Source organism: Phoca vitulina, unplaced genomic scaffold (assembly GCF_004348235.1).
Source record: "Phoca vitulina isolate PV1807 unplaced genomic scaffold, GSC_HSeal_1.0 scaffold2, whole genome shotgun sequence".
NCBI lineage: Eukaryota > Metazoa > Chordata > Mammalia > Carnivora > Phocidae > Phoca > Phoca vitulina.
In genome coordinates, this window is record NW_022589705.1 from 37,755,061 (window position 1) to 37,899,239 (window position 144,179).

The 144,179-nt window shown below is 37.0% G+C and overlaps 2 protein-coding genes and 1 pseudogene across 9 annotated transcripts in view; 2 read left to right on the forward strand and 1 right to left on the reverse strand.

Annotated features, from left to right (window-relative positions):
- Positions 1–859: 859 nt before the first annotated feature.
- On the forward strand, positions 860–59,102 carry USP33 (ubiquitin specific peptidase 33). Of its 4 annotated transcripts, none has more exons than XM_032425545.1 (25): positions 860–1,084; positions 4,819–5,049; positions 18,395–18,526; positions 18,718–18,771; positions 19,202–19,264; positions 21,072–21,224; positions 24,079–24,181; positions 25,048–25,117; positions 27,454–27,567; positions 31,122–31,200; positions 33,063–33,480; positions 36,104–36,244; positions 37,529–37,644; positions 38,724–38,896; positions 38,996–39,090; positions 39,733–39,766; positions 42,129–42,174; positions 42,609–42,789; positions 43,450–43,576; positions 44,245–44,414; positions 45,755–45,836; positions 46,579–46,687; positions 55,928–56,030; positions 57,501–57,569; positions 57,916–59,102. In XM_032425545.1, exons 2-25 carry the CDS (start codon positions 4,975–4,977, stop codon positions 58,071–58,073), a joined length of 2,865 nt encoding a protein of 954 aa, XP_032281436.1. In that variant the 5' UTR covers positions 860–1,084; positions 4,819–4,974; the 3' UTR covers positions 58,074–59,102. The 4 variants fall into 4 exon arrangements, with proteins under 4 accessions (XP_032281436.1, XP_032281442.1, XP_032281460.1 ...); XM_032425551.1 differs by having other exon boundaries at positions 39,020–39,090; XM_032425569.1 differs by lacking the exon at positions 36,104–36,244.
- Positions 59,103–67,345: 8,243 nt separating this feature from the next.
- Positions 67,346–144,179, forward strand: part of ZZZ3 (zinc finger ZZ-type containing 3) — a 107,538-nt gene continuing 30,704 nt past the window's right edge. For 2 of the 5 annotated variants that reach the window (XM_032425583.1, XM_032425621.1), the window contains exons 1-4: positions 67,346–67,429; positions 108,666–108,800; positions 110,397–110,550; positions 115,370–116,922. In XM_032425583.1, the coding sequence (XP_032281474.1) occupies positions 115,421–116,922 (1,502 nt within the window). In that variant the 5' untranslated portion in view covers positions 67,346–67,429; positions 108,666–108,800; positions 110,397–110,550; positions 115,370–115,420. Of the gene's footprint in view, positions 67,430–108,665; positions 108,801–108,879; positions 108,946–110,396; positions 110,551–115,369; positions 116,923–144,179 lie in introns of all 5 variants that reach the window. The other 3 variants (XM_032425593.1, XM_032425602.1, XM_032425611.1) reach the window with 3 other exon arrangements.
- LOC116645462 lies at positions 130,128–134,858 on the reverse strand (annotated as a pseudogene).

Genomic DNA, 144,179 nt, shown 5'->3' on the forward strand with positions numbered 1-144,179 from the left:
TGTCAATTCCTATATAGCTAGCAAAGGTTCATTTTTTTCCACTTTTATCATAAAAATAGAAGTAGAAGCTCCCATATTTTCTACTTGATTCTGATGGAGATTGATCATTTTGCATAGTACTTGGCTACATGCTCCCATTTTGGAAACTATAAAGTTAGAGATAATCAGATAGATTGAAACTGGCAATTTTAACAATAATTTTCATTAACTGTTTTTATTGTTTGCGTAGTAATCAATTGAACAAATTTTAAGTTAGAAGACCTTAGAAAGTCTTGGGGCTGCATGAATAGGTCCGATCACCTTGGACCTATTAGAAGGTATGTCTCTTTCAGCGCTCTAGGCACTAAGCAGATGCTAAGGTTTCAATAAATATTTCATTTGATCTTGATTTTGGCCTAGGGGAAAACAGGAGAGATGAATTTCTGCTTTGCAGATGTGGAAAAGGAAAATAAATTATTTTCAGAGAATCTAAGCCCTAAGAAGTTGGGAGAAGAAAGAGGAGAGAAAACAGCGTTGAGTTATGTTGTCTAATATTTCTTTGCATAAGGTCGGAAACCTGAGGCCCTTCAGTGGCCAGCCTTAATGCAAATTCTCTAATGCATTGAAACAAGACCTGCCAAAGGTCGTATAGTGTGAATGTAGAAGAGGGGGAGAACATGTGTAAAAATGACAAGAGCCCGAAGCCTAAAACTGCTCTGCAAGTACTCCGTCCCAGCAGCAGAGCCACTCTGCAAGTCCCAGGGGTTAGGACACACCACGGTCTCTGCACCTGGGCCCATCCACCGCGGCCACGCCCCACGGGTGGGGCGGGTTGTCTCGGCAGCTCCGCCCCTTCCCGCCCTCCCGCGACGCCCCAGACGCCTGCGGCGTCCGCGGAGACACCGGAAGGAGCTGCGGTTGCTGCGGGAAGTGGCTGGTGCGGGCGGCGGGTACCCCGCGGGCAGCGCTGCGGAGCCATTTCGCGGCCCTCCTGACGCGACGCCACCCCTCTCCGAATCCCGGGGAGTGAAAGAGGATTTTGCGGAGGTGCGGCCGCAGGCCACCGTTGGCCGCGCTGGCGGGGTCCGCGGGGAAGGCCGTGGAGGTGAGCGCGGCGCTCCTGGGAGGGGCGCGGGGCTGAAGGGCGCTTCGCCTGCCGCCAGGAGCCGGTCTCGGTTCTCGCTCCCGCGCTCTGGGGCTGCAGCCGCTGCAGTGGCCTCTTTTTCTTAGTCTGTGGTGTTGGTGGGCGCGCGGGGGAGATGAAGGCCTAGGTCTCTGTGCTCTGCGTTACAGTAATGATCTGGTGGCCGCCACGGCGGGGATCGGCGAAGGACGCAAGTCAGTTGCAGATTTGAGGAAGGGTCCCCCAGGGGGCGCTCCCCTGGGAAGCGGGAGGCTGGAGGGGTGAAGCGAATCCCTGAGAGGGGCCCCGCTCCTTTCCACGGTGTCCCATCCGATTTGCCAGCCCCCCATGGTGGGCGCAGACGATTGAAAGCCCCGCAGCGCGCTGGATCCTAGGTCTTGGTTTCGCTTTGTAGCGCAATTTGAGGTGATCGGACCTATTCATGCAGCCCCAAAGCCCCGTTATTCATTGTTATTAACGGGAAAATCCTAGGTGTCATCGTCCCTGGAATTTTTCTCCGACCAATATTTGATCCATGTTGTTTCAGAGGTTATTCCGTACAGTCTGTCCATCTGCAGCTTTTGTTTGTGTCGAATTTTCATAGTGTGTAGTTTTCCAGACCTTTAGTCATATATATTTACCAAGTACAAAATGTTCTTCATTTGAATGTTTACAGGGTGCAAGTTGAACTATTGTTTGAGAATCTTCTAGGTGTTTTGCACTCAACTTAAATATTTTAGGGTTTACATTCTCTTATAATTAGTGTTAGGCCTGGAAAATTGGGCCAGAGGGTAAAATCCTAGCAGGAGCATGCATAGGCTCTAAACTGAGGATGAATTTTACTACAGGGATCTCTAGACGTCTTGCTTAATAGATATTTAGAATTATATAATTTTTCTTTTTTTTAATTTTTCTTTTTTTTTTTAAGATTTTATTTATTAATTTGAGACACACAGATACAGACAGAAAGAGAGAGCATGAGCAGGGGGAGAGGCAGACAGAGAGGGAGAAGCAGGCTCCCCGCTGAGCCAGGAGCCCGATGTGGGGCTTGATCCCAGGACTCTGGGGTCATGACCTAAGCTGAAGGCAGACGCTTAACCATCTGAGCCACCCAGGCGCCCCTAGAATTATATAATTTTTAAAGTTTAATTACATTGTTTTTTCTTTAAGAAAAATCTGTTTAAAAAATAACGAGGCTGTCTTCGATCCATTTCTAGTTGAGGGGATTTTATCATTTGGGAAGGTCTGATCAAATCAGATAATAAGCTATTTGACTTGAACCTAATACAAATATTGTTAATGAATTAATATTAATATAAATACGGGAAAAAGTAGGAATCTTATTGATAGATGATGCTAGTTTTATAAAAGGGAGTAGTAATAGTTATATTATGTTGGTAGGTTTGTGTTATTTCATTTACTTTGGTAGGATTGGAAGAAAAGGATTATACGAAAAATATTCCAGGAATAAAGTATTTGACCTGCTGTATGCAAGAGGGATAGTCTACTTAAGATTACATCTTATTTTTGATCTCGTTTATTGCCAACTTTCACTTTTTGTCTTTCATAAACTACCAATAACCAAATAACAGTGCAGTTTAATGGCATTAGATTGTAGTAGTTTATTTTAAATATTTGAAATTCTGAGTTAAGGAGATAATTTTTAATTTTTATGTATTGCTGTTAGAATTTTCAATGACCTTTCACATGTGCAATCTTAGTTGAACCTCATGCCAAGTCTCTAAATTAGGAATGCCAAGAAGTAAAGTCTTTTCCCATGACAGAAGCATTTCAAAATTGTGTAAGGGTCAGAATTTCCTTAAAGCCTGAAATAATCTTGCTGAAGTAACCTTTGATAAAAATTGGAATTCAGATAGATATTAAAGCACTGTGAATTATAAAATAAGACTGTGGACTCTGCAAGAGCATAAAGTACAGAAATGATGAAAGATTTATGGTGAGAAATTTGAAATATGGTATCTTTTTAAAAGTAATAAGTAACAGCTTTTTTTTTAAAGTTTTAATTATTTAAGTAATCTCTACACCGAACAGGGGGCTTGAATTCACAACCCCCAGATGAAGAGTGATATGCTTCTCCAACTGAGCCAGACAGTGCCCCAGTAACAGTTCCTTCTTTAGTATAGTTTTTAAACTTTTTTTTTCAAGTCTGCATGTGATGGCAAGAGCATTTTGATAAATAGGATAGCTCCAAAGATTCCAAGATAAGTACAGTGGTATAATCATCTATAAAAAGGAGCATGAATTTTGTATAGTATATATATGTATAGTATATATATTAAGAGAACTTTTATTTTTATTATGTTTTTAAAGTGAGCTCTATGCCCATCGTGGGGCTTGAACTCATGACTCTGAGATAGAGTCCCATGTTCTACTGACTGAACCAGCCAGGTGCTCTGAGAACTAATATTTTAAAAATTGTGCGTGTATCAAAATAGTTATCTTAGAAGGCTAAGTAAGTAAATATCTGTGAGTTTACCAGGGAAAGCCCTTTGGAAAATAAAAATAATGAAACGTTGTTTCTGCCTTCAAAGAAGTATAGTCAAACTTCTGGTCAAGTAGGGTAGTTTTTTTTTTTTTTCCCACTACTACTGTAAGTGTCTTATGAGTATTATAACCAGGAATTTAGGTGAGGGAGACATTACTTGTTATTGAGTCTTGGTAGAGATGGTATTTGAGATGAGTGAGCTTTGAAAGGTTTTCAACAGGGGAATATTGTAGGACATTTCTAAAATAAAAAGATAATTGGGTTCCTGAAAAGATACGAGTTATATTTAAGAAAGGATTGGTAGAACAATTTGTATATGTGCTGCCGAAGCGAGCACAGGATTGGTAGAACAATTGGCTGATAGTAAGTTATGGGTTATGTAAGTTAGTAATAGGAGATGAAAAATACAAATTATGAAAGACTTCATTCATTAAAGGTGTTTGATCAGAAGAGGTATGTATTCCACATGAATGCAGAATGAACTGTAATTGGGAGAAGATTGAGACCAGGAGATTCCTTTGGGCAGCTTTAGGTTGAGCTAGATGTCCGTAGCATTACTTTTGTGGTCCTTGTAGTTTCTCTGAAGTGCTATCTTGAAAGCAGGCCTTTAGATAAAAACATTGGTGCAGGGGCACCTGCTGGCTCAGTTGGTAGAACATGTGAATCTTGATCTTGGGGTCATGAGTTCAAGCCCCATGTTAAGTAGAGCTTACTTAAAAACAAAACAAAACGAAAAGACATGGGTGCAGGTGAGATGCTGGAAGCAGCAGTGAGGGAGTGGGTAAAGATTTAAGGAAGGGAAAAAAGGCCAATGAATGGGATCTGGTGTGTGTGTGGGGGGGTTAATCCTGTGGAGATTTTTGTGGAACTGCCTCAGAATTATCCTATCAAACAAAGGGGAGTTGAGGGAGTTTTTCCACCCACTTCCGGATCTCTTAATAGCTCTAATCATTGAAAATCTTCACCATTGATTGGGTTTACTAGTGCTAACTTTCTCCAGTTACATAAAAAAAGTATTCCTCATACTTAAAGAATCATTATGTCCAAATAATTGGAACACATATATCAAGTCTGCCAACCTTTGTCTTCTGTCTAAAAGCCCATACTTGAATTATTTCACATGGTAGTTAATATTTTGTTTACTGTCTCACTCTGTTTAAAGCACTTTATATGTATTTTTAAATTTTATTTATTTATTTTTTTTTTAAAGATTTATTTATTTGAGAGAGTGTGTGCACAACCATGCTCAAGTCGGGAGGGGAAGACGGAGAGAATCTTCAAGCAGACTCCCTGCTGAGTGCAGAGCCGGAGGCGGCTAGATCTCATGACCCATGAGATGATGACCTGAGCCGAAACCAAGAGTCAGATGCTTAACAGACTGTGCCAGCCAGGTGCCCCAGCACTTTGTATGTGCTTTATACATACTCCAGAACTCCATGAGGTAGATATTTATGGTTATCTCAGTTTTATAGATGAGGGAATTGAGGCACAGAGAAATAACCCTGGTCACAAACCTAGGACATAGGGAAATTGGGTTTGAACCTAAGTAGCCTTGCTCCAGAAACTACTCTTAGCCACAGTGTTGTCTTACAAGATAGTTTCCAAATTATTTATTTTAAAGGATTTCTATGGAAGGTATTCTTATTCTGTAGCTTTTAGTATTCTTTTTTTTTTTTAAAGGATTTTATTTATTCATTCGAGACACAGAGATGGAGAGAGAGAGTACGAGCAGGGGGAGAGGCAGAGGGAGAAGCAGGCTCCCTGCTGAGTCAGGAGCCGGACGTGGGGCTCGATCCCAGGACCCAGGGATCATGACCCGAGCCGAAGGCAGATGCTTAACCATCTGAGCCACCCAGGCGCCCCTGTAGCTTTTAGTATTCTTCATAAATAAAATATTCCAGATATAATCTAGTTTATGAATAAGATAAGACCGATTACTCTTTTTATCCTGAAACCTATTGATAAATTGAGTAAGAATTGCACTCCTGTTCCATGCATCTCCTAGAGTCTGGATTCTAAATACTTGAAACCCTTTTCTTTTTAGTGTCACTTTAGACAGTAGATTCTTTGAACCCTAATATAGGATATGGTATGACCATCTTTGTTAATTTTAGCTCATTTTTCCAAGCGCCTGGGTGGCTCAGTCGTTAAGCATCTGCCTTCGGCTCAGGTCATGATCCCAGGGTCCTGGGATCGAGCCCCGCATCGGGGCTCCCTGCTCGGTGGGAAGCCTGCTTCTCCCTCTCCCACTCCCCCTACTTGTGTTCCTGCTCTTGCTCTCTGTCAAATAAATAAATAAAATCTCTCTCTTTTTTTTTAAAGGTTTTTTATTTATTTATCTGAGGGAGAGAATGGGAGACAGAGAGCATGAGAGGGGGAGGATCAGAGGGAGAAGCAGACTCCCTGCTGAGCAGGGAGTCCAATGCGGAACTCGATCCCGGGACTCCAGGATCATGACCTGAGCCGAAGGCAATTGCTTAACCAACTGAGCCACCCAGGCGCCCCAATAAATAAAATCTTAAAAAAAAAGAAAAACAACCTATTACTGTCAGGGGCACCTGGGTGGCTCAGATGGTTAAGCGTCTGCCTTCGGCTCAGGTCATGATCTCCATGTCCCGGGATGCAGCCCCACTTCAGGCTCTTTGCTCAGCCGGGAGCCTGCTTTTCCCTCTCTCTCTCTGCCTCTCCCTTTGCCTCTCCCTCTGCCTCTCCCCACTACTTGTGCTCTCTATCAAATGAATAAATGAAATTTTAAAAAAAAAGAACTATTATTTTCAGTTTAATTTATTTTTTGTTATTTTTAATTTTAATTTCAGTATATATAGTTAACATATAATGGAATATTAGCTTCAGGCGTACAATGTAGCGATTCAAAATTCTGTACATCACAAGTGTACTCTTTACTCTCCATTACCTATAAAAAAACATTTATAAGTTACATAAAAAAATTTATTTATTTATTTTTTAGGTTTTAGTTTTTGTGTTTTTTTTTTTTTAAGGAAACTCTGCCAACATGGGGCTCAAACTTACGACCCTGAGATCAAGAGTCGCATACTTGGGGTGCCTGGGTGGCTCAGATGGTTAAGCGTCTGCCTTCAGCTTGGGTCATGATCCCAGGGTCCTGGGATTGAGACCCACATCGGGCTCCTGGCTTAGTGGGGAGCCTGCTTCTCACTCTCCCTCTGCCTTTCCCCCTTCTCGTTCTCTCTCTCTCTCTGTATCTCTGTCTCAAATCTTTAAATAAAATCTTTAAAAAAAAAAAAAGTGGCATACTCTTCTGAGCCAGCCAGGCACCCCTAAAAAACTTAATTTTTAAAATTTTATAACTAGATTTTGCAAGCCTGCCTTCTGTGCCTTTATCCAGAGTTTTGTTAAAAATACGAACAGTTCTGCCACCTGCTAGTAAAGACTTTCTGGATTCATATCAATCTTCTCTATGACTATTAAATTATTTACCAGTTTTCCTGACATAAATTTTTTCTCATGGTTGCTTGAATCTGACTCTATAAATAGCTTTACCTTTTAGAATAGATTAGGCAATGGAATGCAGACGGTTTCTCAATATTAAAAGGTTCTTATTAGGTCACCAACTATGTCCTGATGTGTAACAAATATTAATGACACAGGTCCCTTTGCTTTTCCTAAAACTTGAATATGTGCTCTTCTGTTTTTTTGGATGGCAAGGGTAGAATTTTGGGCATGAAAATTGATTGTACTGCCAAGGTATTCCCTCCTTCCCCCTGCTTAAAAGTAATAACTTCAGAAGCAGTTTTGAATCTGCAGATGGGCAATTGAGCTGTACATCATAGAACATGAATTCGTCCAGGAACATTTTTTAGTTGGGGTTATTGCCATCATTATAAGGCTGAGAAAATTTCAAATAAGTCTAGTTAGGGTAGTTAGAGGAAAAGGTTGCGGAAAAGGTTGCCAGATAAAAGATTGTAAAGGTAAGGACAAATTGGGGTCAATTATGAAAAGCCTTAATTTCCATGCAGAGCTTGAATTTTCTTGTGCTCCCTGGTGATTCCCATCCTGTGACCCATAAGCTTCTAAAGGAATCTCAGAGTTTTGTGGGATCTACATCTATATACTTAAAAAAAGGCATTTTCATTTACATTTATTCACTGCCTTTGTGTTGTCTGTCTTTTCTAATGCCTAGTACCTGTCTTCCCTGGGCAAACTGTCAGACCAGAGTGAAAGCATGAATGCCTTCTTTCTTTTGGTATACACTGGAGAAGAAATTGAAGCAGCTTAGAACCTCTGTTGCCTTGTCCTCTTGTGTCTAAATATCCTACTCTCAGTAAATCTTTATCAAAAGAAGGAATAAAAGAATGATTTTATTACCATAGTGAATTAATTGAGTAAAACTAAGTAACTAGAATTTTTTTTTTTTTATAGAATTTTTTTTTTTAATTTATTCATTTGAGACAGAGAGATACAGAGAGAGAGAGAGAGAGAGTAGGAGCAGTGGGGAGAGGCAGAGGGAGAGGGAGAAGCAGACTCCCCGCTGAGCAGGGAGCCTGATGTGGGGCTCGATCCCAGGACCTGGAGATCATGACCTGAGCTGAAGGCAGACGCTTAACGAATGAGCCACCCAGGCACCCCAGGTAACTAGAATATTAAGGGCCTTCTATTTTGATAGTGTTATGTTTAATTGTAAGGAATACTAAATTGCCTTGGTACAAATTATTAGCTTTTGTTTACATGGACTAGTTCTCATTAAATTGTTTAGATACCAAAAGATTAATACCAGACACCAGAAGAGAGAGTACTTAATCTTTCCCCAGTCCCCATTTCTTTGTTCTGAGGCAACAGAGTACATAACCTTCAATGACTATATTTTTATAGGATGTCTACATCCAGATACAGTGTGCTGTAATGCAGGTTTTAAATTTTTACTTTAGTGGTTTCATACAGTACGTATCATTCTGTATCTTCCTTTTTTTCCAATCCAACATTATGTACTTTAGATCTATCTCTGTTGATAAATTATCCATCCATTTAAAGTGGTCAAATTGTTGTGTAGTATTCATTTGTGAATGTGATAAATCATCCATTTCAAGTGGTCAGACTGTTGTGTAGTATTCATTTGTGAATGTACCTTTTATGTATCTGTTCTAATGGTGGACTTAAAACATTCTAAAATCAAAAGCAAGATTAAGATTATCTAAAAAGCAATGAGAAAATTTCCGTTTAATTGGCCAACATTGGTATTTAAAGGAAAATGCATACTAATTAAATACTTTTATTAAGTGAGGAAAAAAAAGAGAATTTAGTACTCATATTTAGGGATTAAGAAAATAAAACCAAAACCAAGTACGACATGGAAATTAAAGATAAAGCTGTAATTAATGGAATTGGCAACAACAGAACAAAAATAGTGGAAAGGATAAATCACAAAGCTGGTTCTCTGCAAAGACCAATGAACTAGATAAACCTTTGTAGAAGAAAATAAAATCAAGTAAAAATGCACAAGATTAGGAACGAGAAAGGAAACATCAAAGACACATGGATATAGGGGAGATTAATGGAATGTTATGCAGTTTTCTTGAGAATATTACATGCATGCTATGATGTAAAGTTGAAAATTGAGAGGGCATGCATGATTTAATAGCAAAATATAAATTAGTAAATTTGATCCAAGAAGTGAAAAACTTGAATTGACCCATTCCCACTAAAGGGTCAGAAGATGATTGAAGATATGTCCTGCAAAGAGGCACCATAGCAGATAATTTCACAGCTGAGTTTCATTTAATTTATAAAGAACATACAATAATAATAATAAATAATAAAACCTTTTCTATGGTATAGAAGATGCAAAGCTACTGAATGTATTCTGTGAAGCACATGTACTTTTATCCCTGATAAAAATGTTACCCAAAAAGGTCAATTTCACTTGCAAAATTTCTAAATACGATATTAACCAATAGAATCTAGATATGAAGCAACAGACTAATAGTACATTTTGACCCATAGGCATACCAATGCAAGGATCATTCGTATCAAATCTGTTAATAGATTATATCAGTGGATGAAATAAGGAATATAGTAAATCATCAGTAGCTGCTGAGAAGACATTTAATAAAGTTCATTAAGGCCAATTCTGGGGTGCCTGGGTGGCGCATTCAGTTGAGCATCTGCCTTCGGCTCAAGTCATGATCCCGGAGTCCCAGGATCGAGCCCCACATCAGGCTCCCTGCTCAGTGGGGAGTCTGCTTCTCCCTCTGCCCCTCCCCCTGCTCCTTGTCTCTCCTCACTCTCTCAAATAAATAAATAAAAATCTTGGCCATTTCTAATTAGGGGCGTCTTGCTGGCTCGGTCAGTAGAACGTATGACTCTTGATCTTGGGGTCGTGAGTTCAAGCCCCATATTGGGCTTAGAACTTACTTTAAAAAAAGAATTCTAATGTAAAAAATCAAAGTAAATTAAGAATAGGAGGAAATTACAGCAAATATCCTAAGTGGCTAGACCATTAAAACAAGGACCCAGAAATGGATGCCCAAAATCACTTTTTCTTTAACATTTTTATATTTAACATTGCCTTAGAGATTCTAGTAAATGCATTAAAACAATAAAGTTAAATAATTAATACTGGAAAACAAGAGGTTAAACTATCGTGTTTTCTAGTATATTCAGAGAATAGCCAAGGAAACTGAAAAGGAATAGTGAATGAGGAATGTCTTACAGTTATTGAAATACTCTACATTCCATGTATTCAGATTAAATATGGTATTGGCATAAGTAGATTAGTGGAACAAAATGAAGGATCCAGAAATATGTGCAAGTGTAGTAAAGGTAAAGATAGTATTACAGTTCAGTAGGTAATGGGTAGATTGTGTAGTAAGTGGTGCTGGTACAACTGTCTGCCCATCTAGAAGAAAATAAAATTGGGTTCCTATCTTAAGATAAACCCCAGATGGATTAAAGCCTTGTTTAACAACTAGTTAAGGTTATTCTACAGCTTTAGCTATATGGACTAGGAAATTTTAAGATTAGAAACTCAAGCTATTATAAGAGACATGTTTGATTTTATAAAAATTAAAGCCTTTAATGATAAAGGATACTGTAAGAAAGTTAGCAGTATTGGTACTAAGATAGACATAAGCTAGTGGAATAGCATAGAGTCCATAAATAACCTTCATATATATGATCAGATGTTTTTTGACAAGAGTGCCAAGACTGTTCAAAGAGGGGAAAGGTCTTTTCAACAAAGGGAATTGGGCAAATTATATACCCACATGCAAACATATGAAGTTGGATGCTTACCTTACACCGCATAGAAAAATTGACTCTAATGGATCAAAGGCCTAAGCATAAGAACTAAAACTCTTAGAAGAAAACATTTGTGACATTGGATTTGGCAGTGATTCCTTGGATATGACAGCAAAAGCACAGGCAACAAAGGTAAATAGATAAATTTGACTATATCACATTAAAAGCGGTGCATCAGAGGGCACAGTCGAGAGTAAAAAGGCAACCTATGGAATGGGTGAAAATATATTGCAAATCATATATCTGATAAGGAGTTAAATACCCAGAACATGTAAAGGACTCCTACAACTCAACAACAAAAAGAAACGAACAACCCAATTAAAAAACGAGTTGAATAGACATTTCTCTAAAGAAGGTATATAAATAAATGGCTAATGAATACATGAAAAGATACTCAACATTACTAATCATTAGGGAAATGCAAATCAAAACCACAGCAAGATCACCTCACACCTATTAGGATAGCTACTATCAAAAAACCAGGAAAAAAAAAAAAAAACCTAGAAAAGTAAGGGTTGGTGAAGATGTGGAGAAATTGGAACCCTTGTGCATTGGACTGGGAATGTAAAATGGTGCAGCCACTATGGCTGCTGGTATATATGTATATGTATAGTATGGTGATTCCTCAAAAATTGAAAAATAGAATTACCATATGATCCAGCAATTTATTTTTCAAAGTTTATTTATTTATTAAATAGTCTCCACATCCAACATGGAACTCAAACTCAGAACCCCAAGATCAAGACTTGCGTGCTCTACCAACTGAATCAGCCAGGCACCCCTGATCCAGCAATTTCACTTCTGGATATCTACCCAAAAGAAGTAAAAGCAAGGATTTGAAGAGATAGTTGTACGGTTGTGTTCATGGCAGCATTATTCACAATAGCCAAAAGGTGAAAGCAACCCAAGTGTCCAGTGATCGATGAATGAATTAACAAAATGTGGTATATATACAAACACAACTGAATGTTATTCAGCCTGGAAAAGGAAGGAAATTCTGACATGCTTACGAAATGGGTGAATCTTTAGGACATTAGGCTAAGTGAAATAATGTCATCACAAAGACATACTGTATAATTCCTCTGAAAAACCTCTTTGGATCCCCAGACTAGTCAAATTCATAGAGATAAAGTAGAATGGTGGTTGCCAGGGGCTGGTGGGAGGTGGAATGGAGAGCTCCTATTTAATGGCTGTGGAGTTTCAGTTTTGCAAGATGAAAAGAGTTCTGGAGATTGGTTGTACAACAATGTGAATGTTGGACAATGTTGGTTGAACAACAGTGTGAATGTTGTATAATGTTGCTGAACTGTACACTTAGAAATGGCTAAGATGATAAATTTGTGTATTTCATCAAAATTAAAAACTTAATAAACAAATAGTTTGAAAAAATATTTGCAGTGCAGAAATTCTTTTTTTTTTTTTTAAGATTTTGTTTATTTACCTGACAGAGACAGCAAGAGAGGGAACACAAGCAGGGGGAGTGGGAGAGGGAGAAGCAGGCTTCCCGCGGGGCAGGGAGCCCAATGCAGGGCTCGATCCCAGCACCTGGAATCATGACCTGAGCCGAAGGCAGACGCTTAACAACTGCGCCACCCAGGCACCCCTGCAGTGTAGAAATTCTATTTGAATCCAGAAGACAAAAAAAAAAAAAACCTTCAAAGTAGTAGTTAATAAAAGAGCAAATCTATGAGGCCATAGAACTTATGAAAAGACACTCAAACTCACTGGTTGTCAAGTAATGCAAATTAAAGTACTGGTGAAATCTAACAATGTGCCTATTAAATGGCAAAAGTAAAAAAACAGTGATGTTTATTGCTAGTAGAGAAAATGGCGTTGCTGTGCAGAAAATGGCTTTACTAGTGGAAATGTAAGTTGTATAATTTTTGAAATGTAATCTTGCAAAATCTGATTTTACAAACTGGCCTGTATTAAGATTATATAGATTTTTTTTAAGATTTTGTTTTTTTAAGTAATCTTTACACCTAACTTGGGGCTCAAACTCAGAATCCCGAGATCAAGAGTCACACATTCTGCCGACTGAACCAGCCAAGCATCCCAAGATCATATGGGTATTTTTAATGGCAGAATATGGAAACAGAGAGTATTCATCTATAGAAGAATTAATTGAATAATTTATGCAGGGCATGCATCATGACATATGTGTATCCAAGAAAAAGTTGAGAGAGAGGGATGTCTGTATTATTGGCCAAAAAAGGCCATATAGGTCTCTCTTTCTGTATTTGATTATATGAGCATGAAAAAAAATATTGAAGCATATATGTAGGTTTTACAGTGCAGGTAAGCTGGTAATAAGTTGTTCCAGCATTTTTATTTTATTTATTTTAAAGATTTTTTATTTATTAGAGAGCGAGAGAGCATGCAGGACAGGACATGAGTCGGGGTAGAGGGGTGGAGGGAGAGGGAGAAGCAGACTCCCTACTGAGCAGGGAGCCTAAAGCAGGCACCATCCCAGGACCCTGGGATCATGACCTGAGCCCAAGGCAGATGCTTAACTGACTAAGCCATCCAGGTGCCCCTCTTTCAGCATTTTTGTAAGAGGTCTTTATTTTGCCTTTTTTTGAAAGCTGTCTTCCTAGGTATGGAATTCTAGGTTGACAGTGATCTTTCAGTACTGTACAGATGTTGCTCCACTGTCTTCTGGCTTGCATTGTTTCCAGCGTACATTATTGGCCTTTCTTGGGTACTTTGAAGATGTTCTTTTTATTACTGGTTTTAAGCAACTTGTTGGTTGGTTGGTTGGTTTTTAGCCACACCTAGCCTGCAAGGCAGCCCCATGGAGGGTGCTGTGGGGAAGCCAGTGGCCTGCACTGCCCCCCTTAAGCAACTTGTTTTTAATGTGCCATGGTGTAATTTGTTCCTGTGTCTTGTGCTTTGAGTTCGTTGTGTTGCTTTAATTTGTAGGATTTTATTTTTCATCAAATTTGGACTTTTGCACCCAGCTGAGTGATACTCTAATTTTCTCAGTCTTTTTTTTGTATTTCAATTTGCAGTATAGTTTTTCTTTAAAATGTGTATCCTTGGGGCACCTGGGTGGCTCAGTCAGTAGAGTGTCCAACTCTTGATTTCAGCTCAGGTATTGATCTTAGGGTTGTGAGTTCAAGCCCTGTGTTGGGCTCTAGCTGGGACTGGAGCCTACTTTAAAAATAAATAAAAAATAAAATGTGTATCCTTTATCCTGTCATCTGTATTATCTCTGGATCTCTTTTTTTCCTTGCTGTGGATCTGATTTTTCTTCTTTGTATATCTTGTAATTTTTTTGAATTATAAAAGATTTTATAACTGAATGATGACAAAATATGATACAGTATAGAGCAACATAAATATGGTTACTGCCCCATGGACATCTTCATAGCACAGGGGTATTTCAAGAGAGTGGGCTTAAGACAGCAGATGGGTGCCCTGAAAACTAGGGCAGGTGGACAGGAGAGGTACATTTGTGCTGGATAAGATTATTTCTCAATACTTTTTATTTTTTTTAAAGTTAAATTCAATTAATATGTAATGTGTTATTGGTTTCAGAGGTAGAGTTCAGTGATTCACCAGTCTTATATAATACCCAGTGCTCATTACATCACATGCCCTCCTTAATGTCCATTATCCAGTTACTCCAACCCCCCACCCCCTCCCCTCCAGCTACCCTCAGTTTGTTTCCTACAATTAAGAGTCTCTTATGGTTTGTCTCCCTCTCTGATTTCGTCTTGTTTTATTTTTTCCTCTCTTCCCCTATGATCCTCTGCCTTGTTTCTTAAATTCCCATATCAGTGAGATCATATAATTGTCTTTCTCTGATTGACTTATTTCGCTTAGCATAATACCCTCTAGTTCCATCCACATCATTGCAAATGGCAAGATTTCATTTTTTTGATGACTGAGGCGTAGTCCATTGTGTGTGTATATATATACCACATCTTTATCCATTCATCTGGATAAAGTTTGGCTATTGTGGACATCGCTGCTATAAACATTGGGGTGCAGGTGCCCCTTTGGATCACTATATTTGTATCTTTGGGGTGAATAGTAGTGCAATTGCTAGGTCGTAGGGTAGCTCTATTTTCAACTTTTTGAGGAACCTCCATACTGTTTTCCAGAGTGGCTGTACCAGCTTGCATTCCTGTCTTGTAATTTTTGATTGGATGCCAGGCATTGCCATTTTAAAAATCTTGTCTGGTGCTGTTTTTTTTTTTTCATTATTATTGCTTTAAATATCCTTAGCTTTGTTCTGGGACACAGTTAAGTGCCTTGGTAATAGTTTAGTCCTGTAATATTGTTTTGAGCTTTTTAAAGGCAGAACAAAAGTAGTTTTTAGTCTAGGGATACTTTATTTCCTATTACTGGGGCAATACCCTCTGAGTACTTTGTTCCTTCTGTATTATGAAGGCTTTAAACTTACTGATGGGGGCACAAACAGATCTGTATTGGCTGTGAGGATTGTTCTACCTACTCCTTTACAGTAGTTCTTTCCCTTGTTTAGGGTAGTTTAATCACATGCACATGCATGCTTATCAGTTCTCAGCTAAAAACCTGATGGTAGCCCTCTACAAATCTCATGAGTTTATTTGCTCTGTGTTTAGTTCCTTCCTCTCTGTTACTCTGCCTTGTGAATTCTAGCCACCTTGGCCTCTCCGCATTTTCAGTACTGCCCCTTCAACTCAAGGAGATTGCTAGACTGTTTGGGTTTTCTCTTATGTGTACTATGGCCTAGAAGTTCTTTCTAGGCAGTCAGGTGGGGCAGTTGCCTCGTTGCCTATTGTTCAATGTCTGATAACCATTGTTTTATATATTTTGTCTGGCTTTTTAGTTAATTACGTTGAGAGCGTGAATCTGTTTCCTGTTACTCCATAATGGCTGGCAGTAGAGGTAGTTGGATGAGAGGGAAGAAATATCTAAGCACAAAAGGAAGTGAGATGTGGGAAAGATTGCCAGACTCTTCCTAAAATGTAAATAAGAAATGGAAAATATTAACAGTTATTTTAAGTTTAACTTCATGCATCTGAAAGTCTGGAGCATGGGGAGGGGCAGAGGGAAAGAATCTCAAGCAGACTTGTGTGGAGCCTGTTGCAGGGCTCAATCTCATGATCCTGAGATCATGACCTGAGCTGAAATCAAGAGTCAGATGCTTAATCGACTGAGCCACCCAGGCATCCCTAATGTTATGTAATAATGTAATATTTAGAAATAACTATTTATTCACTATTAATCCCCAGGGTGATTTCCCGTTGTATTTTGTAGGTTGCAAGATAATATTGGACTCATTTGATTTCATTGAAACTTTTTGTTTAATGTGTTTACTAATGTGTTAATATTTTAGCATTTATAAGTGTTTATTCTTTCCTAGTAAGTTTCTTATTTTGTTCCCAAATAGTGTTCTCAAACCCCAAAGATAAACTAAGGGCATGAAAAGCCTTGTTATTAAGAATGTACATCAAGGGGCGCCTGGGTGGCTCAGATGGTTAAGCGTCTGCCTTCGGCTCAGGTCATGATCCCAGGGTCCTGGGATCGAGTCCCACATCGGGCTCTCTGCTCCTTGGGAGCCTGCTTCTCCCTCTGCCTCTCTCTCTGTCTCTCATGAATAAATAAATAAAATCTTTAAAAAAAAAAAAAAAAAAGAATGTACATCAAAAGAAGATCTAGAAGTACTGAATTTTAAACTTGAGACTTTTTCTTGGAAATCACTCAGTTTACTTGAACCAGTCATAAGATTTCTACGCATTGAATGCTGTATAGCAGTTAGCTCTATGATTTATAAGATTTGCAGTGGAGATACATAAAATTTAGTGACATAATATTCCTATCATTCTTTTTCTCATAAGTTATATTTGTAATATTGTGATATCTTGGAGGAAGTTAAGTGTATTGGGATTGCAAAACATTTTGCCTTCTGTTTATTTTAATGGAATTGAGGAAACTCCTGAACAATATTAGGAAAATTGTAATCGATGTGGGAAACTAAGTCTTAAACTTGTGGTCATATGGGGAAGGGAGGTATGAGACCTTACTGGTCATATTAAAAAAGTATATAATGGGATGCTGCAGAGTGCCTAATAAAATTTTATGTGCTTGTGTATGCGTAGTACTCTGTGTATTTACACACTTGACATGTGTACTACCTCATTTAATCCTTAAAATAGCCCCATAAGTTAGTTATGCCATCCTGCTCTTATTGGTATCCTCAATTCTATTTGACTTCACAGTCTTGCTCTTACCCATAAGATACATAGGTGGATTGAAATCCTCATTCTGCCAAATGCTAACAATGGGAAGTCAGTCAGATTTGCTTCTCTTAGCCTTATATGAAATGAAGGTAATAGTGGTACTCCACCTCAGGGTTGTTGAAAGGATCTTGTGGTAATTTGGTTTTTACCTTGGGACGATTTTGTCCCTTTGAGGACATAATTTTATACTATAGTTGTTAAAGCTCAGAATAGGGAGGGTGTTTGGCATCTAATAGGTAGAAGCAAAATGTTGCTAATTACCTTAAAATGCATAGTACAAACTCCCACAAGAAAGATCTGGCCCAAAGTGTTAGTGGTGCCAATGTTGAGAAGTTCTGATTTGTGACCATCTTGGTATACTGCTAACATACCAGACAGTTTCATTTATATCATCACTACGGGCTGCTGCTAGTGTGAAAAGAAATGTTTCCATTTGACTATTCTTTCCCTTTAATTCCTATTACAGCCTAAGGGTTAATCTTAAAAAAAAAAAAAAAAGAGTACTTAAATGGAATAAATGAAATTTTTTCTCTTATTTATATTTTAAAATGTGAAATGGGAAAGAAAGGGGAAAAAGTAGCAAAAGTATTGTAGAAACAAATTTATATTGATACATAGGTGTCAATCTTTTTTATTTTTTAAGATTTTATTTATATATTAGACACAGCAAGAGAGAGAGAGAGAGAGACAGCGAGATAGATAGAGAGAGAGCACAAACAGTGGGAGTGGGAGAGGGAGAAGCTTAGCGGGGAGCCCAGTATGGGGCTCGATCCCAGAACCCTGGGACCATGACCTGAGCGGAAGGCAGACGCTTAACCGCTGAGCCACCCAGGGGCCCTCATAGTTGTCAGTCTTTATAAAATGTTAACTTTGTAGAGAAATTGTCAATGTGCATTTTAAATTATGAAGGTAATCTAGGTATATTTTGAAAAATATATTCTAGGGTAGACTTGTAAACACATATGCTTATTATTTTAGCCTTTATTTTATTTTATTTTTTTGACGATTTTATTAGAGAGCGCATGCGCCTATGCATGGACATGAGCGGGGTTGGGGTGGGGTGGGGTGGGGGGCGGTGGGGAGGGGCAGAGGGAGAGGGAAAGGCAGACTCCCCATTGAGGGAGCCTGATGCTGGGCTTGATCCCAGGACCCCAAGATCATGACCTGAGCTGAAGGCAGACCTTAACCTACTGAGCCACTCAGGCACCCTGTCCTTTATTTTAATTATTTTTACTATATTAGCATTTTTTAATTAACATTTTTTGGTTATTTGTCCTGTAGGTATTACCTCATTTGGAAATACTTGGGAGACAGGAAAAAATTTCTAACAAAATGGCAGCTTTTCGAAATCATTGTCCACATTTGGATTCAGTTGGTGAAATAACAAAAGAAGACTTAATACAAAAATCTCATGTAAGATATAGAGTTTTTTCCTTCCTTAAAAAATTATTCATTTTTCTCCCAAATATGTATTTTTTAAATAAATTACTATAATACTGTGTGTTCATGAGTTCTAATTTTTTATATGATATTACTAGTCAATTGTATGTGTTTGGCTGTGTCAGTATAATGATAATGTTGTCTATGTGATTTTTGTTTCATAGGGTACTTGTCAGGATTGTAAAGTCAGAGGACCAAATCTTTGGGCATGCCTGGAGGTATGTGTATGTTCCTTTTCAAAAGTTTGGTATTATAAAAATTTATATCTGAATAAGGGTAACTCTAAGATTTTTTGACATTCAAAGGATTTTATAAATGAATATACTTTAAAAAGATCATTACTGATAACAAAAATTAAACTGTAAACTTTGGGTTTTAACTTGCATTGCTTTTGCAGAGTTTTAGTAAATCATTAAAATATTTTATGCTTGCCTTTTATTAGAGGTGGCATTAGCTTTTACCTTAGAAATATTCTCACTTTATTCTTCTGTTCCTAATACCTTTTGGTTAAAATAACTTACTATGTAAAGTCACTTAGTCATTGATTTAAAACGTGTGATCAAAATTTAATTGAAATTGCAGTGTTATTGTTCATTTACACGTTATAAAATGCCTTATTTTTCTTTTCTTTTGTATAATTATTTATAGAATAGATGTTCATATGTTGGTTGTGGTGAATCACAAGTAGATCACAGCACCATACACTCTCAGGTATGATATAGAAATTTTTTTTCTATCTATCTATATATTTATTTGCTTGCTTGCTTTTTAAGCTTTTATTTTTAATTCCAGTTAGTTAACATACAGTGTTATATTAGTTTCAGGTGTACAATACAGTGATTCAACAATTCCATATATTACCCAGTGTACAGAAAATTTTCATGCAAGATATTTTTTAAAGAGAGCCTGAAGGAAACGGAAAGCAAATACAACATTATTTCAAGTTTCAGTTCAAAATTTTGCCCTTTTTCATATAAGAGGAGTTAAATCTTAGCTTATACTTTTTAAAAGGTGGGGAGGGGAATTGCTAAGATCAATATTAGATTGAGGTTGTAATTAAGAGAGTAATGATTTAAGAAGTATGCCTCCTGATTTATGAAGATGATAGTTGGAATTTTAGGAGATGTGAAGATTGAAGTTAAGAGTGGATGCCTCCACTTATGATAGGACCTGGCTAACTTCAGGTCTCAACTCTTATTACCTTCTGCACATTCTCTTAACTGGAGTTCCCTTTTTACTTCACCCTGGTGGTTTGGTGCTTGTGTGTAATTCTGGCATGCCTCTTTTATAGTCTCCCCTTCTAAACTGTAAGTTTCTTGAGAAGGAACTGTCTTTTTCACATTGATATTTCTATAGCATGAATTGTCCTCAGTCAGGGTTCCTCAAGAGAATTAATTAAGCCTGAATATCCCAAGGCCCTCAGGCATCATTATACATACGTTACTTGTCTTTTATGCATCTAGAATGGTAGTGCTATGTACCATTTTTAGGAGAATTGAAAAAATAGTTACTAAAATAATTTTCTGTAGGGCACAAATTTTCTTGCAGAACTCCAGTTGAGAAAGGCCAAAGCTTTATATATCCAAGATCATACATTCACTATTGCTTGAGCGGTTTTTTGCTTTGACACATGTCATTGGGCTCATTGTTTTGCCACTCTGATCTTCTAGAATTGTTACTGTGCTTTTGTCAATTATTTTCTTGTATTACACTTATTTGCTAACTGCAAAACAGAATCTTACTCTTGTTTGTCTTCATGCTGAACAGTGGTAAAAAATGACAATAGAATAATTTCTAAAGTAGGGTTAGATATTGTTACTATTCACTGTACTTTAGCAGTTTACCTGAAGAATGTGTTTTTGGTGTTGCAGTTTAACTCTTCTCTTTTGAGTATATTGTTACTCATCAAAGGCCAGCAGTTTATCTTATATGATTTTTTTTTCTTTAAAGATTTTATTTATTTATTTGACAGAGAGAGAGCACAAGCAGGGGAAGCAGCAGGCAGAGGAAGAGGGAGAAGCAGGCTCCCCGCCGAGCAAGGAGCCTGATGTGGGGCTCGATCTCAGGACCCTGGGATCATGACCTGAGCCGAAGGCAGACGCTTAACAACTGAGCCACCCAGGCGCCCCTCTTACATGATTTTTTAAAAAGATTTATTTGAGAGAGAGAGATCAGGAGCAAATGAGGGGAGGGGCAGAGGGAGAGGGAGAGAAGCAGACTCCACCGAATGCAGAGCTGGATGTGGGGCTCAATCTCACGACCCTGAGATCATGACCTGAGCCAAAATCAAGAGTTGGATGCTTAACTGACTGAGCCACCCAGGCACCCCACTTATATGATTTTTTTAAGTTTATTTTTTTTAGTAATCTCTACACCCAGCGTGGGGGTTGAAGTCATGAGCAAGAGTCCAGTGCTCTTCCAAATGAGCCAGTTAGGTGCCCCCTTATATGATCTTTTGAAATGTTTTCACCTATATCTAATTTTGGTTCCTCTTCTCCCCTCCTGTGAAATTATATAGGAGACAAAGCATTATCTAACTGTGAACCTTACCACTCTTCGAGTATGGTGTTATGCTTGCAGCAAAGAAGTATTTTTGGATAGGAAATTAGGAACTCAGCCTTCTTTGCCTCATGTAAGACCACTTCAGCAAACACAAGAAAACAGTGTCCAGGTAATAATCTAACTTTATTTAATTAAAATACACATTTTCACGTAGTGATTTCAGAATTTGTCATGTAGTTGTAATTTAAAAGCACTCCACCTAATATGTACTTAAAAAATTTTTGTAATGTGCCTTTTTTTCTCGATTGAAACACTGAGGCTGGCCTTTATTCTTTTGTAGAATGATAGGTTATGGTAAGATTGAAGCCCACCTGTCTGAAGATAGAAAAGCACCTGTTGTGTTTTTTAAAATTTAAAAAAAAAAAAAAAAAAACTAGTTTAAAAAGTGTATCTTTTTCTAGCAATCTGGTTCTAGGAGAGGCGGCAGGCCTTCTTTGATAGGGAATTACAAATACTAATTCAGCTCCCTGTTCATTTCTCTCCCCTCTCTACCCCCATTTATATTACTAAGAACATTTTACTAATTTATCAAAAACCAGATAGGATATCTCAAAGCTTAGCATTGACCTTTGGTTCCAAAATATGTGTGGGCTTGCAAAGATTGATCACTTAATTTTGAGAATTTTCCAGTCATGTAAAAATAGGAAAAAGGAAATGAAAAAATTAGAATAGTGGCTTCTAACTTACTCTGCTCATTTGCTCTGTATGGTTTAATTAACACATTAGTGAGCTTTTTCCTCATGAAAAATCACATTGTATTTCTGTACTTTCCTCCTTGGTACCAACTCTTCTATTTTTCTTTTATATCTTTGTATCACATTTTGATAGTAGACATTTATGCTAATAAATTCGCTTGCCATACACATTCTGTAACTAAAATGAATAGGTTTTAGACAAGGTACAACTTGTTGCATTTCTAGTTCCACGGTTGAATGGCTCTAGTGGGTAAATCACCACATTACCATTACTGTTTCTCCCACTGATATTTATTTATCATTCAGAAATGTGTTTTGTCTTTCTTGAATGCCTTTATAGTTTGAAAGTAAATTTTCGTGAACACTCTTGCATTATTAACAAAAATGTGGTAACAAAAAGTTTAATCACATAAGGAACTAATAACAATTTATAAGGGTAATACTCAAAGGTGGTTGAAAAAATAAGTGCAGATGGTTCACAAAAGAGAAATATAAATAAAAACACATTGACAAAATAATCATCCCTGACTAAAGAAAAGTAAGTTAAAACAGCTGTCTGTTGCCATTTTTGCATACTTTTTTTTTTTTAAAGATTTATTTATTTATCTCAAAGAGAGAGAGAGAGAGAACACAAGTGGGAGAGCCAGAGGCGGAGGGAGAGAGAAACCCAAGCAGATTCGTGCTGAGTATGGAGCCCGACGTGTGGCTCGATCTCATGACCTGAGCCGAAACCAAAAGTCTGTAGCTCAACCTCCTGTGCCACCCAGGCACCCTGAGATTTCATACTCTTAATGAATGTTGAATCTGGTTGAATAAATATACTGATACTTTTCTGATGGCTTGTAAATAATTCTCTAGTGAGTTATATTTATAACACATAAAAGGCATGAATTTAATTTCATGCAACTTCCTGATCCCATTGTTGAAGAAATTACTCAGAATAAAAAATGTTATTTGTACAAATTTTAGTATAAAGTTTTTTTTTAAAGATTTTATTTATTTATTTGACAGAGAGCAAGAGAGCACAAGCAGGGGGAGTGGCAGACAGAGGCAGAGGGAGAAGCAGGCTTCCCGCTGAGCAGGAAGCCCGATGCAGGGCTTGATCCCAGAACCCTGGGATCATGACCCAAGCCGAAGGCAGACGCTTAACCGACTGAGCCACCCAGGCGCCCCTACTATAAAAGTTATATGCTGTTTGAACCCAATTCATTGGAACATTAATTAAAAATAGTAGTATTCGAAACCATTCAAAGGTCATTAAGATTTTTAAATAGAAATTTTTTCTGGGAGGTAAAATTTTAAGTGATTTTTTTTAAGTCTCTATACTTAAATATAAGTGAGACTATGGGGCCAACTCAAATGTTCAATATCTATAGATACCAGGAAAGTAATGTATAAAGTGGGTGGGTATAAAAGTACATGTGCATGCATTGTAGAGGTGGAATAAGCTGTAATAAGTTGGAGAAGCAGAGCACATGCTAAGTGCATGCTGCTCTTCAGTTTCCTCCTTTAACTGAGTGTTGCTAAATGGGTTCACTATAGTTCGATCTTCTATTAGAAGAGATCTTGCATGATCTGAGTTTTATGTGAGCTCTCCCAATTTTTAAAATATTAGATCAAAGTTTTTCTTTTGTTAGGCTTTGTCCCTTTTTTTTGTTTTTTAAGTGTGGGCTAGCATTTGACCAACAGATCACCAGTTGTAACCTTTGAGTTAAGCCAATACTTGGAAATTAATTCTGGAATATTTTATTACTGTTTAAAACAAGGGAACTATTTCATATGCGCAAAAGGATGCAAAATAAGTATGGTAGCAAGTATCAGGAGAGATTGTAGAAGTTTACAGTAAGTTGGTGTGTTATGATAGAAAAACTTAAGTATTTTTTTTCCTGTAAAAAGTTAGAAAAATCTGAAAAGACAGTGTAGGGTATTGCACTTAGATTTTTTTTAGCCGTAATGTGATCTCACTGAATTGGATTGGAATTCACTGAATTAATTGTGTTTAAATTCAGAAAAGTCACAAGTGGCTTTGTTATTCAAGTACATATTTTAATATAGATGTAGTGACATGCTCTTACCTAGTGTAGATCCTTATTGATTTCAGGATATAAATGTAAATTTTATTCTGATTGGTAATACCAGAGTTTGTTCTTAATAGTTTTAAAATAACATCTCTTAACTTTTAGACTGTAGATGTGTATATGAGATAAAATTTTTAAAAATTTTAACATAAAGGATTTTTTCAAGTTAGCTGTCTTTTCTGTTATCAAGGATTTTAAAATACCCAGTAATACAACATTAAAAACTCCTCTGGTTGCTGTATTTGATGATTTGGACATAGAAGTGGAAGAAGAAGATGAACTTAAGGCAAGAGGTAAAATAATTCTCCTGTCACTCCTTTGTATGGCACTGCCCATTTCTTTAGGAAACTATGTAATGTGAAAATTTCAAACTCCAGAAGTGAAAGGGACTCTAAAGATGTGAATGACCAAAAAAAAAAAAAAAATTGGTCTTGTAAAATTTCATTTGCAAGGAAAACAGACTGGCAGCTTTGAGTGATGCTTGGTTTCTCTGACATCACTTTACCAAAGCCCAGAATTCTTAGTATAAACTATCTGTATATAATATAGCACAGATTTTGTGTTTTATAATTGATACAAGGGAATTTTAATTTTTTAAATGTGTATTTAAATAATTATCTAAAAATTAACACTAGTTTAAGCCTGAGGTCTGAGTTGTTCAAGTTGTTATTTTGTATTTCCATAATATATATTTTTTTCATTATTTATTTTTTTTAAGATTTCATTTATTTATTTGACAGAGAGAGACACAGCAAGAGAGGGAACACAAGCAGGGGGCATGGGAGAGGGAGAAGCAGGCTTCCTGCTGAGCAGGGAGCCTGATGTGGGGCTCGATCCCAGGACCCTGGGACCATGACCTGAGCCAAAGGCAGACACTTAACGACTTGAGCCACCCAGGTGCCCCATAATGTGTTTTTTTTTTTTTAATTTTCAATTTTTTGCGTAATCTCTACTTCCTTGGGGTTCAAAGTCACAACCGCAAGATCAAGGGTCGCACACTCTACCCATTGAGCCGGCCAGGCACTCCTGTTTTGTATTTTCTTAACATAGTTTAGGAACCATAATAAGTACCATATATATTTACATATTCAGTAAACATTTATAAAGTTAAGTCATTGCATTATTGAATGATGACATAATTTATGATTTTTCTTAATAGGTCTTACAGGTTTGAAAAATATTGGAAATACTTGTTATATGAATGCAGCTTTGCAGGCTCTTTCTAACTGGTAAGTAGTGAAATAAGCTTTGTTTGTACAACTTTTTAAAGTCACTCTTTGAGGAAAAAAAAAATGAAGTCACTCTTTGAGCAGATGACCATGCTGCTAGTATATGGGCATACCACCCTGAACGTGCCTGATCTTATCTAATCTTGGAAGCTAAGCAGGTTGGGCCTGGTTAGTACTTGGATGGGAGGAAACCATGCTGCTGTAGTATGCTTAAAAAAAAAAAGATGAGTAGTCAGAGGAGAAAAGAAAGAAATACACATTAATAGTAATACAAGAAAGAATTAATTCTATTCAGTTTCCCTAGCCAACAGGATCCCATAAATCCTTGGCTGTACTTACCTCACCATCCTCAACGCATTCCTCTCCTTCCCTCTCACTTGCTGAAATGGTCCTGTTTAGAAAATTATGTGGATCAACTAAAACTATGTACATGTCCTGAAAAAGTTATTTTTTCTTTCTTGTTAAGTAATCCTCCAGGTAGAGTAGGCAAGAATCCGGGTTGGGACATAATCCATTGTTGTCCCAGTGGGGTTACTCTGTTCATGCCTGTGGTTTCCTGAGACTGCTCTTTCTGGCTTAGACCCTAGGTAGTTGTGTGTCTTTGAGCAAGTTATTTGTTTTTACATTTAGACATGAGCTTGAACTAATTTGTCATCATTTTTAGAGATGCTATGAAAATATTTTATACTTTTCTATAGGTGGAAAAGTCAAAGTGTTCAGATTTTCTTTTTTTCAGTGAGTGAGGGAGCAAGCAGGGGTGGGGGTGGGGTGGGGGAGTGGCAGAGGGAGAAAGAAAGAATCTCAAGCAGGCTCCATGCCCCAGCACAGAGCCTGAGACGGGGCTTGATCTCAGGGCCCTGAGATCATGACCTGAGCCGAAATCAAGAGTAGGCCGGCTTAACCAACTGAGCCACCCAGGCACCCCAGATTTTCTTTTTTCTTAATCATAGTTTTACAAAGTAGGTAGGGGCAGCGTGGAATGCTCTGTAGACATCTGTTAAGTCCCTCGGGTCTAACATGTAGTTTAAGTCCAGTGTTTCTTGATTTTCTGTCTGGAAGATCTATCCATGATTGAAGATGGGTATTGAAGTCCCCTCCTGTTACTGTATTGCTCTTTATTTCTCCTTTCAGATCCGTTAATACTTGCTTTGTATATTTAGCTGCCCCTCTGTTGGGTGCATAAATATTTACAAATATTCTTATCTTGATGAATTGATCCTTTTAACATTTTATAATGCCCTTCTTTATATCTTGTTACAGCTTTGAGTTAAAGTCTGCTTTGTGTAATATAAGTATATAGGTATCCATTCTCTTCATTTCCACTTGCATGGAATATCTTTTTAGGGTAGCCAGTTTGTTGCAGGTCAGGGTTTGGTCCTTTATCCAGTCCGTTTCCTGTAACTATTTGAAGAGATTCACAGAGGTTCCCTCCAGCTAATCAGGCTCATAAAAGACAATATTGCCTTTTAAATTGCTAACTTGAGCCACCAGATAGGTAGTAGTACCACTTACTGAGATGTAGAAGCTTGGAGGAAGAATAGATTCACTTGAAAGTTAAATTTTGATTATGTTAAATTTGGGTATTTGCTATAAATCTGGAGTTTATTTATTTATTTATTTATTTTTAAGATTTTATTTATTTATTTGAGACAGAGAGAATGAGAGAGAGAGCACATGAGATGGGGGAGGGTCAGAGGGAGAAGCAGGCTCCCTGCCGAGCAGGGAGCCCGATGCGGGACTCGATCCAGGGACTCCAGGATCATGACCTGAGCCGAAGGCAGTCGCTTAACCAACTGAGCCACCCAGGCGCCCCATAAATCTGGAGTTTAGATGAGACATTTGCCTTTCTTAAATTTGACTGTCTTTGGCATGAGCATGAAAATTTAAGGTCACCCCAGGAAAAGAGTGTATAGGGAAGACAGGAAAAGTTATAGGATTAAATGCTAAGGAACCTTGATATTTATATATCTGGTAGGAGCAGAAAGAACAATAAAGAGGGAAAAGAGTTGCCAGAGGTAAAGAAGAAAAGCAGAAAAATTCATTGTTAGAGAATGGTTGTTGAGGAATGAGGGGTAGTCCCCTGTAAATAAATGCTATTAAGAGGGAAGTGAGAGGTGTTGACTGGACCTGGCAGCATTGAGGAGGCTGATAATGGTGCGATCAAATTTGATTTGAATGGGTTGAACATGAATATGAAGAAGTGCATGTGAGGCTGTAAAAGGAAGCAAAGTAATACTAGATATGTGGCTCTATATGCTGCCAGTTCATTGAATGCCTGGAAGTCAGTCAGTATTAAGCTTTGATTCCACTTCAACATTTTTCTTTTTTTTAATTAGCCCACCTTTGACACAGTTTTTTCTTGATTGTGGAGGACTAGCTCGAACAGATAAGAAACCAGCCATTTGTAAAAGTTATCTCAAACTGATGACAGAACTGTGGCATAAAAGCAGGTATGTACTTAATATATTTATTCTCTTTATTATGTTTTTAAATGAGTATCAAATATTAAAAGGATGCAGGTGCACATATATAGAGCTGAAAAAAGTAGATTTGAGACAAGTTCATTTTAGGGCATGTTATATTTCAAACTGAACATCCATTTGAAGTATCTGGACTGGACATCTAGTGTTGAACTGCGAAAGCTGCGATTACTGACGGTTGAGTTGTAATGCAGGAGTAGGCATTCTGACAATGCTAAAATCAGACCATAGATACTTAACATGAATGTTCATTTTTCTCTTTACGCTTATTTGCTCTAAAATGTAGCATTAGAAGAATAATTGGTGTAATATTTTACTAATTTTGTTTTAGAACTATTTGGAAAATTGCTTTTACCATTAGTCCTTTTTAAAATTTTTATTTATTTTTTAAAAATATTTATTTATTTGAGAGAGAGAGAGAACACAAGCAGGGGAATTAGCAGGCAGAGGGAGAGGGAGATGCGGGGCTGGATCCCAGGACCCTGGGATCATGACCTGAGCCGAAGGCAGACACAAGCAACTGAGCCACCCAGGCGCCCTAGTCCTTTTTTTTTTTTTTTTTTTAAAGATTTTATTTATTTATTTGACAGAGAGAGAGACAGCAAGAGAGGGAACACAAGCAGGGGGGAGTGGGAGAGGGAGAAGCAGGCCTCCCACAGAGCAGGGAGCCCGATGCGGGGCTCGATCCCAGGACTCTGGGATCATGACCCGAGCCGAAGGCAGACACTTAATGACTGAGCCACCCAGGCACCCCATTTTTTTTTAAGATTTTATTTATTTGAGAGTGAGAAAGAGTGAGAGAGTGGACGTCGGGGCAGAGGGACAAGCAGACTCCCTGCTGAGTAAGGAGTCTGAAGTAGGGCTTGATCCCAGGACCCCAAGATCATTATCTGAGCCAAAATCAGATGCTTAATCAACTGAGCCACCTAGGCGCCCCTTACCATTAGTCCTTTTTAAAGGTTCCTGAGAACTGCTCAACCTTTCCTGTAAGAAAACAGTCACCAAAGCTATCTTTTAAAAAAAAAAACATCTTGTAAGGAGTGCCTGGGTGGCTCAGTTGGTTAAGTGTCTGCCTTCAGCTCAGGTCATGATTCTGGGGTCAGTGGGGAGTCTGCTTCTCCCTCTCCCTCTGCCTGCCGCTCCCCGTGCTTGTGCTCTCTCTCTCCCTCTCTGTCGAATAAATAAATAAAAATCTTTAAGAAAAATAAATGATAGAAAACCTTGTAAGACTTTGAAATCGTTAATGATTTCTAATGTAAAAATTTCATTAGTACAGTTTTAACATTCTTATATTCCTGAGTGCCTCAGTTTTCTTCGACATATATGACCCCCTACTAAGAACATTTCTTAAATGAGACAAAAATTTGTTACTACTTTGATTTTAGTGTCCCAGGAAAAGAGAACGGCTTTTCTTTCTTTTTTTTTAATTGAAGTATAATTAACATACAATTTAGTTTCAAGTATATACCATATTGACTAGGGAATTCTGTATATTACTTAATGCTCATCATGGTAAGTGTGATCACCGTCTGTCACCATAAAATGTCATTACAATATTACTGACATATTCTCTATGCTTTACTTTTTGATCTGTGACTTACATATTTTATAACTTTGAAGTTTGTACCTCTTAATCCTCTTTATCTATTTCACCTATCCCCCTCACCCAGCTTCCCTCTGGCAACCACCAGTTTGTTCTGTGTTTTTAAGAGCCTTTTTTTTTTGCTTGTTTTATTCGTTTTGTTTCTTAGATTTCGCATATAAGTGAAATCATTTGGTATTTGTCTTTCTCTGACTTATTTCACTTAGCATAATACGCTCTAGGACCTTTCATATTGTCGCAGATGAAAAGATCTTACTCTTTCTGTGACTGTATAAATATTCCATTGTATATATACCACATCTTTATCCATTCATCTATGGATGGACACTTAGGTTGCTTCCATATCTTGGCTATTATAAATAATGCTGTAGTAAACATAGGGGTGCATATATCTTTTTGGATTTGTGTTTTTATTTTCTTTGGGTAAATACCAGTAGTGGAATTACTGGACCATATAGTATTTCTATTTTTAATTTTTTGAGGAATCTTTGTACTGTTTTTCAGAGTGGCTGCACCAGTTTACACTCCCGCCTGCAGTGCATGAGGTTCCCTTTTTTTTACATCTTTGCCAACACTTGTAATTTCTTTGTTTTCTTTCTTTCTTTCTTTCTTTCTTTCTTTCTTTTTCTTTCTTTCTTTCTTTTCTTTTTTCTTTTCTCTTCCTTCCTTCCTTCCTTCCTTTCTTTCTTTCTTTCTTTTTTGATACTAGCTATTCTGATCAGTGTGAGGTGATATCTCCTTGTGAGTTTGATTTGCATTTCCCTGATGATTAGTGATGTTGAGCATCTTTTCATGTGTCTGTTGGCCCTCTCTATGTCTTTGGAAAAATGTCTGTTCAGGTCCTCTACCCATCTTTTAGTCAGATTGTTTGGTTTTATTTTTGGTGTTGAATTGTATAACTTCTTTATATATTTTGGATATTAACCCCTTATTTGATATATCATTTGCAAATATCTTCTCCCACTTGCTAGGTTGCTTTTTTGTTTTGTTGGTGGTTTCCCTTGCTGGGTGCAAACTTTTTATTTTAGTGTAGTCCCAATAGTTTATTTTTGCTTTGGTTTTCCTTGCCGAAGGAGACATATCCCTAAATATGTTGCTAAGGGCAATGTCTAAGAGATTATTGCCTATGTTTTCTTTTAGGCGTTTCATGGATTCAGGTCTTACATTTAGGCCTTTAATCCATTTTGAATTTATTTTTTTGTAAAAAAATTGAGGATGATTTTAATGAGTTCTTTTGGGATATGAAGTAGATGTCATTTATATTTCTAATATTAATATTAAAGAGCCAGAATGCTCCATTGTCATTTATTCCCACTGTGTTATCCGGTGCTCCTACAGGCTCTAATGTTTCTAAATTCCTTTCTGTGTAGCTAGATCTACCCCTTAACTGCTGTGTTTTAAGCTTCTTTGTCCTGATTCTGTACTTTAAACTTAATATTCCTGAAAGCTTACCAAACTTCAGAAGTGTCAGTACGGAATTCTAAAAGTGGTTAAATCTCACATTTGGTTGACTTCTCATTTTTGTTCTCATGGTTACTCGATGCTGGTTTTAAAATCTTATGTCAGCTGTACTCAAATAAAAACATGGAATTCAGAATAGTCTTGTTTAGATAATGTATTGGGTACATTTATCTTAATTATTATCCCAGGAATTTTAAGTAATTAAAATTTTGTTTTTAAGTAATTATAAGTATTTTTGAAAAATCGTAGTAGAGCATGATCATTTCATTAGGGTGAAGAGCAATAAAACATATCTTGAGTGTCATTAGTAAGCTGTTCTGGTGAGCCTATGAAACATAATACTGGGCAATTTTTAGTGGTTTTTTTTGAAACACTTTAACAGCTTGGATTCTTGATTGCTAAATTTCTAAAATGAAAAGTGAAAGTCACAAATTTCTCATTAAAATTTTTTCTTACTCAGGCCAGGCTCTGTTGTGCCTACTACTCTGTTTCAAGGAATTAAAACAGTAAATCCAACATTTCGGGGCTATTCTCAGCAGGTAAGTCTTCATTCTTTTTCATTCATAACATTAATCTTTAATTAAAGTTTGCACAATGCCATTATGCCTTATGCTTTTATGTAGTCATTTGTATTTCTTCCTTTATAATTTATTTGTCCAATGTTTTAGGTCATCACTTCTTGTGTGTTTATTTACCAAGAATAATAACCTGTTGTCATATTTTTAGTTTATATTTTTCCACCTTTCTTGTAATTTTTTATTTTTCTAGAAATTGTTAAATTTTGAGTTGATAAATATGTCTCTTTTCTAGTGCTCTTGCAAGCTTCAAAAAGTTACACATCTAGAGATAAAGTTCCACCTATATTTTATGCTTTCTTTTCTTTCTTTCTTTTTTTTTTTTTAAAGATTTTATTTATTTGACACAGAGAGAGCGACAGCGAGAGAGGGAACACAAGCAGGGGGAGTGGGAGAGGGAGAAGCAGGCTCCTCGCCGAGCAGGGAGCCTGATGCGGGGCTTGATCCCAGGACCCTGGGATCATGACCTGAGCCAAAGGCAGACGCTTAACCATCTGAGCCACCCAGGCGCCCCTCTTTCTTTTTTTTAAAGATTTTATTTATTTATTTGACAGAGAGAGACAGCAAGAGCAGGAACACAAGCAGGGGGAATGGGAGAGGGAGAAGCAGGCTTCCCGCTGAGCAGGGAGCCTGATGTGGGGCTCGATCCCAGGACCCTGGGATCAGGACCTGAGCCGAAGGCAGACGCTTAACGACTGAGCCACCTAGGCGCCCCTGCTTTATTTTCAAAATATTTAATTCTCTGCATCTGTCATTTATTTTGTGTTACAATCCAAATTTTATTTTTCACAGTTACTACTAATTGTACCAAACTACAAATTTAAGAATTTTCTTATCTGATTTTTAAAATTTCTTCTTTATTAATTTTTATGCTTATGTTAATATTTTATAGGGTCTGTTTCTGGACTTTCTAATTCATTTCATTGACTTGTATTTTTTTTGAAGTAGTAGTGATGGCAGTTTCAATTATTGTAGATTTATATGTTTTCCTTTAATGTTAACACCTGGCCCTCACATATTTTTCTTTTTCAAAACAATACCTGTTCCCTTTTAATTTTTTCCGGTGCACATTTCTGGATCACCAGACACTGATTTAGTAGATGTGAGTTGGGTCTACACATTTGTATTTTCTTTTTTCTTTTTTTTTTTTTAATTGAAGTATAGTTGACACACAGTGTTGCATTTGTTTCAGGTGTACAGCATAGTGATTCGACAATATAACACGTCATGCTCTGCTCATCACAAGTGTAGCTGCCATTTATCATCATACAACACTATTATGATACCATTGACGATATTCCCTATGCTGTACCCTTTATCCCTGTGACTAATTCATTACATAACTGGAAGCCTCTACCTTCCACTTCCCCTCACCCATTTTGCATACCCCTCTACCCACAGATTTGTATTTTTAAAAAGCATTCCAAGTTGATCAGGGATTTTTCTTTGAGGTATAGTACAAGATTGAATGAAACTTTAATTTTAAGCCAAACTTATAAAATATTTGAATTTAGGACAACTCTGAATTCTAATTATCATATGAGGCAAGTCCATGTTTTCTTTATGCCTTCTCCATTTTTAAAAAATAGCAGCAGTACTAAAAGCCTACCTCTAGATCATCTTCAGTTTTTAAATTACTTCTGTTTTATTTACATAAATTTTTAGAACATAGTGCTTCCCATCCCTTCAGTGCCTGATGTTTCCTCAGTATAATGCCTGCACATTTAGAAATCAGTTGATAAGCACAGTTTATGTATTTTTTTCTTAATTTTCTATGTGCACATATTTTTAATGAAATGGTAATATCTCTGTTGCTTATATATTAGGATGCTCAAGAATTCCTTCGATGTTTAATGGATCTGCTTCATGAAGAATTAAAAGAACAGGTCATGGAAGTTGAGGAAGATCCTCAAACTATAACGACTGAGGAGACCATGGAAGAAGACAAGAGCCAATCAGATGTAGATTTTCAATCCTGTGAATCTTGTAGCAACAGTGATAAAGCAGAAAATGAAAATGGCTCTAGAGGCTTTTCTGAAGATAATAACGAAACAACAATGTTGATTCAGGACGATGAGAACAATTCTGAAATGTCAAAAGATTGGCAAAAAGAGAAGATGTGCAATAAGATTAAAAAAGTAAATTCTGAAGGAGAATTAGATAAAGATAGAGACTCTGTATCTGAAACAGCCGACTTGAACAACCAGGAAACTGTCAAAGTGCAAATACACAGCAGAGCTTCAGGTGACAATTTAATACTTTGAAAATGGTAGTGTTTCATTCGTAGACAATGTGTGCAAGTTAGCATATTTGTATTTAAGATTATAACTCACCATTTTCTGATGTTTGGGGGGAAAATCAGCATGGCATCTGAGTAAAATTAGAACACATTTCTGATTTACGTGTTAATGTTCACAGTCTATTTAACATAAAAGCAGAATAGGCTGTTTAGTAGCTTTAGCTTAATACTTTGTGTGCAGTATATCACATTATATAATTCAGTTTGAAGAAAAGAATTAAATAGTGGTTACTTTTGGGCTTTCAGCTAGTAGAGTTAGCAATATTTGCATGTGAGTGTTAAATTAATGTCATTTTATGCATATTCTGTTAAGATCCTGGGGAAAAAGCAAAATAACCTAAATTGCAATTTTGTAATCTTACACACTTTTCGATTTAGATTGCTGTCATTGGAGTCATATCAGCTACGAAATATTTGGCATATGTTTTGATGTAGGAGTTTATAATGAACCCTGTTATGATAGATTATATCATAATACTAGTCAGTGTTCTTTTGAAGAGAGCAAATGGCCAGATGAAAGATAATTGAGTTGGGTTGCTTTGCATTTTACTTTCATTTCTTCAAGAGTTAATTTATCTGGCTTAATGTGGTCTTTAGTTTTTTGGTTTTATTTTATTCACTTAGAGAAAGAGCACAAGCAGGGGGAGAGGCAGAGGAGAGGGAGAAGCAGACTCCCTGCTGAGCTGGGAGCCTGACTCGGGGCTCGATCCCAAGACCTGGAGATCGTGACCTGAGCCGAAGAGACGCTCAATCGTCTGAGCCACCCAGGCGCCCCTGGTCTTTAGTTTTTTAAAGCACATAAAAAAACCATAAGAAGTTTAAATTCTCTGATCTTAAAAATAAGTGAGAGACAAGTAATATAAAAAGGTTTATCTTCTGTAATTTCTAATGAATGAAACTACTAAACAATTTATTGGTATTGAATGAACCCAAAATTCCTTCTTGAGGAAAAGGATATTTCCTTGAGTACGGGAATACTAGTGGTTCACCTCTGTACAGCGCATAAATGCATTCTAGTCAGGAAAACATGTTAGGCTCCTTAATTATAGTGGCCTTATGTTTAGAAGTTTAGATATGTTTAGAAGCTGTTTAGTCAATAAATACATGAAATGTCAGTATTGAAAGACTTAGCCTAGGCTGCTGTAGACTGCTGTTCAGGCCTTCCTTGTCAAAAGTCTGATTAAGGGACATAGTGGTTCTTTATTGTTCCGTAGCAGACTTGTTCTTATACGTAGTGACTAATTGATGACCTAGATTAAGGATCTGAGCTTTTACATTTTACAAAGACCTGATTTAAAAATGTGACAAAGACCATATATGGCATGCAAAACCTAAAATATTTATTATCAGGTCCTTTACAGGAAACATTTGCCAATCCCTGTCCTTGATAATACTAACTTTATTCTCTTCAGGAAGTCCTAGAGTAAGTCTCCTACCCTTTCTTCCTCCAGTGTTTTTTTTTTTTTAAGATTTTATTTATTTGACAGAGAGAGACATAGCGAGAGAGGGAATGCAAGCGGGGGAACAGGAGAGGGAGAAGCAGGCTTCCCACCGAGCAGGGAGCCCGATGCGGGGCTCGATCCCAGGACCCTGGGATCATGACCTGAGCTGAAGGCAGATGCTTAAACGACTGAGCCACCCAGGCTCCCCTCTTCCTCTAGTATTAAGTAGTCTTTTTTTTTTTCAGTCATGGTTGAAATCATGAGAAATGCCCTATGTGAAAGTAATAAAAGTCACTTATTTTGCATTATCTGGAAAAATCCCTGAAGTCATTCTGTTTTAGGATCTTTTATGAGCAGTTTTCTTTTCCTCACTCAAATACTGATTGAGCACAGTCCCTTGCCGGGGAATCTGTGTTATATACTAGGATTCAAACAGCAAACTCTCAAGATAGCTGTCAAGAAACTTTTATTTTCTTGATTCATAATTTCCTTCTAAAAAAGGCCCTTTCCTGATAAAGGAATGTATTTCCTTTTATCACAGTAGGAATAAAATAATTTGTTCTTTATGCCTAAATTTCTTCTTAGATTTTGATTATAATGTTAATTTGAGAGAATGACCTTTTTTTCTCCTACATGGTTTTAAAGTTTTTTAAAAACTATCACAAATATTTGGGGCACCTGGGTGGCTCAGTCGTTAAGCGTCTGCCTTCAGCTCAGGTCATGATCCCAGGGTCTTGGGATCGAGCCCAGCATCGGGCTCCCTGCTACGCAGGAAGCCTGCTTCTCCCTCTCCCACTACCCCCTGCTTGTGTTCCCTCTCTCGCTGTCGCTCTCTCTGTGTCAAATAAATAAAATCTTAAAAAAAAAAAAAAAACTATCACAAATATTAAAAAATACTAAATGAGAACAAATACAATCTTCTTTGGCTTTATTTGGATTCCTAGGTGGAAAATCACTGTTACTTTGCTTAGCGAGGACCTTGTCTATCAAATATTTCACTTGTCATTTATTAATGTGAATTGTGTTCAAAATCTCAAATGAAGAAACCTTTAAATTAGTTAATATTATTTGATAAGTGGGATAATTTTACTATTTGAGATAATAATACAAATTTTAAATATTACAGAATATATTACTGATGTCCATTTGAATGACCTGTCTACATCACAGATCCTCCCATCAAATGAAGGTGTTAATCCACGTTTATCAGCAAGCCCTCCTAAATCAGGCAATTTGTGGCCAGGATTGGCACCCACACACAAAAAAGGTAGAAGTTTCAGTTAACTCAGATTCCTTTGCTTTGATAATTTAAAGTGTTAATTATGAAATATCATTCAATACTTTAAAATTGACAGCATAATTTTATACAACCATGATTTGAAATTTTTGTGTGTGTGTGGCACAAATTTACATAGAGAAGAAGTCACTCTTTTGGTGTAGAGTTCTGAATTTTAACACATTGCATAGATTCTTGTTACCACCACCACAAACAGAATATGGAAGAGTTTTAACACCCCCAAAGAATTCCCTTATATTACCTTTTTGTAATCAGATCATCCTCCTACCCATCCCCAAACTGTAGCCCTTTTGATCTGTTCTCTATTACTATTGTTTTGCCTTTTCCAGAATGTCATATAAATGGAATCATATAGTACATAGTCTTTTGAAACAGGCTTATTTCACTTAGTGTAATGCATCTGAGATATAGTCATGTTGCATGTCTGAATAGTTCCTTTTTATTACGGAGTAGTATTTCATTGTATGACTATACTACTGTTTATTCATTCACTCTGAAGAACATTTGAATTGTTTCCAGTTTTTGGCGGTTATGAATAATGCTGCTATAAACATCTGTGTACAGGTTTCTGTGTGAATGTAAGTTTGTTTAGAGTAAATACGCAGAAATGGGGTTATTGGGTTTTACATTAGTTTTATGCTTAATGTTATATGAAATTGTTTTCCAGAATAGCTGTATAATTTTGCATTCCTACTTGGCTATGTATGAGAATTCCAGTATTATAAAATGTAAAACTTCGAAAACTCTAGGAAAAAACATAAGAAGGAGGAAGTCTTCATGACCTCATGTTAGACAAAAAGTTTTTTAAAGATGTCAAAAGCAATATCCATAAAAGAAAAAATTAAAAATTTTCTTGGCAAAAGACCCTTTTAAGAGATTGAAAAAATAAGATTGGGAGGAAATACTTGTAAATCACATAGCTGACAAAGGGCTTGTGCCCAAAATATATTTAAAAACTCTCAAAACTTAATTATAGAATCCTTTTTTCAAATAAGGCCTTACTTGGATGCAAAAACAAATAAGTAGAAGCAAAATTACTCTGATTGAAGTTGAGCTGAGGAGACCAAACACCTCCTATTTCATCTTGGTTTCTCTTAGGGATTTTTTTTTTTTTAAAGTAATTCTCTTGAATGGTATTTGGACAAAATTTCATTAGCATAGTAAATTTTTATTGTTAAGGATTCCAGAGAAAAATGCTAAAGGAACTTCCTTGATTTTTTAAAAAAATGTTCTACGCTTGTTTTTCAATCCTAGCTCAATCTGCATCATCTCCAAAAAGAAAAAAACAGCATAAGAAATACCGAAGTGTTATTTCAGACATATTTGATGGAACAATTATTAGTTCAGTGCAGTGTCTGACTTGTGACAGGGTGAGTACGAGGAAATTATAATACAGGGAATTTCTGTCAAATGCTCTTTAAAACAAAACAAAAACCTGACAAATGGAATGAAATGTTTAATTTTTTCTCCTTGCTGCTGAGGGTTATACATGCATTTCTTGTGTTTACATCAGTATAAATTGATTCTAGGAGTAGAATTTGTTTTTTGGAAGTAATAGCAACATTTTGAAAGGATGGGTCTTGACTTGTCATTGGACAGGAATGCATCAGCAGCAAGAATTAACTCAGTTTTTCATTTCTGGTCACATATAAAGGTGATGTGTTGCTCAGCAACAGTAAATGATAACACATGCATATTCTCCCAAGGCTGGCAAAATTAATATGCTGGGAAACTGTTGCTATTCACAGGCACAAGGCTGTGAATGTATCTTCTACATTTGGTGGTGTGGCTTATAAATATTTTCTTATGTTAAGATTAGGGCTCAGATAATAAAGGTGGTGTCAGATTGATACACACGAGCATAAATTAAAATCATGAGTTTTTTAATCATATCTCTAAATCTCAGAATTAAGGAATATAAAATGACTTCTCTCAAAAAAACCTCAAAAATAAGTTTTTAATTATTGTATTAGTTTCATAAGTCAAATCTAAGGGCTTTCAAGAGGATCATTTTAATGTAGGCTATTTGGGTACCAGATATTTAAATGGAATCATCCTGAAATGTTTTCAGCTATTTAAAAATTACATGGCAGGTTTTACTTCTTTTTTAAAAAACATTAAAAACTGTCATGAGAGGTCATTTCCAAAAATAAATACCATAGTAGTGCTTAAGAGTTTGGTACTGAGTCTAGAGTGTCTGGATGTACTTTTCTATGCCACAGTGTCCTTGACTGATGGGCATGTTGGTAGTTACCGCATAAGGTTTATGTGAAGATTAAATTTAGAACAGCACCTGGTTCAGAGCAAGTATTTTTGCTATTGCCATTACTGTTACTGATTTTTTTTCATTTTTTGTTTATAAATTGCTTTGTGCAGTCTGAGATTTGTTCTTATAATTATGTTTGTGTTGGATTATTTTCATTCCATTTTAAACACGAAACAATTTTAGGTGTCTGTAACCCTCGAGACCTTTCAAGATCTGTCCTTGCCAATTCCCGGCAAGGAAGACCTTGCTAAGCTGCATTCATCTAGTCACCCAACTTCTATAGTCAAAGCAGGATCATGTGGCGAAGCATATGCTCCACAAGGGTGGATAGCTTTTTTCATGGAATATGTGAAGAGGTATGTGTGTATTTTCTTTGTATTAATTGAGTGTTAAAACTGCTGTTTCTGCTGTACTGGCAGAACACTTGCTTTTTTTTTCTGTCAATAATGTTTCAGGTTTGTTGTCTCATGTGTTCCTAGCTGGTTTTGGGGTCCAATAGTAACCTTGCAAGATTGTCTTGCTGCCTTCTTCGCCAGAGATGAACTAAAAGGTAAATATGAAACAGTTTTTCAACTGTGGTTAATTCGTGAGTGATCTAAAATACTAGTGGGACTAAATATAAAATGTATGTGTAAAAGCTAAGTTTTAAGGCGGCTTAAATAGTACCTGCCCATATCAGCATAGTTGCCAGTATCTGCCATGGTAACATACGTAACATAAATCATATCCTGAAATAATTTATACAGATTTCTGTAGTATAAGACAATGTGGTAGGTGAGGTGTCTTAAAAAATAAAAAGGAGCTGGGATTCAACGAAGGGAAGATTCAACCCATATAAAAGAGTTGTATATATGGAGTACTCTGAGATCCTCCATAATATTTAAGATATTCCACTGTTTTTGTGTGTTCAGCACCTTGCTGGCATATATAACAGGCAGTCAGTAAAGTTCGTTGAGTGAATAAATGGAGAGGATGTTCTTTGAGATAGGCCTTCAAGGTTGAAAAAAGAGGTGAGGGTATTTTAGGCAAGGTAAATATCATGAGCTGACTCTTGAGCAGAGACTAAAAAATGTGAGCCTTGTGTTACTGTGCTGCAAAATCAGCATGTGGCAAACTCCCAAGAACTGCAGAACCAAAAGAAAATAAATTACTTTTATTTTGAGAGGAATGACCAGATATGTTCTATTTCCAGGTGACAATATGTACAGTTGTGAAAAATGCAAAAAGTAAGTGTCATTGACAGTGCTTTGAATCGCATGTTTTGTATTATAAATGGTATTTTTCTTGTTCATTTGAATTGGGTACGTGAAGCTAATTTTGCACCTTACTTAGAAAAATAAAGGGTAGTAAACTTTGTCCTAGAAAAATAAAGAGACAGTTGTTCTGTAAAACAAATTTGAGGTAAAAGTTTGATAAATTTAATAGGCTTATCTAAGATGTGGAAGTTTATATATATTTTGAGATAAAATAAGTATGTAATTTTCCATAAAACATTTTCTAAATATGGTATAAAGGATATATTAGGATGTGTAACATACAGTTTCATTATATAAGTTTTGCCATCATAAATAAGGCACTGTTCTCTTCTGACTTACCATGTTAACAGACTAGATTCAGGAAGTCAGAGTGACTATAAAGGTACTTAGTTTCAAATCTGTAGAAAATTCAGAAATGTTATACCAACTTTGATGTTACCTGTTGTATGATGGCAGAATAGAAAGTTAAGAAAAGTACGATATTTCTTTACATCTGCTAGTTGCCTTTTAAATGTCTTGTAATAAATGTAAACTTTTAAGGCTTCTTGGTGGTAAGTTAGAAAAGAAAAGTAACTGGAGAATTGAAGACAGATCTATTTGTGTGAACTGGAGAGTTTTTCTGAATCTCTATAATAGAAGAATAATGGTGTCCTAATAAGAACTAGTACCTTCATAATAACAAACATCTGGCTGTTTAGCAATAAATATAGGGAAATGTTGATCTGTAACTGTTGGTTCTCCTGACAAAAAGGAATGGCGTATTGTTTGGTCAATAAGGATGAAAAGCTGCTTTGTACTTTCTACAAGAAAAATCTAATGAATTGGCAAGTATTTATTAGTTTGTCTTGGAAGCTGTAGCTAATAGCTGAAGAGGGAGTGGCCTGGAGGGGGAACTTTCCTTGAAAACATTAACTAGGAAAAAGATAATAGTGAAGATGGAAAAGAACCTTGCATCTGCCCCAAATCCAAAGTAGGTATCTGTCAAGTGTACATTAATACGGATCATTAATAATAACCACCCTTAAACTCAAGTTACGTGTTTCCACATTTAAGAATAAAGATTATATTGCCAAAGTGGGAGTGAGGAATGGGCAAAATGGGTGAAGAGGGTCAAAAGGTACAAATTTCCAGTTATAATTTAAATCATGGAGATGTAATGTGCACCATAGCGACTGTAGTTAATAATATTGTATTTCATATTTGAAAGTTTCTAAGAGGGTAGATCTTAAAAGTTTTCGTTCATTACAAGAAAAGAAAAAAAAATTTTGTGACTATATATGACGGTTGTTACCTAAAATTATTGTAGTGGTCATTTTGCAATGTATACAAATATTGAATCATTATATTGTACACTTGAAACTAATACAGTGTTACATGTCAATTATGCCTCAATTTAAAAAATAATAAAATTAAAATGATAAAGGTTATATATATATATTTTTTAAAAAAGTAGAAGTTACAGGGGTGCCCAGCTGGCTCGGTTGGTAGAGCTTGTGACTCTTGATCTCGGGGTTGTGAGTTCGAGCCCCATATTGGGTGTAGAGATTACTTAAAAACAGCAACAAAGGTGCACCTGGGTGGCTTAATCAGTTAATCATCTGCCTTCAGCTCAGGTCATGATCCTCAGGGTCCTGGGATCGAGGCCCACATTGGGCTCCCTGCATGGTGGGGAGCCTGCTTCTCCCTCTCCCTGCCGCTCCCCCTGCTTGTGCTCTCTCTTTCTGTCAAATAAATAAATAAAATCTTTAAAAATAAAAAAATAAAAAACAACAACAATAACAACAAAAAACTAAAAAAAAAAGTTAAAATATATTGACCTGACCAACCAATTCTATAAAATTGGTTTTTTATTTTACCCAGTTTTACTTGGTATCTGGATGTTATAAAGGCATAGCCAGGCTATAACACTAGCATATTTGTTTAAAAAGATAATTTTCATCAGAGAATTAACAACTCCCTAAATTTTTATTACTGATATCGTAAATATTTTTTTTTTAAATAAGGGACTCCAGTGTTTCATTAGTATGTATTTTTAAATTGGTAACATATAATTCGGTAGTGAGCATTTTTTGTCCTTGTGTTTTCTAAAAGGTTTTGCTATATATTTAAAAATACTAGGGGTGCCTGGATGGCTCAGTCAGTTGAATGTCTGGCTCTTGATCTCAGCTCAGGTCTTGATCTCAGGGTCGTGAGTTCAAAGTCCTGAGTTGGGCTTCACACTGGGCGTGCAGTGTACTTAAAAAAAAAAAAACCAAAAAACTAAACTAAAGCTTTTGTAGATTCATATGGGAAACAGGTTTACTTAAATTTGTTTTCTTTTCTTCCTCCCCAGGTTAAGGAATGGAGTAAAGTTTTGTAAAGTACAAAAATTTCCTGAGGTATGGGCTTTATTATAATTAAGTTTATGTTGTAGGAACATAAAACCGTAACATAATACCATGTAGCATAGTTGAAGAATGGAGTGGTTCTGTTGACCAGTTGCTGTGTTTATATACCCTATTAGGATTATCCATTTTTAAGATACTGAGTTACATAGCAAATAAGTGCCCTTATCTGTAAAACTGTGTTGACCATAGTTTAATCAGACCTTTTAGGATCTTGAAGGTTATAAAATATAAAATTAGAAAAATTAGTAGCTGTGAACTTATTAGGAAGTACCAGGTTTCACCATTTCTGTATTTTAATGTCTCTGGAATCAGATTATCATAATTGCAGGGTAATGTTTAACCTTGACAATTCAATATCTATATATAATAGATTCCTTTATCTAGCATACAAAACAATAGAATTTTGAATAATCTTTATCTTTTAGATTTTATGCATCCATCTTAAAAGATTCAGACATGAACTGATGTTTTCCACCAAAATCAGTACCCATGTTTCATTTCCGCTGGAAGGTCTGGATCTTCAGCCATTTCTTGCTAAAGATAGTCCAGTTCAGATTGTTACCTATGATCTTCTGTCAGTCATTTGTCATCATGGAACTGCAAGTAGTAAGTATATAGGTTTGACATATGTCTAGATAAAAAAAAAAAAGTAACCATCTAAATTGATCTCTTAAGACTTGATTAAATAAAAGAAAAATGTAAAAATAGATATATTTTTATTTTATTTTGGTTGTCAAAAACATGGCAGAAAATTTTAGGAAATTGAATAATTTTGCTATGAATTTGAAATACTGGAACTTATATTTTGTATAAAATTTAATAAGGACTTTAACATGATCATTTTTATACTGTTTTTTTTAAAGATTATATTTTTGTCCTTATTTTCATTTCAAGTGGTGGTGGTGAGGATATATACTGGAAAAAAATATGAGCATAGTTCTTGCTATATCTCAGTCTCTGCTAGGAACTAAGGATTCAAAAAGTACTTTAATTCTTGGTGCACCTGGGTGGCTCAGTTGGTTAGGCTTCTGACTTCAGCTGAGGTCATGATCTCAGGGTCCTGGAATTGAGCCCCTGAGTTGGGCTCCCCACTCAGCGGGGAGTCTGCTTGTCTTTCTCCCTCTTCCCCTCACCCTGCTTGTGCTCTCTCTCTTTCTCTCTCTCTGTTTCTCTCAGATAAATAAAATCTTTTTAAAAAAAGTACTTTGATTCTTATGTTAATTTTGTATTACTGAAATTATTTAAATTTTTTCTATTCAAATTCAGGTGGACATTATATTGCCTACTGCCGAAACAATTTAAATAATCTCTGGTATGAATTTGATGATCAGAGTGTCACTGAAGTTTCAGAATCTACTGTACAAAATGCAGAAGCTTATGTTCTTTTCTACAGGTAAGGAAGTAATTCTCATGGATAAGCTATTTTGACAAATATGGAAGAACATCTCACTTTGGGGTTATAACTTCTAAGGCTTTCAAAATGTATTACTGAGTAAAGATTAAAAATTGTCTTATTTTTATTTCATTTTGTGAGTAAAATGAAAGGTTACGTGCAGAATGATCTTTTCTTAGGAAAATATTAAATCATTTAGTTGAAGGGCAGAGGAATAGATTTTGTTTTAGAAAGATTGGTTTTGATAAATTAGGCACTGATGGTAGGAATTAAGTACCAGATTTTCTCCTAAAATAGCTGATAAAGGAGGTATTACTATAAAAATGGATCTTTGGTATTTTTCAGTATCTTGTAAAAGGTTAAATACTAGCTACCGAAAGAAGAAAGCATTATTTAGATTGATCTTATTAACAAACATTTGAATGCCTACTGTGTGCCAGTAGTTAGGTGGATGATCAGTAGTTATGATATAGTGTTGCCCTTTAGGGGTATTATAATGTAGTTGTGGGGGGTGATACAGAGTATATTGCTCTTGAGTAAGTCCCAAGCCTAGTCAGAGTCATAGTATTACTGTGTGTGCTAAGTCTAATAAGGAAGAGGAAAAATCCATTTACGAGTCTGATGGAGTAAAATGCATATTAAGGTTAATGAATCGTTGTTGTTAACAGGAAAAGCAGTGAAGAGGCACAAAAAGAGAGACGAAGGATTTCAAATTTATTGAACATAATGGAGCCAAGTCTCCTTCAATTTTATATTTCTCGACAGTGGCTAAATAAATTTAAGACCTTTGCTGAGCCTGGCCCTATTTCAAATAATGATTTTCTCTGTATTCATGGAGGTAAGAAATTTTGTAATGAATAGTAGTGGTAGGGGTTTGCTGTTAAATAATTTACAAATTAGGAAGAGCCAAGAGTTTTCCTCTTCCATTTATTTCTCATTTCTTCATCTTCAGTCTAACTTAAATGTGTTTAATTTTCTAGTTCCAGAAATTGGCTTCTTCTTCGATTTATAGGCCATCTGTAGCCTCTTCATTGAAGAGATACTTATTGAGTACCTGTGCTAGACCCTGAGAATACCAAAGATACTATTTCTGTTCTCTAAACTCTAATTTCATAGTAGAGGCAGAGATATACACAGCCAGTTATGGTACAGTGAGCACTTCTGTTACACATTGTTTTTCTCGGCCGAGAGGCATTCAGCTGCCAGCTGTATCCATGATTCTTATCCCTTTTGTCTAAATTAATAGGTGGCTCTATTCCTAAGTATGAAAATGTATTTGAAATTTAACAAAAAAGCTTTGTATACTTATTTGCTATATATAACTTAAGCCTTTGTGATCGGCTATGTTCGTGTTTGTACCCATGAAAAATAACACCTTAGCGTGACACCTTGATTAAATTTCATGGTTGAAGACTCAATATTCTTTTTTTTTTTTTTTTTAAAGATTTTATTTATTTATTTGACAGAGACAGAGATAGCGAGAGCAGGAACACAAGCAGGGGGAGTGGGAGAGGGAGAAGCAGGCTTCCCCCCAAGGAGGGAGCCTGATGTGAGACTAGATCCCAGGACCCTGGGATCATGACCTGAGCCGAAGGCAGACGCTTAATGACTGAGCCACCCAGGCGCCCAAGACTCCATATTCTTGTTAATTGACTATTTTTGTAGTGAAACCACAAGAGATAATAGGAATATCCTGTAGTGGATATAGAAACCTAAACCTTGAAAGGTTTCTGTATGCGAATTTATCTCTTATTATTTCCCCACTTGAACTGCTAACATAATACTCTTCCAATTCTGAATCTCCCCATAAACTTTTAATGGTATTTATTTGTGACTGCCTTTTATTATAGTTAGGTATATAAGTGCCTCATTTCTTTTGCTAGCTCAAGCTCTGTGAAGGAAAGATTGTCTCTTATTTTTCTTTGATTTCTCCCAGTACATAGTCAAGGTTTAGTAAAGATTTACATAAGTTACTTGAAGATCTTGGTTAGCTGATTTTTCTGTACTTCAAGAAATATGTTCATTTTTAGGAACATAATCACCAGAAATGCTTATACTTAATTTTTAAGAAAAATGATTTAAAAATGCCAGTGATTAATCAGTTTAAAAATGAGTTTAACCTTTGAAAGTTGTATAAAGGAATTTAAGAATGAGACATACCCATCTGAACTTTTTTAGGTGTTCCTCCACGAAAAGCTGGTTATATTGAAGACCTGGTTTTGATGCTGCCTCAGAACATTTGGGATAACCTATATAGCAGGTTTGTTTTTTAAAATCAGACAGTATGGTATTGTGAAAATCAGTTGGTGAAACTTGTTAAAAGGGAATTGTATTATTTCACATATGCTCCTTGTGCTTTATGTTGCTTATGTAGAAAATCCTCTGTTTTCCATCATTATTCATTCTGAAGTTGGAATAGGAAGACTTTGTAGCTAATGTGGCCATAATCTAGATAATATAATCCTAATTTTTATGTTCTAATTATCTGTATCTGTAAAAGCATATGGTGATATTTAACTCTGAAATTTTAAAGTTTTAAATTTTATTTTAAAACATTTTATATATAATTTCCTTACTATGTTTTCTTAGTTAAATGCTGAAAAAATTCTTGAGAGGCCAGCAAAAGCTTCCTTCTGATGAAAACTTGATTAAGGCTGTGGCTGCACTGAACTATGATTTATGTTGTATTGTAATTTTTGAAAGCCACTTCTTTTACTTTGTGTTGTTATCACTAACATATTTGGTAGCAGAAATAGCTGTAAGGGAAAGTTGAAGTATAAAGCAGGTTAGTCAATAAATTTGAGTCATTGACCCTGATAAACATAAAATGAAGTTGTTATAATCATATGATTTTTACATTAGTTTAATTATGACTGAGAATTTTTCTGTGGGGATTTATTCTTTATTAGAGATTTAGCCATTGACTCAAAGTTGGAGACAAAATTCCTAGAACATCCACTTTCTTCAACATTATCATAATGATTAAATTCTTCATGCTTTAGGTATGGAGGAGGACCAGCTGTCAACCATCTGTACATTTGTCACACTTGCCAAATTGAGGCGGAGAAAATTGAAAAAAGAAGAAAAACTGAATTGGAAATTTTTATTCGGGTAAAGTGATGCTTTTTGAATTGTAAATGTGATCTAGGATAAAGAACAGACAATTAGTAGAACTATTATTATGTTAACTATATTAATGAAATGATTAGATGAAAGAGTTGTAGTAGATTTTAAGTGTTCTGGGTGTATAACAGTGAGAAACAGGTCACTAAAATTCTAGTGAGTTAAGTTCTTTTGTGGGGTATTATTTTCATGGTTGGTAATAAATTTTGTTTTACAGATTGGCATTTGCAAGTAATCTATTGAAATGGCAAATTACAGGTTTCCTTTAGTTAGTGTTCTTCTGAAAGCATATACCCAGACTGCATTCTCTACTTCCATCTTTTTGTGAAATACAGTATCGTTTTGTGAGACTGTCTATACTTACAAATATACCCCTCAAAATGAGTATATTATGAAGCATTCCCTGATTGCAAGCAACAATCTGAAAGTGGTCATATAATCAATAGGAAGAGCTAAACAACTAGGTTTTTCTTATTTGTTTGCTTGTTTTTGGGTATTTTGTTTTTGTTTTTTAGAAATAATCTATTTGATCTTTTTAAGGAAGTGTAAACTATATCTGTGCAGTTTTCACAGTTACCAATACAGTGGAATTAGTCTTTGGCAGTTTTAAGATACATCAGATTATCTACTTTTTGAAAAGGATCAACATGCAAGTAAATTAAAAACCATCTAAATGTGGGGGAGTAGGAGATACAGGCTCTGGTTATGGAATGAGTAAGTCACAGGAATAAAAGGCACAGTATAAGGAATATAGTCAGTGATACTGTAGTAGGGCTAGATTAAGACAGATGGCAGCTAGACTTGTGGTGAACACAGTATAATGTATAAATTTACGGAATCACTGTCCTCCACCTGAAGCTAAAATGTAACATTGTGTGCCAACTCTACTCAGAATCATTTAAATGTGTATATGTTGACTGGATGACCCATCCATATGCAAATTCAGGTTTTTTCTGTGGGCTCAGAACTATTTGAGGGTCTTAGGCTCTGAAGTTTTAAAACATCACAGTGGTTGAGAAAAAAGAAACATTTAACATGCACTAATTCGGAGAGGCAAAATGAAGTCATTCATAGGTAATAAAATAAGTAAGAGGAGAAACAGTCATAGTATTACTGGTTAATTATAGTGTATTACCAGTCTAGGTTATCATTATTATCATTATTATTTTTCAAAGATTTTATTTATTTGTCAGAGAGAGAGAGAGCACAAGCAGGGGAAGCAGCAGGCAGAGGGATACCCTGGGATCATGACCTGAGCCGAAGGCAGACGCTTAACCAACTGGGCCACCCAGGCATCCCTAGGTTATTATTTTATGTACACTGCTGAACAACCAGGTTTTATGGACAAGGACTAGTACAGTTCCAGTTATGTAGGTAGCAAGAAGTAAGTCTTTTCAAAGTGCTATTGTCAGTAGCATAGCTCCAACTGTATCTTTATGACCCAAATTCCCAGTACGGAATCTAGAATTTGGGTCACCTTAGAGGCATATGCATTGATAATCCTACTAAGACTGGGGGCGCCTGGGTGGCTCAGCTGTTAAGCGTCTGCCTTCCGCTCAAGTCATGATCCCAGGGTCCTGGGATTGAGCCCTGCATCGGGCTCCCTGCTCAGCGGGAAGCCTGCTTCTCCCTCTTCCACTCCCTTTGCTGTGTTCCCGGAATTTCTTGCTGTGTCTCTCTCTGGCGAATGGATAAATAAAATCTTTAAAAAAAAAAAAAAATCCTACTAAGACTGTATTGGTGGAGGGATGGTAATTTTGTAAGAGAAAATTGAGATTCAGTAAAAGAGGGGAAGAAGTTGTTAAATAGACAGATGAACAGTATGTTTCGTGTTACGGCTGCCCAGCACATGTTCACACATACACATATACACCTGCTTCTTTTTCATGGATTTAGGATTTTTGTGTGTGTGTGCTGTTGCCTAAAGTAAAGAAATTTTCACACACACAGGAAGATAGTATAGGTATCGATTTGTTTATTGTGCTTGGGCCTCATTTGTTTCCTAAACCTAAGGAGGCAAATTTTTGTTGAATATTTAAAATAGTTCATTCCATGAATGCTTAAATAAATGGCTAATAACTATATCCATTAGGGCTTGGGGAACAGAAGCCATTCTAAGTATTTTGAGTATAATAAGAATATAGGCAAAGAAAGACTTAAACAACTACTGAAAGGACTGGGCATTGAAAGTCAAGAAGACCACTGCTGACTCAGGAAATCTGGGAGTAGGGTAGGCTGCCATGCTGGAGGTAGGAATGGGAGTATTGAAGGGCTTCAGAGCCTATACAGGTTAAGGAAAGCTTCTTACGTGGTGTGCGCCCAGTCAAGGGTGTTGAAGCCCAGGCAAGATGAGAACGGATACCCATGTTGGCTGGGGATTGCGGGATGGTGGGTGATAGACTTAGGGATTGGTTCCATATATAGAATTCATCAAATAATGAGTACAATGAGAGCCAGATTTCTCATTGTCAAATAAGAGAGTTACAAATGTGGAAAGGGAGAAAACTAAACTGGATTGTGCTATTAGCATTAGATTGGACTTGTAGGTACCTTTGTGAACTCATGGTCATGCATAATACATAGGTACAAATGTGTGTGCGTATACATATATAGAAACAAATGATGTACATATGTTAATTCCCTAACTTTGTTATTAAAAGGGCCTGGGAGCAATGATAATTTCAGTAGGATTAAACATACCTAGCTCTCATCAGGTTTTGGCTTCTTGACATCTTTCTCCACTAAAAGGTACCAGCCTTCCTTGGAGAAATGGCTGGTTCATATCAATGTTTATTTCCAGATTTTTGTCATTTGTGTTAGTTGTGTAGGAAAATGTCCTTGTACGTATGAAATATGCACCATGTTTGGAGGAAAGGAACATGTTTAGCAACTTACTGTCAGTGGTCTGAGGAAAGAAAATTTCTTTGTGTTACATTGGAGTTTTCCTCTAAGTTTGAGATTGTTTCAAAGTTAAAAAATTAAAAATTGCACAAAACCTGTGGGAATTATCTCTACTGCTTGCCACTGGTAAATCTCAGGAGAATGCTCAGAAATCTAATAAGCCTAATAAGCTGCTAATCTCAGGATCCTGGTGGGTTATTCTGAGGGTGCTCATAAGATGCAAGATGCTGGGGCACCCGGGTGGCTCAGATGGTTAAGCATCTGCCTTCGGCTCTGGTCATGATCCCAGGATCCTGGGATAGAGCCCCACGTCCGGCTCCTGGCTTAGCGGGGAGCCTGCTTCTGCCTCTGCCTCTCCCCCTGCTTGTGCTCTCTCTCTCTCTCTATCTCTGTGTCCCGAATGAATAAATAAAATATTTAAAAAAAAAAAAAAAAAAAAGATGCAAGATGCTGCTGTTAAAGATGTTAGCCTATGATACCAAGTGAAGGATTCTTGGGAAGATGCTTGGAAGTGGTGGCAAAATCCTATTTATGCCATCTGTGGATGCCTCAGTCACAGCTCCCACCAGAGGGGAGAAGAAATTTCTTTTTTCCGACTTCCATATATTGCATATACCATTGATAGTGCCTAACCTGGAATACTACTGGCATGGGATCCTGGAAAATGTAGGCTTCTCCTCTTCACAGAAGAGAGTGTAAGAATGAATGGAAATGATGCATTATGGGCCGTACGGTAAAGTCTGCCTCTTGTCAGCTCAGCATTCATACACATTCATACATGTAAGCAACAGCAGTAGCAACAGTATCATGTTTCTATTTAACACCTTGCAACTAGCTCATGTACTAATACATGCTGCACTTACCTTTTCCTAAACTTGGGAGACCCGAAGTTCTATGAGTCACTATATCCACTTTCAGATGTTAGTCATTCATCTTTAGTTCAGTCAATTCAGTCACAATCTCTCTTTTATACTGTAATCTAAAGAATATTGGGGAACCTGGGTGGCTCAGTCAGTTAAGCATCTGCCTTTGGCTCAGGTCATGATCTCTCAGGGTCCTGGGATCCAGCCCCGCCTCCTCAGGCTCCCTGCTCAGTGGGGAGCCTGCTTCTTCCTTGCCCTCCCCCCCATGGTCGCTCATGCGCGCGCGTGCTTTCTCTCTCAGATAAATAAAATCTTTAAAAAAACTTAATAAACAGTAGAGGAATGAATGAAAGGAAAAGTAAATTGATAATTTTTTACAGATTTGGTAAATGTTTACAGATACACATATGCGGTAAGGAAGAAATGTATGTCTACAGCTGATCACTTACCCATTCCATATTCCCTGTTTTCTTAATCAGCACTTCAGTTGGTTGTGGTTGTGTTTACCTGGTAAAGTAACCCAGACCATCATTTCAGAGGAATCTGAGGTCTTTGTAATCTTGCCTGGTTTAGATTTCTCTAGTTGTTTATTAGCTTTTAACCTCTGGGTATGGAAATACTGAATGGTGCTTGCAGTGGGTTGAATGGTGGTCCCCAAAAAAGATATCTCTATGTCCTAATCTCTGTGAATTGACCTAAACTGTGAATGTGACCTTACTTGAAAAAGGGTCTTTGCATATGTAAATAATTTAACGATCTTGAGATGAGGTCATCCTGGATTATCTGCATGGACCCTAAATTCAGTGATAAATGTCCTTATAAAGAGACATACAGAAGAGATACACAGAAAAGGTAAAAGCCGTATGAAGACAGGAGGCAGAGATTAGAATATACAGCCAGCCACAAAGTAGAAGCTTGAAGAGGCAAGGAACAGAATTTCCCCAATTATCTCCCCTGAAGTATGTTCCTGCCAGTACCTTGATTTTGGGCTTCTGTTCTCCAGAACTTTGGGAGATGAAATAGCTGTTTCAGGCACCAGGTTTGTGGTAATTTGTTACAGCAGCCCTCTGAAACGAATACAGTGGGTTTAATCTGGTTTTCAGCTATAATCCTCCTTGCTCCTGTTGTGTAGTGGTCATTTTATTTCACCTTTTATATAGCCAGTACTGTAACCCACTCTGCCTTTTTGTTCAGTGACATGAGGAACCATACATAACCAGAGAAGTATTTCGACTTTCAGTCCAGTAAAACTATTGTTGTTTCCCTTTGGAATTGAATACCTCCAAACTAGTTGAGGCCAAAGTTGTGGAGATGAGAAGCGAAGCTTTTGTGAATATGTCATTAGTGCTAATGGATACATCCTCCTGCTTTATTTATCTAGTACCTAGCCTCATGTATTCTGGTTATGGGAGAAACAACACTATATATTGGTTTCTGGTTTAGAGCATATACCACAGCGTAGAGGATAGTACCAACCCCATAAAGTTTTGTCACCCGTGTACAAAAACTGAGTCTTCAATAGACCAGCAGCTTTTAGGTGATGCCACATGATAAGGTCAGTGACTCCCATGGGATGTGAGCCTATTTCTTCATTTATTTTGTGTAAAATAAGTTCCATAGTCAGAAGTAATGTGGAATATTATCTCAGTGAATTAGACAATCAGTAGGGCCAAGAATAGTGAAAGGAAAAAAGACTGAGAATGGTGGTACTGGGAAAGACATTGTAGGTTAGGAAGCTAGAACCAAATCCAGTGTAAGTTCTAGGTATTTGTAAATCACATGTCATCAAAAGACTATATCCAAACTATATAAAGGATTCATACAACTCAAGAAAATTTTTCAGTTTAAAAACAAGGAAAATAGGGGCGCCTGGGTGGCTCAGTTGGTTAAGCATCTGACTCTTGATTTTGGCTTAGGTCATGATCTCAGGGTTGTGAGATCGAGCCCCTTGTCGGGCTCTGTGCTGAGTATGGAGTGGAGCCTGCTTCAAATTCTCTCTCCCTCTCCCTCTTGCGTTCTCTCTCTTTAAAAAAAAAGAAAAGAAAAAATATTTTAATAGACATTATTTCTAAGAAGGTATGACTCGTAAACACATGAAAAGGTACACTATGAGAAGCCATTAGGAAAATGCAACTTAAAAATCATGAAATACCATCACACGATTTTTAGAATGGCTAAAATAAGTGGATAATATCAAGGGCTAGCAAGAATGTGGAGCAACTGGAATTGTCATATGCTGATGGGAATGCAAAATGTTACATGCCAAATGACAGTTTGGCAGTTTCTTGTAGGTTAAATAAACACTGAGCACATGACTCAGCAATGTCACCCTGACTGTTTACTCCAGAGAAATGAAAACTTAGTTCACAAAAACCTGTACACAGGGGGCGCCTGTCTGGCTCAGTTGGTAGAACATGAGACTCTTTTTTTTTTTTTTTTTAAGATTTTATTTATTTATCTGACAGAGACACAGCGAGAGAGGGAACACAAGCAGGGGGAGTGGGAGACCGAGAAGCAGGCCCCCTGCCGAGCAGGGAGCCCGATGTGGGGCTCAATCCTAGGACCCTGGGGTCATGACCTGAGCCGAAGGCAGACGCTTAATGACTAAGCCACCCAGGTGCCCCAGAACATGCGACTCTTGATCATGGAGTCATGAGTTCAAGGCCCATGTTAGGCATAAAGCTTACAAAAAAAAAAAAAAGTAAAGGAAAAAAAAAACTTATACCAGATGTTCATAGCAGTATTGCTTATAATTGACTTAAACTGGAAACAGTTGAAATGTTAGCTGGCAAATAGATAAACAAAATATGGTAGCTCTACAATAGAATACTACTGGCAATAAAGATTGGACTATTGATGCATGCAACAACATCGTTGAACCTCAGAAACATTATGCCAAGTGAAAGAAGATAGACATGAAAAGGCTATGTGATGTCAAATTCCATTTATATGAAACATCTGAAAAATGGGAAATAATAAAGACAATGTAAATCAGTGGTTTCCTGGGGCTGAGAACAAGAGATGGACTGTAGAAACTGTAGAATGGTGCAGGGGAACTCTTTGGGGTGTTAGAAGTGTTCTAAACTGGTTTGTGGTGGTGGTTGCAAAACTATAAATTTACTGAACCTCCCCCCTCTTTTAAACAAAACTATGTGTTAGTATAAAACTTAACACTGAAGTACAGATACAGGTGCCCTTGGTAGACTGGAAAAGTAGAGTTTCTGAAAAATTAAAAAAGTAGGTAGGATCAGACTGAAGAAGCAAACCAAAGGCCATAGGAAATGACTGCATAGGCTTCAAGGTTGAAAGTGACATACCAATAATAACCTCAGCATTCTGCCCTTTATATTGTACAAGGCAGCAAGCATAAAGGTTTCTGCTTGGATAGAGTAGTAAATACAGAAACTCAGTTGAAGAAGGAATTATCTTAGATAGCTTCTAATACATAGAATTCTTAAATCATGCTTTAAAATAAATACAGTTGATCCTCAGGGAGATACGTAAGGATATTATATCATAAAAACAAAACAGAACTCAGTAGATGAGTTGACTAAATAGCCGCATAAATAATGCTGAAGAGCAAATTAGTGTTCTGAAAGATCTTGCAAAGCATTTCTCCTAAAATGAAGCACAAAGATAAACAGATGGAAATCAAAAGTTTTGAATATTGGATAGACATAGAATCCAGTGTTTTTTAATAGGTATTTTAGAAGAGAATAGAAGGGGGGAAACAACTTAGGGCAACAGTTTAGAGAAATTTCCCAGAACTAGATAAAAAACATATATCTTTAAATTAGTGAGGTAATTATAGTTACCTAATATTTAGAAAGTCCCACCTGGACACATAAGAAATATTCTAATGTGAAGGGTGAAGTCCTAAAAATATCCAAACCCAGTAATGCTATGAATTAAATGGATTCATCTGGTAGAATCAGTCTGATACTACATTTCAGGAATCTCAGTTCTCTAGGGATAAGTTGTGCATCATGGAAAGTCCTAACTTTAATTCTATACCTTGAGACAGACATGCTTTGATTTATGTGTTAACCATCAGACAGCCACATTTTTCATTGCCTTTCATTGTTCTGTGGAAGCAACTACCTTGTATCCCAGAAAGATCCTCGCCTTCAAATAACTTACATTTAATAAAAAAAAATACATGATATATTAAAAGGTAATGAATTCTTTGGAAAAGAAAAAAAAAACAGAACAAGAGGGATGAAGAGTGGTGTCAGGTGCATTTTTAAATAGGGTGATCAAGATAGGCCGTAGAAGGTGACATTTAAGTAAAGACTCGAAGAAGGTGAGGGAAGTATTTAAATGTGTGTGAAAAGAAGGGGGTAGTCATGCAAAAGCTTTAAGAGGCAGGAAAGTAACTGCTTGGTTCTGAGAATAACAAAGAGGTCTTTGTGACCATGAGTGAATAAATGAGGAAGAAAGTTATTAGAAGATGAAGTCTAATCATGGAGCCAGATCATGGAGATACTTCTGTGCTATTATAAGGATCTTTGGGGACAATGACAAGGTTTTAATAGATTTGATTATAGGAGCGATATTATCTGGACTTGGCTGTCTTTGTCCTCGGATAGTACCATAGGCATTTAGTTACCCATAATGAAGTATTTTTAGAAGTCTCACTGTCTTTTCATACTAGTACAGTTGGGTAAATTTCAGATAACCCTTCATTCTCCTTAGGCTCTTTTTCCTCTATCTTTCTTTCTATATCAATTATTCTTTCAATTGGGTTTCTTTAATTGAAGGCAGTAGAAGACACATTGGCTAACTTAAGCAAAAAAGAAATTTATCAAAAGGAAAAATTGAATTCTCCAGAATTTCAGGAACGGTATGTGGCTGACAAAACTGACATAGGAGTGACTTCATTCTCACCATTAGATCACTCCTGAAGATTTCCATTTCTAGTAGAGTTTTGCCTAGTTGAGTCACATACCCATTTCCTTCGGCCTTAGAAGAGGAAGTGGAACATCTTTAGGGACCTTAGTTCCACCACATTTGAGCATTGTCCTAAACATGTATGTATATTGTTTGTGAAACGACATGTACAAGATTATTCATTGCAGCATTGTGTTTGTAATAACATGTCCACCAGTATCTTAAGTGAACAGAAGTAAAGGGTAGACAGTGGATATAGCATATTTAAATAAGATTTACACATTTGATTTTTAATAAATACGTGGAGTACTTATTGTTTTGAAGACTTGCCTTGACCATTTTGACTTACCCAGTGTCTTATTCTTCTTTTGTGTGTACTTGTAAATTTTGAGACATAACCTAGACTGACTTGCTTACTAAAAGGTATTACAGTGGTACTAAGATAACTTAGCATCAATGTGCATCACATTCTTTATGAGGTATTGGCCTTACCAAATGCTAAAGTAGAATGGTTGTATTGTTCTGCTATAAACAAGTTCTAGATATTAGGTGACTGATTTTTTTCTCCCTGTAGCTCAACAGAGCATTCCAAGAGGAGGATTCTCCAGCTACTTTTTATTGCATCAGTATGCAGTGGTTTAGAGAATGGGAAAGTTTTGTGAAGGGTAAAGATGGAGGTAAGTAGTTAACTGAAAAATGAAATTCTTTGCTGATTTTTTGTTTGACGAATATTTTTTGGATATCTATATGCACTTGGGATTACACCAGTGAATAAGAGAGAAAAAGATCCCTGCCCTCAGGGATCTAACATTCTAGCTTGTATTCTGGTTAGTTGTTTTATTAACTATTTCATGACTTACAGCATATTCATAGCAGGAATAAAGGAACTGAACAAAATTAGTCTGCAATCTTAATATTGAAAAGTTAAAAATAATCCACCCAACAATAAGATTGGTTACATGATGGTTTAACCATTACAATGACATACTATGTAGACTTTAAAAATAATTTTTGTGGCAATATGTGATAATTAAAAAGATGTTCTTGATAAATGGAAAAGGTTACAATACTGTATTCATAGTTTGAACCTTTTATATTTAAAAAAAATGGCAAACATATGCAAAGGCAAAAAGACCACAAAGATATTTAACCTGCTTATCTTTCTGTAATGGAATTACAATATTTTTTCTTCCTTGTGCCTTTTTGTTTTGTTTTACAGCTTTTTTTTTTTTAAAGATTTTATTTATTTATTTGACAGAGAGAGAGACACAGCAAGAGAGGGAACACAAGCAGGGGGAGTGGGAGAGGGAGAAGCAGGCTTCCCGCCGAGCAGGGAGCCCGATGCGGGGCTCGATCCCAGGACTCTGGGATCATGACCTGAGCCGAAGGCAGATGCGCAACGACTGAGCCACCCAGGCGCCCCTTGTTTTACAGCTTTTGATAATAAACATGCACTGTACTTTTGTATTCAGGGGGAAAACAGGTTTTTTTTCCCCTTAAATTAAAAAAGGATATATTTTAACATTTCTGTTTATAACGCTTTTATTGTTTTTAGTTTAAGTAATGACAGTCTGAAATAACTCAAGAATCACATAATTTCTTTTTAAATTACAAAAGAATTGTTCTTTTATAACATTAAAAGTGCATTTTAACCTGTGGTCATCAAATGGATAGTTAAAGTGAGATTTTAGATGGTAGTGAGAGAGCCTCTTTCCCTTTCTTTCTTGGTTCTATTTGGGGTGGGGGAGGGAACTAAGACCCAAAAAGGAAGAGGCTCAGAAGATGCTTAAAAATTAACTGTAATAATATGACTACAAAATAATCAATTTTTTTTTTTTAAAGATTTTATTTATTTACTTGACAGAGACACAGCGAGAGAGGGAACACAAGTAGGGGGAGTGGGAGAGGGAGAAGCAGGCCTCCCGTGGAGCAGGGAGCCCGATGTGGGGCTCGATCCCAGGACCCTGGGGTCGTGACCTGAGCCAAAGGCAGACGCCCAATGACTGAGCCACCCAGGCACCCCAAAATAATCAATTTGATTACATAGTTACATCGCTCAATTATTTCAGGCACAGAAATACATAATTCTTTGGTACATTTCTTTGAAAAGTATGCATTTTGATCCTTTGTTTTTCCTTTTGATTTAGATCCTCCAGGTCCTATTGATAACACTAAAATTGCAGTCACTAAATGTGGCAATGTGATGCTCAGGCAAGGTAAGTTGACTAATACTTAAGCCATTTGTCACTGTTAAGAATATAACATTACTAGCCATCTGTGCCACTTTTTTACCCAGCCTAATGATATAATTCATATATGAAGGAGAACAAATAGTAGAAAAGCTGCCAGTGTTTGTTATCTGAGGAAAGGTTTAAGGCTGTTGATAGGAGCTAGGAAAAAATACTAAGACAGACCATAATGGGCTGGTAGTCTGGAAATTCGTGTTCCCTTAGTTCTCAGTTATCCCTGGAGGATTCATGCTGGGGGGTACATTATGAAGGTTTTGCAATGTGAATATGTAGGTTTGTAAATATTATTCTTTCTATTTGCACTTAATTCTAGGAGCAGATTCTGGTCAGATTTCTGAAGAAACGTGGAATTTTCTACAGTCTATATATGGTGGAGGGCCTGAAGTTATTCTACGACCTCCAGTTGTTCACGTTGACCCTGATACACTACAAGCAGAAGAAAAAATTGAAGTAGAAACTCGGTCTTTGTAATTTTGAGGGTATAGAGTTCTAATGAGAAATCACTTTCATTTCCTCTCACATACACATGCAAAAACATTCCTAAAAGCATGTTTATTTTCTTGATTTTTAATATTTTATTCCTTCTTACTGGGCATTATGGAAGAATGTGTTAAAATGTGTGGTATACTACAGGTTGGTATATTTAATGCTAGATAACTTACCATAAAGTCTTTCAGTGTAATATTTTTGAAAGAGAAGGGATAATTGTGATCATTTGGTAATCAGTAGGTTATCTTTGATCTTTATACTACATGCAAATCCATACTATCCTTTATAGTTTTGTAAATACTTTTGCTTTGGAAACTTTTTCATTACCTTAACACACCATAACACTGACCAATCTTTTCAGTTCTCCAAAACCCTAATTTAATTGTATAGTTTTGACATGGCTTCATATAATAAAGAGCCTATTTTAAATTGAGAATTGTAGTCAGAAAAATGTTAATTTCCTAAAGCTCAGGAAACGTTAGGGTGTCACTTCTTTTGCACTGCAGCATATAAACTAGCATATTAATATTTACAGTATGTCTTTTTGAATGTATCAAGGATGTATTTAGTTTGAGTGGAATTTGTGTCAGCATATATCCGTAACTTATTGCCTCTTATACTGTAAAATGTTAAACTTTAATTCCTATAACCCTGGATAGTATTCATTAAAATCAGTAAAAAACTTAGAGTTAGTTTTAGGGTACTTTTAATTTTGAGAGCATGAAGTATGGAATGTGTTGATGAGATTGTTGATAAAGCTAAAGCCACTTGCAAAATGATTTTTTTTTAATGAAATGCATAAAGTCTTTTCGGATCATATAGTATGCAGTATGCACCGCTATTTGCTTGATTATGTGATGTCAAAAGTTTAGCTATATTCCAAGTATAAAAACAAACTGGATTACTTTGAGGATGTTGAATAGCATTCACAATGGGTTTGTTTTGGTGTGGGGCAACTGCCACCAGCTAAAACAGTATTGTTATAATTAGTTCAATAAAAATGATTTTAAAATTTATAACTTGGATGTTGAATTTATTTAATGGATATTAAGAGTGAGTGAAAAGTATAAAGTTTGTTAATATTATAATATCTTCCTGTTATTTCTTAATCAGAGGTATGCAAAATAAGTCATTTTGGTATAGTATTTAAAGTTTTGATGTTTAATGAAATGATGAGCTTAATCATTAAGATGTATTTCAATTTTTAAAAGATGTATCTAGTTTTAAGTTTTCTCCTGCCTCATAATTACAGTATGATCCTCTTCATGGATTCAACGTTATTGATCTATCTCTGAATTACCAGCGTTTATTGTAATTTTGGCGTTAGGAGATAATCAAAAAGTTTGTTTTTAATACTGCTTGCCATTTATTGGATATTTATGATGTTTTAGTCAACCTACTAAAGTGCTTTACTTATATTTAATCCTCATTACAACCTTATGACTTAGGTCAAGTGGCTTGTCCCAAATCACACAGCAAAGAGAAGGCAGATAGGGGACTCCAACTAGAGTCAATGTAACTTCATAACAGTGCTGTTATTCACCATTATATAATATCTCCGTGCATTCTTTTGAAACAGATTATAGGATTAGTTACATTCGTTAGTAGCATTACTATTTTCGTAACAAACTTTGGAATATTATGTGTGGTTAATTGTATCAGAAAGAGGCAATTTCCCTGTATTTTGAAGCTACTCCCCTAACTCTCCAAGGCCAGAAGTTTGAATAAACTTGTTACCATTTTGAAGGATTGCAGGTCAGGGGATTAGGTAAGAACTATTTCTTCAGGGAGAAAAAAAAACAGGCTATTGGAGACTGTTTTAATAATAACACAACTACTACTAATCACTACTAATGCTGAATTCTTAGCAAATGTTAGGCACTAGGTTAAACATGTTTACAGATTAATATGCCCAGGCACACACAATTCAAATCCAGCAAACAAACAAACAAACAAAAGCATGTTTCAGAATTCAAACCCAGATGTGTCTGATTCCAAAACCTATTCTTCTCTCAGAAGTCACAAGTAAATTTCTTTCTTTTTTTTTTTTTAAGATTTTATTTATTTATTTGAGAGAGAGAGGAGAGACAGTGAGAGAGTACAAGCAGGGAGGAGAGGGAGAAGCGGGCTCCCCAGAGAGCAAGGAGCCCGATGGTGGGGCTCGATCCCAGGACCCTGGGATCATGACCCGAGCTGAAAGCAGACGCTTAACGGACTGAGCCACCCAGGCGCCCCTGTATTGGTTACTTTTGCTGCAATAATGCTATGTAACAGCCACAAAAACTCAGTGGTATACAGAAACATTTAGTTATTTTACAGGTCTGCGGAGTTCAGCTAATCAGGCCTTGGCTGATCTCAGCTGGGCTCACTCATGTATTTACAGTTAGTGGGAATTGGCGAGGCAGGTCTTATGACCTTGGCTGAGCTCACTCATTTGTGTTGGGCTCTGTTTCTTGTGTTCTTCACCAGGCTAGTTCTCTTGGTCACGGCAGAGGCGCAAGTTGTTTTCAAGCCTCTGTATGTGTCCTATCTACTAATATCTCATTGGCCAAACCAAGTTACGTGGTGAAACCCAGAAATAAGGGAGGTGAGAATAAAATCTACTTTTAATGAGAGGAACTGAAAAGTCACATGGCAAAAGTGTAGATACAGAGAAATACGAACAATTAAAGCTATTAATGCAATCGATGTCCTGTAGTTAAGTTGCTCATATTTGAACATGGACTCTGCCACTTACTAGCTGTATGTATAACCTTGACAAGTTCCCTGACCTTGGTTTCCTCATGTGCAAAATGAGTCTCTGCCTTCTTGGGTTGTTGTGAAAGGAAATGCTTTAGAAGATATAAAGTACATAGTAAATGTATCTCTCTCCTCAATTTGGGGGGCAGGTAATATGCCCGGACAGATAACACAGTCCTACAGTGCTTTTTACATGTCACCAATGGCAGAAAAGGCCAGGATCCCAGTCCATGCCCCAACATGGCTTTAATTGCTAAGTAGATAATGACTTCAGTAACTCATGCCTCGCAAAATTATGAAGGCATAATTATGATAGCCACTATTCAGGTATAGATTTATCAGATAAGCCCTTTGGGTTTAAGGCCAATTTTCTTTCTCAGCCATGTGAACTGCCCAAGGACCTGTGGACACTGAAGGTTGAGACTGTTCATGAATATAGCAGCAGGTGTAGTTCGCTAACCAGTCCTGATGCTACTCAGGTTGAAGGCTGTGTTTTTGTGGCATAACAGAGTCCTCAAAACTTTTTTAAAACGAGGATTTATTGTTTTTCATGATTCTGTGGGTTGTCTGGAGTCACTCATGAGGCTGCACTGAGTTGGCAGATACACTATGTTGGAAGGTTCAAAAAGGCTCCTAACGTAACTGGGGCCTTGGTGCTGTTGGCTGAGCCACAACATTCATCTCCATCAAGGCCTCTATCTCTCTAGGATCTTACCATCCAGGACCTCTGCATGTGGCTTCTCTCTAGGACAGCCTGATCTATCTTACTGGATGGGAGTGGATTCCAAAAGGGCGAAAGAAAATGCTGCAGGCTTCTAAAAGTTTAGGACTGGGGGCGCCTAGGTGGCTCAGTCGTTAAGCATCTGCCTTCGGCTCAGGTCATGATCCCAGGGTCCTGGGATCGAGCCCTGCATCAGGCTCCCTGTTAAGTGGGGAGCCTTCTTCTCCCTCTGTCCCTTCCCCTGCTTGTGTTCCCTCTCTCACTGTGTCTCTGTCAAATAAATAAAATCTTAAAAAAAAATAAAAGTTTAGGACTGGAACTGACATAGTGTCATTTCTGCTATCTTCTGTTGGGAGGGAACCATGTGAGGGCCTGAATACCAAAAGGCAGTTCATTGGGAGACACCAATATAACCATCTAACAAATTTATCAGCCTGGTAAAGCATGGGGAAGGAAGTAGGAGGGAGTCACACAATACTTGGTTGTTCCACTTTTAATGATACAAGGATTGATCTGGGTTCAGATGGTGAGAACCCACTTCTTCCATTGTAAAGTTACTGATCAACTTTTCCACTAACAGTTTTATCTACTGATGAGTACTGCCTGAATCAGTGCTTTCATTACAGGTTGCAAAATGATGATTTTCTCATTCTAGATTCCTTTTGAGGGACTTTTTCAAAATCTTCACCCTGTAAATGAATTGTAGAAAATGAAAGGATAGTGGTTCAGGATCTGTGATGTAATAAATGTTGAAACTTCCAAATCTTTCCTTGTGCTAAATTAGACTGTAAGAGTTTCTTACCTGGGCTATGCTATTTACCTCTTCCAAGCTTAAAAAAATTGCCTTCAGCCTAGGTGAAGAGATGTTTCAATAAAGAGCCCCACAAAATTAGTTGTAGGATTTACTATAAAGATGCTGTTGAAGATACGGTTCACTATATAATATAGTCTTGTTTTGAGAAATTGTAGGACAAATTTATCTCTGGTCTTAGTACTCCTCCTCTGAGCAACTGGTTTGTTATTATCTTATGGATACTGAGACTATCATAACTGATCTTGTTTTTCCTTATTACAACATCTGCCAGAATTAAAGTAAGTGTTCAGGGGGTTCCTGGGTGGCTTAGTCCTTAAGCGTCTGCCTTCGGCTCAGGTCATGATCCCAGAGTCCTGGAATCGAGCCCCACGTCGGATTCCCTGCTCAGTGGAGAGCCTGCTTCTCCCTCTCCCTCTGCCTGCCTCTCTGCCTACTTGTGCTCTCCCTCTCTCTGTCAAATAAATAAATAAAATCTTCAAAAAAAAAAAAAGTAATTCAGGACCCTAGAATATGTATTTCTGTGCATTATTCTTCTGTTTTCTTGTCTGAATTTTCCCATTTTATTTTAAATTTGATTTTGCCTATTAATTTTTTGTAAGCCACGTGTTTTTAGAAATAAGGTATAATTTTTTTAAAAATCTGCCAAATATCTTGGTCTTTTAGGTGGTGTACAACATCTTCCCTACTAGACAACAAGCACCAAAAGGATTTGTCTTGTTCACTCCTAGTGCTTACCACAGTGTGTGGCACAAAATAGATGGCTGGCAAATTTCTCTAATAACTTAATGTTGATGACTCTCTTTCAAATTACCTCCTCCCTGGTTTTGGGGGTACCATTCTATCCAGTTTTTCTTTTACTGTTCTGGCCCCTTGTTTCACCTCTATAGTCGTCTTTTTCCTTGCCTCCAAATGTTTGAGTTTCTCTAGGTTTTGTTCTATATTTTCAGTTCTCACTCTTTGTGCTCTCCCTAGATAACCTGATCCAAACCCAGGCTCCTGTTACTGCTTATATGTTGAAGACTCACAGATCTGTACTTCCACTTCTGACCTATGGCTTGCATCCCAGACACATATATTCTACTGACTCCTGGGCAGCTTCATTTGGATGTATGAGCTACTTCAAATTCAGCATAATCTAACGGCACACATCATTTCCACCCCTAAGCCTGCTCCTACTTTAGTATTTCCTGTGGTCCTCAATGATACCTCCATCTCCCCAGTCACACAACCCAGGAATCCTAGACTCTCTTTTAACATACCAACACATTCAATCAGCTACCCAAATCTTGAAGATTTAGCCCCTCAAACATCTAGATACATATTTGAATATAAGGGCATTCATCAAACCAGTCATTTATAATAGCATGAAAGTAGAGTAGCCTGAATACCCCCCAAAAGAAAAATGGCTAAATAAATTACATAACCACTTGGGGTTTCTGAATAATATGACATGGAAAACATGATCTAACAATAGCAATTAGGATACATTATTTCATATCATATTTTATATATGTAGAAAAAGTAGCTCATCTCTGGTCATAGTAGTAGTATTGGTAGTAAGCAAATAAGTAGTTGTAAGTTCCATCCTCATAGGGGCCTTTGCATCAACTCTTCTCTCTCTATATAATGTTTTCCACACCCTTTGACTAAGTCCTAAATGCACATTCATATGTTAGGTCTCATTCAGCCTAAATGTTACCTCCTCAGGAAGTCCTCCCTTTTTCTTCTTTCTAAAGACCTTAGACCATATACTTTGAGGTATTATGGACATACTCTCATAGTGACCTGTACTTTTTATTCATGGTGCTTATCAGTTTGAACTTATGTACAGTATTTGTGTAATTATTTCTTGAATGTCAACCTCCCTCCCTAGACTATAGGATCTGTAAGAGTAGGGTCTATGCTTGCTTTGTTTAGTACTGTATCTCCAGCACCTTGTATAGCTCCCAGCATGTCTATTAAAAGAAAAAGGAAAAGTAAAAGAACGAATGAATGAACTATACCAATTCCCAGGTCATTTTATTTGGATTATGTGCTGGATTCTGGCATAAGATTGTGTTTATAAAAGGAACGCCAGTGCTTCAGTAAATATTGTACAAACCCCTGAATTAGATGATCTTGAAGTCTCTTCCATCTTCAGTATTCTGTGATCCTAGATGAAAATAACAAAGGGCAAACGGGATATATCATAATTAGGGAGTGACCTTCACCAGTGAGCTTGGCTGTGGTTCCTCCTGAGAGCAAGGAAGCTCCTTTTCCCTCTTAGATAATTGGAAGATTTGAGGGACTCTTAGCCCTTTCTACTTGGCCAGGATCAACACCCAAGCCTACAGTTTTCTCTCCTTTGCTATCTTTTTTACCATCAATGAACTGGTCTTTTCCCCCTTACCTCTTTAGTGCTTGTTCCAAAGACCCTAGAACCCAGCCACTTGGGGCTACTTGTAGTTCCCCTCTCACATTCCTGTACACTCTCATTCATGCAGTTCCCTCAGTTGACGAGTCTTTTTTCTCTGCTTTGCCAACTCATGCTATAACTCGAATGCCAACCCTTGTAAAAAGCCTTTCCCAAACCTCCTCTGTTCCCACAATATTTATATCTCTACATAGAACCTCTGCAGTTCAAATTTGGGCAAATTACATAACCGCTCTAAGCCCACTTTCTCATCAGAAAAATGTGAAGAGTCACAGGTCGGGTTCTCCAGGAACCAGATACTTACATGACTGGTGTGCAGATTAATTAGGAAATGCTCTTAGGATCATCATTTGTGAGGTTAGGGAAGAACTGGGCAGAGGAAGAAGTCAAGCCGTGATGTAATCTTAATGGGATGCATCAGCTGATGCAAGTTGTTCTACAGATAGGATGATCCATTAAACTGTCCCATGTTGAGGTGAGAGGGCTAGTCCTTCCAACAAGGAAGATTTTATTAAAGATTTTATTTATTTATTTGATGGACACACACACACACATAGCAGGAGAAGTGGGAGGGAGAGGGAGAAGCAGGCTCCCCACTGAGCAGAGAGCCAGATGTGGGGCTCCATCCCAGAATTCTGGGATCATGACCTGAGCCAAAGGCAGACGCCCAACCAACTAAGCCACCCAGACGCCCCCCTTCCAACAATCCTGATAGATACTACTAGTGGCTCTACACTGATCAATCATTTTGGATGTGGCCTCCTTGGGGAAAGGTGTGACACTGAACAACACCAGAAGGGGCTGACAGCTCATGACTGTCTATGGAACACTCCTGACTGCTGGTAATAAGTCCTTCATTTCTGAAGGGTATCTGAGAAGTAACTTTTGGTGCCTGACATTAATAGTATCTATCTCAGGATTGTTGGAAGATTAAAATAGGATAAGTGATAAAAAGTACATAGCATATTGCCTGTCGCATAGGATTCTAGAAGAGATGGTTGTTATGGTTATTATACATAGAACTTGGTTCTGTAAGTATATAGAGCAAGGTAGGGAAATCTTGTTTATTTTTGTGACTCTAGTCCTAGAATAGGGCCTGGAAGTAATTAGGTTCAGTAAAGGCTTGTTGATGTGTTAATATAAAAATATACCTGTCACCTTTTGTCTGGAAGCAGATGCTATTTTGAGTTGAACTCTCAACTAAAACAAATACAAAAAGTCAATTCAACCATTTAATAACTTACAAGAAAAAAAAAAAGGAGGCACCTTATCCACTTGCGTGAAAAAAAAAGTTCCAAAAACAAGGAAAACAAAAGCAATGAAGTAGTAGTACTTGACAAATGCAGGAGCGCTCCAGTTAAAATGGCTTCTGGATTTTATATTTTTGGAATATTTTTTAACTTTAGACAGGGAAGGAGATCTAGCTCAGCTTTTCCACAGCTCATAAATGGTGAGAGTGTCAATGGAACTATGAACCCAAAGGAAGTACTTACCTCCATCAATGTTTATTGGGCTTTAATTTTCCTGCATGCCCAATATAGTTTGTTAACATGTTTTATTATTTATTTTTTTAAAGTTTATTTATTTATGTAAGTAATCTCTATACCTAAGGTGGGGCTCAAACTCACAACCCCAAGATCAGGAGTCGCCTGCTCTTCCGACTGAGCCAGCCACAAGCCCCTGTTGTCATGTTTTAATATAGTATTTATTAAAGACTTCTTTGTGCCTGACACAGGTCTGGGGACACAGCAATGAGCAAAAGTTACAAAATCCCTGCCTTTATGGATCTCACCTTCTTGGTGGCAGGAGACCGACAGTCTCTAAGTGATAACGATTAGGAAGAAATATACGCAGGTGAAGAAAGAGCGGTGGTGCGAGCGTGCTCCTTTGGATAAAGTGGTCTGGAAGCCTCAGATGTTGACCTTCGAGAAGGGAATTGAAGTATGCATTGAACATCAAAGAGTTAAGAGATCTGAAGAGTTCTAGTCAGAGGCAAAAGCAAGCTTAAAGTCTTGAACTGGACAGAGCCTGCGCATTGTAGAACAGCCACAAAGCCAAAGGGGTGAGCTGGGAGTCGTGTGGTTGGAGATGAAGTAGGCAGGAGCATATATAATATCCATATATAGTTGAGACCACACCGCTAAGGGAGCTAGCGTGTCCAAATTTTTCAAGAGGCCACAAAGGGCAGGATGAAGCGGACTTCCAACAGCGGGGCTGCAGCGACGCCTTTCCCCAACAAAAGCAAAGGGCCGAGTTAAGACTATTGCAGGGAATGAACTGGGTCCTGCCCTCAGAAGACCAACCCTCGTGCAGGGAGGAGGGCTGACCGCGGGGGCTGACCTCGGCAGTTCCCAGGCCTCCGGCGCTGCACGGGCCGCGGTTACCAGCAGGCGGTGTAGTGAGCGCGCCTGCAGCCGCCGCCGCCCGCCCGTCCGTCCGTCCCAGCGAGGAGAGAGGAGGGGACCGGAAGGAGCCGCTGGTGCTGCGGGAAGTGGCAGGAGCGGGAGGCGGGGACCCACCTGGAAGCGCCGCGGCGCCGCTGTCGAGCTTCCTGCGGCGGCCACCCGAGCAAGTGCCGTGGCGGGGGCAGAGAGCGGCCACGGCGGCGGCGCCTCCCCGAGTGGCCCCCGGCGCCCTGCCCCGCGCGAAAGGTGAGCAGTCGCTCGGGGCATGTGGTGGGGGCCAGACATGGGGTAGGGAGAATGGAGGAGGAGGGAACCCGGGGCACCATCGACTTTGGGACCCGGATTTAGAGCTGAGTGCCGGGAGGGGGTGGGTTGGAGGCGGCGGCGGCGGCGGCAGCGACGGCGAAGCCCCCACGTGGGGTGGGGGTGCGCGCGCACGTGTGCGCGGGCGATAGGGGGCGGGGAGGGCTCTTGGGAGGACAAGCGCGCGCTCGCTTAGTAGCGAGCGGTCCACGTGACGGGCACGCCGAGAATCTGCCTCCACGTGACAGGCTGGGAGGCTGGTTGAGGCGGAGGGATGTTGTCTGTGTGGTGTAACAGTAGTCATTGGAGGCTTTAGGGTTTTCTACCGCTTTTCTTCTCTACTAGGGGGGATAGATGAGAAATAAAAGGCGGAAAAGACTTTCTGCTATTTCCCTGTTCTACACATTCTCCAGTCCGTTAATGAAGCACTGTCCAAGTTCCGAAATGCCGATTTCCCTGTACCGCCATGTTGGTTCTAGAGGAAACTCGCGAGATGCTAGTGGGTTTGTATCGCGAGATCTCTCGATTCTCGCGGGACCGTGTTGGCAGAGCAGTTATCCTGGATGGCGAAGCCTTGGGTTCCGGGGGCCTGGGACCCGCAACTCTTTCTACAAGGCAAGTTGTTAGGGAGGGGCCGGGAGCGAGTGCCTCTTGGTGCCGGGAGACGTGCTAGGTTAGCTTCGTTTAGTCCTGAAGGGACTACATTGACCCCATTGAGGCGACACGGCCCTCCTCCCCACCCCCCTGCGGGCGCTCCGCCACCTGCAGAAGCGTCTGCACCCCTCAGCCCCGGCTCCTTTTCCCCCGCGCAGTGATAGTTCCACCCCCGTCCCACTCCCTTGAAGTTCAGAGCCATTCTCGCGCAGTCGTGACGATTCCATTGGATACCGTTGCTCGCTCTTTCAAACGTTCATGTCAGTTTTTCCCCTTGTTGCCATTTTCTAAAGAATTCCAGACCTGTTAACCAATTCTATCGCTTGTTTCTGCTGCAGTACCTTTCTCCTCTGGCCATTCTCAGACGCTTAAAACTAAGCGCCTTCTATTTTTTCCCTCTGGGCATCATTTACTCCCACTTACTTGGTCATTGATAACTTCCTCATGACTCTGACTGACTTTGTATTTACAGTAATTTTTGGCAGTATTTGGAAGGAGCGCTTATATCTCTGACAATACCTGATGTCAGAATAAAATCGTTTTTAATCTTTTTGTGCGTGCCTGTTAACTCAATTATCGATATGATTTTGATTACTATATTATGAGGTTGCCATCTTTGATGTTCAAGGATGGTTTTGGGTCACATGTTTAAAGTAATAGTGGAATGTTTTAAGTCAAAATTTTAGTTAAAACCGAACTTGTCTTCATAAACTTTGGTATCAAGGTTTCGTTTTTCTTTAAATGAGTTTGACAAAATTAATTTTTCTCCAACTTTCGATGTCTTACCAGAAATGAATTTACAGTATTTTTTTTTCATATTCTTGAACAGTCTTTGAATTTATTTAGTATTCGTAGTGGGAAGTTAATTACAAAGCTAATCAGATAACGAGGTAATCCACTCATAATTTTTTGTTAAGCTACGAAAGTGTTATTTGCCTTTACACTTAATACAGAGAAGTATATAGAGTAAAACGCTCCCTGTTACACTCTGCCAAGTTGCCTTACTCAGTCTTAAATCTCTGTAACCGTTCTTAGCAGTAGCTGTGTACTATTCTATGTATTTTTTTTTTTTAACGAAGAGGAGGAAGTGGAGTGGTGTTTTAAGATACACTATCACAACATTAGCAATCAGTAACAATTTTTCTACTCAGCTAAATTTTTATTTAGTTATATATGCCTATTGTCTTGACAGATATATGCATATTTGCTTTTTAAAAAGAAAATTCTTTGTACAGATTTTTTGGTGATAACGGTTTTGTGAAAGTATCTTGAGGGGTAGCATTATTTTTGTCCTAGAGATTTAGTATGCTAGTTAGCTTTGCACCAAAATAAAATCCATGTAAAATAGGATTTAAAGAAATAAGGAGTTGAGCTTTATATTTTTATGTTTAGTATTTGTGTTATATATTTATCCTTATATTCATGCTTATATTTTGTGATACTTATATTTTCTAAATTATAACCCAAGTATGTGTATGGTAGTTTTCCAGAAGTTTTAAAAGTTATCAGCTTAGTTAAATAGTTCTGACTATGCAATTTAGTGAGCTCAGCAGGAGAGTGGTAGGTATATCACTAGTTAATACAAACAAATGTACAACTCAGAAGTTGCTAAGCAGCATTTTGTGATTTTTTTTTTTTATTATTATTTTTTTATTTTCCCCCCAAACCTACTAGCAGTATTACTATCAGTCACATGAAAGTGACTTCACTCTTCTTGGGCAGTGTGGTTTTCTGTTGTAATAGTTCAAGTAGGAACGTTGGGGAATGAAAGAGTGTTGAGAGGTTTGATGTGGGAAAGAGGAAAAGGAGACGGGACTGTGTAGTTGGATACTGAGATGAAATTGAAGAAGTTGCACAGAAAGGAGAGGATGGTAGAAGGTTGACAGAGCCATGATCTAAGAGGAGGTAGCAGGTTCATTACGGTTGGAGGGCAATTTGAGTTGACCAGAATTTGGAATCTGTAATTCCAGGCAATTTTTTCCTCTTAAAACTTTTTTTAAATGGTTTTCAGTTACCTCAAATATTGCTTGATGTCACTTGTCATAAAAAGCAACTGAATTTGATACTTAATTGAAATTTTGTGAGTTCTTTAGTTAGGTAAAGCTCTTGTTAAGTAACATTTGCTGAGTATATTTTATTTTTAGAAGTAGAAAATTGTGAAAATGACAGTGGACTCTAAGGTCACAATTCTGTAATGGCCTTTGCAAAGGTATCTACAAAGTTTTGCTTGGTAATTGGGCCTTAGGTAGTTCCTGTGTGCATCTCATTCTTGAGATAATACATGTTTCTTACAACTTTGCTTTATAAACTCTTTTTGGTAGTGGATTTTGAGAGTTACCAGTCTTTTTTTTTTTAAAGATTTTATTTATTTGAGAGAGAGGGAGAGTGAGAGGGAGAAGCAGACTCCCTGCTGAGCAGAGAGCCCGATGTGGGACTCGATCGCAGGACTCTGGGATCATGACCTGAGCCGAAGGCAGATGCTTAACCACCTGAGCCACCCAGGCGCCCAAGAGAGAGTTACCAGTCTTTTAGAGACTAGTACTTATCTGAGGTACTGGGTAGAAATATACTGAGAAAATCTAAGGAGGAAGAGGCCTTGTATCTCACATGATCTGAATTTGCTTGAGTAAAACTTAAATAACCAAGAAATTTATTTTCCCTTTTCTCAAATTGTCATAAAAGTGATCTGTGAGAGCTGATGAACTTCAGTGATCAGAGGAAATTAATAGTGATAATACAGTACTGATCTGTCCTCACAGATTTTTTTCTTGGGGTTTGAAACTGCTAATTTACATAGACCTATAATTTTGTGTAAACTATATGGTGTTGATACTTATGTTACATATTAGTTACATCAAGAATATAAATTTTATTTCTCACCTCTTGAATCAGTGTCCAAGAGATCGATAGGAAATTACTTGACCAGAAATGTCAGTGAAAATATGTTGCAGGTGCTTTTTAAAAAAACCTGTCTAATTTCATATGAAAATTCAGTCTGGATTTAACTGCAAGGAATATTTGCTGGAAGACTTTTTGATTTTTCAAGTAGTATTTAATATAGATGTGATATACATTGTGGTACAAATTTCTGTGGTTAAATACTCTGATAACCACTGTAATTATACTTTAAAAGTACTGATCAGTGAATATTTCCCAAAGTCTTAAGTGTTGACTTCTAACACCATGGAAGTGTAGACTTTGCTATTTTATTTGAACTTGTCCTTCTCACCTCTTTCTGTTTTTTTCTTTTCAGCTGTTCTTTCTCATTTAGGTAGGTAATTTTTGTCTTGTCAGAGACAAGTGAGTTCAGTAACTTTTCCTGAGGAGACTATCAAACTATTCAGTTATTATTATTATTAGGAACTCCATTGTAAGTTATATTCAGTAATTCAACCAACATTTTTTGAGTGTTAGTGATCTCAGCCATTTGAAACAGCAGGAATCCGGAGCCTTCAGAATAACTGTAATCAAGTACCAAAAGCCTGTGGTCTTTCTTCAGAAACTCCTAAGTTGAGTAAAGAAGTTTTGCAGCACCAACAGGGTTAGTTATCTGATTTTATAGCCCGCAGATGATAAGCCACAGGATTGGCCATTGGAGTTAGGCACACTGACAGCTGAAATGTTATTTTATTTCAAGGTAAAAGGAAGAAAAGCTATTAAAAAATAGATGGAACTATAGAAGAAGTGTTTTAAGGCCATTGCATAGAGACATACAGTCCTGTTACCATTAACTTCTGAGGGAATCACAATATTGCAGAGAAGTGTAGTAGTACATGGTGTGTCACACGATGACCTTAATCATAAACTTTTATTCTGTGTATTGTGTTTAAGGAAGTAAGGAATTGGTGTCTTTTTAAAAGATTGTTATGAGTAAATGTTTTCAAAGCTTTGTTAATTAATGCTTTCAGTTTTCTGGAAAATTGACTTACAGAACTCATCTGATGATACCAAATAAAAATGATGCTGTTGTGTATGGCATTTCCTTTGTTTTATTTTATTGCTTTTATCTATTTCTTAATTTCCTTATTTATTATTTCAAGGGATTACCTCCCAGATAAGGCTCCGTTACATTTAATATTTGATATCAGTGATAAACAGTTGTCTAAAGACTAGCACCTTTATTAATAAAGGAATTTTTGAAGCAAATAATTAGAATTTGTCAATGACCAGTTCATATAATTCAGTTCTATAGTTTTGAACACTGATACTGAGTCTCCATCCTTAGCACTGGTGAGTGTCCTGAGGTGAGAAATGTTTCATTTTGTAGTGGATTTTCTTTGTTGCTTTGCTTGCCTTTTCAGTCTCTTTTAATATGTTAATTTAAACTGTTTTTCTCTCTTCATTGTTAGAGTAATGATAGATAGTATTTAAGTATAAACTGTGTTGTGTGTGTGTTTTAATGACTTTAATGCCTGACTTGGGAATTTTAAATCTGAGGAATTAATATAACCATATTAACATTTTGATATACTTCTTACATTATTTAAAAAATACATCTTTTATATACTTGCAAATAAAACATTTAATACCATGTTCTGCTTTCTAATCTAATGTTAGGTAACATTTTTCCATTCTCACAATGAGTCTTCATAACCATAATTATAAGTGGTTGTATGATGTCCTATGTGTAGATGTAACATTGCCGTATTCTAATTTTTTGCATATATAAATAACAGTGTGAAGAACATATATATATAAGATAATTTCCTGTGATATAGTATTATCTTTCGTATATTGCCAACACCAGAAGTGATTTTTAGGTGTATTTTTAAAGGCTTTTAAAGCATATCTGTCACACTATTTACCAAAAGGATCAATTTATATTCATGTTGAAGTGGCTATTGCTCTATATCTCTATATTAAGTATTATTTATAAAAACTTCACGGGGTGTAAGTCATACCATTTTTTTCTTAGCTTACTACCGAGGTGAAACATTATTAATGTATTTCTTTTGTGAATTTAGATAAACAGAATTTGGAAATTAATGTTAATCAAATCTTTCGACCTAATTTTGTTCTACTTTTGAACTTCTGAAATTCCTCCTCTGGAAGTGTAATAAATAAACAATACTGATTTAATACTGTCTCTTTTAGTTTTTATAAATTAGATTTAAATAAATTTAACTGTTTATCTCATCTGGTATTGGTGTGAAGTGAGAATATAAATGTTTTCCTCCAAATTGGTAATTGTCTCAACTCTGTTAAATAATCCTTTATTTTCTCATTGTTTTGTGTTTCATTTTTACATTTTAAATCTTTTTTATTTTTATCCCAAACTTTAAAAAATATTAGTACTGTTTTTTAGAAGATTCTTAAGGCACATCTACTGTCTTTTGACCTGGTATCTTTTTATTGTGATATTTGTTTTCATATTGATTTTTAAGAGCACTTTACAAATTGAGGATAATAAAGCTCATTCTGTACAAAACAGTGTTTTATAATTCCTTTTCTTGTCAGCCAAAATTCTAAGTTCTTTTCCCATACCACAGAATTAAGTAAGGTTAAGTGGAGTAATTTCTCCTTTCTTTTTTTTTTTTTTAAGATTTTATTTTTAAGCAATCTCCACACCCAATGTGGGGCTCGAACTCACAACCCCGAAATCAAGAGTCGCATGCTCTATAGACTGAGCCAGCCAGGTGCCCCTCTCCTTTCTTGAATGGACAAAATATGAAACTACTTAAGAGTACAGTATTAGAGGCTATAAAGAGAAAAACGATTTTGGTAGATTTTTGTGGAATTAGAAATAAACTGCTAAGATCAACAGTTTAGGATGTGTGATTAAGGTGTCCTTTATTAAATAGTAATGTGTAGTTTGACATGCCTCTATTTAATGAAAAAGTGCTAATTGGCAGTTCTAGGACTCTAGTTACAGAATCTCAATACCTTTCTTCTTCAACTGTTAAGAACAGCAGTGTGGCACATATACTGACATTTAATAATTAATAAGAAATTCCAGGTGAGCATTAGTGAGACCATCCATGCCAAGGAGAGCATTTTCAATATCTAAAGTTATTGCTTATGAAGGGTTTTTTTTTCTTTATGAAATAATTACTCAAGATCTTAAAATAATTTTTGAAAAAAGGGAGCTATTTTTACTTACTTACATTTTAAAGCTGTGAAGTCTCCAAAGCTATTACTTTATTAAATAATGACTAACATTTTGTGTTGTTTACAGATCATTACGATTACATTAATGCTAGGAAGAAAAACGAGATTAACTTTGTGACTGTGAAATCATAATAAATATTTGAAAATAAATATTTGAAAAAATGTGTGTCCTGTGCTTGGGGATCACATAAAGAGCATTGCAGGTGAAGAACTTGATGGGGTGGAATTTCTTTCTTCCTTGGATTGGGATGAGATTTAAAGGGATTGGAACATAATTTACACCTTTTATTACTGCCGGAATTCTGCTTACTTTGTAAGGGATAAGTTGATTTTGCAAAATGGCACTGAAGTGGTCCAGGAAATAACAATCGCTAGTTGTATTCTGGCAGTTATTTATGCCTTTCTTACTAGATATTTTTCTTTTTTTAAAAATTGGTCAGAAGCTTAAGGAATACATCCTGTAGTTCTTATACACTTCCCCATTAGAAAGCAGGTTTGTTGTGTTTCATAAATAAGGTGAAATAATGCTTTATTTAGCTTGACAGTATTATAGAGGGAGGTGCCAAGAATTTTTTCTCATGAGAAAGGTGTGTGTGTTTGTGAGATTTATCTACTGTTAGCGCTTGAGGAACTTTATAATACTTTTGTATCTTTACTCACACCAAACCTGTAATTCTTAATCTGAACTGTCTCCACTAAATAGAAATTTTTAATGTTTGTTTTTGCAGTAACGTTTCATTTTCTGAGGGAGAAATGTCCTTTATTTGCTTCCTGCTTTAAAGAAAATGTAAATATGATTACAGTGTAATACAGAAAGTTCTCATAAGCTTACAGTTCAGTGAATTTTCACAATGTAAACATACCTGTGTAATCACTACTAAGAAGCAGAACATTATCAAAATCTCAAACTGTCTGTGTCCTATTGTGGTCATTAACACTACCCCCTATCCCATGGGAGACCACTATTTTAATGTCTAGTACCATAGAATAATTTTGTCTGTTTTTGAACCTGAATTTTGTTTATCAACATTATTGCATTTTTATCCTGCTTTAGAAGTCCTAGAACTCAATGTCGTTTATACCTGGAGATCTCAACACTTTGACTTAGACATTTTTCCCGTTGCATTCATGATTTCAAGAACTCTTAGAAGGGGACATTAAAGAAAAGCCTTACTTTCAGATTGTGTGGTAGACCCTTTCTGTGTTTTAGTGTTCTTTGGGCAAACAGGATTCTTTTAATTTCTGTCATTGATTGGCCTACAACAGTACTTCAGCCTCCCCCCCCCCCCACTTAATAATTTTGTTTTGTACACTTTGGTACAGCATTCCTGACCAGCTAATGGCTTTTTGGACTTTTATCCTATGACTTGGCAGCTTTCTTTTCATTCTTTGAATTCCTTTCAAGCAGTGATTCCTATTCTAATTTTTATGACAGACACCCTGTGGTATCCTCTGTTATTTTAAAGAATATGGTGAGTGTCCATCCCCCCAAGAAAAAAGTCGCCGTTTGTTTAAGCCATTTTACTTTTAAGGTATTTATTTTATATTTATGAACAGTGTAACATTGTGGTGTACACATTATAAAATCAAGTTATAGGCTATGAAAATTTGAGAATCAGCTAAAAGCTTTACCTAGTTTATATCCCCTTTCAGGCTGGCTTCAAATATAAGTGCAACTTTCTCACAGAAATTCTCCCTATTTTCTTTTCTACCCCTCCCATTTCACTTAAAATTTTTTTTTTAAAGATTTTATTTATTTGACAGAGCCCGTGTGCACAAGCAGGGGGAGTAGCAGACAGGGGGGGAGGGAGAAGCAGGCTCCCTGCTGAGCAGGGAGCCCGATGTGGGGCTTGATTCCAGGCCCCTGGGATCATGACCTGAGCCGAAGGCAGACACTTAACCGACTGAACCACCCAGGCGCCCCTCACTTTTTTAAAGAAAGGCATAATGAAAGATTACTGTGTTCCTTCACATAATTTTTCTTTCACATAAGTCCCATGGTTAGCCTGGAAGATACACGTAATTTTCTTTATAAACTAACTTTGTTTACCATCAGTCAGTAATAGCTAGGGCTGGAATATTACAAATGGCCTGTGACTGTTGAAATTAGATATTTTGTTCAAGAATAATTTAAGAATAACATGCACCTCCATTTTGGAGTGATCTTTTATTTGCTGGGCATTTTTTCCCCCAAAGATTTTATTTATTTATTTGATAGAGAGAACACAAGCGGGGGGGGGGGGGGGGGGGGGGGGGGGAAGAGGCTGACTCCCTGCTGAGCAGGGAGCCGTATGGAGGGCTTCATCCCAGGACCCTGGGATCATGACTTGAGCTGAAGGCATATGCTTAACCGACTGAGCCATCCAGGCGCCCTGTTTGTTGAACTTTTGTAGAAATTAAATGTTACACAAAGTTTTTGCCTAATTTCTAAAGTTTTCTTTTTGCTCTGAGATTTTAAATGTCCGACTTCAGGGCAACATCATGATACAGGAGAACATTATCTCACGAAGAATGAAGGAGAGAGTAACTGACTTTTGTAACTGTTACAGAGTTACCACTAAATTTGAATAAATGCTGTCTTGGGGAATGAGTCAGGACATTTTCCAGTTGACCTAAGCCACCTATATAGGTAGATACTTTTCTTTCGGTAGTTAGCAAAATGTCACCAAGGAATTCTGATTTGTTTGTAACTATAACACAGTGGTTCTTAGTGGTTCTGAGACTTCAGCAAGCAAACCTGTGAGGTTGGTTGGTTGTTTTTTTTAAATAATGGATGGCTGGGCCCTACCCCTAGAGTTTCCGATTTAGCAGGTTAGGAGACCACACTTTAGGAATCAGTACTATGGGGGCACCTGGGTGGCTCAGTCATTAAGTGTCTGCCTTTGGCTCAGGTCATGATCCCAGGGCCTGGGATGGAGCCCTGCATCGGGCTCCCTGCTCGGTAGGAAGCCTGCTTCTCCCTCTCCCACTTCCCCTGCTTGTGTTCCGTCTCTCGCTCTCTCTCTGTGTCAAATAAATAAAATACTAAAAAAAAAAAAGAATCAGTACTATGTTATATCAGGACACCTACCTCTAAGCAACACACACGCACCCCACAAGTGTTTCTAATGTACATCCTAGCTGAGAACCTTTGAGCAGTAGTTCTCAAAATGGGAATAGCAGGATAGTATCACTTGGGAACTTGTTACAAATGCATTTTCTCCCAAACTCTGGGGTACAACCCAGAAATCTGTTTTAAACTAGCCCTTTTGGTGATTCTGATGTGTTAAGTTTTAGGAACCTTTCTTGTGTCCTTCCTGGGCACTTGAACTTGTTAGAAATGCAAATTTCAGGCCCCACCCAGATATTCCAAATAACAGAGCCTCGTTTTAATGAGATTCCCAGGCATTTACAAGGTATGTTGAAGATTGTGTAGGGTTGCCCTATAAAAGTAAGGGTGTCTGGCTGGCTTGGTTGGTGGAGCATGAGACTCTTGATCTTGGGGTCATGGGTTCGAGCCCCACGTTGGGTTAGAGTTTACTTAAGCTTAAAAAAAAAATGTTATAAAAAATACATAGGGGTGCTTGGGTGGCTCAGTTGCTTTAGTGTTCGACTCTTGATCTCAGCTCAGGTCTTGATCTCAGGGTCCTGGGTTGTGAATTCAAGCCCCATGTTGGGCTCTACGTGGAGCCCACTTAAAAAAAAATACATATTGGGGGCACCTGGCTGGCTCAGTTGTGTATCTCAGGGTCATGAGTTAAAGGCGCACTTTGGGCATAGGGCTTACTTAAAAAAAAAGTAATATTAAGTTAAGAGTTACTGAACATTTTCTGTGTGCTAGATACATGTAAATACTGTATTCACTATTATTTAGTCTTCTCAACAACCTGGTAAGGATGGTTACTGTTACCTGTAATCCACAGTGAGCAGTTTGAAGCAAAGAGGTTATATATCTTATTGTCAGAGGGGGCTGAATGCAGGGATATGAACCTAAGGATTCAAATTCTGCTTTTGGAGTGAGGTGTTACAGGACCATTTATGTAGATTTGTATTTTCCTTCCTTGTTCCAGCACCACAGTATATGTTGTGTTCTAATGAATTTTTTGTATCACATTTTACAGTGATATAGATATTTGAATTTTCTTCTAGGTCTTGTATTCAGGGACTGTTTTTGCTAAAATATTGTGTTTTAGACACAAAAACAACTGGAAGTAGATGTGATTTGAATACTCTAAAATACAAATCTCATAAGTTTATTCATCAATGGGGTATTTATCCAAATGTTATATGTTTTGTTCTTACATGTAATTTCAATAAGGCAGCTCTTACTGGTTAGTGTTTCAGATGAAATTGCACAGTGATAAGTGTCCTGCAAGGACTGTATTTATTAAAGCAAACCACAATGTAGTTCAGTATCTACAGGCCCTATTGTGTTAAAATTAAACTTTTGGGTTCCGTTTCAAGTAAGACATCAAGATTTGCAGAATAGATCTAAATGCTGGTGTTAATTTCAAGGTAGTATAAGAATGGAACATTCTGGTCACTTTATCAATTACAGGGTTTTTTTGGAGGGAGAATTTCTGAGTCATATTCTTTTAAGTGTATAATTCAGTGATTTTTAGTAAATTTACAGTGGTTTGCAGTGAACTCCGTAGTCCAGTTTTAGAACATTTTTATTAGTCCAAAAGATCTCTTTTGCCTATTTTAAGTCATTCTCACCTTCAGGCTGTTATAGATTAAAAAAAAAAAAATCAGCTGGTATATTGTAGCAGCCCTTCATTATAGTACCAAACTACAGCATAGTAGTAAAAACCTACTTATAAACCTTAATGCATAAACCTTTTTTTACTTAGTTTTAAGAACCCCCCCAAAAATACTGTATTAAGTCAGTAATTTTTTTTTTTTTTAATTTTTATTTATTTGACAGAGAGAGAGAGACACAGCGAGAGAGGGAATACAAACGGGGAGAGGGAGAGGGAGAAGCAAGCTTCCTGCGGAGCAGGGAGCCCAATGCGGGGCTTGATCCCAGGACCCTGGGATCATGACCTGAGCCGAAGGCAGATGCTTAACGACTGAGCCACCCAGGTGCCCCTTAAGGCAGTAATTCTAACTGAATAGATTAACTCTCCCTTAAGATACCTTTCCCAGATAAAATGGCTTGTGTACTTGTTTTCTTTTCCTGTAATACTTTTCTCATATATTTGCATGGCTTGCTCTCTTCTCAGATTCAAATGTCACCTTGTGTAGAGAGCTTTTTTTCTAAAGAGGGAGTTTCCAAGAGGTATCATTTACATAGACTTGTGTGGATGGTGCTCACTGATGTACCTTTATTATGTCATCTACAATAGCACCGCCTTCCTACACTTACCCTGGTTTTATTTTTCTTCATAGTAATTATCATAACTGATACTGTCTCATTAAAATATAAGATCCATGAAGATTGAAATTATTTTCACTGATTTAGTTCTCAGAGGCTGGAATGATGTCTTGTTCATGTCTGAGTCTGGAATTATGCCTTGTTCATGGTGGATATTCAGTGACTGTTGAATGAATGAATTTATAGTATAAAATACTTGGAACAATGTTGGGCACTAGGGAAATGCTCTTTTGAAAAAAATGCTCTTTGAATTTTATCTGTTAATACTACTGCTGCTTAATTATATTTACACATTTAATTTACTTGATTTTATGTTTTAGCACTTCATATGCCTTATGGAGTAATATAAAATTTCAACAAGCAGGACTTTCTCAAATACTTAAAACTCTTTTTAAAGTTAATAAATGAAACTTGTAAATATAGTGAGTCACAAGTTCTCTTAAACATTCCAGTATTGCTTATTTTTTTTTTTTAAATATATATATATATATTTTTTTTTAATTTATTTATTTGACAGAGAGAGAGAGCGAGAGAGGGAACACAAGCCGGGGGAGTAGGAGAGGGAGAAGCAGGCTTCCCGCCGAGCAGGGAGCCCGATGCGGGCCTCGATCCCAGGACCCGGGGATCATGACCTGAGCCGAAGGCAGACGCTTAACGACTGAGCCACCCAGGCGCCCCTCCAGTATTGCTTATTAACCAAACCAAATACACCTTTAAATTTGAAGTATTGCTTATTAACCAAATCAAATACACTCACACCTTTAAATTTTATTTATGTAAATTTTTAAAGATTTATTTATTTATTTTAGAGAGAGGGAGCACGAGAGTGTGCGAGTTGGGGGAGGGGCAGAGGAAGAGGGAGAGAGAATCTCAAGCCAACCCCACGTTGAGTGTGAGCCTGATGGCGGGGCTCAGTCTCACCATGCCGAGATCATGACCTGAGCCAAAAATCAAGTCAGAGGCTTAATTGACTGAGTCACCCAGGCGCCCTAGTCAGTCAGTATTTCAAATTTAGAATCATAAGGCTGTCAGAGTCTATAGGGTTAAAATTCTCTTAAACATTATAAGAATGTAAAAAAAAATATACATAGGATAGCTTTTAAACCTAACATAGACGTATTAATATCATGGGTTTAACATACTTAATTTCAGTATTTAGTTCTAGTTCATTTTGGAGGTTCGATAGTCACTTAAGGAAACAGTTCTGTTCCCTTGAGTAAGTTGAAATTACTGTGACACAGTTTATGACTACAGATCAGTTACCATTTTTTTTTTTTAAGATTTTATTTATTTTATTTGAGAGAGAGAATGAGATAGAGAGAGCATGAGAGGGGGGAGGGTGAGAGGGAGAAGCAGGTTCCCCGCTGAGCAGGGAGCCCGATGCGGGACTCGATCCGGGGAGTCCAGGATCATGACCTGAGCCGAAGGCAGTGGTTTAACCAACTGGGCCACCCAGGCTCCCCTAGTTACGATTTCTTGACAGGCTGATTATCAGCCCTGCATTGGCCTATGGAGCTGCCTTTGTCCAGGTGTTTTTTCTTAAGCCACAGAGGGGCACATTGAACCTTTAACACTTGTCCCTGTGATAACAATGGAACTTCAAGACAGTGCCCTTTTGTAAATTTTTTTTTTTTTAAAGACTTTATTTGACAGAGAGAGAGAGCGAGAGCAGGAACACAAGCAGGGGGAGTGGGAGAGGGAGAAGCAGGCTTCCAGTGGAGTAGGGAGCCCGATGCGGGACTCGATCCCAGGACCCTGAGCTGAAGGCAGACGCTTAACGACTGAGCCACCCAGATGCCCCCTTTTGTAAATTTTTTGTGACTGCTTTTTAACTCCATTGCTTGAACAAGTTCTGTAAACCCCACCCAAGTTGCCTCAGCACTTGATTAGATTCCAAGAACCTTTTCTACCTATCTGGCTAATGCTGCATAGATTTTAGATCATTTAAGTGACACAAAGAACTGAGAAGTGTTGATAGCTTTTGTTAATTTGTGGTGACTCTATGCCACAAGACTAGAAACTGACATAAAATCTTATTTTTAAAAAAGAAAATTAGTAGTGGAATGCCTGGGTGGCACAGTCCGTTGAACATCCAACTCCTGATTTTGGCTCAGGCCCTGATCTCAGGGAGGTGAGATGGAGCCCTGAGTTGGGCTCTGTGCTTAGCTGGGCTCTCAGCTCAGCAGAGTCTCCTTGAGAGTCTCTTCCTCTACCCCACCCCGCTATGCACGCGTGCTCACTCTCTGTCTCTCAAAATAAATAAATAAATCTTGAAAAAGAAAACAGTAGTTTTGGAAATCACTTTCCATCCTTGGAGGTGAGGTAGAAAGATAAAGACTAGCTTATCAGCATTAAGAACATTACATTAAGAGGTATAAAATAGCCTTCTCAAAAAGTGTTGAAAAGCGGAGTGCCTGGCTGGCTCTGTGATCTTGGGGTTGTAAATTCAAGCCCCATGTTGGGTGTGGAGATTACTTAAAAAAAACTGAAAACCCCCAAACCTTTAAAAAAGTGTTAAAAGGGGATCTGTGTTAAACTTAGAGATATATCTAAAAAGACTTTTTGTTCTTATTTTTGATATTTTTATGCTTTGGATAAATATTTGTGTTTATAAGATTTCAGAACAACTCATTGGCAAGGATAGGTATAACTAAAGCAGCTTTGAAAATTTTGCTTGAAACCACAGGCAGGAACTTATAGTGTGAGTTGCTTAAAAGTAAAGAATTAAAAAAAAAAAAGTATGGAATTCAGATAAAAAAGTTGTATAAGCAGAATTCTCTGTTAAATTCACCAACTTTAAGGCATTGTACTAAGAGAATAAAAAATGAATTGCACTGCTCCTTTAAGGAGCCTATAATCAAATAGGGAATATAGACATGCCAAATAACACATTTTAAATTCTGTACTAGAAGAATTAAGCCTTGTGGGAGCAAAAGAGAAGGCAGTTAATTCTGATGAATCATCGAATTGGGCTTTAAGGAAGAACAGTTTTCCATTGAAGATGGGGGAAAATCATTTTTTTTTTTAATTGGACTGAAAAAATCAGAATCAGGGCTGGATTTATTGTAACATATTTTGTGAGCAGGTAAAGAATAGATTGTAATTGCAGACTAATTAGACTATTATAGTTGTTCAAATAGGGTGATGATGGCCTCAATTGGAGCAATAACAATAGGGCAGAAAGAGACGTAGACAGTTCTTTTCAAGACACTGTAGAAGAATAATGAGTTTGGGGACGCCTGGGTATCTCAGTTGGTTGGGCGTCTGCCTTCAGCCCAGGTCATGATGCCAGGGTCCTGGGATCGAGTCCCACGTTGGGCTCCTTGCTCAGCAGGGAGCCTGCTTGTCCCTCTGCCTGCCGCTCCCCTGTTTGTGGGCTCTCTCTCTCTGACAAATAAGTAAATAAAATCTTTAAAAAATAATAATTTGTATATTGGTGGGAAAAGGAGTTAAGCTGTGTGAAATTTTTTTTTTTTTTTTTGAAAGAGTTTATTTATTGAGAGAAAGAATGAGTGGGGAGAGGGACAGAGGGAGAGGGAGAAGCAGGCACCCCTCTAAGCAGGGAGCCAGTGTGGGGCTCAATCCCAGGACCCCGGGATCATGATCTGAGTTGAAGGCAGACACTAAATCAGCTGAGCCACCCAGGCACCCTGAAAGCTTTTTAGCTTGGATTGTTAGATATTTTTCACTGAGATTGTTGAAATAGGAAGAAGATAATATTTTTGGGGTAGGAAGAAAATGACTGGAGATTTGTACTTGTTGAATAAAAGATACTTTTGGAACCTCTAGATTGAGAGCACAGAATATGGTAGATTGAAGTTTGGGATGGAGGTTGGGGCTACAGATATAAAACTTTATAGGTTAAAATAATCTGAGTTACAATGATTTTACCTGTGGAGAGAGGATAAGAAATGAACATGTACATTTTGGGGGGTGCAGAGAGGAGTCACAATGCCTGAGAAAATGGAGGGGAGGAGACTTGGAATTTATCTCAGAGGTAGGAAAACTAGAAGGAAATGAAGGTCAGAGATGGAAGTTTCAAAGTAAGGAGGAAGTGATGACTTGGTTAAGAGCTTCCAAGGGATTTTAATGGTGTAGTGACTAAGAAGAGAAACCTTTGCATTTGGGGGAAGAACCAGCTAGATTTGATAGGGACTTTTTTTTTTTTTAAAGATTTTATTTATTCAACAGAGAGGGAGACATTGAGAGAGGAAACACAAGCAGAGGGAGTGGGAGAGGGAGAAGCAGGCTTCCTGCTGAGCAGGGAGCCCGATGCGGGGCTCGATCCCAGGACCCTGGGATCATGACCTGATCTGAAGGCAGACGCTTAACCGACTGAGCAACCCAGGTGCCCCTTGATAGGGACTTTTAGAGGAGTTTGATTTTGTAAAATCTCAGGATCTAATAGTTTGTTGCTTAGAAAAGAAAAAAATAAAACAAAGTACCAGGCTGCATTGGTCTCTATTGGTATATCTCTGCTATAAATTTAGTTTTCTGGCTTCTTGCTTATTTTGTTGGTAATTAACTTTTAAAAACTTTTTTATTGAAGTATAGCACATGCATATGTACATATATAAAACATTATCAATATTAAGTGTATAGCCCAGTGAATTTTGAGAAACTGAACACTCCCCAAGTAACCAGCAACTAGAGCAAGAAAGAGCATATTAGCAGTACCTTCTTCCAGTTACTTTCTACTTTCCCATCCCAAGGGTAACCTTTATCCTGACTTTTTTTTTTTTAAGATTTTATTTATTTATTTGACAGAGAGACAGCAAGAGAGGGAACACAAGCAGGGGGAGTGGGAGAGGGAGAAACAGGCTTCCCGCTGAGCAGGGACCCCGATGTGGGTCCCGACCCTGGGATCATGACCTGAGCCGAAAGCAGACGCTTAACAACTGAGCCACCCAGGCGCTCTATCCTGACTTTTGACAGCATAGTTTTCTTTGATTTCAAACTTTATGTAAATGACATCATGTATTATTAATTTTTGAGAGATTTTAAACCTAAATATTTTTACTACTTTTGTTATGAAATACAGAACCATGAAATTTTTATCATAAAATTTAGATCATCTTGTGTGGTTAGTTTAATATGTGAGACTGTACTGACTTTTTCATCAATTTGTAGAAATTACCATAGCTCTGTAAGAAGAAATTGATGCTTGAATTACATTAATTTAGTGCTTGCTTTGGTAGCACATATACTTAAAAAAATTGAATGAAATTACATTAATTTATTCTGGATAAGGATAAAACATTTTAGTGAAAAATTAAAAAATCATCAAGTGGCTTAGATAGAAAGCAGGATTTGCAATATCCAACTTAGGTATCTTCTATAAGATTTTGATGCTTTTATCTTTTGATGAACATACTGATTGGGAAAAGGGGTCTTGTGGGAAGATACAGGACTTCAGTGGTGTTTGATATTAAAACCAGAAAATAGCTCTTGAAAGGCAGGAGAACATAGAACTCTTATAGTAGGGAAGCTTGATGACACTTGGCATCTTTTTATGTCCTGTGTTCCTTGGTAAATAATGTTTTACACTGTGAGTTTTCTTACTGTGGGAGGTTGGGCCTTGCACTTAAAACAGTGGAATGAAGTTGCATTTTTGGCAGTGGTTCCTGAGGGATATGTTTAATCTGAAGTTCTGATAATCAGGTTTTTGGCATCTGTGTGTTTCTCTGATAAATGTTGTTACCTCAAATGTCAAATTCAAATACAAAAATTTTCCTTAGGGGGAAAATTTTTTTTCCTTAGGTAAATTGAAATATCTCAGAATCAGCATTTATAACCCTTCTATAGCCTTGTTAGAGTTTCTAGAAAATGTCCCTTTTGACCTTTATTGATTTCAGCTATATTATGATTTATGACATGCCATCTTCAGGTTTGATTTTTTTTTTAAAGGTCTAGGTTATTTTTATTTTTATTTTTTTATTTTATTTTTATTTTATTTTTTAAGATTTTATTTATTTATTTGACAGAGAGAGACACAGCGAGAGAGAGAGGGAACACAAGCAGGGGGAGTGGGAGAGGGAGAAGCAGGCTCCCCGCGGAGCAAGGAGCCTGATGTGGGACTCGATCCCAGGACCCTGGGATCATGACCTGAGCTGAAGGCAGTCGTTTAACCGACTGAGCCACCCAGGCGCCCCCATAAAGGTCTAGGTTATTTTTAAAGATTTTATTGATTGATTGTAGAGAGAGGGAAAGGGAGAAAGCAGAGGGAGAGGGACAAGTAGGGTCCTTGCTGAGCACAGAACCCCACATGGGGCTTGATCTCACAACCCTGAGATCATGACCTGAGCCGAAAACAAGAGTCAGATGCTTAATCGACTGAACCCCCCCTTTTTTCTTTTTAAAGATGCACAGAAATTTAAAAAGAAATCTGAGACCCCTCCCCATCCCCACACCTCCAGTCATACTTTTTTGGAAAGAAGTTTTTTCTTTTTTAAAATAGAAATACAGACTAGACTTAAAAAATATTAAACAGTTCATTAAGTTTGTTAGATAAAATGAAATGAAATAATACATTAGTTAGCCTAAATCTAAAATTCTTTTTCATTAGTAACATTAAAACATTTAAAGCCACATTGAGTGATAGCAAATTAGTAAAGCATTATAAGCCTTTTTTATGTAAAGTATGCTTCCTAAGCATATTTTATTTATTTTTATTTTTTTTAAATTTATTTATTTGTCAGAGAGAGAGAAAGAGAAAGCATAGCCGGGGAAGCAGCAGGCAGAGGGAGAAGCAGGCTCCCTGCTGAGCAAGGAGCTCGGTGTGGGACTCAATCCCAGGACCCTGGGATCATGACCTGAGCCGAAGGCAGATGCTTAACCGGATGAGCCACCCAGGCGTCCCCCTAAGCATATTTTAATGTATTTTTTTGCAAAGTCACTTTAAAATAAATTTAGAAGTTTTGTTAAATATAGCTTTTTAAAAATATAATGAAAGGTTTTTAAAAATAATTGCTAGATAGAGAGAGGGAGGGGCAAAGGAAGAGGGAGAGAGCGAATCTTAAGCAGGCTCCACACCCAGTATGGAATATGACTGCAAGGTTTGATCTCACAACCCTGAGATCATGACCTGAGTTGAAATCAAGAGTCGGATGCTTAATGGACTGAGCCATCCAGGTGCCTTAAATACAGCTTTATCTTAAAAGCAACCTGATGGTCTCCCATAGGGGCCTAAAAAAATTCGTATCCTGTGACCCAGTAAGTCTGTCTTGAAGAAGTAATTAGAGCTACAGACATACAATGTACAAGGACATTCATCAGAGGTTTATTTATAATAAATAGTACAGTATCAGAAGCAGCCTAAGTGTCCTAAGAGACTGGATATAGTTAAATTAGGGACTACTTATAGCTGTGTAGCTATTAACAGTTTTAAGACTTTAATCATGTGGCATGTTAAGTGGAATGGGGAGGGGCAGGGAAGCAGGATATAAAAAGTAGATATGTGTTTGTGAATTTTGATTTAAAAATCCACATGTAAATAAGAATGGAAGGGAATGCACCAGAATGTGAAGTGGAATGTGTAAGCTGTATTTGTACTTTATATTAAGGCTGTTTCTAATGATTGTATAATAATTATTCCATAAATATGTGTTGGGCATCAAGTATGAGAGTAGGCTCTGGATTATAAAAGTGAATAAAATAGATAAGTCCTTCTAGTAGAACTTATATTCAAGTTGTGGGAGACAGCACAACCAAATATTTGGTTGAACCTTATTAAATTGCTATTATTTGGCCATTTTTGATTTGGAAGATTGGCACTTTCTTAAGGTTCAACTTAATATATACGTCAGTTGGTGATAAGTGCTGTGGAAAAAGCTGAAAGTAGAGTAACAGGGATAGAGATGTGGTTGTGTGGAGGCAGGGATTATCATATATAGGTAGTTAGGGAAGCCCCCGATTTGGTGATATTTGAGAGAAAACTGAAAGAAGTGAGGGAACTTGCCAGAAAAGTATTCTAGGGGTGCAGCCAGTCAGTAGAGCATCCAACTCTTCATCTCTGGGTCATGGATTCAACCCTGGGTGTAGAGATCATTTAAATAAATAAAACTTTAAAAAACAGAAAGGTATCCTACACAGATGGAACAGTAAATTGTGTTGTATGCTTGTGAGAATGCATTAATATGTTTTGCAATATCATGCGTTTTAAAGATTTACTCAGAGTGCGTGTGCATGAATGGAGGGGGGCAGAGGGAGAGCGAGAATCGCAAGTTGACTCCCCACTGAGTGGAGGCGGCTAGATCTTAGGAGCCTGAGATTATGACCTGAGCAGAAATCAAGAGTTGGATGCTTAACCGACTGAGCCACCCAGGCACCTCATTCTCTATAGATTCTTAAAGGTGGTGGAACATCCACTTAGAGGTGGATAAATATGCTGATGAAAATTTTTTGTCCTCTCTGAGAGAGAATGACAATAAAAATGCAAGAACTTGGAAGAATTGCTATAGATCTAAGTTGCAAGTTATTTGCATTTTGATATTCAGTCTTTAACATTGATACCAAAAGGTATTTCTAGAAGGACTCAGTCCTGATAGAGGAATGGTAAAATGTTCTAACTCATTATTAATCTTCACCTTGGCTTGTCTCATCTTAATTATTTTATTTTTTCTTGACACTTTCCCTAGTCTAGTCTTTCTTGATTGTTTTGTTGACCAAGACCATTGAGAATTCTTAGGACAGATGGAGCATGGCTTTTAGAAAGGGTTATGTAATCATTTATTACCTGTGACTGGGTTTTAAAGAAACTGACATTAAATTTAACTAACATTAAATTAAACATCCTTAAAGATAAAAATCACTGAATAAAATGAATGGGAATTTAGTTTTTTTCCTAAATTTAACTAATTGACAAATTTATAACCATTTTAAATACAGCATTGTAGAATTTGAATTTAAAATTATTATAAATGTGAGACTTGTCTTTAATATTTTAAAGCAAGCACTTAAGAATCATAATTATTTATAAGCATTTTCAAAATGTACATAGTTAATTAGCTATGAAAGGTATCTTTAGTGAGGAAAACTGAAAGTTGATAAAAGGAAACATTTATAAAAGTTGAAGATAATAGTGGCAGCTGGGTGGCTCAGTTGGTTAAGTGTCTGCCTTTGGCTTGGGTCATGATCCCAGGGTCCTGGGACTGAGCCCTGCATTGAACTCCCTGCCCAGTGGGGAATCTCCTCTCTCTTTTTCCCTCTCTCTCTCCCTCTCTCTCTCTGTCTCAAATAAAATCTTTGAAGATAATAGAGGGATCTTTACATCAGACATTTCACATAGGCTTGGCTGAATTATTAATATATACTTAGATTGCAAATGTCCATTAAAGATGAATGGTTGTGCAGAGCTGAGATCGTGTCTTAATCATGGTAAGTGCATAGTACATAACATGTGCTCAATTAATGCATCTTGGAATGAATCAGTCTTTCTGGTCTAAGAATCATTTCCAAGCTCTTCTGTTCTAAGAATAACCAGGCCACTTGGGACTTCAGATTGATATATAAGATACTTTCTCGTCTCATTTCTTCTACATCATCAGTCAACTAAGGGAATTTTTTTTATCTCATGAAATTAAAAAGTTCAGGTGGTTATCTGGCTTCAGGCAGAACTAAATCAGAGTAGTTGAGCCATGTCCTTTTAGGGCGCTGTTACCTTCTGTTGCTTGGCCACTGAGAGTTTCAACCTTAATTTTTGCTAACCTTGAGAGAGTCTTGTCTGTTTGGCTGTCTGCTTATTAGCCATAGACCAGATCTCATGGAGGAACTAATATTGGTGCTGCTTATGTCATATATACTGTGTGTGTGTGTGTATGCGTGTATGCACTCGTGTACATGTAGGTGAGCTCAGTCATGCTTAAATTAACTGCGTCATCACATATTTATTTCATCATTCTCAAAGGTAAACATATGGTATGCATTTGTGTCTCTGGGAAAACAGTATGCTTGTAAGCTTTATACTGCTATATGTACTTTTAGCTTGTTTCATTGCTGTGTAATACAAATTATTTATTGTCGAGCATTTGGGTAGTCACAAATAGTGCTACTATGAACATCCTTGTACATGTCTTTACGTATACCTATGCATGCATTTTTTTTTCCATATGTATGTATTTCTATTGGGTATATACTTAGGATTGAAATGAGTGGGTCAGACAGTGTGTTTTTATTAAATTGATATTGCCAAACAGTTTTCCAATAGCATATCAGAGTTGACTGTTTCACATTCTTGTCAATACTTGGTTTTGTCTTTTTTAAAAATCTTAGTCATCTTGATTTTGATTTCTGTTTCCTTGATGACTAATAAAGTAGAGCATCATTTCATGTTGATTGGCTAATTTAATCTCTTTTTTGTGTGTGAAATGTCTGGTCGAGTCATTACCCATTTAAAAAATATTAGGTTGTCTAGTTCTTACTGGTGTATAGGAATTTTTATTTTATTTATTTATTTTGTAAAGATTTATTTATTTAAAGACAGCAGAGTGAACGAGAGCATGTGTGGAGGGAGAAGAGGGGGAGGGAGAAGCAGGCTCCCTGCCGAGCAGGGAGCTGGATGTGGGGCTCCATCCCAGGACCCCAGGATCACAACCTGAGCCAAAGGCAGATGCTAACCCGACTGAGCCAGGTGCCCCATTACTGGTATATAGGAATTTTTAGAATATATTTTGGTCATGAGTCCTTTCTTTGATCAAAATATTCATTGCAAATATTTTTTATCACCCTGGGGTTGCCTTCACATTCTCTTAATGATGTCTTTTGCAGAACAGAGGTTCTAAATTATAATATCCAATTGATCCGTTTTTTTCAAATACTATTTGTGAATGGTTTAAGAAAATCTTTGCCTATTCCAAGATCATGAAGATGTTCTCTTATTTTTTTCTAAAAAGTAAAATTCTTTGCACTTCACATTTAGATCCTTTGCCTATGTGAATTGATTTTTATGTGTGGCATGAGGTAGTAGTCAAAACATACTATTCCATATGGATATCCAGTTGACCCAGTATAATCTATTGAAAAAAACCTTTCTTTCCTCACTGTATTATATTTCACCTTTGTCATAAATCAGATGACCACATTTGCTCAGACTTCTAATTATTAAAGAAAGAAATGGACTTGTCCTTTTAAACATTTAAAAATACTGTGATGACTAAAACTCAAACGTAATTCTAGATTTTAATTTTGACCTTAAAAATCCTTTGCTAATGTATCAGTATTATTTATTTAATAAAAACTATTTAATTGGCTTGCTTAAGTTTTCTAGGAGATAAGAAATAAGTACAATGATGGGTACTTTCAGTATCAAACTTCATGCACTGCGTTGGGTTTAGGCCTCACACCTCTCCATAGGTGGATATCCTTTCCCTCTTTATGAACACAGAGAGGGAATGACTTTGTAGGAGATTGATTTGCAAAGAAGTATTAAACTCTCTTCTGTAGTTCTGTGTTAAATGATATCATTTGTTAAACAAGAAACCTACTACAGAAAACAATAACAGACCTGGGGTGCCTGGGTGGCTCAGTCGTTGGGTGTCTGCCTTTGGCTCGGGTCATGATCCCGGGGTCCTGGGACCGAGCCCCGCATTGGGCTCCCTGCTTGGCCAGAGGCCTGCTTCTCCCTCTCCCACTCCCCCTGCTTGTGTTCCCTCTCTCGCTGTGTCTCTCTCTGTCAAATAAATAAATAAAATCTTAAAAAAAAAAAAGAAAGAAAACAGTAATAGACCTGTCAAAATATCTTCTGTTTTTGATCAGCACTGGGCTATTCTCACAGATTTTGTTTAAGTATTATAAAGTTGTTATGGATATTCTCATGTAAATCTTTATCTTAACTTCTGGAAACCATGAATGTTGACTGCCATTTGGAGGAAGTATTAGCTTAAGATCATGTATCATCTGTTTTTCAGACATAACCTATCTTATTTTCTCCTGGAAAAAGTTCTTCATTCACAGTTTTATAGAATTATTATCATAATGCAGAGAGCTACAGAGTCTCATGGATTGAACCCTGGTTTAGGCAGTAAAACCTTGGTTCAAGTTCTGACTCCATTAATTGTGTGATATAGGTATTCCTTGAGTTTGTTGCCATATATAGGAAATGAGGATGATGCCTGCCTGTCTACTTTTGAGGTTATTGTGGAGGTATAATGAGAAAGTTCTTTTGTTACCATAAAACACATTATCAGTAGAGTGGTTAAGACTCTATGTTCTACCACTTAATTAGCTGTGTAATGTTGGGTAAAGTATTTAACTTTTTTAAGCCTCAGTTTTCTTGTCTGTAAAATGGGAATAATAATGGTACCTACCTCCATAGGATTTTGGGAGTTTTAAGGATTTATTTATTTATTTTCAGGGGGTATGGAGGGAGAGGGAGGGAGAACCTCTGAAACAGATTCCCCGCTGAGTGCGGAGCCTGACGTGGGGCTCAATGCAGGCCCGATCCCAGGACCCTGAGATCATGACCTGAGCCGAAACCAAGAGTCTGGCACTTAACCGACTGAGCCACCCCGGCACCCCAGGATTTTGAGAGTTTTAAATGAGATAATGCAAATAAAGTGTAGTACCTGGCAGAGTGGACATAATGTTAACAGCCATAATTATATGCATCTATTGATTATGCCCTATATATTGGGGGTACTTTATATAAATTCTTTTATTTAATTCTCTGGACCATTCTGTGTGTCAGAATGCTTTCTTTCCATTTCACAGATGAGGACTGAGTATCAGATTAATCACTTAAGGTCATGTAACTAGTAAGTTGTTTAGATTAGATGGGAATCTAACACTTGTTTTTTCCCCAGTCTACTCAGATGTCTCAAATATATGCTGTAGGTGCAGCAACACCATATAGATAAATCACCTTTGATTCATGTTTGCAGAATTTTCCCAAAGACTGAGTTTTATGGATAGCCACTGTTTTCAAATACCTTCTATCCCAGTCTTCCTTGGTTTCTTTAATTTGCTCAATAGGCCAGAACTTCTACTACAGAAATAAACATGCTTTGTTGATATATAATTAAGAAGAGTTAATGGTTTGTTTACAAACCACTAGACTCCTTGAGTCTGGCTCAGTTAGCTATTACAGAGTGACTTTAAATTTCACCTCTCGAAAGGGAAAAATACTCTGAATTTATTCTTTATTTGTAAGAAGCTTACTCCAGGGTGAAGTGCAAAACTGTAATAACTTTATAGCCAAGGGAAAAAGATCAGAAGACCCAGAAATGAAAAAGTACCTAGCCTTAAGTATTTCTGGGTGAAGTTTTTTGATGCTAAGTCTGGGCAAATAAATAAAAACAGTCTTTTTTTTTTTTTTTTTTTAAAGATTTTTTTTATTTATTTGACAGAGAGAGACACAGCGAGAGAGGGAACACAAGCAGGGGGAGTGGGAGAGGGAGAAGCAGGCTTCCCATGGAGCAGGGAGCCCGGTGCGGGGCTCGATCCCAGGACCCTGGGATCATGACCTGAGCCGAAGGCAGACGCTTAACGACTGAGCCACCCAGGTGCCCCTAAATAAAAACAGTCTTTATATTCAAAGGAAATTTGGAGAACTATACTGAGGTTTTCTTTTCTTCCTTTTTTTATTCTTTAAATGCGGTCCATTTTTTGAACTTGGAAAACTTTAAATAGAGACCTTTAAAATGTTTTTAGTCAAAGTACCCCCTATATGATTTTTGACAGTTCATTGTAAAATGGGCACCATTGAAATGAACTCTTTCTCTTGTTGCTATGTTTATTTAATATCCATTTTTAAAAGACAGTTTTCATGGAAAGGTTTGTGTATTTGGGGCCAAAAGATTTTCTTTTGAAGTTGAATTTGTAAATCAATGGGAAAATGAGATAGCATTTATGAATTTTATCAACACTTTGGAATTTATCTTCTATGTGGAGTTAGATGTTTATGAAAAATAACTTGTGTGTTTGGAGTGTACAATAATAACACTGTTTTTCAAACTTTAATTCTTCTATTTTTTTGTTATATCTGGATATAATCCTTATAATTTTTTACTTTAGACTTTTTAAAAAAGATTTTACTTATTTATTTATTTGACAGAGGAGAACCGGGGGGGAGGGCAGGCAGAGGGAGAGGGAGAAGCAGGGTCCCCGCTGAGCAGGGAGCCTGATGCGGGGCTCAGTCCCAGGACCCTGGGATCATTACCTGAGCTGAAGACGGTCGCTTAACCAACTGAGCCACCCAGGCGCCCCTAGACTTTTCTTTGACATAACTTTTTTGTGTCACCTCAATTTAAAAAATGTTTTATAAAATGATTGGTGTCATGCCCTTTTTCCTAATACTCCTTAAAAGGAACAGTACCTAAATAAAATAAAAGTTCATTTTTTTACAGCCTGAAATTACTAGCATAGGAATAAATAACATATTTTGAGAAGTATGGAATAAACAATTATCACAAAAAACAGCATATAACTCTGAGATTCATAGGAAGAAAATGGGAAATAGTCTCTAATGGTTAATGAGTCTGTAGTTTATAGGAAAATTGCTTTTGAATGGGTTTTTAATTATTTTATTTATTTTCTAAGTGGGTTTTTAGAATTCCCATTTTTCTCGTTGGATTCTCTTGTTTTTATGTTTTTACTTTGTTTAGTACTCTTTTAATCTACTAATATGAAATAGGATTGTTGAATAATATTTAGAAGTGACAGTTGAATAATTCTTTTTATATTTATTTATTTAAGATTTTATTTATTTACTTGACAGGTAGAGACATAGCGAGAGAGGGAACACAACACAAGTGGGGGAGTGGGAGAGGGAGAAGCAGGCTTCCCACCAAGCAGGGAGCCCGATGTGGGGCTGGATCCCAGGACCCTGGGATCATGACCTGAGCCGAAGGCAGATGCTTAACGACTGAGCCACTTAGGCGCCCCAATTCTGTGTTTTTAATACTTATTGTTTTGTATGATATCATATTCAGTGTAATTACAACCTCAGTGATTCTAAGTTATTGTATTTAATTAACAAGGAGTTAAAAAAATTTATAGACCAGTACAGTATAATTTTCAAAAAAATTTTTGGGATCAATGTGGGGTGGCCCCTTTTAATTTTGTTAAAAAATGACATTAGATAATTTACAGAAAAGTCCTTTCATACCAAAAAAGTGGAGTGGCATAAATTCAGAATAAAGTAATTCTTTAAATTGAGTAAATCTGGGTTTAAAAGAAAATGAGGTATGTTTTGTACTTTACTCATTTCATCAAAGACCAGTTTTTGGGACCCAGTAGCACAAACACAGAGTTTGATTTTTTATGTTACTCTTTTCGGGTTTCTGTCCTCTCTAATGGTTCTTTGTCAGTTTCTTAAATTATCTCTTCTTTTATACCCAGACACATGGACACTGTTGCCTTCTGAGTGTCTGTCTGAAAAATTCTCCTATTCTTACTTGCCTTTGTTGACTTACATTGCTTTCACAACTTCAGCTGTGATTCATAAATTATTCTTCTGTGGACTATTCACGTTCTGAGAATTAGCTTGAGGTTTTCTACTTCTACAAAGAATACAGTCTTTGGCTGAAGATTTTTACTCCCCTAGATTATTTTTGAACAAATATTAGAGCATTTACTAATCTGTTATTCAATTCTGTCTATACCACAAGTCAGAGAAAGCAAATTAAATTCCTTACCCTTGCACTGTGACATCATTAAAATGCTCATCCTGTACCAGCCCCCCCCCATACGATAAATGATTGGGTATGCATATGGAAGGTGTGGATTGGATGATAGAGGAAAAGGGAATTAAAAGGGTCACTCCTGGGGTTTTGGTTTGGTCAGTAGGAGATTTGGTAGTGTCATTCATTAAATAAGTAAATCTAATGGAGGAACCAGGTATTGGTATTGGGGCTGAAAGAAAGATGGTGAATTCAGTTTGAACAAGTAGAATTTGAGGTTTTTGTAGAGTCAGCAGGCAGTTGGATATATGGAACTGAACTTCTGAAGGGAAATGTAGAAGTTGACATACAGATTTAAGAGTTCTCAGCATTAGTACAGTTCCTGTGGAAGGATGAAAGAAGGCAGTAACAAAGAGGGACTAGACAGCATTTTTAGGAGTACTCCCTGAGCAGAAGAATAATGTTTAAGATTCATTCTTTGACTTTTTCTTGAAGCTCCACATCCAATGAGAGAATTCTGTTGGACCTGCCTTCAAAAGCTATGTTGAAGTAGATAATTTAACACTTCGACTGATACTGCACCATTATTTCTCTAATAGCAGTAATAGTCTCCAAAACCATCCTCTGTGTTTCTACTCTTTCTGTCTACAGTTTGTTCTGCACACAGCTCTTCAAATGATCCTTTTAAATAAAAGTCAGATCATGTTCCTCCCTTGATCAAAATTCTCCAGTGGCTTTCATCTCACTCAGAATAAAATTCAAAGTTTGTAACTGTGGCCTACCAGGCCCTACTACCTACATGATCGCTATTAAAATGTTAGGTCATTAGACAGTTTCTCTCTAACCACTCCATCATTTTTCATTGTCTTACCTTGCTCTATTTTTTGTAGCTTTATCACCTTACACAATTTATCTATTGACCTGTTAATATAAAATGTAAGTTTTGTGGGGTGCCTGGGTGGCTTAGTCAGTTAAGCATCTGCCTTTGACCCAGGGTCCCGGGATCCAGCCCTGAGTCGGGCTCTCTGCTCAGCGGGGAGCCTGCTTCTCCCTCTCCCGCTCCCCCTTGCTTGTGTTCTCGCTCTCTGTCAAATAAATAAATAAAATCTTTAAAAATATATATATAAGCTCTGTGAAAGCAGGAACTTTCCTTTACATTCCCAATGCCCAGAACAGTGCCAGGACTATGGTTGTTCTCAATGTTTGTTGAATGAATGAAAATGAGTGACAGCATTGGATGTTATCACTTTTCTTTTTTTTTTTTTTTAAAGATTTTATTTATTTATTTGACAGAGAGACACAGCGAGAGAGGGAACACAAGCAGGAGGAGCGGGAGAGGGAGAAGCAGGCTTCCCGCAGAGCAGGGAGCCCGATGCGGGGCTCGATCCCAGGACCCTGGGATCATGACCTGAGCTGAAGGCAGACGCTTAACGACTGAGCCACCCAGGCGCCCCTGGATGTTATCACTTTTCTACTTAAACTTTTATTTATTCTTTTATTCCCCCCCCCCTTTTTTTTAAGATTTTATTTATTTGACACAGTGAGAGAGCGGGCATAAGCAGGGGGAGTGGGAGAGGGAGAAGCAGGCTCCCCTCTGAGCAAGGAGCCCAGTGCGAGGCTTGAGCCCAGGACCCTGGGATCATGACCTGAGCGAAAAGCAGCCGCTCAACCTTCTGAGCCACCCAGGTACCACCCCTCTTTTATTCCTTTTTAATCACATTTATTGTTACACTCTTGGTCCCTTCCTATTATGCTCTTCAGTTCACATTCACACAGCAGCCAGGATGGTCTTTTTTTTTTTAATTAAAATTTTATTTATTTATTTATTTGAGAGAGAGAGAGAAACAGCATGAGAGGGGAGAGGGTCAGAGGGAGAAGCAGGCTCCCTGCTGAGCCGGGAGCCCGATGTGGGACTCGATTCCAGGACTCCGGGATCATGACCTGAGCCGAAGGCAGTCGCTTAACCAACTGAGCCACCCAGGCGCCCCCAGGATGATCTTTTAAAAATGTGTATCAGATTGTGTCATTAAAAATCTTCAATAGGAAAAATAATCAAATTAAAAATAAAATTTAAAAAGTAAATAAAGAACAGAAAGGATCAGATTTTTACCATAGCCTGTGAAGCCCTTCATTGTCTAACAGCTGTCTGCTTTAAAGCTTATTTCATGACGCTTACTAGCTAACTAGGCTTCAGCCTTCCTGGCCTCATTCCAGTTCCTCTGATGGCCTAGTCTTTTTCTATTTCAGTGCCACCGTAGGTACTGTTCCCCTTTTCTCAAACATTTTTCTCTCCTTATTGACTTATCCTCCATATTTATTCTGTTTGGATAATGTCCCAATAATAATGTTAAATGAATGTTTTCTGGGCATCAGAGAAATGAAGAATAAGAAAGGCCTTGCTATAAAGTAGTTTTGATAAATGAAACAAACAAGAAATAGATGATTATAGTAAGTTGTAATTTTTAATCTCCTAGTGGGATGGTTTAAAGAAGGGTGGGCAAGCTCTTTATCCTGCAGTCAATATACTTGCTTTTAACTAGAATAATTTCACTCTGTTCTTTTTCTCTAGCATATAACTTAAGAGTTTTTGCCTTAAAAAACAGTTTGAAAAATACCCTATATGCTCAGTGGTATGAGCTATACACAGGGTTCCCTGAGAACACATAGCTTCTTGGAGGGAGGAGATGGTGGTTACATTTGATCTGTGACTTGAAGGGCCAGATAAATGTTAGCTGAGCAAAGAGAAAGGAAGATAAAAGATGCTTGAGGCAGAGGTAGTAGTTTTAATCCTTGGCTGTTCATCAAAATCATCCTTGGAACTCTTAAAAAAATATATGCCTCTTGGGGTGCCCAGCTGGCTCAGGCAGAAGAGCATGTGACTCTTGGTCTTGGGGTCTTGAGTTCTAGCCCCATGTTGGGTGTAGAGATTACTTAAAAATAAACTTTTTATCTATATACTTATGCTTTGTAGTAATTCTTCAGGCTGTACATTTATAATTTGTGCACTTCCTCTGTGTGTATGTTGTACTTCAATAGAAAAGTTAAAAGTAGTAAAAATAAACTTTTAAAAATTACCAAAAAAATTATAACTGGACTGAATTTCAGACCTACAGAATCAAATTCCTACTTTTTTAAGTGCCACAGATGATTTTGATACTTAACCCTTAACCATGGTTGAAAACCTTTGTGATCAGAGATTGGAACTTAGATCAGGTTGGCTGCTCGGAAGGATTTAGAGTGGAATTAGGTAGGGCTGGAACAACCCAGATACAATTTGCATCTCCATTAAGAAACTAAGATTTTAAGCTGTATTCCTGGAAAGGTGTTTTATTTTGGGGGTTTATTTTGGAATAGCTTTATTGAAGAGTAATTTATTGGACAATAATTTAAAACATGTAATTTGATGTGTTTTCATACATGTATACACTGTGCAGTCATCACTACAGTCAAGGTAATGAACATAGCCGTCACCCCTCAAAGTTTCTTCATACCCTTTTGTAATCTCTTCCTATTGTTTCTTCCTCCCCCCCCCCTTACTGTACTCTGGCAACCACGATCCATCTCCTTTCTGTCACTATAGACAGGGATATAGATTGTTGTCAAATGCCTTTTCAGTATTTGCATAGGAGATCTTATAAAGTGAATTATATTGAACCAACCTTAAATACATGTAAACCACTTTTACATTTTGGGGATAAACATCATTTGGTCGTGACGTATTATCCTTTTATACAGGCATACCTTGGAGATATAGCTGGCTTGGTTCTAGAACACTGCAATAAAGCAAATATCTCAATAAAGCAAGTCAAATGAATTTGTTTCCCAGTGCATATAGAAGTTGTATTTACATTATACTGTAGTATATTAAGTGTGCAATAGCATTATGTCTGCTATGTACCTTAATTTAAAAATGCTTTATTGCTAAAAAATGCTACCCGTCGCCTGAGCTTTCACCAAGTTGTAATCACTTAGAACAGATCACCATAACAAATAGAATAATAATGAAAAAAGTTTGAAATACTGGGAGAATTACCAAAATATGACACAGAGACAAAGTGAGCAAATGCTGTTGGAAAAATGGCACCAATAGACTTGCTTGAGGCAGGGTTGCTACAAACTTTCAATTTGTGAAGCAAAGTGTAATAATAAGAGGTATGTCTATATATTGTTGGAATCGGTTAAAAATTTGTTTAGAATTTTGCATCTATGTTCATGAGGAATATTGGTTTGTAGTATTTTCTTGTAATGTCTGTGTCTAGTTTTGGTATCAGAATAATGCTGGCTTCATACAATGAGTTGAGAAAGTATTCCTCTTCAGTTTTTTTTTTTTTTTTTAAGATTTTCTTTCTTTATTTGACAGAGAGAGAGAGACAGTGAGAGAGGGAACACAAGCAGGGGGAGTGGGAGAGGGAGAAGCAGGCTTCCCATGGAGCAGGAAACCTGATGTGGGGCTCGATCCCAGGACCCTGGGATCATGACCTGAGCCGAAGACAGACACCTAACGACTGAGCCACCCAGGTGCCCCCCTCTTCAGTTTTCTTGAAGAGTTTGAGTAGATTGGTATTTCTTCTTTAAATGCATAATACTCAGTATAGTCAGAATTCACCAGTGAAGCCCTCAAGGCCTGGACTTTTACTTGTTAGTAAGTTTTTAACTACAATTTCTTTAGATATGTTTAATGTATCCATTTCTCCTTGGGTGAGCTTTGGAAGTTTCTGATCTTCCAAGGAGTTTGTCCATTTCATCTAACTTATTTACTTTATTGACAAGTGATTTATAATCTCTTTTAAAAATTGAGATATGGCGTAAGACTTGAGACATAATAAAATCCACCCTTTTAAAGTGTATAATTTAGTGATTTTTAATATATTCACAAAGTTGTGTGACTGTCACCAGTACGTAACTGCAGAATACTTTCATCACTCTAAAAAGAAACCTCATACCCATTGTCACTTTCAGCTATCTCCCCCCACTTCAGTCTCTTCAACCACGAATTTCCTTTTTGTTCCTATGAATTTGTCTGTTCTAGATATTTTATATCAGTGGGATCATATAACATGTGACCTTTTGTGACTGGCTTTTTTTACTTAGCATAATGTTTTAAGGTTCATCCATGTTGTAGCATGTCTCAGCATCTCCTTTTTATGGCTAAAGAATATTCCATTGTGTATATTCTACATTTTGTTTTATCATTCAATAGTTTATGGACATTTGGGTTACTTCCACTTTTTTGCCTATTATGAATAATGTTGCTATGAACATTTGTGAACAAGTTTTTTTGTGAGCCTGTTTCCTTTTTCTTGCATATGTATCTAAAAGTGGAATTCCTGGGTCATAGGGTAATTTTGTTTGACTTACTGAGGATCTGCCAAACTTTTCCAAAGCAGCTGCACCATTTTTTGTTCCTACCAGCAATGTATGAGGGTAGCAATTTCACCACATCCTTGCCAACACTTACTATTGTCCATCTTTTCATTATGTTTATCCTAGTGGGTATGAAGTGGTATCTATTTGTGGTTCTTACTTGTATTTCACTGATGGCTACTGATGTTGAGCATCTTTGCATGTGCTTATTGGCTATTTGTATATCTTAACCGACTGAGCCACCAAGGCACCCCTGTTGTTATTTTAGCTTCTACATGTAGGTCTTTGATTCTTTTTGAGTTAATTTTTTTATATCATGTTAAGTAGGGGTCTAACTTTTTTTTTTTAAGATTTATTTATTGTACAGAGAGCATGCAAGTGGGGCGGGGGCAGAAGGAGAGACTCTCAAGCAAACTCCCTATTTAGTGTGAAATCCATGTAGGACTTGATCTCATGACCTGAGCTGAAATCAGGAGTTGGAGGCTCAACCAACTGAGCCACCCAGGCAGGCCGGGTCTTTCTTTTGCATGTGGATATCCAGTTATTTCAGCAGCATTTGTTGAAAAGATTTTTCTTTCCCCATTGGTTTGTCTTGGTACCCTTGTTAAAATAATTATCTTTTAATATAGAATCTATATAATTAATAATTTCTTTCCTAATAATTGATAATTTATATTTTTTTCCTAGTCAGTCTGGCTAGAGATTTATCAGTTTTGTTGATTTTTTTCTTAAAGAACCAGCTTTGGGGGGGTTCCTAGCTGGCTCAGTTGGTAGAGCATGTGACTCTTTCATGTAGTTCTCCAATTTTCTAATTTCCCCTCTTTTGACTCATGGGTTGTAATTTATTTTTGAGATATTTGGGGATTTTTGAGATATATTTTTATTATTGATTTCTAATTTAATTCTATTGTAGTCAAATTATGTGATTTGAATTTGTTAAAATTTATTATTCTTTACAAATACCTTTTTTTTTTTAAGATTATATTTATTTATTTATTTGACAGAGAGAGACACAGCGAGAGAGGGAACACAAGCAGGGGAAGTGGGAGAGGGAGAAGCAGGCTTCCTGCGGAGCAGGGAGCCCAATGTGGGGCTCGGTCCCAGGACCCTGGGATCATGACCTGAGCCGAAGGCAGACGCTTAACGACTGAGCCATCCAGGCGCCCCCCAGATAACTTTTTTCAAATAATTTAAACTACTTTTAAACTGTTTTAGACCACTTACATTTGAAAGGCTACACTAAAGTAATTGTTGATATAGGTAAGTTTAAACCTCCTACCTTCCAGTTTTTAAAAATTTCTCCTATATGTTCTTTATCCCTTTTCCCTTTTATTCTGCCTTATTTGGATTTTTTTTAAATGATTTTGTTTTATTTCCTTTGTTGGCTTATTAACTATCCATGTGTTTCATTTTGTTTTTCTTTTTTTTTTTAAGGGTTGCTTTAGGTTTCATAGTATACATCTTTAATTTACCACATGTATGAAGTGACACTATACCACTTCATGTGTACTATTAGAATCTCTTGGCTGTTTTGCTATTACAGTTTACTTCCATCTATGTTATAAATTTCACAATATATTGGTATCTTTTTTTGTTAAAATAATCAATTCTCTTGTAAAGAGATTTAAAAACTAAGGGGGAAAATATTTTATATTTATTCTCATTTACCATTTCCTGTGCTTTTCATTCCTTTGGGTAGATCCAGACTGTCGTCTAGTATCCTCTGTCCGAAAAACTTCCTTTAACATTTCTTATAGTACATGTCTGTTGGTGATGGTATCTTTTAACATTTACAATTTAAAATCATCTTTATTTCATCTTAGTTTTTGAAAGATATTTTCTCTGGCAACTGAATTCTTAATAGGTTCTTTCAATACCTTAAAGATAAATTTTACTATCTTTAGCTTCTTTAATCTTTGGGTTTATTATTTCCATGAAATTTGAAAAGTTTTGGGCCATTATTTTTTCTGACATTTTCCCCCTACTTCTGTGGTTTTTTTGTTTTTTTTTTTAGATTTATTTAGTTTTGAGAGAGAGCATGCATGTGCACATACAGGTGAGTGCACACATGGGAGTGGCAGAGAGAGAGGGACAGAGAGAATTCTCAAGCAGACTCCCCGCTGAGTCCAGAGCCCCACGTGGGGCTCAATTCCAGGACCCTGATATGTCCTGAGCCAAAACCAATAGTCAGATCCTTTAACCGACTGAACCACCCAGGTGCCCCTTTCCTACTTATTTTGGATACTCTGATTACCCATGTACTGGCATGCTTGATGTTGTCCCACAGTTTATTTATGCTTTTTTTCCCTTCAGTCTTGTTTTCCTCTGTTTTGTTTTGTATAGTGTCTGTTGCTTTGTCTTCATGTTCATTGACATATTTTCTTCGCAGTGTCTAATCTCTTGTTAATCCCAGCCAGCATTTTTTTTATTACTAAAACAATCAAATTTCTAAAAAGTCTTTCATACCTCTACCTAACATGCTTAATCTTTCCATCGTCTACCTTTTTGAACCTAGGAACTACATTTAATCTTTTTTTTTTAAAGATTTTATTTATTTATTTGACAGAGAGACAGCCAGAGAGGGAACACAAGCAGGGGGAGTGGGAGAGGGAGAAGCAGGCTTCCCGCTGAGCAGGGAGCCCGATGCGGGGCTCGATCCCAGGATCCTGGGATCATGACCTGAGCTGAAGGCAGACACTCAACTGACTGAGCCACCCAGGCGCCCCAGGAACTGCATTTATAATAACTGATTTAATGTTCTTGTCTAGTAGATCTATTATGTATGGATCAATTTCTGTTGATTATTTTTCTCATTATGACTGGTATCTTCCTCCTTTGCATGTCTGCTGATTTTTGATTGGATGCAGGCATTGTCAATTTTACCTTGTTTGGTGCTGAAATTTTTTGTATTACTATGAATATTCTTGAGCTTTGTTTTGGGACAGAGTTAAGTTCCTTGGAAATGGCTTTATTATTATTACTTTTTAGACTTGCTTTTATTCTGTTAGGTGGGACCAGAGTAGTCTTTAGAGCTCATTTTGCCCCACTACTGAGGCATTGCCCCTCTGAGCACTGTACTTGATATCCTGTGAATTAGAAGGTTTTCCACTCTGGCTGGAAGGTACACAGACTGTTGCTGTCCCTGGTGGGCCGTGGGCAGTGTGAGCCATGGACGTGGTGTGCTGGAGCCTGTGAGAGCTGTTTGTTAAAATGTTAGGAAGTTTCAGAGCTGCTTTAATTCTTTTTTCTTTTTTCTTTGTTTTTTTAAGATTTTATTTTTAAGTAAACTCTACACCCGCCTTGGGGCTCGAACCCAGAACCCTGAAATCAAGAGTTGCATGTTCCACTGACTGAGCCAGCCAGAAGCCCCTGAGCTGGTTTAATTCTTAATAGAATTGAATTGTATACACTTATAATTAAATCTGTTACATTAAGAACAAAGGATGATGCCTCAAAACTCATTACCTCTTTATTCTATTATTATATATTATTTTTGTGCACAGGTGGTAATTTATATCTGTTCTATCTCTATGGTAGAAATACTATATAATGTTTGATGTGCTACAATGTATCTTTTTCTAATTTAGCACTCAGTCATAGTTAATAGCTTGAAATTGGCTGCAGGTGGGAATATTCATACCACAGACGTTGGTAACCCTGTAAACCGGGAACTACAAACCACTAACTGCTCCAGGTTGTTAAAAATTTTCCAGCATACCCCTGGCTATGATTATCATTCTCTGTGTTCCTTATAGATGGTTTTCCAGGCCTTTTCCAGGCCTTGGACATGCACACTGATCAGTACTCAGCTCAAGGCTGAGGGGGATCTCTGTAGATCTTCTCATGTTCTGGGGACCGTAGTTGCTTTGGCCTTCCCAGACTACTCAGTTCATCTTTTTAACTCATTAATTACCCTCCACACTCTGTAGTCTGGAAACTCTCCCATCAGTAAGCTGGAGCAGTTATAAGCTTTGCCTCATTTGTTTCTCCTCTTTCATTGATCACTGTCCTATGTTACGTTGTCTGGTTTCCAGTGTCTGAAAGAAAAATATGTTTTCATATTGTCCAGATTTTTAGTTGTTTTTGGTGGCAGCATAAATCTCATTCCTGTTACTTTGTCTTGGCCAAGAGTGGAAGTCCCTTGGAAGCATTTTAGTCAGGAGAGGGACGTAAGTGTGCATTTTAGATCACTCTGTAGAACATGCATTTATAAGGGATGAGACTTAAAGTAGAAGGACCAATTAAAAGGCAGGTAAGTTAGTTTATGTGAATGATGAAAGCCTAAGGTTGGTCTTGGATGTTGATACTACAGAGGTGGGATACAATATGGGAAATATGTAAGGGAAGATCTACTGCAGGGTTTCTAAAAGGATGGATCATGAACTATTTGCATCTGAATCACCTGTGGTATTTGATAAAATGAAGATTCTGTGTCCTGCCCCAAGTTTATTGAATCTGAATTTCTAAGGATGAGGTTTAGAAGTTTGTAGTTTATTTAAAGATTTTATTTTATTTTTTAAAAAAGATTTATTTGTTTTAGAGAGGGCACACTCAAGCGTGGTGGAGAGGGGCAGAGGAGAGGGAGAGAAAATATCAAGCAGACTCCCTGCTGAGTGCAGAGCTTGTCATAGGGCTCAACCCCACAACTCTGAGATCATGACCTGAGCTGAAATCAAGAGTCTGATGGTTAACTGACTGAGTCACCCAAGTGCCCCTAAAGATTTTATTTTTACATAGTCTCTACCCCTAACGTGGGGCTTGAACCCACAACCAAGATCAAGAGTCACTTGCTCCACTGACTGAACTAGCCAGGCACCCCTAGAAATTTGCATTTTAAACAGGTACCTAGGGTAATGCTTATGAACACTAAAGCTTCAGAAGAAACTGATGTAACTTTTTTCAAAGTATGATCCATATCCTTGGGGAGCCCCTACTTTGGAATGACCTGAAGTGCTTAATTAAAGATGTAGATTTATGCATGCATATCCAGAACTACTGAATCTGAATTTCTGGGGTGGTTGGGTTCAGGAATCCCTTTTTTTTTTTTTTAATTTTATTTATTTATTTGACAGAGTGGGGAGAGAGAGAGAGAACACAAGCAGGGGGAGCGGCAGGCAGAGGGAGAAGGAGATGCATGCAGAGGGAGAGGGAGATGTAGGCTTCCCACTGAGCAGGGAGCCCGATGAAGGGCTGGATCCCAGGACCCTAAGATCATGACCTGAGCCGAAGGCAGATGCTTAACCAACTAAGCCAGTCATGCGCCCCAGGGTTCAGGAATTCCTTAGGCACACTAGTGTTTGAAAACCAGTAAGCTAAAGTACTTCACAGACATAATCTCTTCTGAACTTCAGAGTAACCCTGAGAAGTACTCCTGTTTATTAGATGAGGAAATGAAGCATAGAAGAGCAAAGTGTCTTACTCATGGTCAGATAGTTGTTAGTTATTTTTGATGGTAGGGAATCATATTTCTGTCTCCTTCTATCAAACCCATGCTTCTGCTACCTTTCTGTTGACTGTGAAATATAGGTTTATCTCTAAAATCTTTTGAAGGCATCCAAGACGCAGAAACTGTGGTTCCAAACAACTTAGGGACCCAGGAAAGTGTGCTCTTCTTTGGTTATACTTTGCACCAAATATTCAATTTAGTTCTCTATAGCAAGTGAGTGTGATAAGTTTAATTGTCTAGCAAAGGTGTTTCTGTCCCTGAGCATTATTCTAATGCTTTTTACAGCCACCTTTGAATGTCCTCATCTGTTTCTTTAAAAATCATTTAAAGATAGGGTATAGTGCACAATTCAGTATTTTCACTTATAACCACTGAAGAATTGGGTACTAATATGAATCTCTATATAACTTTTGTCCTGAAAATTTTCTAAGGTTCTATAAAACTAAAAAAAGTTTCAGTGCCTTATAATTTAGGTTGCATTTAGTTTAGACATCACAGTTTTATAGTAAGTTGTGTAGCTTATAACTTTGTTATATCAGTAGAACTGGTAATATTTTCTAGTGGGATTTTCTGTAGTCTTTTGAAGTGATTTCATATGTGCCATGAATCTTAGATCCTGTAATCTATTTAGCACAGTAGCACCAGTGTTAGACTGCAAATAGTAGGAAAAGTAATTCTTTTCAGTCAAGATTGGTTTTGGATTTGCCTTTGGAATTCTTGAATAGTCTGTTGATTTTATTAGTATGTGAAAACAAAGTTCTGTAGCAAGGAATAAATACGAAGGCCTTAGGAATAGGATTTAAATGGTTTTCCATTTTGTATGCTTTTAAAAGACAAAATAGCTAAGTTTTTTAAATTTCTGGAAGTTACTATAGTTAAATAATTCAAATAAAAAATTACTGTAGCTATCACAAACCAAAATACTTTATCTGCTCCATTTGAAATGTATAGTGAAGGAAACAAAGAATGCAGTGTAAGGAGTATAAGAATTTTGGCTAGTTTAATTTGTTTGTTACAAGAGAATATATAGCAACTTTTAAATTTAGGAATAAAGCTGTTAGTGTTTACACTAATAGTGTTAATTTTTTATGGTATTGTTTAACATTTGTAAACAAATGAATAGACTTGTAAGTGCTTGATGGTAGATATCAGTGTTTCTTAAACACTATTCCATTGTCTTGTTCTCTTGTTTTTTTTTTAATTGAAACATAACCGGCATAACATTATATTAAGTTTCTACTCTAGTATAATGAAACTTTTCACTGGTGAGATCTGGCAGGTTGACAACTCCACTGTCAAATTTTATTCACAAACAGGTGTAAGGCTATCTTTACCTACCTACCTTCCTTCCTTCCTTCCTTCCTTCCTTCCTTCCTTCCTCCCTCCCTCCCTCCCTCCCTCCCTCCCTTCCTTCCTTCCTTCCTTCCATTCATTTTTGAGAGAGAGAGCGAATGCTCATATGCACATGCCCACACAAGTAGGGGAGGGGCAGAAGGAGAGGGAGAAAGAGAATCCAAAACAGGCTCCATGCCCATCATGAAGCCCAACTTTGGGACTTGATCTCACAACCCTGAGATCATGATCTGAGCCAAAATCAAGAGTTGGACACCTAACCAACTGAGCCACCCAGGCACTCTAGCTATCTGCATTTCTGTGTAGATTTTTGCTTTTTCTTTTTATTATATAGGAATTTGGAATGGCATACAATGGTAAATCATTTTAGAATGCCATTCATAATATGAATGAGGTTTTTTGTAGCTCATGTTTTTCTACTAATAAACTGGTTGAAATGACTTAAAGTTTTATATAATGCTTTTTTTCATGATTATAAGCTCATTGATGTGTTTCTCAGAGTTGTAATCTATAATCTAAAAATCTTAGATTTTTAAGAAGCTTACTTTTAGGGAATGTTTGGATAGCTACTGTTCACAAATTATTCGTAGAGGGGTAAGACAAAATCATTACTCTAAAAGACACGGAATGTTTTAAAGTCACGTTTAAGAGAAAGTCATGATCTTTTTTACTGCATTTTTAACCATTATAGATTTATTGTAAAACACACATACACATACAATACTTGTTTTTTTTTTTTTTTTTTAAAGGTTTATTTATTTCTCTGACAGAGACACTGCGAGAGAGGGAACACAAGCAGGGGGAGTGGGAGAGGGAGAAGCAGGCTTCCCGCCGAGCAGGGAGCCTGAGGCGGGACTCGATCCCAGGACCCTAGGATCATGACCTGAGCCGAAGGCAGACACTTAACGACTGAGCCACCCAGGCGCCCCAAAATACTTTTCTATTAATGCCTGAGCAATTACAGGCTTCTGGAAAATGAGCTATGTCTACATTGGTAGTTAGAAAAGGAATCTGTAGAGCTCTCAAATTTGTAAAAATTTTAATTTAGAATTAAATTTTGAAACATTTTATGTGGGTACTCTGAGAAGCATTGGTAAGAGTGTTAGCAAATCATCTTAGTCTATTGAAGATAGCACCTATTTTGTAGCCTAATATAAGGAATTATTTGTGCAGCTTAGTAGAGAATGCAGTATGTTATCTAAGTGTTTAGAAATATCACTTTTATCCACATATCTGTAAATAGTAACACATCCATAGTGACTATATTGTGGTTTCCCTTCACAGATACCAAGTTGTGCTAGTACATCCATATAAATAATTAATACCTGAAGTCTCAATGTAACATGGACATTAACTGTGATGACAGATAAATACAGACGCTTGGGAATCAAATACTAGGCGAAAAACACTTTTAAAAAGGTAAGAAAAAAATGTAATCTTAATTAAGGCCAAGGGGGCTTTAGTTAGTAGAAGTAATTGACTAAAGTTTCTTTTTCAGTGTATCAGGCTTTTAAGAAACATATCTGGGTGATCCTGTCTATCATAATACTGTTAGAACTCAGCTGTAAGTATTGGTTCTTCTGTGAAAATGACAGTTGCAGATATCCTTGCCTGGTAAAAATACCATAATGAGTGAGGTTCCTATAGTAAACCCAATCCACAATGGGTAGAAGGTGGCCAACTGGAACTGGAATAAAGTGCTAGAATGGGCATGTCCATGTGTACTCAGAGATACATCTTAAATTGTGGATCCTCTGCCCCTGATGTTTGCCACCCCCACCACACACTATAGAATGTAACGTTTTGCCATGTTTGTGAAAGGCTTTCAAGGTTGGGTATTAAGGAGTTGGCAGTTGGAATCTTTGTTGTAAGATGAGTGAATTTTCAAGTCAAGGGTTACTTTTTGTAGGATCATGTTTTCACTGTGCTCCCTCCTTATGTTAACTTAGAATATTTCTTAATGTAGTATTAAATAATTTTATTTAGACAATTTTCCTGCGTTGTGTTTTTCACGAATTTACAGGCGATATCTGGGAGAGGTTGCATCTGTAGATATTAGATTTAGTACTGATCTCCTAGCTTACTAAAACTGTAATCTGTTTATTTTTACCAGGCAGTAACTCTAGTTCACAAGGTTTGTTAACTGCATCAGTTTTAAAATTGTAATCCTTCACTGTGAAAATCTTTTAGAATATCTACTTTTAGAATACTTTCATGTTTATAATAAAGTGACAGGCTGCATCATAAACATCACTAGTCTTTTCCCTGGTGTTCCTCCTTGTTTCCAGATGGGCACTTATGATAACCATTTAGCCAGATTCTCTGAAAAGGATATCATATATACATTATTATAAAGTAAAACTCTTAATTAAAGAGACTGTCCAAGAAATGGAGTATACTTAGATTAATTAAAATATCTGGCCAACTGGGTACTAAAAGCAGAAAATCCATATTGTTTTTGTCCTAGCTGAAAATCCATATGCCAAAAATAATAGAAATTTTTCATGATAAGAGAGTCTTAAGGCACTTTAGTAATCATCAGGGTTATCATACAGATGTTTGAAGACTTAGTTGATTCTTTGGTATGCATAACTTAAATTATTTTTGTTGTTCAGTCCCAGTTTTGAATACTTGAAGGCCAAAGTTTGGGAGGGCCTCTAGAATAAGAGTAAGAGATTTTAAATCCTGTATGAGAAATTTTATCAAAGGCAGTCTTTGGGTCACCTCAACAAAATATTGCCCGTAGACTCTAGAGAAGAGTGGAGTCACATTTTGATGCAAACTAGTAATAAGTTGTTATGAGGATTCAGTATATTTCAAGGTCTTTTTGGTTTGTTTTTGTTGGTTTTTAAAAATCTTTTCCAGTTTCTTGGTATCTCCGAGGCTACAGAGTTACTAAGATGTTACTATGAATAGATATTCTGTTATCTGCTGTTTCCTCTTATAGAAGGGGTAAATCTATTAGCATAAGTTAATTTGTTTCTTTAATTTTTTTTTTATTATTTTATTTTAAAGAAAGGAATTTAGGAGGTTCTAGTATTCTCCATGGCTGAAGCTGAGAGTCTGAAACCCTGATGCTTAAGCTCTATTCTAGATCATAGCTCCAACTCCTTCAGGATATAAGGAAAAGAGATAATATTTCCACAATGATAGATCTTTGGTTGTACAGGTAAGTTATTTAGTTTTGCAGTAGTGAAGACAACTATAGTTTGATATTTTTTGTGGGAGGGTTGACTTGTTACATTTCTATACTTTCTTCTGCATGGCATTTTGTGCAGTCTGGCTGGCAGTTCATAGGAATGTGGAGCTATAGGGAATGGGTTAGGGATGAAATATTTTCCCACTCTTCGTAACAGGGGTATAAATGAAGTGACTAAGTACACTGGAATCTCGAGAGCATTATACCTGTCTTTGACACCCTAGGTATTTTTGATTCAAGGGGCATTATGAAATTCCTTGACTTCTACTTCTCCCCAGTTTTTTTTTAAAGCATGTATTCATTCAGCTTTCTGTCAATGTATCTATGTTATCTATATCTATCTGTCTCTCTTAATGGGGAAGAAAGAAGAGATCCCTTTATGTAAGGCAATACATAATAGAATTCACAGCTTCAAAACACAAATATTAAGAACTTTAAGTTGAATTGCATAGGTGGGTTCCCATGTTTCACTCTCCTACTTTTAACCTGATAGTGGTAATTGCTCAGCTGAAGAAATTTGTCTTAAAAAAATTGTATGACAAGGATGGTCTGAACCGTTACTAAGCAACTCATGTTTATGTTCTAGGTAGAAATCATACTGGTAACACTTTCCAGTTGCTCTTGCTCTTTTTGCCTTTCACTTTGGTTTGGTATGGTATCATGACCAGTTTCCTAAAAATTGTTCAATTAATAAAACTAAATATTGTGATAATAAATACCGGCTAGAACGTTGATGTTAATGGACGATTGCCAGTCCCTCAATTCCCAAAATAAACCATACTACTTTAGTAATTATAGTGGAGCAGAAGGTTATAGGCATTATCTTTGAAAAATCTTTTTGAGATTTCTTTCTCATAAGTAAAGGTGATAGCTAGAGTAGTGTTTCATTAGGTGGACCGTTTTAGTTTAATGTTTATTCCTTTTAGTTCATATTGATGCACTTCTGCAGATGGGATCACAGGGCTGGACATTTATGATCTGAAATACAGCTGATACTGTTTCAGAATCCTACAGTTAGATTTGAGGTGTAAGTAGATTCAAATTTGGGGGGAGGATAGTTCAACAGCACAGGTGAGATATTAGAATTATAGGTAGGATTTGGGGCTTAATATGAATAGACAGGTTGAAATTTGGTTGACTGTCCTTGATGTGCTCTCCAATAGGATGAAAGCTTATAAGGGTGGAGAAGAAAGGATGGGAGTCTATTTAATTCTAGTGATGGGTTGGTCATATTCTCTTCTGTTCTAGGAAGTGCCATATTCATTAGTTGGTAGATAACATATAGGAAAAACTTCATTCTAGTTGCTAGATTGCGTTTTGCCATATGAATATGTTAACTAACAGTTTCTCTTAATTCTGAAATTAGAGTGATTGAATTTCTAGTTCTAGTTGGGAGCTGGCTAAGGTTTTCACCATGTGCCTCCTATTTAGTTAACTAGCAAGGGTATTTTCTGAGATACTTAATTTGTAAATAAGTTCCTTTCTGTTCCCTTAGTAATTTAATTTTTAGCAGGAATATAATTTTGTGCTCCCAACCTCTTCACTGAATTTCTTCAGTAACTGTATTATGCAGCTAAAATGAGGAAGACAACTGCTTTAGTCTATAATACTTAGCTAAGCATGGCAAAACAACTTTGAGACTTGGTTGAGATAATTAGGACAGATTTAGTCCCTTTTTGGTAATTGAAATTTGCGCTCAGTTTATTAGATAACTACAGAAAGTATGTGCCTTTATATATGCCTATTCAAAATAGAAAAGATGAAGAAAAAGGTTAGAACAGAAGAAAACAAAATCGGAGGGAAGAGTGTTTAAATTTCATTTAGTCTTCAGAATTTTTAGCATTTACCTTAAGTGCATGCAGTAGTCAGGCAAGAGATTGAGTCCTCTCTTTGGTACTAGTTCAGCCAAAGTAATCATGGCTTTATTTATAAATTTTTATTACTAGACTCAAATAAGGAATTAAAGGATATATTATACATAGATCTAATTTAGTTTGAACCTGATGACCGTATTATTTTAAAAGAATACTGTCTGGATGTAGTGGTCTAAGTCAGTGCTTCTCAAATCCTGATCGGCATGTAAATCACCTGGGAATCTGATTAATTGGTCGGTCTGGGGCAGGGCCTGATATTCTGCATTTCCAGCAAGCTTCCAAGAGTTGCCATGATGCTGGTTCTCAGGCCACACTTGGAGTTTGCAAGAGTTTGAGGTACCAAAAGCGTCCTTGTATAAAACAGGTTCGCTTTAAATATGGCTCAATAGCACAGGATTTGAGAACTGTTACTAAAACGGACTTTATTGTGGTTGATGAATGGAATAAAAATGCTTTTTAGGGATGAGAAGAAGCAAAAAGAGGTTTCATCTTTCATATTAATCAGTGTTTTGATCACTGGAATAGTGAAGAAATAGGCCCTCATTAAGGTGGTGTTTTATAATTATACATATTATGTATACATGTATAATACTATGTAATAATAATGTTATATATGTTCTTTACAAGTAACTGAGTAGTAATAATAATAAGTTTATTAATAATGACAAGGCAGAGATTTTGCTTTCATTTAGATTGGTATGGAAAGAAAAGAAGGGCTAGGGGTGCCTGTTACTGGAATCCTTTGAAGTTTATATGCCCTATTTGGCATTACATTTTAAAAAGTAAAGATTAAGAGATTCTTTTTGTGTGTTTATAAAATATTACTATTGACAATATTATTTTTGAATCATAAATTATGAATATAATCAATTTTTGAATAATTATGAATATAATTAAATTAGTGTTAAATATATTTGCATTAGATTTTGTAAGTAAAGTTTAAATATGTTTCTTTGTGTATTTATATAGGTAATTAATATTTAAAAATCAATAACCTTCAAATTTGAGAGTTCCATATTTGGGTATATGAAACAAATAAACTGATTTTAACATTTTTTAGTTTGTGCTTTTTTGAAATATCATTTGAAATTTAACTTGAATTTTTTGTAATTAAAAGTGGGTATTTATGGGACATTCAATATTTATTACCTGTGATTTAAAATAGACTGTAATCTTCATGACAAGATTTAAGCAAAAGAGAATTACATGTCACATCCCTCTAATGAATCCCAAAATAGTAAAAGTTGACTATGTGAAATGTATTTCTAAGTTCTGATTGGAGTCCTGTATTTGTTGTTCATGAGATGGCTGTGGAATTCTCTGGAGCAAATTATCATACTCTAATCCCAGGGCTGGTTTTGTGAGTCTTGTAAGATTTTCAAAAATTGTTAATTAAAAATTGAAAAATATGCCTTACTCTGAAACAAAATTAAACTCAGTCAACTTACATATTTTTTAGGAAACTTAAATTCATTTGTCAGCAGGGAGAAGCAGGAAGACAGTTCCCTTTAATGTTTCTTTTTTTTGTATGTGGCAGCATGTTGCTATGGCTTCTGTAGTTCTTCATAACCTTTCTACTGTTAAACACTTCTAGTTGAGGCAAAGGAGAGGTTATATTTGGTTTGCAGGGGAAGGGGTAGAATGGCATTTGGAGGGTTTTTATGAGAAGGAGACTATGGAAAGCATGGCAAAGGGAGGCGGGAGGGTACTATGAAACTACCTACTACAGCCATTATTGACCTCTTTCTCTATCCATCCTACACCCCATTTGGAAGTTAAGCAGTGAGGTGGCAAATTATCTTGTGAAAGCTAAACAGAAGAGGAAGAGAAGAATGGATACTTGAAATGTTAATAGCTCCTTTACTCTGCTTTATGGGAGAACCTTTGGAAAATAATAACCACTCAAGAGTTTATCCAGATGGATCAATCAGGGCATTTTTCAATTTCCTTTGCATTTCTATCTTAGAAACACCAAACATCCACACCAGAAAACCAGCTTATCTCCCAACATGCGTCAAAACTGTGGCATATACGTATATACAGGAATTCAAAGGAGAAAGTGGGGTTATATATATGTAGTCCTGATTTCTTAGATGTAATATTTGCTTTGGGGCTCCTTTTCTTTTTCTTCCATCCTCTTCAGAATATTTCCTTTCACTTGCTGATTCATGGCTGTACTTCTACAGACTAGGGAGATTTGGTTTTGCTCTGTTTTCTTTTAGCTGTTGCAAGCTAGGATTGTGATACTATTCATCTGCTTGATTACAAAAATTCTACCGCAACCAAAATTTTTTGGATGTCACATAGTTTGTCGTCAAAGGATTTGACCAAAAACTCACTTTTGGTCTGCTCTGCTCTACCAGTTTACCTCCCAGGAATGTTTTGAGAAAACATAAGAAATGATTGGAATAGTTTTTGTGATAATTGCTATCTAAATTCAAGGGTATTATTTTAATAACCAAGATGAAATCCTGTCTTTCAGGGAAATCTTTTCTGGGCCCTTTGTGCCTGTGTATCTGAGAGGCAGATACACAGGAGGCAGGTTCAGGGCATGGTCTCTAGAGCCCTGCCCTGCCACTTAAGCATGTGGCTTTGGACAGATCACTTAAACGGTACAGATACCTCACCCTCCTCATTTGTAAAGTAGGGATGATAATAGCACCTATCTTAATTGGTGTGAGACTTAAGTGAGTTAATGTATGTAAAGCATATAGAACAATTCCTGGAACATATTAAGTGTCATGTAATTGTTAGCTATTATTAATATCGTTTTTGGAAATATTAATAAAAGAAATTATATCACGTAATTTATTAATATTGGCTATACTTGGATTTAAAAGTTAATAGCTTTATGCTTTTGTTTTAGGTATATTAACTATTACCTTTTTCTCATTATTTTGTTTACATTTTTGAAGGTTTCCCAATGAGTGGATCATGATGACCGTATTGTAGGGACTTGCCATAGTATGGCTGCTTCCCGATCTACTCGTGTTACAAGATCAACAGTGGGGTTAAACGGCTTGGATGAATCTTTTTGTGGTAGAACTTTAAGGAATCGTAGCATTGCTCACCCTGAAGAAATCTCTTCTCATTCTCAAGTACGATCAAGATCACCAAAGAAGAGACCAGAGCCTGTGCAGATTCAGAAAGGAAATAATAATGGAAGAACTACTGATTTAAAACAGCAAAGTACTCGAGAATCATGGGTAAGCCCTAGGAAAAGAGGACTTTCTTCTTCAGAAAAAGATACCATAGAAAGGCAGGCTGTAGAAAATTGTGAGAGAAGGCAAACAGAACCTGTTTCACCAGTTTTAAAAAGAATTAAACGTTGTCTTAGATCTGAAGCACCAAACAGTTCAGAAGAAGATTCGCCTATAAAATCAGACAAGGAGTCAGTAGAACAGAGGAATACAGTAGTGGACAATGATGCAGATTTTCAAGGGACTAAACGAGCTTGTCGATGTCTTATACTGGATGATTGTGAGAAAAGGGAAATTAAAAAGGTGAATGTCAGTGAGGAAGGGCCACTTAATTCTGCAGTAGTTGAAGAAATCACAGGCTATTTGGCTGTCAATGGTGTTGATGACAGTGATTCAGCTGTTATAAACTGTGATGACTGTCAGCCTGATGGGAACACTAAACAAAATAGCACTGGTTCATATGTGTTGCAGGAAAAGTCAGTAGCTGAAAATGGGGATTCGGATACCCACACTTCAATGTTCCTTGATAGTAGGAAGGAGGACAGTTATATAGACCATAACGTGCCTTGCACAAATTCAGAAGTGCAGGTCAAGTTGGAGGACCACAAAATAGTAACTGCCTGCCTGCCTGTGGAACATGTTAATCAGCTGACTACTGAGCCAGCTACAGGCCCCTTTTCTGAAATTCAGTCATCCTTAAGGGATTCTGAGGAGGAAGTAGATGTGGTGGGAGATAGCAGTGCCTCAAAAGAGCAGTGTAATGAAAACACCAATAACGCCCTGGACACAAGTCTTGAGAGTATGCCAGTCTCTGGAGAACCAGAATCTTCTGTTCTAGACTGTGTTTCAGCTCAAATGATGTCTTTATCAGAACCTCAAGAACATCGATATACTCTGAGAACTTCACCACGAAGGGCGGCCCCTACCAGAGGTAGTCCCACTAAAAACAGTTCTCCTTGCAGAGAAAATGGACAATTTGAGGAGAATAATCTTAGTCCCAATGAAACAAACGCAACTGTTAGTGATAACATAAGTGAATCTCCCACAAATCCTGATGAAATTTCTCAGAATGAAAAAGGAATATTTTGTGACTCTGAAAATTATGGGAGTGAAGGACTAAGTAAGCCACCCTCAGAGGCAAGACTTAATATTGGACATTTGCCATCTGCCAAAGAGAGTGCCAATCCGCACAATACAGAAGAAGAAGATGATGATCCTGATGTTTATTACTTTGAATCAGATCATGTGGCACTGAAACACAACAAAGAGTATGTGTAAATATGGTAACCATGAATTCTGCTTTGTTTATTATTCCCCCACGTTTTCAGTATCTGTTCATAAATGTCTATTCATAGCATTTTTATTATAGCTAAGATTAATGCTTTAGCTGAAATTTTAGGTTTAACATAATGATTATCTCAACTCTTAAAAAAACTCCAAAAAAAAGAAAGACTTTAAAACTCAACTTTATTACTCTTCTCAATGGCTATATGGTTTTTCTAGTTTTGATATTTCACACATCTCAAATAGAAAAGACGTGGAAACGTGGTTGATGGCGTTTTTGTTTATTAATAAGTTTTGTACCATTTCAATTAATTTGTAAAATGGAAACATCTTTAGTTTTCACAATACACTTTGGATTTATAGTTGTAGAGCTTTATGAAGTGTCTGTGCCTTCCAGACAGCGTAGAACAATTAATGAGTGCTTAGACATCATATAGATGAGGGAAATCTGGCAGGCTATCTAATTTCCAATTAAAACTTTTCATTTAAAATGTACTTTATGCATTACCTTTGACTTTCGTGATTTGCAGAAATAGATATTACTGCTAAAACTATGATAGGTAATTGTATATTGTAATTAGCACATTAGCAAGAGTTATAGTTGGCTCTATAGTTTACATAAAGTATTTGAGACAACTTTCTCCTGATTCTAAATTAGAAGGGGAGGCTATCTTAAAATGCTGTCATTTAGCCTTTGTAATGAAGGTACTTTTAAAAATAGAATGTCCAAATTTATCACAGTTTTGCTTAGATTTGCTTTAAAGTATTCTGGGTAGTAACACAAATGAATTGGAGCTAACTCTAAATAATCCTGAAAGGAACATTAATGAACGGTGAACAGTGCTTATCATGAATATCGTGATCAAAAACAGTAAAAGACATATATGAGTTAATCACATTTACTCCTACAAAGTAAGCTTTTGAATTACTAGCACAGATTTTATAGGCTGTGGGAAAACACTGATTTGAGAAAACTTTGTAATGCTCTTATTGTGACAATTCCCAGATTCTGGTATGTATCAGATCAAAATACCAAATCCTAGTTGTGGACCATGACATAATATGGTGGCCTTTTAGCATGTTTCTTCTCTGAAAATTTTCCTTTTTTTTTTTTTTTTTAATAAAAGGTATTTTACTAGTTTAGTAGAGAGGTCATTTTATCCGAGCATTTTATTCATTCATTTTGTAAAACGGTTAACATTTTTATGTATTTGAAATATTTGAAGTCCAATTTGAGGTAGAAAACTCAATAAATGAATAAGTGAAGTTTTTTCCAATTTCAGATAGAGTTCTTACCATTAGTATTATGCATCAGTTTTTAAAAACAGAGTTGTTAATCTGCAGGCAAAAGCAGCAGAGCATATGTTAGAGAAAAACCAAGAACTCAAGAAGTGTACATTTTAATAAAATGGTACTCATTTCTGTTCTTTTTATTGTTTCTTTGGCAAAGAGATGCTCTCTTAAGGCTTAGCTGGTATACTGATGGAAAATATTTTCCCATTAATTCATTATGTTACATTTTTTGTTGGAGCTCTCCTGATGATCATTCTCAGGGATGATAAACCTATAAAACAATTGTCTAAGGATAGTGGCCATAACATTTAAAGAGTAATGTTCCATATTCTTAAGCATTTGAGAATGAGAATAATATAGTTTCATGGGTTTCTCACGGTGTGCAAAGTCCTTTGGAATTTGGATGGTAGTTGCTTTTTTGGGGACAGTATTTTCAATTTAATGCCTCATTCGGTGACGTTGGGCAAAAGAAATAACTCCTCCTTGCTTTTTTGCCTTCCTCCAGTCCTTTGAAGGTAGCACCTTTAGACACTTCACTTTTAACTTTTTTTCCTCCGACGGAAGCATATTGGGAAGAGTGAGATGGAGTGAGAGCGTCTTGATTAGCATCTTGGTTAGAGATAATTTAAAGAAAATTGAGAGAGGATGTTTGATCATGTTAGATGTAATCTCTTTTCAGTAACGTCCTTTTTCCTTTGCTTTTTGTTTAGAGCCGAGAGTTGGTTGGATATAATGTTGGCTTTTTTTTTTTTTTACCCAAATTGTCATTGTAAAAAATAGCATCATGATACCCATCTTGTGCTTTGAGGTCTCAAGTTAATTTCTGTCGGTTTGAAAATGCATTTGGGGTAAAGAAAAAAAGATAAATGGGTAGATGGAATAATACTCTACTGCACATGCAGGTGCACACATACACCCCCATCAAATATTTTTTTTTTCTTTCTTATTCTCTTCATGCTAGTAAATTTCCCCAGATAAGTGCCTTTGAAACTGGGAATTGGGCATTGCCCAGATTATACATGAATATCTTTACCAGTAGAGAATGAATACTTCCTGGTGGCCAGATTCAAAAATATGTTATTGATAGAAAACACTGAGCAGGCATATTTCTTTATCCAGAGCCGAGAGAACATGGCTCTTCTCATTCCATTTGCAACTCTTCTCTAAATTAACATTGATTATTTAATCAGCAACCTTCAATCCTACCATTTAGCCTATAATTTATCTGTCTTATTTGCAAGGGTATTACATATAGGGTCATCTAATGACTTGTAAATTTTTGAAAAGATATTGTGTGTAGAATCCTAGCCTTAGACCTGATTCATGGTAATTAGACCATAGGCCAAAGAAATGAATTTGTGGGCCTTCTGGATACTTAACCCTGTTTCCTCTCTAGATGCCATCCCTCTTATTCACATACACCCATAGTGTGCTTTTATATATTTATTTTTCCAAATGGAGAACTCTACTAGGAACAAGGGAAGGGGGACTGAAGATTATCTTTTTTTCCTGGCAAGATTCCAGGTGTGGATTATTTCATGAGATGTGAGTGGGTGGAGAATCAGAAGAAAGACACTTTGTCTAAAAACTCTGGTCTTCAAGGTTGAAAGATTCTGTTAAAGTGGTAGATAATACCCAGTGACTCCCTTTTGGGCCTAAATTATAGCCAGACTGACTGAGATCATGTATTTAACTGTGATTTGCCTTTTCTCTTTGGGAATTGACCTTTTGTGGATTTTGAATCAGAAGTATTGAATCAGGTCTCTCAGATTTGAAGTTCTGGCTCTGGGGAGAGCAGGTATGGAAGATTTTAGGTCCTGGGTTTTAATGTTCAGAGCTTTTTTTCCCAATTCACAAGGCCAGTCACTGGGAAATAAATATTCAAAAGAAAATGTGTTTTGGTCCATTTTCTCTGAATTCTCATTGTACAGGAATACTTAAGTAAATTATTTGAAGGGCCTTGGATAGCTTCATTTAAAGATCCTATAACTTTTCATAAACAGGCAGAGGATGAAAAGTCAGATTAAGAGTTTTTGGATTCTTGAGGTCTTCTGAAGGGTTAACTCATTGATAAGATTATTAATGTTTATACCAATTTTCAAGTTTCTAGATAAAGTATAAGAATAAGCTAGTTACTGCTTATCAAAAGAGTATTGCTCATATAGTCTGTAGGGAAGAAATTTTCAAGCCATATTAAAGAATATTTATAGGAATTGTATTTTTAAACTTGGTTCTCTGAAAACATTAATGTACTTTAAATAATTATGATATGTCCTTTTATACTACACTTATGTGAATCATTTGATATCTTCATCAGTTTCAGAAGCTGCATAGAGAAAATCCTCATCAGGTCTTATTGTAGATTCACTTTCTTTGAGACTACTTTTACTGTTTGTCTAAGTTTCTCTCGAGGGGCCAGAAGGCTCCAGGACTAGGGATGGATTTTGCTTAGAAAGCAATAGAGGAGTCATCCTGCCGTAGATAAAATAATGTTACATTTGTACTTTGCTTCATAAGGTACAAAGTGATTTCCTCTAGTTTCTCATTTGGCACCCACTACAACTCAGAAGTAGATAGCATAGGTGGCATTATACAGTCCCCATTTCCTAACTTATAATTAAGGTTTTATTTTTTTTCCTTTTTTTTTATTATGTTGTATCAATCACCGTACATTACATCATTAGTTTTTGATGTAGTGTTCCATGATTCATTGTTTGCGTATAACACCCAGTGCTCCATGCAGTACGTGCCCTCCTCAATACCCATCACCAGGCTAACCCATCCCCCCACCCCCTCCCTCTAGAACCCTGTTTGTTTCTCAGAGTCCATAGTCTCTCATGGTTCGTCTCCCCCTCTGATTTCTCCCCCTTCATTTTTCCCTTCCTGCTATCTTTTTTTTTTTTTCTTTTAACATATAATGTATTATTTGTTTCAGAGGTACAGGTCTGTGATTCAACAGTCTTACACAATTCACAGCGCTTGGAGGGTATGTGCTATAATTAAGGTTTTGAAGTTACTTATTGAAATTCTGATGAACTACTGGTAGATATAGGACTAGAACTCCCATATTCTAATTCATAGTCAGAATTACTCCTGGTTATCTGAGGGAGCAGATACTGGGTACTCAGTTTTCAAAATTCTTTAGTCTGAGTTTAAGCTCTGTAATTGTAATGATTATCTGGTTTTATCTGTCCGAGAATCAGCATTATAGGTAAGTAACCTGTTCTATTTATTGGATGAAATGTTTTCATGTTCATTGTTTTAAAGAATATTCTGTTAGTGTGTCTGTGAAAAATAATTGCCCTGTACGAATTGGGTATATAAAACTACTTGCTACAGCTTGACTTTAAATAGATAATTTGGATAATTTGCAAAAAATACTTTGGGGGATGTTTAGAATGCAGTTGAGTATATAAAAGTCAGAGGTTACTAGGGAAAACTCATGCATAGTGTACCTTCTCAACTAATTGGAAAAAGCTGTGGAATATAACAGCCAGAGTGGCCCCAGTAGTTTGGCACAAAATTTAATGAGGGGAGGGAAATAACTGTCCTTAATATAAAATTTTTGGTTGTAAGAGATACAGTATGCCATTGACTACTCAAAATCATCAGTGCAGTGAACTCTTGGTTTTTTCCTTTGAATGTCAACATCTTTTATTTCAAGTGATGTAAATGGTTTATAAAAGTGATTCTCTGTTGTAATCCAAGTGTATTTGTACCTGAGTATAATTTAACTTTTTCTTCATTTAGGGTCATTTTTGCTGACAGAGGTTATGAGTGATACTTTCTGCCATCACTGCCAGAATATCTCTGTTTTTGCTTTTGTTAAATGATTTGGACTCCTCTGCTTTTTATGTTCTTATAACTTAGATTCTTTTCTATGTTCTGGAAGTTCTGTGACTTTTTATAATTTTCTTCTTTTCTTCATTTTTGTTGACTTTCATTTTGTTGTCACTAGTGCTATCATGCTACCTTCCTCTAGTAACTCAACCTTCCCTTCTAATTGAGTGCTTTTATTTCTCTTTAAACTTGGAAATCAGAATAACCAAGCTTGTTAGAATTATGTCTCATGATTCTTGAGTGATGCACTGAGGAATTTCTCTTTGAATGCCTAGATAAGCATTAGTGCAAGGAGATGTTTGTTTTAATTGTGTGTTTTCTTGTTTGCTTTCTGGTTTAGAGGCTGTGTCTTACATAAGTAAACAGGTTTCTAAATTCTGGATAGAGAAACAACAGTTATTTCTTTATATATGGCAATAAATTCTCATTAGCAATAAAACCCATTTAAAACAATTACCATTTATTTGAGACTAATTGAAGCTTAGCCTTTAGTTGCAGGAACTTTATTTTAGTAGTTTTTTTGTAGGCTCAAAAATGTTTTTACATATTGGTAAGCAGGCTATACCATTTATATGTTTCTGTGACGACTCATGTCATCAGATTTTATATTTAGTAATACATAAGAAGATCTGTTTTGTGACTTTTCTGCTTCTGTCTTCAGTGAGGTCTGTATCTTCAGTGAGGTCTGTGTACCGCTATTTCTTTTACATTATCATGGAAAGCTGCTGCTGCTTTTCTCTTGAATCTGATTTTAACGTAGAGAAATTTGTAAAGTGGTGAGAAGAGACTGAGCAGTTTGTTCAGGACACTCTTAGTAGGCAGAATTCTCTGTAGTGTGTTACGATTTAATTTTCACGTATCTAGTAATATTTGTATGGTAGACATTTGAAATATGTTGAGGATCTGGATTTTGTTCTCTTTCTTTAAAAAAGTATTGAAATTTGTTCTGACAGGCAGTTAGTTAATTTACTTGATAATAAGGTTGATTCTGTTAAGGTTTATCTTTTAGCTCTGATAGGGGAAGTCCAGAGTAGCCTATATGCTAGGTTTAGTTTAGCCTTAGTTCTTGGCATGGCCTTTCTCGTGTCTCATTTAAAAAGCTCTTTACTCTGGCTGGTTGAAACCTGAAGGACTCTAGCCTCATGAAAACACTTAAAATTGTTCTCTCTACAACTCCTTGATAGTTGTTCTTTGCTTGGTCCTGTTTTACACATGCAACTTTGTATGTGGAAGATGCAAGGGGACCTCTGTACAGATACTTGGTGTTTGCTGTCTTTTTCTGTTTTGCTTCTTCCTCTTTGGTGCTGTGTCCCACAAATTCCAGCTGCCTTACTTCCCCAAACTCCTTTTTTCTCTCCCTCTGCTCAGCGAGACCGCTTCCTGTTCCATAGTACTTACTGATGGTTCTTCCGTGTAGAAAATGTGATCATAATGTACCTTATCTCATTTGTTTGCTCTCTCTCGCAGATCAGAGTCCTGCACTGCATACTGTCTAACAATAATTGTTTCCGTATTTTTTCCAGTAGTCTAGTTGTGTATGGTAGAAGGATATTCAGTGTTATTCTGTCATGACTGAAAGTGGAACTTCCTGATTTAATTTCAGTAGGCACTAGGTATGTTTTCTTCTTATGACAGTCCCAGCCTGAGGTTTGACCATTTGGAAATTATTTTTTGTTGACACTCTTGTGACAGTAAGGGCTAGTTTTTACTTATACCTTAAAAATGAGTTTAAGCAGTTTCTTTTTCTAAGAAGCTGAAGTCAGAGAAATTGGAATAATACCAATTTGAATTGAAGGAGGATAAAAGAGACTTGACATTGTTTTAGTTGTGTTGATGGAGTGTTGCTATGGTTTGAGCAGAAGTAAAAATTGGGTTACTGGTTCAGATACAGTTCATGAGGATGTAAAAGATAAAGCAACACACAAGAAGATATGGAACAATGTTTACTAGGTTTAAAGTGGTAACCGTAAGAGATGAAAGAGTAATGTAGCTAGGTTTTACTTATTTTTCTTAGACCCTTCAGGTTTTTTAGGTAGGCCAGATTTGATGTACTATACTTCAGAAAGCTAGGGTGAATATGCTCTTTTTATGTCTGTCAGTTGTCGAGTGTTTTGCAGAAATTTATTTTCCCTGATACTATTTTTACTGTTTATGCTAAGTTGGAGAACTCATTCAACTTTTGCTGTTGTTTGCTTCTTTTCATGTGTCTTAAATTATCTTCCGACTTAATTTTAAATGTAATTTTTCATGTTTTAACTAACAGTTCTCAGAATATAAAAGCATGAAATTACTTTGTTATGTTTAAACTTTTAGTTGGAGAAAAAGTGTCATGCTAATAGTTTATTGGCAATGAGGGGAGAAAGTGCCATTGAACACTAGTCAACACCTAAAGTATCTTCTTAATAAACATTTCAAAATATATATATATAGGGATATGAAGAGTGAAGTTAAATGAACCAAGTGTAATATTTTATAAGTACTTTTTTTTTTTTAAGACACCAATGATGGTGGGGTGCCTGGGTGGCTCAGTCTGTTAACTGTCTGCCTTGGGCTCAGGTCATGATCCCAGGATCCTGGGATCGAGTCACATATCAGGCTCCCTACTTAACAGGGAGTCTGCTTCTCCCTCTCCCTCAGCCCCTCCCTTCTGCTTGTGCTCTCTCTCATGAGCTCACTCTCTCAAAATAAATAAATAAAATCTTAAAAAAAAAAAAAAGACACCAGTCATGACTGGATAATGTTTTTATTTTTAAAATGCTATCTCATTTAATTCTAGAATCTTAATAGTTTTAAAAGTTTTATTTGTAAATTATTTACAAAAGTTGGACTAGATTTGAGGAGCACTCTAATCCCCTTCCATTACAATTTTTGCTGGCAGTATGATGCTGGGTAAATGTCTTTAATGTCTGTGGTTGTCAGTTTTCTTATCTATTAAAAAAAATGGCATGATTTGATTTCTGTAATTCAAATTAATATATATAAATGTATCTTTCTTTGCCCTTCCTCTTTTGGTACTGCTCATGCTTTAGTTATTGACTTTCTTCTTATTTTGTATGCTGTCTATTGATATTTTCACACACTGTTGTGGCTTAAATTACCATCTCTATTGATGGATTTCCAAATGTATATATCCAATCAGATTATTCTTGAGCTTCAGACTGCTTACAATAGATATATCCATTTGCCTTCCCCACAATACACTCAGTGGAACATGTCTAAAATTGAACTTAACCATTGCTTGCTTCACGTACATCCAATATTTAACACTATCTTTTTCCTTAATTGGTAGTTTCTTTCACTTGCCCAGTCTAGAAAAACGGGAGTAATCATCAGTTACTTCTTCACTACAGCCCCTCTTCCACCAGTGTTACTGATTCAGCTTTATTTATTCTCATTGCCACTTTTTTTTTTTTTCTAAAGTAGGCTCCCCACCCAGTGTGGAGCTCAATGCAGGGCCTGAACCTACTGAGATCAAGACCTGAACTGAAATCAATAGTCAGATGCTTAACCGACTGAGCCACCCAGGCGCCCCTTGTTGACACACTGTCTTCTTGATTACTGGAAATGCTTCCTTAATTGCTTTCTGTGGTGCTAGTATACTATTTCCTCAATGGACTCCTATACTGTAGCCGGAGTAAATGTTTTTAGAATAAAATCTATTCTTTAAAATGAACTATTGCATGATTTTTAAACATTCTCTTTATTCTCTATATTCTAGCTCTCTATATTCTAAACAGATTAAACCTTCAGTTCCTTGATTATTATGTTCTTTTACTTGAGGCTTTCTCATATGCCTGACCACCTGCTCTAGTCCACCCTTACCCCTGTCTCCCTGGTTATCTTCCTTTCTCTGTCTGCAAAGGGAGAAGGATGTTTAAATTTAGACATCATATACTCTGAGAAATCTTTCCAATCTTCCCAAGATTGACTGATTGCTCCTTGTGTGCTCTATCATAGCAACATGTACAGTAGACCTCAAGCTCTTTGAAGGAACCATATCTTTCTAGTTGGTTGATGTATCATTGGACAAATGTCTAGCCTTATGCTGCTTTGAAAATGTCAGAGAAAAATTTAGTATGCTTTTGATAGAGATTTTTTTTATGCCATTAGTTTCACTTTTAATACTCTGAATTTATAATTTATAAAATTTGGTACTGGTAATGATTTCCTTTTTTTACTTAAAAACTAGATTTTAAGTTTTCAAAAGAAATGTTGAATAAACTACACAATCATTCACAGAGTTAACTCAGGAATTACAGAGAGATATTGGGATGGTGGGGGACATGGGAAAGAAGGGTGTATCTCTTGATTAGTTTGGTTGTCTGACCACATTTTCAGGTGGTGAGATAAATGTTTTTATATGGCTGTATGAAAAATGTAAGCTCACTTGTTAATACCAGACCCCAAAGAGAGGAAGTCATTGTATTATAAAATAAATTTACAAGTTTGGTATGATCAGAATGTTTTGTACAGTTTCAAATATATTTTTACAATCCAGAGTTTTGCTGGTAGGCTTTAGAAAGCTATACGGAATGATAAGAATTTGGTTGGGGTTATCTTTATTGAAGGACTTGAAAGAAAATGTGTGTCCCTATCTATTTATGTGTCTGTCCTACTTAAAGATTTTCAATAGAGGATATTACTCTGCTTTTTCTGTATAACCTCATAATTTTGAGTAGAAGCTAGAAATAATGAAAAATACAAGGCATATCCTGTATCTTTGAAGTTATTGTAAAATGATTATATACTGATAGCTTGAGAGATACATAGTTTGGCTATATTTGAGGTATGTTGCCTGGCAGAGTATTAGTTTATAACTAGAGATTACTGGCTTGTCTCTCTTATGTGAAATTGTTATGTATTTGCAATTTTAGAGTAGAAGGGGAACTTTTTACATGTTACAGTGTATTGTTTCTTAGAATAGGTAATCTAAAACTCTAGAGTAGGGAAAATATGTAAATCTTGATCTGACTGGTAGTCAGGATTTTTTCTAGATTATTGTGCAACTTTTATGATACTGACTACAATACAGTTAGCTGCATTCATCTTCCTGAATTCTTGAGGGAACTCAGGAATTTTATTGAATAGATTTAGAAAAACAGGTACTAGGAACCAGTTGAAAAGATATCTTTTAGGGTTTCTTACCACAAGAAATCTAGAGTCTTTAGGGAAGAAAAAAACACAATTTTTTGAAGGCTATAAATATGTGGATTAAAAAAATACTGACATACTCTTTAAACAATTCTCCGTGAAAACCTTTGTGTGGTACTTCAAATGGTATTCAATTTGAATACAAGGTTATTAAAACCCAGTAACAGTAAGGAACTGTAGGTTATTTAAAACTAGCAAGGGGAGGGGCGCCTGTGTGGCTAAGTCGTTGGGCGTCTGCCTTCGGCTCGGGTCATGATCCCAGAGTCCTGGGATTGAGCCCCTCATTGGGCTCCCTGCTCGGCGGGAAGCCTGCTTCTCCCTCTCCCACTCCTCCTGCTTGTGTTCCCTCTCTCGCTGTGTCTTTCTCTGTCAAATAAATAAAAAAAAACAAAAACAAAAAACTTATAAAACTAGCAAGGGGGATAAACAAAGTCAAGGTAGTTAGAGCTTGTTTTAGTAAGAGTTTGTTGGTTGCAGGAATCTGAAAACCCATTCAAAGTATATCAAATATAAAAAAGGCTTATTTTAAATAAATAGTAGGCAATCTTATGAATATTCAAGGTCAGGAAATAAAGCCTGGCCAGGCCTTGTGAAATTATAACCTTTTGGTATTTAAGATGATACTCTCTTACCTGTGCTTCAATTTATGCAGTACAGACTGGTTCTCTTTTTACTGACGTTTTCTGCTCACTTTCCCCGCATATTTTCAGTTTGCAAACAGCAGTGACTTTCCACTGTTCTTGCTCTGGCCCCAACTTTCTACTTTACCTTTCTTCTCAGATCCTCTTCACATTCTGTAACAAAAGCCTGGTTAATGACTGTACAGTAGATCGACTCCCCTGAGTCAGGTTTTCATCCCTTGCAAAATTATCATTGGTCATGGTTAGAGTTAACAGTTGGAGATGGGGGAAGCAAAGTCTGTTTTGGCCAATGCTTTTTGGAAGGATGTCTTCCAGAAAAGAGGTTATTGGGCAGTGTAGGCTGTCAGAAGATGCCCATCATAGACCATTTGTTGTTTTGGGTCCAACTGTATTCTTGACCAGTTGTATGTAAAATGAGTAGAAGTAGCAGAGGTATTATACTAATTGTCCATGTCATTTTATTTCTGCATAATATTCCATTTTATGGATATGTCATAGTTTGTTTACCTATTGGAGGACATGTTGATTGTTTCCAGATTTTGGTGATTATAAATAAGACTACTATAAACATTTGCATTTGCAGGTTTTGTGTAGACGTAGGTTTTCAAATCAGTTGAGAGTATACCTAAATTTGTACTTTCTAGATCTTATGGTAAGAGTATGTTTAGTTTTGTAAGAAACTGCCATGCTGTCTTCCAAAGTAGCTGTACCATTTTGTATTCCCATCAGTAATGAATGAGAGTTCTGTTGCTCTGTATCTATCCTCAGCAGAATTTGGTATTGTCAGGTTTTTAAATTTTAACCAATCTAATTGGTATGTGGTGGCCCTTCTGTATTTTAATTTTTTTTTATTTTTTTATTTTTTATTTTTTTTAAAGATTTTATTTATTTATTTGAGAGAGAGAGAATGAAAGAGAGCGAGTACATGAGAGGGGGGAGGGTCAGAGGGAGAAGCAGACTCCCCGCCGAGCAGGGAGCCCGATGCGGGACTCGATCCAGGGACTCCAGGATCATGACCTGAGCCGAAGGCAGTCGCTTAACCAACTGAGCCACCCAGGCGCCCGGCCCTTCTGTATTTTTAATGCATACATAAGCAGAGACCTTTTGGGCCATATAAAAATATTTGCCATGCTTGATATTTTATTTCATGTAGTAGATGTTTTTATAAACTTTTTTTGTGGGGCGCCTGGGTGGCTCAGTCAGTTAAGTGTCTGCCTTCGGCTCAGGTCATGATCCCGGGTCCTGGGATCGAGTCCCGTGTTGGGCTCCCTGCTTGACAGGGAGCCTGCTTCTCCCTCTCCCTCTGCCTGCCGCTCTGCCTACTTGTGCTTGCTCTCTATCTCTCTGTCAAATAAATAAATAAAATCTTTTTAAAAAACCCTTTTTTTGGTAAATGAAATAATCTTAAAGGTTTTATTTGGCTTTTAAAGGTTTCTAAAGGATAATGTTGGTAATTTTTATTTAAAAAAAATTTTTTTTTTTAAGATTTTATTTATTCATTTGAGACACAGAGATAGAGAGAGAGAGAAAGCATGAGCAGGGGGAGAGGCAGAGGGAGAGGAAGAAGAAGCAGGCTCCTTGCTGAGCCAGGAGCCCGATGTGGGGCTCGATTCCAGGACCCTGGGATCATGACCTGAGCCGAAGGCAGACGCTTAACCATCTGAGCCACCCAGGCGCCCCAATGTTGGTAATTTTTAAAGCAAAGAATTTTTTTGCATAATTAATTCCCTTGTTATAAATCTTTTCAAAGCTCTTTCAGAAATGAAGCTTTCCTTAGAATAGTGAAGTGTTTTTTTTTTTTTAAAGATTTTATTTATTTATTTGAGGCAGAGAGAATGAGAGAGAGAGAGCACATGAGGGGGGGGAGGGTCAGAGGGAGAAGCAGGCTCCCTGCCGAGCAGGGAGCCCGATGCGGGACTCGATCCAGGGACTCCAGGATCATGACCTGAGCTGAAGGCAGTCGCTTAACCAACTGAGCCACCCAGGCGCCCAGTGAAGTGTTTTATCATGGAATAAGAGATTTCTCAGTAATATATTCACCAGCCTTTTGAGTTATAGTATATAATACCTTATTAAAATTTATTTTACCCCAGGGGGTGCCTGGGTGGCTCAGTCATTAAGCGTCTGCCTTCGGCTCAGGTCATGATCCCCAGGTCCTGTGATGGAGCCCCGCATCGGGCTCCCTGCTCAGCGGGAAGCCTGCTTCTCCCTCTCCCACTCCCCCTGCTTGTGTTCCCTCTCTTGCTGTGTCTCTCTCTGTCAAATAAATAAATAAAATCCTTAAAAAAAATTAAAATAAAATTTATTTGACCCAAAAGATTAAAAAAAGTGATAACTATTTTTTGACGTTGGAATTATGGGGACCTTATTTCTTTTCATGATTTACATTTTTTGGTCTTTGTTATGTAACTAGAAAATATTAAAAAAATCAAACATATAAAATTTAATTCTCATAAAGATATATTAAGGGATTTAAAAAAGAACCTCGCCATCCCCAGATCTTCATTTTCTGTGGTGTTAAGGAGGGAAGAGCACTAGTTGTCGAATCAGGAGGCATTGGCATGGTTCTCAGCCCTTACTTAGCTGGCCAGTCATGAAGTCCCTGAGGCATTGGCATGGTCCTCAGCCCTTACTTAGCTGGCCAGTCATAAAGTCCCTGAGGCATTGGCATGGTCCTCAGCCCTTACTTAGCTGGCCAGTCATGAAGTCCCTTCATCTCCTTGAACTTCGTTTCTTCAGTTGTGAGATGAGGAGGTTGTACCTGTCTTTGAGGTGGCACCTTCCAGCTCTAATATTCTATAATTCTGTGGTGCCTGTACTTGTTATACACTCTAGCTCCTTTTACACCATTGGATGTGTCTTGAAGCTTTTGTCAGAAACATTCAGTGGCTTAATAATTGAAGAGTTATGTTTAAATCTTACTAGGTAGCAATCTACACGCTTGAAAAACACATTTAAAAATATTTTGTATTTATTAGTGCCATTGTCTTTAGTCAGTATGTATATTCCTGGAAGATCTTAGTTGAGATACACATTTTTAAAAAATTCTGTTTATTGTTTGTAGCTGTTTTTTGTAGGGCTTACTGTAATTTATTTTTTATTTTTTGAAAAAAATCCAGTGTATTTGTTTAATATATTCATCACAAGGGCTCAACCAGAGACTTAATTTAAAAAACAGAAACAGAACAAAAATGACACCACAGCTTAAGCTACAGAGTCCTAGACAGGAATGAAAAAAAGGACAGACCATCTAAAGAAAAAATAAAAAGGCAACACAAGGAGAGAGGCTAGACAGTCCAGGATCTTGGCTGGAGACCTGATTTGAGTAGGTTTCTTGCAGATACTTCTTAGAGGCTGTGGGGTTTTTCCAGAGCTCGGCAGCATGTGTGTTCAAAGGGCTATCGATGTTGGGTTCTCCTAGCAGGCTCTGGATGGACAGCAGGATGGTCCTGCCATCATACAGGGTAGACCAGTTGCCCTTCAGGATGCCCAGGCAGATGTTCCCTGGGTGTCCACGCTGGGGTGGTAGCAGGGTGTGAGGAACTTCACCGTGTGGGTGCACTGTAAGGGTAGCCCCTGGCGAACTCCGGGGAGAGCGTGTACCTCAGGTCTTCATATACCGAGCCAGGTGCACCATTTGTAAAGGTGGTCTGATTCAGGGAAGGCAGAAATTCCTGTGTCACAGACATCATGAAGGTCATCAGCTCCTGCTGTAGCCTCTTGCCCACGGGGCCCTGCGCAGCGCCCCCGCTGGGCTCGACTCCTTTGTGGGTGGCGGCTGGGACACTGTTCTGGGAGGCCACCCGGGTCATGCAGGGATGGAGCAGGGCTTCCTGTATTTTAAAAAAGGTGTCATGGAGTCTATGCATTAGAGTCACCCCTACAGCGATTTAACTGCTTCTTTCATATTTGTTGAGTTATTGTGGTGGTCAGTCTAAGGACCTTTTGAAATTTTTGATATGTTAAAAATGGATTGTAAAATGTACTGAAGGAGGTCCTGGTTTCTAATTTTTTAGAAATTTAATGTGTATTCAGTATTGAAATAAGCGGTCAGTACCCTCTTTGGTATATCAGATAGGAGTAAGACTCTTGGTATGTGTTCCTATGCGGTTAGGAAGTGCAGCAAGGAATAGAGGAAAACAGGATGAAAGAGAAAGGTCCTTTCCTGGATGTTTTTATTTTATTCTAATAAAACATTTCATTTCATTTCCTCTTTCAAAAAGTCTACCTGTTCTCTCTTCCTCATGCTGAACATCAACACTAGAGATGAACCACTGTGGTTCCTCAATCTCCACCCACTCATATACATACTAAGAAAAACTAATTCTACACAGCTGGGAAGCAGGATTTAAAGATAGGTGTCTTTTTTTTCTTTTTAAAGGAGTGGAATAGGAGTAGAGAATAAGTTTTATTTCTCTTGATTCTAATAAAATTCAAGTATTATATTAAGATCTGGTCATCACAAGTTCATTCGATGGTTAGGATTTGAAAGTATTAACTTCTCTAAATGCAAGTGAAAATGAACTTCTAGTTTAAGAGAAATGTCAGTTATATTAACATTTCTCTGGAAATGGAAGAGTTATCTCTACATGCTATTATGTTAGGGATTTTGTGGTTAGTGCTAAAGACCAGTAAGTTAACAGCAGCTAGATGATATTTTAACGATTTATTGAAGGTGAATGTGCCAACTATAACCAAAGAAGTGGTAAAAGTAAAGATCATTGAACATTTTAAATAGTTTATATAAGGACACACTCTGTAAATACTGATTTTCGTGGCACAGGTAATTTTTTCTCTTAGTTATGAAAAATAAATGTTTCTATTTTTAACATGCAGGCTTATTTTTCCTAACCAGATTGTACTTTGCCTTTAGAAGTTTTTCAGTCAAATCAGTATAAGTAAAAATTTTTCTCTTATAGTTTGTAGTTAATTAAAATTGTGTGTGTATAATTTAAACAGAGGCAAACATTACTATTATTATTATTATTTTTTTACCAGAAACAAAATAGGAGGCATAGGAAGATGTTTAAGTATAAAGAGAGTGAGGGCTCATACTATCAAATACTTACTGAAATTTTTTGAGATGTTCAAAAACCTTAATTCATTTACATTCAAAAGCAAAAAGCAAGGTTAGTGATCCAGGGAATGGGTGCGGAACATAAGAGGATGTTGAGTTGCCTGTTCTCACATATCTTACTAGAAATATTACTTCTGATACATGGTGCAGACTGTTTGCTTTCTTGATTTATGAAGATTTAAAACATTTAGCTCACGGATAATTTTTAAAAATTATATTGCAGTTATACATTATCTTTGCCTGTCAGTTGTTAACAGTTAATTTCATTCACTTAGCTCAATTGTGAGTAGCAATGTCTTTTCTAATATTGGTAATTCCTAATGACTCTTTATTTCCTTATAGGATTGACATAGCATAGTGATTCTCAATTGTGGCTGCACATTAGAATCACTTAGAATGTTTTAAAAATATATGAATGCCTAGCTTTGCCCTAGAGATTCTGATTTAAATAGCCTGTGCAGCCTCATTTATCTCTCTGTCTCTATTTTAAACCTCTCCAAGTGATTCTAATATTCAGTCAGGTTTGGAAACCTTATAGAATAGTTTTAGAACCCATCCAAAGCATTTAATGCCGAGACTAAATTTCTTTCTTTTTTTTTTTTTAAATGATTCAACTTAAGGGAAATTTCAGATTGGTTTTTCTATTAAAACATTTTTGTTATAAATTTATTTATTATTAGGGGAAAAACTTCTAAATTTTGCATATGTATTTTCCTTTTTTCTCATTTTGCCCCTTTAAAGTGAGCACTAATCTTTAATTTGGAATCTAATAAGATGTGTTCTGGCATTTATTAAGCATAACTCTATTCTAAATCTACAACAATAATAAGAAATGCTTATATTGTTTATAGGCCATTAGATGGCCCAGAATTTCAAAGGTCCAGTCCAAATAGCAGATGTGAGAAGTGGTTTTACAGAAATATGTTGTACTTTGATCATATTTTTATTAATTTGGTCATATATTTTGAAGAGTAACTAATAAGGCTTTGTAAATTATCATATACAGTTTTCTTCACTCTTCATAATATATATTCAGTGAAAGCCAACAAATATATTTTGTAGGAGCAATTTAATTTTTTTGGTTAATTATTTTTAATTTTTAAATGTTATAGAATAATTTGTTCTTAAAGTAGTTTAGAATCAGTTAAAACATTTTTTTTGAAAAACTTTCTAAGAATTTTAAATGATCTAATCCATCTGTGAGATAGATTTGTGTCAGTTGATATTTACTAATTCAGCAAGTGTCTGTTGAGTGCCTTCTTCATGCTAGTGGAGTGCTAGTTGCTGGAGATAAATGAACAGATAGGTCACCTACTTTAATAAAATGGGTATTATATGTAATTATTGCAAGGTCGTCAGTATTTTTATGTGTCCAGTACTCTCAGATTTATTTATTTTTCTGGAAGTTTTCATTTTGTCAAAAGAAAGAAATATGAAATGTTAGGCATCATCAGCACTTGAAGGTCAGTGTGAAATGATGATAAATGCTTATGAAACATTAATTAAGCTGGTAAGAAAAAGTGTTTGCCAAGATCATCAAGGTTCTAGGTCATCGTTTGTCCCTGTCCCCCACCTTCTCCATTCAGAGTCTGATATTGGAAAAATGAAAGTCTCAAACTTCATAAAAACTAACATTTTGGTTAAATTTGCTGTAGAGTTTGAGAAAAAAATTTACAATGTCATACTTTATTGGTGAGTAAATTTTCATTAGTTTTGAATATGATTCTTTAAAGCTTTTTCTGTTCTGAAATTTATTATAGGCCTAATATTCTGACTTCATAGTATAAGCCATAACAAGGGGCTAAAAATGTAAATGACTGGTTCTTTTTGAAAATCTTGTGTAGTTTACATTTTGTTCAAGTATTTTTTTTAAAAAAAAGATTTTATTTATTCACTTGAGACACAGAGATACAGAGAGGGAGAGAGAGAGCATGAGCGAGGGAGAGAGGCAGAGGGAGAGGGAGAAGCAGGCTCCCCGCTGAGAAAGGAGCCCAATGTGGGGCTTGATCCCAGGACCCCGGGATCATGACCTGAGCCGAAGGCAGAAGCTTAACCATCTGAGCCACCCAGGCACCCCTTGTTCAAGTATTTTATAAGTGTTTTGCAACTTTAAGGAAACTATCAGTACTTATATATTTGCATGAATATTTCATACTTTGGGTAATTTAGAGGATTTGGGTGCTTGATATTTTGATTTTTTTTGTTTCTAGGTTGTTAGAAATAAGATCTTAGATTTGAAATATTTTCCTTTTTTTTCCCTTTTTTTTTTAGAAGAAACTCTTTGAAACTTAAAACCATGTAAAACTTACCTTGTCTTCTTTAAAATGTTTAAAAGATTCCTGGGCCTACATTTAGAGATTGTTTTAGTAGATTTGGGATAGACAAGGCACCTAGATTTTTTTTTTTTTTTAAAGACTTTATTTATGTATTTATATTAGAGAGTGCGTGTGTTTGTGTGCGGGGGGGCGGGGGTTGAGGAGAGGAGAAGGGCAGAGGGAGAGAGAGAAAATCCCAAGCAGACTCCCTCCTGAGTGTGGAGCCCCATGACGGGCTCCATCCCACCATCCTGAGATCCTGATGCTAGCTAAAACCAAGAGTTGGACACGCAACTGACTGAGCCAGCCAGGTGCCCCCAGGCACCTATGTTTTTAACATGCATCTAGGGAATATGGATGTAGGTGGTCCTTAGACCGCTTTGAGAAAATATGTCTGTGCAGACTTTCTCTTCCACCTTTAAGAGACTCCCATGACCCTACATTTTGTGGGATGAAAGAGAAATTTGTCTGGAGGAAGGTGATATTGAGGGAAAGATAGGACATAGTAGAGATAGGTCCTTGAGAACATCTTCCATCATTTCTTTGATTTTTTTTTTTTAAGATTTATTTGAGAGAGAGTGTGTGTGGGGAGAGGAAGAGGGACAGGGAGAAAAGCAGATTCTGCTAAGTGCAGAGCCTGATGCGGGGCTCCATCTTATAACCTGAGATCATGATCTCATGACTGAAATTGCATGACCTGAGCCAAAATCAAGAGTCGGCCGCCCAACTGACTGAGCCACCAGGTGCCCCTATCATTTCTTTGATTATGAGAAATGATTGAAATCTTTCAGCTTTCTGGAGGAATTCAGTTAATATGCAGTACCATTTGAAGACTACAACAAAATGCAAACTCACATTATATGACTTTTGTGATGATTAATTTGAAAATAGGCATTATTCTTACAAAATGATTTTCTAATGTCTTAATAGGCTAGCAGAAACTTAAATTGGCAGGCTCTTGAAGAAATCGGTGGTTCTGGTTTTGAGAAATTATTTTTTCATTTCTAGACATAGTAATTTATATGTCTGTTCAGAGTCCCAGGTTTAACTAATTAATTTAAAACTACCTTAGAGTGAAAAAATTACAGTAGCTTGTTAATCATGCTTGTAATCATATAAAAAATAATGGTTTAAGACCTGCATCTAGGGGCGCCTGGGTGGCTCAGTCGTTAAGCATCTGCCTTCGGCTCAGGTCATGATCCCAGGGTCCTGGGATCGAGCCCCACATCAGGCTCCCTGCTCCGTGGGGAGCCTGCTTCTCCCTCTCCCACTCCCCCTGCTTCTGTTCCCTCTCTCGCTGTGTCTCTGTCAAATAAATAAATAAAATCTATAAAAAAAAAACAAAAAAACAAACAAACAAACAAAAAAGACCTGCATCTATTTTGACTTATTAAGTGTTCTTAAGAGTAGGTGAAATTCTAGTTGGTCACTAGAACAGTAAATTAGGACTTCCTAATAAGTATTTCAGTGCTAGGGTAGTTACCTTTGCTTAAAGCTGATGCTTCAGTAATAACGATCCTTTGAAATAATTTTTATCAGTCAGCAGACTTGTAATCTGGGCTCCTGTTTCTTGCTCTGGCTTAATTCAGTTCAGCAAACATCTGTTGAGTACTTACTATAGGCTTCGCCTAGTCTTAGACACACATATTATAAAGATAAGTTAGATTTGGTTTGGTCCCTTTCCCCAGGAGAAACACATTTTAAACTACTACCCCATTTCCATCCCTATTCGTATTTTAGGTACACGAGTCTTGCTTTTGTTTCTTTCAACTATTTTGCTCCCTTTCACCATCGGACATTTTTCTTCTATCTCCAGTGTCTCAGTTAATTATTTAGTATCTTGAGAATGTTTATGAAGCTGTTACTTTTCCATAACACTCGAGATGTGATTGCAGTGTATTTGTTTATTATGCCTTTCCTTTTGTTTTCGTAATTGGTGCAGAATAGATGGGCAACTGATAATTGGAAAATAAATACATGAAAGAATGCTCAAAGTTTTTTATTCCTTTAACAACTCTAATTTTCGTATATTTGCCTTTATCTGTCCTTGTCTCCTTTTTTTTTTTTTTTTAAGACTTATTTATTTGAGAGAGAGAGAGAGAGCAAGAGAGAGAGAGCATGCACACGAGCAGGGGAGGGGTAGAGGAGAGGGAGAGAGAGTCCCAAGCAGATTCCACACTGAGAACGGAGCCTGATGCTGGGCTCAATCTCACGACCCTGAGATCACAACCTGAGCCGAAATGAAGAGTTGACCGCCCAACCAACTGTGCCACCCAGGCGCCCCCTTGTCTCCTTTTCTTACCTGGCTTAGATTGCCTGATCTTTAAGAACATAGCTCACTTGCCAACATTTTTTCCTCCCCTCTCCCATTGCTTTTCCTTTGTTCCTACTGAAGAGAAACATACTTCTGCATACTGGTACCAGTATAAATTCATGATTTCCAGTTAGAGAGTGGAGCCTCTCGGGTGGCCTGCACCTGCCATATTTCCCTAATCAGTTTTTCTTTGTGACTATTTAAGATCTTTTTAACTCTTACTAAGCCACCAGGCCCTCACTCCGCAGGTGATCTTGCTTTCTGCTGCATGAGAAAATAAAAGGCAGCAGAGGAGAACTACCTCAGTCAACGTCTTGCCACATACTTATCTGCATCTGTACCCATAGTTTGTGAGTGAGAGTGTAGCCTACTGATTATGCTTTTGGGAGGCAGAGAGGCTTAGTTGGGTTCAGATCTACCACTTGAAACCTTGGCAAGTTACTTAACCTCAGAGTTTCTTCCCTCATTTATAAAAAGAGAGTAATAATATATATAGGGCTGCTAGCAGTTGTAAAGAGCATAATACCTTATAAGTAGTAAATTTTCAATTCAAAATGATGGTGATGATGATGATAAATAATCTTTAAGTAAATGGAGGGATCTCTTTTTCCTACCTGAGGCTAAGCCTTCCAGCAGTGAGTTGAGCTCCATTCCCTCTTAACTTTCTTTTAGGAACCTTGCTCTGTTTGTTATTACTCTTATTTTTCAGAGTCAACCTTTCCAGTGGGCCCTTTCCCATCAGCATTTACACATGTTTCAGTCTTTCCTGATTTAAAAATCATCATACTCCATATACTTTTTCAACTATTTTTCTATTTACTTTCTCCCCTTCACAACTAAATTTCTTGAGGAAGTTGAATAAGTTGCCAGTTTCCAGGTACCAGGATAGACTCTGAAAAGAGAAAAGTGATAATTTTTGTTATAGAGGCCTGACCGTATTTTCAGGATTGTTGGTGAAACCTTTATGCAAAAGAAAATACCCTTTGAAATACATTAGAAATTACGTTTTGGGGCTTCTGTGTGGCTCAGTTGGTTAAGCGTCTGCCTTTGTCTCAGGTCATGATCCTGGGGTCCCGGGATCGAGCCCTGCATCAGGCTCCCTGTCCCTCTGCCCCTTCTGCTGTTTGTGCTCTTTTTCTCAGTATCAAATAAATAAATAAAATCTAAAAAAAAAAAAAAGAAATTACACTTCTTTCAGGGGGTTAAATATATATTGAGAAAATACACAATGAAGACTTCTTGGAAAGGGGCAAGTGTTTTTGTATAATTGTTTGAGGCTATCAGAATTCTTCTTTAATTATGAATGACAAATGTTTTAGTTAAAATATTGCTTACCCTGTTTATGGTCCATTCAAGAAAAAAATGGTATTCTTCTGTTACATTCTGTTATTGAATTAGTATTTTTACTAGTAGGTGAATAGGAAGAATTGTTAAATAGGCTAATTTTATTACTATTCTGCTATTTAAAAATAAGGCAGGAAATTAAGGCTTCATTTAGGTTTTCAATCATTTCTGAATTTTAGATATAGGCTGATTTTCCTAGTGTATACAGTCTAAGCTCAGTATTTCACGTAAGTTAGGATATGTAAATAATCATATTATGGAAAAAACCCTGGCAAGAATCTACAAGTATTTAACCTTTCCACGTTTTGGTTATGCCATCTATAAAGTGGTACTAATACCTGTTTCAGAGGGTTTTTGATCAAAAATATAATCATATATGTGAATAATTTATATAATATTATATATAATATTATAATTAAATATAATTAATATAATATATAAATAAATATATTATATATAAATAATATTATATATAATATATATATTATACTCTAAATATTCATAAAAAGAGTACAACTAAGGTAAACAATAGCTGTACAAAGAGTAAAGTTAATAGTAGTACAAGTATAATGAGATTATAAGGTAGTAGTGTCAATATAAGAGGTAAAAAATATTTTTATTCCACCTTGTGATTTTAAAATTTTATATAAATCCAGCTGTTACCAGATGGTTATACACCTTAAAAAAAAAAACAAAAAAACAAGAACTTTTACCACTTATTTAAGTACACTGTGCTGTGAATATGTTGGTCTAATAAATACTGTGATATAACTGTTATAATAATTGTTTTATATATATATATACACACACACACATATATATATATATGAGTGATTGATATATCATACCAAACTGAAGAAACTATTGTCCTTAACTGTTTCCTCCCCTTCCCCCCGCCCCAGCCTCCTCATCAGAATGTACTTTTTAGGAGTATATTGCCATGCCAGGCATAATGGTATTTTAATGTCACTACTGTGCTGAAGCACTAAAGTTAAAAGACTAGAATTGTGCTTACTTAGGGACTTAAGATGCGTAACCATAGGAGGTCTGGAGATTACATTTATTTGACAAAGATTTTACATTTGAAATGCTCTAGCAGTTACCACTTTTTATTTTAAGATTTTATTTATTTAACAGGAAGAGTGAGAGAGGACGAGCAAAGGGAGCGGCAGAGGGAGAGGGAGAAGCAGGCTCCCCGCTGAACAGGTTCCCCAGTGCGGGGCTCCATCCCAGGATCCTGAGATCATGACCTGAGCGCAGACATTTAACCAACTGAGCCGCCCAGGCACCCCTAGCAGTTACCACTTTTAAGCAGAATAGAGATAATATCTAAAAAGGTATTTTGAACAGATTTTCATATTGAACAGAGATAGCAGAGTAAATGACAGTAAATTTGCTAACATAAAATTTTTTTTAACATAATTAGATGGGCTGTCTTAAATTCTTATATTGCAACTTAAATACATACCTCAACTACATACTTTCCCTTTTGCTATTCTAAATAGCAAAGCAATAGTGGCTACAGGGAAGATTATAAGATTGATTGATTGATTAAAAATGCGTTAATTTAGGGGTGCCTGGGTGGCTCAGTCAGTTAAGCGTCTGCCTTCAGCTTGGGTCATGATCCAGAGTCCCAGGAGACAGCCCCCCAATCAGGCTCTCTGCTCAGCAGGGAGTCTTCTTCTCTCTCTGCCCCTCACCCTGTTTGTGCTCTCTCTCTCTCTCTCTCACTCTCTCCTGGTCTCAAATAAATAAATAAAATCTCTTTTAAAAGTATTTACTTATTTTAGAGGGGGAGGGGAGAGTGAGAGCGGGGGCGGGGGGTGGGGGGGGGTGGGTAGGAGCGGAGGGAGAGGGAGAGAGTCTCAAGAAGATTCTGTGCTGAGCCTAGAGCCCAATGCAGGGCTCGATCTCAGGACCCTGAGATCACCACCCAAGCCAAAACCAAGAGTCGGACACTTAACCCACTGTGCCACCCGGCACCCCTGCAAGATTTATTTTAATTTTTATTTTAAAAAATTAAATTTTTTATTTAAATTTTTTTTTTAAAAGATTTTATTTATTTATTTGGCACAGAGAGAGAGAGAGAGAGAGAGAGGGAGAGAGAGCAAGCACAAGCAGGGGGAACGGCAGGCGGGGGAAAAGCAGGCTCCCTGCTGAGCAAGGAGCCTGACGGGGGGGCTTGATCCCAGGACCCGAGGATCATGACCTGAGCTGAAGGCAGCTGCTTAACCGACTGAGCCACCCAGGTGCCCCTAAACAGTTTTTTTTTTTTAAAGGGGCATCTGGGTGGCTCAGTCAGCTAAGCGTCTGAGTCTTGATTTCGGTTCAGGTCATGATGTGTCAGGGTCATGAGATGTAGCCTGTGGAGCCTGCTTAAGATTCTCTCCCTCTGCCCCTCTGCGCTCTCCAACCCCACCTGCTCATGCACAGGTGAGAGCTCTTGCTCTCTCTTAAAAAAAATAATAGTATTTTAAAGAACAATTTTAGATTTACAGAAAAATCAAGACTATATTACAGAATTCCCTTATACACCCTACCCCATTTCCCCTATTTTTAGTATCTTATCTTAGTATGATATATTAATTATAATTAATGAATCAATATTACTACATTATTATCTAAAATCTATACTTTATTAGTTTTTACGCAGTATCTTTTTTCCGCTCTGAAATCCCATCTAGGATACCAATTAGATTTAATTTTCATGTCTCCTTAGGCTTCTCTTGACTGTGGCAGTTTCTCAGACTTTCCTTGTTGTTGATGACCTAAGCAGTTTTGAGGGGTACTGGTCAGGTATTAATATTCTTTATTGGAATTTGTCTGATATTTTCCTCATGATTAGGCTGGGGTTGAAGGTTTGGGGAGGAAGAACACAGAGGTTAAGTGCCATTTTTATCACATCATACCAAGGGTATATACTATTACTATGATTTAGTGCTGTTGATGTTGATTTGATCACTTGGCTGAGGTAGTATTTTTCAGGTTTCTCCACTGTATTCTTTTTTCCTCACCCTTTCTATACTGTATTTTTTGGAAGGAAGTTACTCTGCACAGCACATACTTAAGGAGTGGGGAGTTAGGTTCTCTCTCCTTGAGGGCAGAGTGTCTACATAAATTATTTGGAATTCTGCTTGGGAGATTTTTCTTTCGTCATTCAATTCTTTATATCAGTGTGGACTTAAATTATTTATTTTTATACCTTGGGTTATAATTTAGTACTACTTTGTTTGGCCATTGGGAACTTCTTTGTTAGCTCTCTATGTCCCATCAAGGTGGTGTATTTTTGGTATGTCTCTGTGTCTGTGTGTGTATACTAACCTGTGTATATACACATAACCATAAATGTATTTTTAAAATTTCATTTTATTTGATAGAGAGTGAGAGAGCACAAGTAGAGGGAGAGGAAGAAGCAGGCTCCCCGCTGAGCAGGGAGCCAGACAAGGGGCTCCATCCCAGGACCCTGGGATCATGACCTGAGCCAAAGGCAGACGCCTAACCGACTGAGCCACCCAGGCTCCCCTCCATAAATATTTCTATGTATAATCATCTGCATCTCTACTAAGCTAAACATGAGTTCATATTTTGACTCTACCTCTAATCCCTTATATTACCACTGGATCATTCTAGCTCCTCCCCTTGCTTATCTGTAAATTCCCAATCCGGCACTGGCAGACTTGGCCATCTATCACCCATTTATTTAATTGTTTAATTCCAATATAAATATATAGCAGTATTAGAATTGTTAACTCTTACACCTGTGGGAAATAACTACATCAGTTAGAATATGTGCTTATGTGCAATTCCTTTTGCCTTTAGTCTTAGAGATGCCACTCATCTCCAAAGTTACCTAGGTCAGGACCTTTTCCTTCTTACCCTCTCAGTGAGATTTATAATACAGTTAGATCTTGCATCAGTTTATATTCCTTCTTAGGATCCCCTGACTTCTAAATGATTTTTTTAAATTTGCATACCTTAAGGTTCATTTTTTGTCCTTTAAAGTTTTATGGGTTTGACAAATGCACAATGTATGCATCCAAGATTACAGTATCATATAGAATAATTTCATTAATATAAAAAAATCACCTTTGTGTCATGTTCAGCCCTCCTGCCTTCCCCCAAACTTCTGATCTTTTTACTGCCTTTATAGTTTTATCTTTTATAAAATGTCATATAATTGGAATCATAATATATAACCTTTTCAGACTGAAGAAATTTAATTTTTAAATGCTCTTTTCTAGTATCCTTAGAAACTTTGTTTTGGAATGACCTTGATAGAAGTTTTGTCCAGATTTCCACCTAATATAATACCTCTGCAGTATCCTTTGATGGTGATTATTCAGTATCTATTTGAACTTAACAGTGACAGAGAACTGACTACTTTGTGATTTTTTTTTTTTTTTAAGATTTTATTTATTTGACAGAGACACAGCGAGAGAGGGAACACAAGCAGGGGGAGTGGGAGAGGGAGAAGCAGGCTTCCCACCGAGCAGGGAGCCCAGGGCGGGGCTTGATCCCAGGACCCTGGGATCATGACCTGAGCCGAAGGCGGACGCTTAACGACTGAGCCACCCAGGCGCCCCGAGAACTCACCACTTTATGAAATCTTTGCTTTTATTGAGCCTCAGATTCTTCCCTAGAACTTCTGCTCAGTGATGGGAGTTTGACTTTGAGGTGACTTGAAATAGGTCTCTTCCTTTTTCTGTATAGCAGACTTTCATATGTTCTCTTGGATCATCTACATTTCTTTAACTTTTCTGCTTTTCAGAACCCTAGCTGGTTAACAACTTCTGAGTATACTTCAGTGTTAAACATGGTGTTCAGGATGTAATCTTATACATTGGCTACATTGCTTTCTCTGTGGTTTCTTTTGCCATTTTCTCAAGTTTATCTTAACACATTGCAGCCATATTAGCCTTCCAAATGCAAAGATTTTCTTATATCATCATGGTTCAAAAGTTGCAGCTGCTCCCTGTTGCATTAGAATGGTATTTCTTTATGAAGGACATGTTTCAGAATTATCTGTGGAGTTTTGTTTTTGTTTTTGTTTTTTTAAAGATTTTATTTATTTATTTGAGAGAGAGAATGAGATAGAGAGAGTGAGCATGAGAGGGGGGAGGGCCAGAGGGAGAAGCAGACTCCCTGCTGAGCAGGGAGCCCGATGCGGGACTCGATCCCGGGACTCCAGGATCATGACCTGAGCCGAAGGCAGTTGCTTAACCAACTGAGCCACCCAGGCGCCCCTTGTTTTTGTTTTTAAATATAG

What these genes read in the sequence shown, in the direction of transcription:
- USP33 (XM_032425545.1), top strand. Translation starts at nt 4,975, where the DNA reads ATGCTTAACAGACTGTGCCAGCCAGGTGCCCCAGCACTTTGTATGTGC. An exon ending in TTCGGGGCTATTCTCAGCAG is followed by an intron (nt 31,201 to 33,062) that starts GTAAGTCTTCAT and finishes CTTATATATTAG; the next exon opens with GATGCTCAAGAATTCCTTCG. An exon ending in TGGGATAACCTATATAGCAG is followed by an intron (nt 45,837 to 46,578) that starts GTTTGTTTTTTA and finishes TTCATGCTTTAG; the next exon opens with GTATGGAGGAGGACCAGCTG.